This window comes from Vulpes lagopus, chromosome 10 (assembly GCF_018345385.1).
Source record: "Vulpes lagopus strain Blue_001 chromosome 10, ASM1834538v1, whole genome shotgun sequence".
Classification (NCBI taxonomy): Eukaryota; Metazoa; Chordata; class Mammalia; order Carnivora; family Canidae; genus Vulpes; species Vulpes lagopus.
The window spans coordinates 15,667,726-15,803,505 of record NC_054833.1 but is presented as its reverse complement, the minus strand read 5'-3'; the positions used below and the strand labels follow the sequence as shown (position 1 = coordinate 15,803,505).

The 135,780-nt window shown below is 40.7% G+C and overlaps 4 protein-coding genes across 4 annotated transcripts; 2 read left to right on the top strand and 2 right to left on the bottom strand.

The window, feature by feature from the left end:
* Positions 1 to 22,104: 22,104 nt before the first annotated feature.
* Positions 22,105 to 35,523, bottom strand: C10H6orf52 (chromosome 10 C6orf52 homolog). Its single transcript, XM_041771205.1, has 5 exons — positions 35,328 to 35,523; positions 35,130 to 35,289; positions 30,100 to 30,277; positions 26,137 to 26,182; positions 22,105 to 22,427 (listed from the first exon to the last, which is right to left on the bottom strand). Exons 1-5 carry the CDS (start codon positions 35,521 to 35,523, stop codon positions 22,279 to 22,281), a joined length of 729 nt encoding a protein of 242 aa, XP_041627139.1. The 3' UTR covers positions 22,105 to 22,278.
* Positions 35,356 to 45,866, top strand: PAK1IP1 (PAK1 interacting protein 1). Its single transcript, XM_041772930.1, has 10 exons — positions 35,356 to 35,658; positions 38,041 to 38,206; positions 40,170 to 40,290; positions 40,367 to 40,441; positions 40,916 to 40,968; positions 41,517 to 41,662; positions 41,757 to 41,854; positions 44,153 to 44,252; positions 45,070 to 45,193; positions 45,342 to 45,866. The coding sequence occupies exons 1-10, from the start codon at positions 35,572 to 35,574 to the stop codon at positions 45,545 to 45,547; spliced, it is 1,176 nt and encodes a 391-aa protein (XP_041628864.1). The 5' UTR covers positions 35,356 to 35,571; the 3' UTR covers positions 45,548 to 45,866.
* Positions 45,867 to 54,943: 9,077 nt separating this feature from the next.
* Positions 54,944 to 62,548, top strand: LOC121501006 (transmembrane protein 14C). Its single transcript, XM_041773114.1, has 6 exons — positions 54,944 to 55,079; positions 56,253 to 56,322; positions 56,645 to 56,721; positions 57,554 to 57,655; positions 61,071 to 61,158; positions 62,060 to 62,548. The coding sequence occupies exons 2-6, from the start codon at positions 56,300 to 56,302 to the stop codon at positions 62,112 to 62,114; spliced, it is 345 nt and encodes a 114-aa protein (XP_041629048.1). The 5' UTR covers positions 54,944 to 55,079; positions 56,253 to 56,299; the 3' UTR covers positions 62,115 to 62,548.
* Positions 62,549 to 75,149: 12,601 nt separating this feature from the next.
* MAK (male germ cell associated kinase) lies at positions 75,150 to 128,054 on the bottom strand. The gene is made up of 15 exons (XM_041769842.1): positions 127,999 to 128,054; positions 127,140 to 127,466; positions 115,453 to 115,507; positions 114,632 to 114,753; positions 112,134 to 112,213; positions 108,802 to 108,934; positions 105,136 to 105,307; positions 104,005 to 104,172; positions 99,561 to 99,872; positions 94,434 to 94,606; positions 91,484 to 91,632; positions 85,059 to 85,190; positions 83,387 to 83,461; positions 80,747 to 80,866; positions 75,150 to 76,758 (listed from the first exon to the last, which is right to left on the bottom strand). The coding sequence occupies exons 2-15, from the start codon at positions 127,238 to 127,240 to the stop codon at positions 76,604 to 76,606; spliced, it is 1,947 nt and encodes a 648-aa protein (XP_041625776.1). The 5' UTR covers positions 127,241 to 127,466; positions 127,999 to 128,054; the 3' UTR covers positions 75,150 to 76,603.
* Between the last annotated feature and the right edge of the window lie 7,726 nt (positions 128,055 to 135,780).

The window sequence follows — 135,780 nt, the reverse complement described above, 5'->3', positions numbered from 1 at the left end:
AGGACTAGACAGTAAATAGTGTAGGCTATGTGGGTATGGTTTCTGTTAAGACTATGCAACTCTGCATTGTAGTGCAAAAGCAACCATAGACAATATGTGAATGTGGTTGTGTTTCAATAAAACTTTATTTACAAAAATAGGCCGTGGGCCTGATTTGTCCCATGAGCTATAGTTTGTTGACTCCTGATCTAAACACAGCCCTAATATCGGGCTAAGACTGATGAAGGAGAAAGAGCATCATCATAGATGTGAATTATCAGCCTAACGAGAATGCCGTGGTTGCCCCCCCACCCCCACACTTTCTACTCCTGAGCAAAGTGAGGGAGACAAGAAGATCTCTTGAAAATACAAAGTGTGCCTGAAGGGAAGACTGGAGTCTCCTGCTCTAGTTAGATCTTCTTTCAGGGAGTGAACTTATAGCTCTGAACTTCATCTAGGTAAACAAGCTAAAGAACTGGAGTTGGCAGGGCAGAGAGAGGTAGTTTATAGCCGAGGAAGGAACAACCAACTGCTGTGACGAAGACGTGCAGGATTCCCTTAGTTCCAGGGGTCACTATGGAAGGAAACTGGATTTGATTGGTTTTGCTGTAATTTCATCTAAGAGGATTTGCATCCTGGCCCAAAGACTACCCAATCAGTTGTAAAAGCGTTTGAACAGGGGCCAAACTTCCCAGGGTAGAGAACGTGGTAAATAGGGAGGCTTCCAGGCTTCCCCAAGAATATATACCATGACACAGAGAGAGTCGTTGGTGACCTGCCAACAAGTAGGTATCCACAACCAGCTGGAGTGAAAAAACCAAGTAGCCACAGCCAACAAAAGGCCACACCAGCAGCCAGATCAGTAGAAGACACTCATCTGTTCCCAAGAAGAGTGAGGGCCAGACCTCTCTTCTCCACCAGACCACACACTCAGAGGTGAGGTGCAAGGGGGCTCAAAGGACAGACCTTGCCTTCCTCGATTCAGGAACGTGGTCAGTGGTAGGGGAAGGAAAGCCTTAGGTTGGAATGGAGTTGTAGCTTTAAAGGGAATGGATTTTTCATAACTGAGGGTGACCTGGAAATTCTAGAATCTGCTCACGGTGCTATTTATTAACAAATCTGCCATGGAGAAGACAAGGAGAGTTAAAGCAGCACATTTAGGAGCCATGCCTCCTGGGAGGAAAAGGCATAGTGTTTATATATCCCTGGGTTGAGACTATTTGAAAACTAAATATCAATGTATAGTAACACCTCATTAATCTGGAGTCTATATAGTTAGTCTTTTTGGCTACACATGCCAGTGTCAAGAAACTGGAACACACACTCATACGTACACAGACACACACACATCTATGAAGGAAAATCTGCCTCTTCTCTATTTAAAGCATTTTAAAAAAAGATTTTATTTATTTATTCATGAGAGACATAGAGAGAAGCAGAGACATAGGCAGAGGGAGAAGCAGGCTCCCCGAGGGGACCCTGATGTAGGACTTGATCACTGGACCCCAGAATCATGACCTGAGCTGAAGGCAGACGCTCAACCACTGAGCCACCCAGGTGCCCCCTGCCTCTTCTTTATATCCCTCTGTGACTACTCAAGTCTTTACTCGAGCTGAATTAGCTAAATGATAAGAGAAAGCGAGGGTCCAGTTCTAGTATCACACCGGATGTACTTGGAGCTCAGATGTCGTTTTTTTTCTACACATTTGAACTTCCCTGTAACAATTAAACAACTCTTTGTTTCCACCCAACAAGATCTGGCTACCACTTATGTAAGAGGACCTCACACTTCAAAATTGGGGGACCCACAGTCGAAACAGTTACTGGCTATGTTAATTACTCAAGTGTAGTCACAGTCCCACTAAATATCCCATTGCTTAAGGAAAACATTGGAAAGTTAACCTTCAATAACTTGTGTACATAAAAATCTATACAATAATAATCATAATAATGGGAAGAATGAGAAAAACGGTTAGTATGTACAAATAAACACAAGCAATGAGAAAACATGAAAAACTACCATAGGCCTCAATGTTTTTTTAATTATTTATTTAAGTTGTGCTTAAAAATCTATAACAGGGGCACCTGGATGGCTCAGTCGGTAAAGCATCCAACTCTTGATTTTGGCTCCAGTCATGGTCTCATGGTCGTGAGATCGAGCCCTAAGTTGGGCTTTGCATTGAGTGTGGAGTCTGCATTGAGTGTGGAGTCTGCTTAACATTCTCTCTCCCTCTTTTCCTCCCCCCTCTCATGCATGCATGCATGCATGCACTCTGTCTCCTTCTCTCTAATAAATAAGTAAAATCTTTAGAAAATAAAAATATATGACATAAAATTTATCATCACAATCATTTTTTCAATGTACAGTTCTATTGTGTTAAGAATATTCACATTATTGTGAAACAGAGCTCTAGAATTTTTTCATCTTCTAAAACTGAAACTTTATACCCATTGAACAGCTTCCCATTTCCCTTCCTGCTAGCCTCTGGCAACCAACATCCTGTTTCCTATTTCTATGAGTTTGCTACTTTAGAGATTTCTCATAAAAGTAGAGTCATATGTCCTCTCCTTTTGGATAGGATCTCCTTTTCAAAGACTGTATAATGTTCCCTTGTATGTGTAGACCACATTCTCTTTATCCATTTATCCATTGATGGACATTTGAATTGCTTCCACCTCTTGGGTATTAAGAATAATAATGCTGAAGAGAACAAGGGTATGGAAATACAACCTCAAGATCCTACTTTTAATTCTTTTGAATGTGTACCCATAAGTGGGAATTGCTGGATTGTAGAATAATTCTACTTTTAATATTTTGAGGAAACTCCACATTGTTTTTCATAGTGACTACACCATTTTACATTCCCAACTACAGTCCTCACTTTTATAAAAAGTCACAAGTTTGCACATTATAGCTATGACTTCCTTCTTCCACCACCCATCCCATATTCCTCATGTTCTCAGCTTCCTCATGATTCAAGTCTTCAATCCTAAATGGTACGAGTCCTTTATCATCTTGCCTCTTTCTGGTTGCTTTAGTTTTCCATTAACCTTTACTATTGGGCATGGGAATATTAAGAGGTAATGCCCAGAGAATTCCCGCAGTTCCCAAAAGTGTCCATCTTGTCCCTACTGGGCAGTGCAATGCAATTACCTTTGAAAACGGTCATCACTCCAGCCAATAGAGTGATGCTTTTTCTTTTTCTTTCTCTTAGAGTAATATTTTTTTCTCCCTGTTGGTTCAGTGCACAGAGTCCAGAATGACCAAGAGGAAATCTCACCTTTGAATTCAATGGAACCATTGTGGTGCCCCTTATAGGGAGCACTCCACCTTAGAAACCAAGACTTCCAAATCATAGAATTCAACGTTGCCAGGATGAGAAGTGAAAATTCTATGGGACTCAGTCCTTGATTCCCAGACCCGTGTATTCTGTCTACAGGTAAAACTGCCATATAAGGGGTACTTGGGTGGCTCAGTGGTTGAGCATCTGCCTTTGGTTCAGGGCATGGTCCCCGAGTCCTGGGATCGAGTCCTGCTTAGGGCTCCCTGGAGGGAGCCTGCTTCTCCCTCTGCCTGTATCTCTGCCTGTGTGTGTGTGTGTGTGTGTGTGTGTGTGTGTGTGTGTGTGTTTCTTACGAATAAATGGGTAAAATATTTTTTTTTTTTATGATAGTCACACAGAGAGAGAGAAAGGCAGAGACACAGGCAGAGGGAGAAGCAGGCTCCACGCACCGGAAGCCCGACGTGGGATTCGATCCCGGATCTCCAGGATCGTACCCTGGGCCAAAGGCAGGCGCTAAACCCCTGCGCCACCCAGGGATCCCTAAATGGGTAAAATCTTAAAAAAAAAAAAAAAAGACTGCAATATAAACATCTCTGATTGAAAGTATATATGGCATCCCTTGTAAGAGAATTCCATTCTTTCAGGATTTTGCCTTCCAAGAGGAGCTGGTATTAGTTTTCAGAAATCCATTATAAATTTAAATTAGGCCAGCCACTCATACTTGATAAGGTAGGTAGCAAGACCAGTTAATTCCATGGACATGAGTGAACTGCCAAACTTCCTTTGCTCTATAATGAGTTCCTTGATCTTTATATAAAATGACATGATGATAGATAAGTCATCCTATGAGTCTATGGATTATGGTGCTAGTGGAAGCATTGCAGATAGGGAAGGCAAATCCATATTCTATATTTAGAATGTATGTTTATTCCAGTGAGGGCACATTTTTACTTCTTCAATGATGAAAGAGTTCCAGTGTGATTACCCTGACACCTGATAACTAGCTATATGGCTATATATATAGTTGGCTCAGTATTGGTCTCTGCTGTTAGTGGGTTAGGCATTCAGCAGTAGCATTGGCCAGGTCAGCCTTGGTAATGGAAATTCCACATGGTTGAGCCCATGCTTAGTTTCCACCCCTCCACCAGAGTCACTTTGTTCATGGGCCCAATGAAGAAGGATTGGATGACGGGGGAAAGTGGCTGGCTAATATACACAGAATGTGTCATTTGCTTCACTTCACTTGATAATTAAGAGCCTCCATTGCAGTATATGGCATTTGGTGGGCATTCACATTAGACACAAATATCTTCATGGTCTTTTCCCATTGTGAGAGACCCATCTACATGCCTCTTCCCCAGACTTCTTTGTCACCCATCTTCCAATCCTATTCCTCCCCAAGTTCCTACCATCCAGCCCAATTATGCAGCTGCCCATGTAGTGATTATAGATCCATACTTTTGGCCATCTCTCCCTCCAGACAAAGCAAACTACCAGATATACTCAAATTTCTGCCTATTGGAGGATTTCCCATTAGCACTATCCTTCAGTCACCCTCAACTGGAATATAAAGCTTAGCTGCCCACTTTGAGTGGTGCAACCCTGCCGTATATTTCTATTACTAGCCTATTACTTTTATTACTCTCTACTCAGCTCCAGGCCCAGCCTTTTTCCGGGTGCAATTTATTTTTAATATTTTAATATAAAAGCATCCAAACATACTTTAAATATAGAGTATGATGAACCTCATAATCCTATCAGTCAGATTTAGGAATGATCCAGGACACCTGGCCACCCAGGTGGTTACCTGGCCACCTCAGTTGGTTAAGTGTCCGACTCTTGATTTCAGCTCAGGTCATGATCTCAGAGTCATGAGATTGAGCCCCACAATAGGCTCTCTGCTCAGTAAGAAATCTGCTTGTTTTTTTTCTCCCCCTTTGACCCTTCTCTTCTATCCCTACCCTCCTACCCCTCCCCCTGGTGTGCACATGCACAGTCTCTCTCAAATAAATAAAATCTTTTTTTTTTAAAAAGAATGATCCATATAATGCTATCTATACTTGATTCAATTATTTGCCCTCCACATTTTCTTTAACTTCAATATTTGAAAATAAATCCCAGGTCATTATTTCTTTTCACCTCTAAAAACTTCAGTATGCATCTCAAAAGAAAAAGAAAAACACCTTCTCTTACTCAACAAAATGCCATTAACACATATAAGAAAATTAGCAATACTTCTTCAATGTCACTGAATACTCAATTCAAATTCAAATTTCCTAATTGTCTGAAAAGGTTTGTATTGTTAGTTTGTTGAAATAAGGATCTGAACAAGTTTCACCAATTCAATTTGTTTATGACATCTCAAAGCTCTTTTAAGTTTCTTTTCTTCTAGAACAGATCTTTACTCATGCAGAACATCCCACATTCTAGATTTGACTAATTGTTTTCTTGTTTCATTTTTCATTTTGTTTCTCTATCCCATGAGTTGCTTACAGACTGGAGATTAGATCTAAAAGCTTGATTAGATTAAGGTTAGATTGGCCAGGAGGTCAAGGGGATCATCTTGCATAGTTAGGATACATACCATGTCTGGTTGTCTCCATTTTAGGGATGCAAAAATTCACAAGTGACTTCAGGAAGATTCACTTACTTTAACTGCCCCATAAACATATCTCCAGGATATCTCCCCACCAACATATCTCTTCCCAAAGATATCTCCCCCTCCCCCAATCCCTCGCTCCCCCATCCTGGCCCAAACTGCTTTTCCTCCTTTATTCATCTTCAAGGCACAATGTTCTGAGACATTCTGCATTCTTCTCTTTCCACTGATTACCATATTCCAGTTAGTTTCTAAACAAGGAGCATTTCTTGTATCAGATTCTTCTCTGTGTATACCACATTGCCTTAGCCAGAGAACATTCCAGAATGGAGATATTTGAGTAAACTTGAAGTAAATAGAACTAGACACAGATTCATTTCTCTGACTCTCGCAGATAGAATAATCATCACTCTATTTTCATAGCACTTTTGTTATTCCTCTGTGATTGGAAATATCTCATTATAAATTTAGTGTCCATTTCTCTTCATATCCAGGATGGAAATCCTTTTAGAGGAAACCAGATTTTATTTGATGCCCTAAATTCCTTATACCTGGCTACATTAAATGTTCACTGTTGAATGAATGTTTCCCTTACAGGCAGTACTAACATTTGAATAAGTAGTAAAAGTATTTGAATAAGTAGTACGTTTTCCAGCTCTTTTTATTAGTTATTAAATTATGTTTAAACGTTTAAAATATTAAATTCAGTTTTATGCTCATAATCTTTATTTTATTTTTTTTTATTGGAGTTCAATTTGCCAACATATAGCATAACACCAAGTGCTCATCCCGCTATGTTCGTAATCTTAATCTGATGTAAGATGTAGGAAAAAAATTTACAACCTAATATTTCACAGAATAGAAAAAGGATGCTCAGGAAGATGTGAGGCCAGATTTGGAGTGTTCATGTGGTATGGGTCCCAGTCTCCTGATAATGACGCTATCGGCTAGCAATGCCTGAGCCACTCGTCCCAACTATATTACTCACAGGGCCAACGTTGTGGCTGGACCAGCCAGTGTGATTCTTCTTCTTCTTCTTTTTTTTTTTTTTTTTTTTTAAGATTTTATTTATTTATTTGACAGAGAGAGCACAAGCAGGGGGAGCAGCAGAGGGAGAAGGAGAAGCACACTCCCCGCTGAGGAGGGAGCACGATACAGGGCTCCATTCCAGGACCCTGAGATCATGACCTGAGCTGAAGGCAGATGCTTGACTGAGCCACCCAGGTGCCCTGAAAGACTCAATATATTAAGGATGGCAATTCTCCCAAATTAATTTCCCAATTCCCTGCAGTTCCAATAAAAATCACAGCAGGATTCTTAACAGAGCTTTATTTTATTTATTTATTTTTTTTTTTTTTTATTTTTTTTTTTAACAGAGCTTTATAAGCTGTTCCTAGTACTGATCTGCCAGTAAAAGAACCCCAAACAGAATGACTCTATAGTTTTATTTTAGTTGTCCTTTTCTTTATTAACTGTTTTTCTTAGGTATTCATGCTCCTGTTATTGAATCTGGGGATTCTTCATGTTTCTATTTTCTTCAATTGTTTTGATATTTGTTGGTATGTCTGCTTCCTTGTTTTTAAGATGCCTTGTCCCCCTGTCTGTGCACATTGGTTATATTCATCATGGCCTGTGATTATGGGGAACCAGCAAGATGTGCTTGCAGCTAGTGCAGGTTGTACCCTTTCACTTATAGCTTTGCTCTTACTCGTCCTGAGCATCACTAGTCATTCAGATAGAGCACAACTTCTTTTTCCCAGACATTTACACCAAGGGCCAGCAAACTTTTTCTATAAAGTTTTTAGGGTTTGCAGGCCTCCTCTGGTCTCTGTTGTGTATTCTTTGCCTTTTTTAAATGTTTTAAATGTAAAATGTAAGAACTATAGCTAGCCTGCAGCCAATACAAGCTAGCTCACAGGTGGATTTGGTCTGTGGACCATGGTTTGCCAGCCCTTGCTCTGATTCTACATTCTTCCTCTAACCTGGAATAAATGTCTCTTTCATAAGTGGAGGATGAAAGAGAGGGATTACTTATCAGATTCCTGCTAATTTCACTTTATAACCAATTATTCTGACATTTGCCCAGGGTCCTACCTTCTTCTTCTTGACCACTTGTTTCTGTGCCTGATGCCATCCTAGGACCCTTCCTACTCTGACCAGAACACACCCCTCCGATAAGCTCTGAACTTGATTTACTGCTCTCTGCCTTCCAAAGGACCTCCAGAGTTACTCTTAATATCCTCCAGTGCTGCCAATAATTAGTCATATCTAAAGATACATATCTTTCCTAAGAAAGAGAGAAATCTTTGGATTTAGCGTAGGAGGGGATTTAGCGTAGGTAGGATTTAGCATAGGAGGGGAGGATTCACAATGTCTATCCAATCTCTACTACTTTCTGGGAACATTTTCTTCACAACTGCCCTGAGCCTCAAAGTAATGTCATTAACAACTACTTAGACTTAGCTATGCATTTAATTTCTCTATTTTTTTCTTCTATACCTTTTCTCTCTTATTTTTTAAAGTTAATTAGCTTACTTATTTTTAGTAATCTCTACACCCAATGTGAGGCTTGAACTTATGACCCTGAGATCAAGAGTCCCACACTCTGGGACACCTGGGTGGCTCAGTCGGTTGAACGAATGACTCTTGATTTCAGCCCAGGTCATGATCTCAGCGTGGTGAGATGGAGCCCTGCATTGAGCTCCGCACTTAAGCAGAGTCTACTTCTCTCCCTCTTCCTCTGCCCCTCCCCATGTGCTTTCTCTTTTTCTCTCAAATAAATAAATAAATCTTAAAAAATAAAGAGTCCCACACTCCTCCAACTGAACCAGCCAAGAGCCCCTCATTTCTCTTAGACTGATATTTTATTGAGTTGGAGTATATCCTTGGGTGATTTTTTAAATAAATGTCCTGAAGGTAGTATAAGCTATTTGGGTCAATGCACTGATCTCACTCTTGAATATTGTATTAGTTGGATAGATAATTTTGATTTTAAAATAATTTCTCTTGGAGCTTTGCTTTGATCACTTGTAGCATCCAGTGTCACTAATGAGGAATCTGTTACCAATGAGATCTATATAGGTAATTTATTCTCTCTCCTCTATATAGAATCTGAAGATTTTGCCTTTGTGAATATATAAAATTTTATCAGGAAGTGACTTAATTTGTGTTAATGATGTGAGGTAGGAGTCTGAATTCATTCTTTTACATGTAGATAGTAGGTTATTCTAGTATCTTTTTTTAAAATATATATATATGAGAGAGAGTGGGAGGGAGGGCAGAGGGATAGAGAGAATCTTTTTTTTTTTAAGATTTTATTTATTTATTCATGAGACACACACACACACACAGAGAGAGAGAGAGAGAGAGAGAGAGGGATACAGGCAGAGGGAGAAACAGGCTCCATGCAGGAGCCTGATGTGGGACTTGATCCTGGGATTCCAGGATCACGCCCTGGGCCAAAGGCAGGTGCTAAACCACTTAGCTACCCAGGGATCCCGGAAAGAGAGAATCTTAAGCAGGCTCCACACCCAGTGTGGAGCCCAGACAAGGGGCTCCATCTCATGACCCTTAGATAATGACCTGAGCTGAAATCAAGAGTCTGACACTTAACCAACTGAGTCACCCAGGGGCCCCAATTCTAGTATCATTTGTAAAAAAGATTATTCTTTCCCGTCAAATTGTTGTGACAACCTTATTGAAAATTAATTGACCATAATTATAAGGGTTTATTCTGGATTGGTGATTCTTTTCAATTGATCTACATGTCTACTCTATGGCAGTGCCACATCATCTTGATTTCCATCATTTTGTAGTAAATTTTGAAATTAGGAAGTATAAGTCCTCTGATTTTATCCTTCTTCTTTTTAAAGATTGTTTTGACTCTTCTAGAGTCTTTGGCTTTTTAAGCTTAATCTATTCCTTTCTTTCTCTCCTTGAACTCAATATAATTAAAGAGGCCCTTTCTGTTTTTCTTCAAATTTCTACAAGCCTTCGTTCATTCAGGATCAAAATTTGTTTTCCCAATGCTCACACAATTTATTTTTATTTGTATGCCCCTCTATACTTATCGTTTTATTTTTAAAATTTTAAAGATTTTATTTTTATTTATTTGAGATAATGAGAGAGACAGAGAGTGAGAACATGAGTATGGGGAGGGGCAGAAGGAGAGAGAGAAGCAGGTTTCCTGCTGAGCAGGGAGCTTGGTGTGCGGCTTGATCCCAGGATTCCAGAGTCATGACCTGAGCTGAAGGCAGAAACTTAACTAACTAAGCAGTTCAGGCACCCCTATACTTATATTAGAACCGGGACCATCAAATAGACCTTACCCAAATTTCATAAGCCACTTCCCACTCTTCTTCCCTGGAGTCATTCATGACTGTGTTGTCTGATTCTTGTTCTTTAGAACTTCCTGTCCCCTTTTGAATCATCTTTCCTTTGAGAGCTTCCAGTGATAAAATTAGGCTTTTCTTTTCTTTCTTTCTTTCTTTTTTTTTTTTTATTGAACTTCCTGAAATTTTCACAACACCCTAAAGTCATTCTCCCCAGGTCTTTTTTTTTTTCACTGTCACAGGCAGCCATTTGCTAAAAGGCCCCTGTGTGTTCCTGGCAGAGGGAAAGCATGAGGACCACATGTTTATGAACACTCTTTCTCCTGTAACCTGTGGCCTCAAAAAACAGACAGTGTGTTCAGCTATGAGCCCTAGATTAACAATCTGAATCCTCCCATTCTGGTAATATTGGTCATAAATGTTGATCACAAATGGAGAAACTGAGACAAACGAATTACATCTTCCCTAAACCTGGAGACTGTGTAGTCTAGGGAGCTTTCCGAAAGCCCAGTAATTCATTCACAGGTAGTGGTAGCATGCAGGGACTAGATACAGAAATGTTGTCAATAGCCTTCCTTCTAGTTGAACATTAGTAAGCTATCACAACACACCAGAATTTTTTTTTTTAAGATTTTACTTATTTATTCATGAGAGACACAGAGAGAGGCAAAGACATAGGCAGAGGGAGAAGCAGGCTCCCTATGGGGAGCCCGATGTGGGACTCAACCCCAGGACCCTCGGGGTCACACCCTGAGCCGAAGGCAAATGCTCAACCACTGAGCCACTCAGGAGCCCCAACACATCAGAATATTATGATACAAATCCCCTCTTCTTCAAGGCCTTGGACTCCGTTGCACACTGTCCACCAAACATTCTTTTTTTTTTTTTTTTTTTTTTAGCACAGCAGAGGCTGGACAAGTGGTTGTTTTAGAACTGGTCAGAGGGCTGGGCAATCTCTGAGTTACCTGGAACCCCAATGACTACTGATTTTTTTCTATCCTTATGTGATTTCCTATAAAGATGGACATTGGTGCCTCTTACTGGGCTAGGTTAACTGCCTTAGAAATAAAAAGAGAGCTTGAGAAGTTAGCCAAATGAACAAACTGAAACATAAGAAATCCAATCCCTTTCTTGGAATATCTCTAAGAAATATAATAGGAGAAGATCCCAGTAACATGAAGTACACATAAATAATCTGAACAAGAGATGTTCAAGAGAAAAGACAAGGTGGGAAAATAATTTTAGCATATATGACTGACAACGATTTAATATTCTCTTTTTATATGAAGAGGGCAATTATAAATCTATGAGAGGACTGTCTCCATAGAAAATTGTGCAAATGGCATCAACAGGCAGCTTACAAAAGAAGAAGAGGAGGATGGGAAGGGGAATTGGACTTGAGGGCTGATCACCTCAAAGTTGCTGCCACAGAAATACCAGGAGAGAGGAAGAGGATGGTGAAGTAGCAGATTTAGTATTTACATGTGAAACTCTTTATTTACAAGGAAACTTGATAGGACCCAATCTCCCCAACTCCTTCTTTGTCTTAGAAAGACTGTGTGTTCCAGTGTGTGTGCGGGGGCGGGGGGGGGGGTATTACCTCTTCCTCTACAAAACAAGTATATAACACATAATATAATAATTCATTGAGGGCTGTCTGGGTGGCTCTGTTGGTTAAGTGTCTGCCTTTGGCTCAGGTCATGATCTCGGGGTTCTGGGATGGAGCCCCGTGTCACTACTCAGGAGGGAGTCTGCTTCTCTCTCTCTCCATCAGCCCGTCCCCCTGCTTAAGCTCTCTCTCACACTCACACTCACACTCACACTCACACTCACACTCACACTTACCTCTCAAATAATAAAATCTCCTTTTTTTTTTTAAAATTAATTCATCAAGATGCAGGGTGCTTTGTAACTCAGCAATTCTCAGAGTATATATGGTCCCTGGAGAAGCAATAGCACCACCTGGAAACTTGCTGGAAATGCAAATTCTCAGGTTCCGGCCTCAATTTATAGAATCAGAAATGCTGGGGGTGAGAGGAGAGCCATGTGTGTTTACCTAGCTGGCTGGCCAGGTGATATTGGTGCATGCTGACCTCTGAGAGGTGCTGTCCTTGCTACAATTTTCCTTTACTGTTTCATGAGAAATTCAAAGAGGCTTTTGTGTTTGAATCTTTATTATAGATGTTGAATCATATTTATTAAAAGGCTAACAACATATTATATTTTAAAAAATGAAATCTCTGATTAATGTATTAAATTTCAGTATCTCATTAAGTCAAAGATGAACAGAGGTGGATCAAGGAAAGAGTGGTTCTGGTTGGTTGGTTGATCTGTTTTTTAAAGAAAAAGGGCCGATGGAAGAACAAACAGCAAAGGAAAAAAAAACATTCAAATTCATAAAAGGTCCCTCCAAACATGGTTTGTTCAGGGAAACTCCACAAGTTCCAGTGGTTTATTTTAGTTCTTCTGGCTTTCTCCTCACTGATTCTCCAAGTGTCCCTGGACCCAGAACCCTAGGAATCTCAGTTAGGAGTCTTAGAACCATGAAGTGCATTTTCCAGAAAAATATTCATAAAAGTTGCCATGGGAACACTCTCCCTCTCATTTTTCCCCCTCATTGGAGCCACATTTTTGCCATGAGAATAAAAAGAGGGGATGGAATGGCAGAAAGAGAGGGTCTAGCTACAATAATTGTGTCTGGGTCACAGAGTGAGTGATCAAGAATTAATAGCTCCAAAAACATGGCAGTGGATTGACAGTAATTATTTTATCTTAGAGATTTAGAGTTTTAGGACTCTAAGAAACTTTGGAAATCCTCTAGTTTCCCTCATTTTATAGACATTGAAACAGTGAGACTAAATGACAAGCTAGTGAGAGGCAGAACCAGGCACCAAATGTGGCCATCCTAACTTTGAGTCTAAGATTTTCGTCTCTATAACCCGCTTCCCCTTAAATCTAGTTTCTTGTAGTAATAGCTCCATAGAACCCTGGAAGTCCTAGGAGGTCACTCTAAGTGCTAACATTTGACCAGCCTTCCCCACTCATCTACATATGTTTGATGTGGCATCATTTACAAAAATTCTTTGACATGTTTTGTCTTCTTGGTTCATGCCTCATCCTTGATGTATACAACGGTATGAAAATGACCTCCTATTTGTGAACCACAACAGAGGTTTGCTCTGCTTTTGTTCTCACTTTCTAGAGAACAGTCTGTGGAAAGCCCTTCCTCCCTCCCACTACCTCTTCCTCTCTGTGTCAGAACCCAACAACTCATATTTCTCTGTCAGTCGTTTTCACAGCTTGGTTTACTAAGAATGTCATTAGGTGACAAGGTCTCACTGGTCTTTGGGAAAACGAGAAGAAAAAAAGTGTAGCAAGTTTTTCATAAAGCTAGATTTCTTAACTGTAAAGTACTGTCCCTTCTTTGAAATTAAGTTCTTCCTCTTTCATTTTTAAGCTGCCACATTTAAAAATGAAATGATGAGAATGGATGATGGAAATCTGAAAACAATGAAACAAATGCTAAAACAGAAAGTTGGCCATTATATATAGATTTCACTTATTTTTTTTTAATTTTTTTTTTTATTTTGGGACACCTGGGTGGCTCAGTGGTTGAACTTCTGCCTTCCGCTCAGGGCATGATCTCGGGATCGCAGAATCAAGTCCCATAGCAGGTTCCCTGAAGGGAACCTGCTTCTCCTTCCACCTGTGTCTTTGCCTCTTTCTCTGTATGTCTCATGAATAAATAAAATCTTAAAAAAATTTTTTTTAATCCGTGAAATCAAAATGTCTATGAGAACAATGTCTCTGGGCCATTGGTCTTTTTAAGAGTGGTTGTTGGGGAGCCTGGGTGGCAAAGTCAGCATCCAACTCCTGGTTTCATCTCAGGTTGTGATTTTAGGGTCATGAGATCAAGTCCTGCTTTAGGTTCCAGGCTCAGCATGGAGTCTGCTTAGGATTCTCTCCCCCTCTGCCTCTGCCCCTCCCATGCTCTCACCCTCTAAATCAATCAATTAATCAAGCAATCTTAAAAAAATAAAGTGGTTGTTAACCATCTGCGGTGAAAAGCCAGTATTTTCTCTCCAACAAGTTGTGTAGTGATGAATTTGTAAAAAAAAAATCAATGACGTAAATTATTAGAAAAATAAAATGTTGCTTGGATGTTGCAGCAATCTGATGATTGCTATACAAGCTTCCAAAGCTGCTCAATTTCTGCATTAACCTTGCTGCAGACTGGTAAAGAGTCAGTGGACTAGCCCTGGTCTGCAAGGCACATATTCAGTACACTAAAAGTTTCATTTACGACATCACACTCTTTCCAACACCAGGGCCTGCAAAGGTGTGATGGGCAAAGGGACTCTATGGTCCAATCCATTTAAAAAATGTTCAGCATCTTTAATCTGGTAATATGGGGAGTAATATTGTAGAATTTCTTGAACTTATTTGGCCACAGAATGACCACTCCCTTTTTTGGTAGTTCATCTTTTTTTTTTAAAAAAGATTTTATTTTTATTGTTTTTAAAATTATTTTTAATTTTTAAAGAAACTGTCAAATAGTTTTCCAAAGGGACTATAGCATTTTACATTCTCACCTCCAATGTGGGGCTCAAACTCATGATCCCAAGATCAAGAGTTGCATGCTCTTCCAACTAACCCAGCCAGGTACCCCTAAAGATATTCTTTTTAAGCAATCTCTGCAGCTAATGTGGGGCTCAACCTCACAAGCCTGAGATCAAGAGCCTCACGCTGTACCAACTGAGCCAGCCAGGTGCCCCAAGTATCTTTTTAATGTCTTTCTCTTAACTCTGGTGTTCCATGGATCACAGTTGTGTAAACATGCTCTGAAACATAGCATTTGCCTGTTACTTGGATGGGACCACTGATGTCATTGTCCTTGTGCTAACTTTCCATTTGGAACTCTAAAATGAGCCATGCTGGAAATGTGTGGATGTGTTGGTATGCCCACTCTTCTTCCCAAGACTGCACTTCATTAAGAAGGAAAATTACTACAGTGTTTTTCTCTCCCTGTGCCAACTGATATCACTTCTGAGCATTGCCTTGATCCTATTTCCCTCACCTGCTGTTCAGTGAAACTCCTGAGCCTTGATACCTTTTGCCTCTCTCTAAATAGCTCAACCAGCCCCTTCCTGTAGCTCTTGTCCCTCACCCATTCCTGCTATGCCTGTGAATTCACCACTGGGTTGTCAGGTAAATCCATCTTTGTCCTTTAAATTCTTCCTTTACAATGTTGCCAGTGTCTTCTTTGAAAGCCACAAATGCAAGCAGGCCATGACTCTGCTTACACCTCTTCCCTACCTTCTCAGTGGAGTCCTGTCAAAAGGGATAAGAGCCATCTAGCCCTGAACCACTCCCCATGGCCCTTGTGTGCTCAGAACCCAGGAGCCCTTCAAATATATTTCCCCTCAGGGTGGCATGGCAGCTAAAGGAGTAAGAGAGATGACAAAAGGCTAGAGGAGAACAGAACATTTTGAGATCAGGCTTCTTAAGGGATTGGCAACATGACCTGTGGGCTACCCACGTTTCTGTCAAGGTGAACAGTTGTGGGGAGGAAGAAAGGAATGGGTGGCTTCTTAAGTTCTAGTTGGACAGAGGAGGTACTCAACAAGAAGGTACTAGAAGAAGAGGAAGGGTCCCTTGGGGAGGATGTAATGACTGCAGATTCACTGGCAGGGGAAATACTTTACTTCCCAAACTTCTAACTATACACATAGCGTAACTGTAGTGTGGTCGTGAAACGTGGTCACAGAGGCCATGAAACCACAGGTGACTTTAAGGAAATCCCCTCATGACGAACACCGACTCACCCAAATCCTTGCTTCTTGACTATACTTAGATGGTTAAGTGAGATTAAGGTACAATTTGAGATAATATAAAATAAAATAAATCCACCACCCCACATAGAGATTTATACCTCTTCATCTCATCATAATGTCCACAGGACACTGTACATCTCAGGGGATGCATTATATTTTATCTTATGTTTTAGCAGCTTGAAGAGTTTCTTGAGGCTCATAAGAGCCTCTCCAGGTATGACCGGATGCCTGATTCATCTTGCAAATCTGAAGTGTAATGTATAATAATATTTGCTTATTGAATAAATTAGTGCTATAAATTTCTGCAGCTTCTCAGTTTGAAATGTGCATTCTCCCACAAAATTCTATTTCAGATTCACCCCTGCTGCTCATGCAAATGAATGCAGTTAATAAATTCATTTGCAACAACCTGTTCATTGAAAAGTGAAGAAAAAGCATATCTTACATACCAAGCACTCATTTTAGAGAGTCCAAAGAATCTAAAATGTTTTCCTTCTCAGGAACATAAGACGTTTTTGTTTTGGTTATTTATTTTATTTTATTTTTTTATTTTTTCAATTATAATATTTATAAGTATATAAATATATATCAGTTACAATATAAGGTGGCTTAATTTCTTTTTCATTTTTTTGTAATAATTTTTTATTGGTGTTCAATTTGCCAACATACAGAATAACACCCAGTGCTCATCCCGTCAAGTGCCCACCTCAGTGCCCGTCACCCAGTCACCCCCAGCCCCCGCCCACCTCCTCTTCCACCACCCCTAGTTCGTTTCCCAGAGTTAGGAGTCTTTCATGTTTTGTTTCAGTTATTGTTTTACTTTGTGTTTTTTGATGTCTTGTTCATTTGTGGTCACTGTTAAGATAGGAGTATTTCTAGACCCAATGACTTGAAGTGGATCTATAAATCTTCCAGCGTGTGTGTTAACATTCCTCTATCCATAGGAATGCTTAGAGGTGAGGATTCATGAGAGAGCCCCAAATCATATTGAAATCCCAGTGGAACCAGATTGGTATTTGCTCCTAAATTATGAGCTATTTTAAGGAATATACTACAAATGTGAATATGCTGCAATAAGAAAAGCAATACCCCTCATTTTGGAATATGTGCCCTATTTGTGTGTGTGTGTGTGTGTGTGTGTGTGTGTGTGTGTGCGCGCGCCCTATTTTCATCATAGATCTTGCCCAAGACACATTGCAGACTTGTGGCCAGTCTGTGAACTTGCAGTAAGAATAACCTCAGGTCACTCTGAAGACTGATAACATTGGAACAAAGTTCAACATTTTGTACTCGGCACCTAGGCACAAGTGGCTGTTTGCTAGTGTTTAACTGCGAATCTAACCCATTTAGTCAAAATCCTTGGGGATTCCCTGGGTGCCTCAGCAGTTTAGCGCCTGCTTTCAGCCCAGGGCGTGATCCTGGAGTCCCGGGATCAAGTCCCACGTCGGGCTCCCTGCATGGAGCCTGCTTCTCTCTGCTGGTGTCTCTGTCTCTCTCTCTGTGTCTCTCATGAATAAATAAAATCCTTCAAAAAAATCCTTATATATTTTGTGGATTGCTCTAATGAAAGAGATAAAACTAGGTGCCTTGCCCATCTTAATGAGAGGAAAGTCCAACTATTTCATACCTAAAGTTACCGTAAAGGGGTGCCTGGGTGGCTTGTCTGTCTTTGGCTCAGGTCATGATCCCAGGGTCCTGAGATTGAGCTCCACATCGGGCTCCCTGCTCAGTGGGGAGTCTACTTCTCCCTCTATCTCTGCTCCTCCCCCCTGCTCATCCATCTCTGTCAAATAAATACATAAAAATTTTTAAAAAAGGGAAAAGAAGGTCACTGTAAAGCAAAGCAGATCCTTCTTGTGCTAAAAATCATTAAAGGATTAAAGGTGCATGGAAGTATATGTCAGGAGCATTGTTATCCTAGGAGAAAGTTTCAATCAAATCCTTTGAATTTTGAGATCTTTGTAAAAATGGGTCTCATTTCTTAGCGGAAGAATTGGTCACCAAGAAGAAAGAAGATCATGCAACTAGCTTCTGAGGTGGCTGTATTCCTCCTGCGGCCTCCAAGTTCCTCAGATAGCATCTTGGGGAATGTGCTAGTGAACTGAGAACACTGGCGGCCAAGAACCCTATTACTTGAAGCTCAGGCCTATTTGCACCAGGTTCTCTGAGAACAGAACGTAACCCTGGGACACTGCTTTGCCTTCAAAGCCTGCTGCATTCATCGGCGTTATTTGCAATGGCTAAAAGCTGGAAGCAAGCCAAGTGTCCATTGATGGATGAAGGGATACACAAAGTGTGATGTATACATACAGTGGAATATTTCTCAGCCCTAAAAAAGGAGGAGATCTTGTCATTTGCAGCAGCATAGACCTAGAGGGCATTTTGCTAAGGAAATAAGCCAGACAGAAAACGTCACACATGATAGGACTCCATTTAGATGAAATGCCCAGGTCAGACAAATCCATAGAGACAGAAAGTAGAATGGTGGTTGCCAGAGGCCGGGAAGAGTAGGAAACATGGCGGTACTGTTCATTGGGTACAGGGTGTCAGTTTTGCAGGTTGAAGAGAGTTCTGGAGATGGATGGTGGTGATGGTTGCACATCAGCGTGAATGTATTTAATGTCACTGAACTGTAAACTCAAAAATGGTTAATAGTAAATTTTATGTTATGTGTATTTTACCAGCAAAAATAAACAAAACAGAACAAAATAAGATAAACCCTGCTGCAAAATTATTCTATTCTAGCACCTGTGAGGGCAGCTGCTGTATGGAGGGCAGCTCCTACCACCCATCCTGGGCCAGATCTTCACTAGAGTGGGTGGGTGCCTTGCAACACTCCAAAACACTGCAACCCTGACCTTCGCCTTTCTCGAGAGTCAAAAGTCCAAAACTTACCCTCTAGTAATGGCGGTAAACTCATAAAGTTGTCCACCACCTCCCTTCTCCCAAGTCTGAATCCCTCCAGCTGAACTACATGGGACTCAAGTATTGCTTGATTGAATGTGACATTTCCTAACATAGGTAAAACTAAGGACAATCCATTACAAATTTGGCAATTTTGGAATGCCTGTTTGGCACACAAGGTGAGTAATCAAGGAAGCAGTCAGATATGCTTAACATGGAGAGCAAAAGGAAGGTCTGTGATGCAAACATAAACGTGGACTTCTTGCACAAAATGCATAGATTGGGATGGGAGTGGATGAGCTCACCCTGAGAAAAACGTAGAGACAGGACATGTAGCCTGGGAGGTTGTTAACTAGTGGAATGAAACGGGAAACCATCACCCACGTCTTTCTAATCTGCCCATGTGGTATGGCCAAATGAAGAATTTGATTAAATTTGGACACTTTGGGTTGCAGCGAGAGAAACTGAACCCACAAGGGAATTGTATTGGAAACTTAATGATTTCTGAAAATGATAGGGTACAAACACAAAAATCTAGAAAATACATGCCATCTGACTCTCTCCCACTAGCATAACTATCTGCTTCTCTCTTTAAATTGACTTTATCCCAGGATAGGAGACATTGCTATAGCAGCTCCTAGCTTCACCACCAGAGGACTGAGTGTCTTTGAAAATTTGAGGGAAGATGTGATGGGTTCAACTAGGTCATGAGTTCACTCTGGCCAATTCACTGAGGCAGGTACTGTGGCTTAGGTTTCATTGGAGCCCAGGGATAGAACAATCATCAGCTGTGATCAAGAGCCAGGGTCACTGAGGATAGGAAAGACCTCACCAGAATCCCAAGATTTGAGGGGTGCCTGGGAAGTGCAGTCAATTAAGCATCCAACTCTTGGTTTTTGGCTCAGGTCATGATCTCAGGGTCATGGCACCAAGCCCCTCATTGGGTTCTATGCCCAATGTGGAGTCTGCTTGAGATTTTGTCTCCTTCTTCTTCTGCCCCTCCCACTTATTCTCATGTGTGTTCTCTCACATTCTCTCAAATAAATAAATCTTTTAAAAAGAAGAATCCCAAGATTTGAGTCAGAAAATCACTTATGAGGGGTACCTGGGTGGCTCAGCAGTTGAGCATCTGCCTTTGGCTCAGGTTGTAATTCTGGGATCCTGGGATCGAGTCCCACATCAGGCTCCCTGTGAGGAGCCTGCTTCTCCCTCTGCCTAGGTCTCTGCTTCTCTCATGAGTAAATAAATAAAATCTTTAAAAAAAAAAAGAAAGAAAGAAAGAAAAGCACTTCTGAGAAAAGAGGCTGACAGATAAAACCAAATGCCAACTATATAGCATGCAGGCTGTTGAGGGAGAAGCCTGTTTAAATATAGTGGAAAAGAAAGTAGTGATGCTCGTCAAATCCCCTTTCCCTCTTGTTTTTAAGATAGATCACATCTCAGGAACTATAGGACTCCAAAGGGCCTGTGAACTCCTGCTGACACCCCAATGGAGTTCACTTAGGGAAAACCAAAGCACACCATTAGGTCTGAAAGCACCCTACAATGATCAGTGCACACCACCATGGTTAACTTGCATAACTTGCAGCATTTCCTTCCTGTTTCATCACAAGAGTCTGATCCTCCCAATCCCCATCTCCATGAAGGTTACTCGATCAGAAGCAAGGGTCCATAGGTCCACACAATCCTAAGGTTGTCTCATCAGACACTGGGGATTCCACCCCATGGGCCCAAACGGTTTTCTTGTTCTTCAGTAAAATATAGCAGTACCAGAAATTAAAGCATTTTTCCAAGCAGTGGTCATCAGGAAGTGGTGAGCACAAGGTTACATCTTTGGTCTTATCTATTTGCAGCACAGCAATATGGTCTGCCCTTGCTCTCAGAAATATGGTGCTCATCTGCAAGGACACAATAACTACAAACATCAGCAAAGTCACTGTTGATTATCTATGACCCACATTGAGCCACAAAATAGGTCCCATGGTGGTTATCACAACCAATTAGGTCACTGTTAACTCTCAACAGAAGAGCTTGAAGAGGTCCGAGGACTTTGTAGGGCAACACCAACCAGTGACTGATGACCACTGTTATCCAGAACATTACTAGCGGCATCTAACTACATCAACCCCTGATATTTATAAACAGTGTTAACATTGTAAACATTTGTGGTTTTTTCCCATGTTTTTCTTGTTTAGAATTGAGAGCTCCTGCCCCTTTTTGCAGCTATTATTTGTTCCAATTGCCAGTAATCATCGTTTTTCATATGGATTTTGCCACTACTGGGCTACTATCATGAGAGAAGTCCTCTCTGCTCACACTAGACTTTGTCCCCATCATCATTAACCTGAAAATTCTGAAGAATTGTTGATCTCCAACAGAGGTTTCAGGTCATTCTTGCGTTCTCTGCTCCAAAACCCAGCATTTGCTACCTCCCATGTTACCCTCATCCCATTTGGCAGTAGAGGATGTGAAGACATCGTCATGCGTAAGCTGGATGTTTATCCTTTCGTAAGACTACGAGTGATAAGCAGAAGGATGTCAGAGGCAGCGTGAACTATTCCAGCAACAGGGCAGGAGCCTTTTCAACATATACATTTACGCTGATGCTTTCATCTGATCTTTCACTCTGTTCTCTTATTCTAAATCTAGACACCCCCCCCCCTTTTTTTTTAAAGACTTTTTTAAAGATTTGAGAGAGAAAGGGAGTCTGAACAGGGCAGTGGGAGAAGGAGAGCAGAGTCTGCTTGAAATTCTCTGAGTGCAGACCAGACATGGGGCTGGATCTCCGACCCTGAGATCATGACCCGAGCTGAAACCCAGATTCAGACGCCTAACTGACTGAACAACCCAGGCCCCCTAATCTAGACCTTCTTAATCAAATGTCATCAGTTTATGCATGTTATAATCTATATTGCTCCATTAAACTTAGTTTCATTACAAAGCTGCCCAAAACTTGAAGCATCGTTAGCCTGCTAACTTCTATTAATTCCCATCAAGCCAGATGATGCGATACCATTTATACATTTACACATCTACCCACTAATACTCTCATCAGTTCAGGTCAGGCTAATTTTCCTATTAAACCTGTTTTTCAAATGTCTTATGGTCCAGCTTGTTCTGCTATGATAGTTATGTGACCTCTTCTGGCACTAAATATAACACACTTCCAGAAATGGATGTGCTGGTAATGTTTATTTATATCACATCAGCCACATTCAAGTCCTGGAGATTTGTATTTACATATAGCATCCAATACATTCCTGGGAGAATTTGCTTTTTCTTTTTTTTTTTTCCCCAAAAACAAAACAGGAGGCAATCAATATGACAGTTGGGTAGCCTAATGAACCTCATGCTTCTTTGGGGGCCTCATCCGGGATTTCAGAGTGAACTGTATCCAAAGGCTGCCAGTGGCAACTCATGAGAGAGTCATAGAGTTCCTCACTTTTCACCATAAACTCCTTGTTTAGTTCCTCAATGTTCAAATGAAGATTTGGATCTGTGGAAACCAATAATGCATATGAAAAAAAAAAAAGCTTAAAAAAAAAAAAGCTTTATAGGACACATATTAGCAACGGCTTACAATTAGTATTTTGAAACAACATTAGCAGGAACATACTGCAGACTTTTCATGTTAGAATCTTTAAATTGTGTTTCCTTTCAATAATATTTGAAAATAGAAATTAAAGCTGGAAAAGCAGTGCTACAGACTCAACGAGCATCTCCGTGGTGGAAGAGATGGAGGAGATGAATGGACAGTATTTGGAAATGGACTCAATTTGGGGCAAAAGAGACAGTGAGGTTCAAAGACTAGCCCTGAGTTTCTGGTAGAAGCACCGGGGTGGATGCAGCACCAGTGAGCCCATACCAAATCCATAGGATGGGGCTTTGAAACCGTAAACATGCTGCTTCATTTTCTTAGTTAACAGATTGATGTAAGTGATGCAAACTGTATACAGCAACTAATTTAGAAACAGAAGGGGGCCTGGCCTTTCTTCTCTAAAACCTGGAATCCTATGATGAGGTGCTGCTAGGTTATCCTGAAAGCCTCAGACTATATACTTATTCCAAGTTGTCGGGTTTCCAAGATTTTTAATACCATCCTTTGTTCTCGCTCTTCATACCAAATATAACTGAAGAAGCCCTTTCTGTGTTCCTTTGTATTGTTTGCAAGCTCATTCAGGACCGTAATGTTTTACTTCCTAATACTCACATGGGATCATGCTATTCACTTGTATTTGTGTGCCGGTTATGAGCTAAATGTTTGTGTACCCCTCTTCCCAAATTCATATGTTGAAACATTTACTTCCAATGTGATGGTATTTGGAAATGGGGCCTTTGGGAGAGAATTAGGGTGGTATGTGCTCATGAAGACTGGGCCCTAGTTTGATGGGATTAGTGTTCTTATAAAAAAGGACTCCAGTGCTGGCATGCTCTCTCTCCTCCCCACCAGGTGAGGAAATAATGAGAAGATGCCCATCTGCAAGCCAGGAAGAGAGCTCTCACTGGGCACTGAATCAGATGGCATTGAGATCTTGGCATTCTCAGTATCTAGAACTATGAGAAAAAAAAGTTGTTATTCAAGCCACCCAGCCTGTGGCATTTTGTTATAGCAGCCTGAGCTGACTAATGTCCTTCTGTACTGACCCTAGAACCAAGATCATCACAGAGGCCTAATGTGTCTCATCACATGAGCTACTTCCTACTTTCTTCACTGGAAGCATTCATGACCGTGTTGTCTGACTCTTACTCGTCAGAGCTTCCCATCCCTTTTGAACTACCTTTCTTTTGAGAGCTTCTGGTCATAAAATTAGAGGGTTTTTTTTTTTTTCCCCTGAACTTTCTAAATTTTTTTAAAATTATTTCTTTTGAGAAAGAGAACACTCAAGCAGGGGAAGAGCAGAGGGAGAGAAGCAGACTCCCCGCTGAGCACAGAGACCCACAAAGGGCTTGATCTTCTGACCCTGAGATCAGGACCCTAGAGCTGAAATTGAGAGTCCAACGCTTAACTGACTGAGCCACCCAGGTACCCTGTGAAATCCTCTTTTTTAAGGACCCTGGGGCATGACCTTCCCTTCACTGTTACGAGTAGTCGTTTGCTAAAAGGCTCCTGATTCTGCAGGTTCCTGGTTGCAACAAAGGTGTATCAGGGCTTATGAGCACTGTCTGTCCTGTAATCTGTGGCCTAGAAAACAGACAATGTAGTCAGCTTTGAACCCTAGATTAATGATCTAGGCCCTTCCAGTGATGTTGGCCCTAGTGGTAAAGAAGCCTACAAAAGACAAAATAATTACATCTTCCCTAAACCTGGAGGCCTTCGAGACCAGGCTGTCAAATACAGTAGCCAGTAGCCACATGTGATTACTGAGCACTTGAAATGAGGCCAATCCTAACGGAGATGTGAGGTCAATATACACCACATTTTGAAAACTTGGTATTACGATTTAAAAAAATCTGTCATTTTTATATTCATTACATGTTTAAATGTAACCTAATATACCCAAAATATTTCAAGTACTGTAATTTCTTCTCTTATGTTGTTATTTCAATATATTTTTTATTGAAGTTCGATTTGCCAACATATAACACCCAGCGCTCATCCCGTCAAGTGCCCCCTCAGTCCCTGTCACCCAGTCCCCCCACCCACCTCCCTTTCTACCACCCCCAGTTCGTTTCCCAGAGTTAGGAGTCTTTCATGTTCTGTCTCCTTTTCTGATATTTCCCACTCATTTTCTCTCCTTTCCCCTATAATCCCTTTCACTATTTTTTTTTTTTAATTTGCCTACTAGAAAATTTAAAACCGTCTATGTGGTTGGATTTGTATTTCATGTCATTTCCCCTGGACAGAGCTGCTGCAGCTCTATGAAGAGCTTACATTAACCACTGAAGAGTCTATTACCTGCCAGATGCTGTCAAAAACTTAAAGGCACTTTAGAGGTATTGTCCTCACACTTTCTACGAAGAGGTTGGTTTTAACATTCCATTTTTCATATGGGGATGCTGACTCCCTGGAGATGAATTTGTCTGGAATGACAGAGCTTATAAGTGAAATGTGAACCCTGGCAACCTGCATTCAGAAAACACACCTATCGTAGGTTTTGCTTTTATTTCTATAACAGTCTCCAGGACTGATGAAACCCGGGAGATTTGACTCATGCTTTCACCAGAATGAAATCCCCCTGAGAACTCAAAATAGGCACCTCCTCTTATTCATCTATCAAACATATTTCAATAAAATTAGAACTGCACCATAGCATTTACAGGTTTCTTTTAAACATTGGTTTCATTTGAATATTGAGCACCTGCTAACTTGTTGACTTTGTATTAGTCACTGCGACTACAAAAATGGTATTCCCACCTTTGATGAAGCACAAGGCAGTGGGTGGTTTGGTCTGGTGGGGGTGCCCTGGGAGTGGGGGAAATGACAGATGGCCCTGTGAGGATGCAGGCATAGGATCAGAAATAGGCCAGGGTATTACCTCTGCCTGTCTCTTCTACTTCTCTTTCTCATAACGAAAGTAAAAACAAGCCTGACGTTTCCTTCCCTTCCTCGAAGACAATAGTCAGAAACAGTCCTGCTCTGGGCAGATGCACCGTTTTTCTTTCAGAATAGATCTAGAACTATGGTGGGTCAGGGACTTTGCCTGACACCACAGATGGAGCCTGTGTGGTCACCCAGGGACCAATGATCCTAAGGGAAGCTAGGAAGCCAAGGCCACAGTGATCACCTCCTACTTCTCCCCTTAACAATCAAAATTAAAGCAGAATTAATCCCGAAGTTTACATTTATGGATGAAGCAGATCTTAAAAACAACATATTGTCTTCTTAGTGTTTGGAAACATCCCCATTTTCTAGTCCTTCAGAGAGACCCAAACAGGGATGCCTGGGTGGCTCAGTGGTTGAGACCAGGGTATGATCCCCAGTGTTCTGGGATCAAGTCCCACATCAGGCCCCCCCACAGGGAGCCTGCCTTTCTCTCTGCCTCTCATGAATAAATAAAATCTTAAGAAAAAGGGAGAGAGAGGTGGCTTAGCTCAAACTTTCCACAGAAGCAATTTCCCAAAACCAGACTAACAGCTGAAGAGAACGGCTTACACAACCTACGTAGGAATTTTCAGGTAGACTCACAGCTTCTAGCCAGTTGGGTAATGAGTAACCTGGAAAAAGGTTATTTTGTTTTCAACCATGGCAACATAGAGTTTGTTACCTTCAAGTGGGTCTTCATCTTGTTTCTCTGCCAGAGCTGTGCTTTCCTATGTGAAGAAATCAGGATGTTTAGAAAAAAACTTTACCTAAATGTTTACTATCAACACATACTTTTAAAGAAAACATTAGCTGTCCACATGATAAAGGACTATCATTATGAGATAGCTGAATGAAGTCAACCGAAGAAAATAAAGGAGGAACACGCCTGACGAAGGCCTCCAGCCTCTCTGAAGCTTCTGGGAGCTGGCATCCCAGGGTCCCAACCAGGACTAGACATAGGGACCCTGGCATCCAGACTCCATGTACTAAATGCCCAACTCCCTACCTGGAGCTCTGCCCTTCTTTCCAGATGGCAATCTGCAAACTCTCCATGAGCACATTGTTCCTGTAGTCTTCTAGTCATACCCCCACCCCATGGCTCAGCTAAAGACCAGGACAGAGGCTTAAGTAGATGCTCTACAGAAAAGTAAAGCAGTTGCTCAGAGAAGTGAATTCCTTTTTTAAAAGATTTTATTTATAAGAAACAGAGAGAGACATAGAGGGAGAAGCAGGCTTCCTGCAGAGAACCCACAGTAGGACTTGATCCCAGGACCTTGGGATCATGATCTGAGCCAAAGGCAGATGCTCAACCATTGAGCCACCTAGGTGCCCCAGAGAAGTGAATTCCAGAAGCACTCTCTAAATCTTGGTTAGTTAATCCAGACCCCATTGGCTCTCCTGGGACAGTGTAAGTTTCTATGACTCCTCTCCATAGAGTTCCCCTGTTGGGAACTATCTTTGTTAAGGATGTACAGCTGTTCTAAGGAACAAATCTACCCAGGAAGAGCCTCCCAGTAGCTCCAGGTACAAATGAACTCAATTAAGCCTCCCTTGCTAGGAAGGATGAGATTATATTGAAAGCCAAAGACCCCCTAGCTCTATAAATCTATCTGAAAGTATGCCTCCCTTTCACTCGGAAATAGATCTTAGTTTGGGACATAAATTATATGGTTACCATAAACGTAATCTCACCATTGGCATATTTTTCCTGCTTAGAAATGGCTAAGACAGCCAGAATCTGTGCATGAATGAGGCCTTACATTGTCCAAAAAACTTCACATTCATCCTTTTTGACATGTGTTCTAGTAAATGTAGATCCTACATTACCAGGGGGCAGGGGGTAGATGCTCTCTGGAGAGCATGGTCTCTAATGCAGCAGGCATCTGGGCAATGCCTGTCGTCCTTGAAGAAGGGAACAGCAAGTAACGGGTTTCATCAGCACATCTGTCCCAAACTCCACTAACAGAGGGAGCCCAAAGACCTGAAGATCATTTTGAAGATGTCCACTTCCTCTGATCTTAAGACACAATGTCAAAATGCAGAGGGTTCTTGGGAGGCTGAGCTCTTGGAAAAGAGCTAAGAACACAGGTGTGCTGTGTGGGGAGAAACGGGCGATAAACTGTGACATCTGGCAGAGGTCACGCTTCCTTGGGCAAGACTAAAGCAAGGGCATGTGAGCGAAAGACGCCCACCGCACGGCCTTGCCATCTGGAATTCTGCTGACCAGTTTCCTAACCAGAACTCCTCCCAGGAAAGCAGGCAGGTGGCACAAGTGTGCTAACCACAGCCACCGAAGAGAATATATTTATAATTCCTGAAATTGCATGTTATGGTAATAATTTGCCTGGAGAGTGGGATAAAAATTCCAGAAGGTGGCAACAAAAATGGGGAGAAGAGAGTGGGAAGGAGGGACAAGGAGAGAAAAAGCCGTTTCCTTTTACAGTGTGATTTATGTTTGTTTTTTGTTGATTCTTACTGTCTTTTATTTCTTTGTCGAGTGTTAATTTCATTTTCTCACAAGTGGGCAGAAATCAGGAAATACTTTCATTTGTGAAGTCAGAATATACTCAAACCTAGACTTCTCTAAAGATAAAGGTAACCACCAGAAGACACACAGTCCACCTCCCAAAAGATCACAAAAGGGAAAGAGGGGCACCTGGGTGGCTCAGGTCATGAATCCGGGGTCCGGGGATCGAGTCCCACATCGGGTTCCCGGCAGGGAACCTGCTTCTCCCTCTGCCTCTCTCATGAATAAATAAAACCTTAAAAAAAAAAAAAAAAAGGGAGGGGGGTAAGTGGTGGAAGAAAAAAAGGTCTAAAACTCAGACAATGCAGCAAAACTTTTTTTTTTTTTTTTAAATGATGCAATATCAAACATCTGCTAAAAGGGTAAAACCCGATTTGGGTTTTAAAAGAAAAAGCCAAGAAATCTAACACGATATTTTATGTAGAAAAAGAAAAAGGCACAACTAAGACTTGAGAAACTGAAAATGAAAGTTTAGGCAACAACAACAAATGCAAGTTTTGAAAACTGAGATTTTGGGCTCCTGGGTAGCTCAGTTGGTCAAGCGTCTTCGGCTCAGGTCATGATCCTGGGGTCCTGGGATGGAGCTCCCTGCTCAGTGGAGAGTCTGCTTCTCCCTCTCTCTGCTGCTCCCCCTGCCTCTTCCCCTCTACTTGTGTGCTATCTCAAATAAATAAAGTCATTTAAAAAAAGAAGAAAGAGAAAGAAAAGCTGAGCGTTTAAATATTAAATCTAACTCTGGGTTTAAGGCACAGGCCATCCCACAAGGAGGACATTACCAAACAAATTGGAGAGAAAACACTTTGCCTAAATGCTAATTTCCATACTACGTAAATATCTACAGTCAGAAAAAAGCACAACCAATAGAAAAATAAGGTGGATGAAGGACATCAATGTGGTCACAGAACACAGATATAGAGAAACAGTTTAAAAGGTATCTGCCCTCAAAATTGCCTTCCTCACTGGTCACAGTAGTTGATCGCACACAGAAACGTAGAGAGGTGAGCACACCCACAGCAGCCATGAAAAGTGTAAACCCAAGCAGGCTTTTGGTGAGTAATTTGCTGTCTGAAATTTTAAGTGTTTATATCCTTTAATCCAGATCTTTCACTTCCAGAATTATTTTACGATTTACTTATTTGGGAGGGAGAGAGAATGGTCAAGCTGACTCCCCGCTGAGCCCAGAGCCCAACTCGGAGTTCGATCCCAGGACCCAAAGATCAGGACTTGAGCTGAAATCAAGAGTCAGAGGCTTAACCGACTAAGCCACACAGGTGCTTCTCCAAGAAATTTATTCTTAGCCAAAAAAAAAAAAAAAAAAAAACAACACTCAAATACTTGGAGGTAGGTAAAAGTTCATTAAAGCACTGAGAACATTTAAAATGTTGGTTGATAAGGGATGAGCACATCCAAATGGGCAACTTTTAAAGAAAGCTCTTTATTAAAAGGGAGAACTTAAGGGGGGGGGGGCGTGGGAATCTTCTAATGTAACCTATAAGCAGAAGCACAGAGTAGACCAGCATGTACTACTCAGTCCATTCTTGCTCAAGCCCTCCCCCAACTCCCTACACAGAAATAAGGCCCAATCATGCTGATTTAAGCAACACTAGAAGGGAAAAAATCTAAAGGATGCAGCTGCACTAGTACAGGGCTTTCTTCTATGTGGGGAGGAGATGGGGAAGAGGTAAGGGAAAGGGAGAAGGATGAGGGAAGCTTTGCCTCATATTCTAGAACCTCTGTATGATTTCAGGAATAGCTTTCTCTAGTAATCAAAATATCAGAGTAGCTTTTAAAAGTGTGTTAAGGTTTTCTGCTATGGCAAAACAAAACACAACTACCTCTAGTCCTATTTTCAGAATAAAATCGATTGAATGATCATCTAAAATTTAGTAGCAAGAACTCAGGCACAGACTTCATCAGCCTTGGATTCTGTTTTTGGAAGATAGTCAGGACTTAAGTTGTTTGCAAAATCAGCTGCTACTCTCTGGTATAAAAATGGGGGAACCAAAGCCCTGGCTGCGGGGATTTGAGTGAGAGCATCTGGAGGTGTGATGGTGGAGGAAAAAGCAGCTTCCCCGTTGGGCACGTGGATGATCCAGGATTCATTTCGGGGAGGGATACCTTAGGCGTGACCAGAGATTGAGCTGGGCATCCAGAGGTCTCCCGCACAGAGAGGTGGCGTCCACTTCCATCTGCTGCACAGCCACAGCTGTAGACAGAAAGGGAGTAGCTGCAGTGCTGTTGCTCAAACCAGGTGCCGGAGGGGTAACCCTGGCAAGGCCGGAACACTGGCTTCCCCCTAATAGTGGAGGGGAGACAGCAGGCATGACGTCACCAACCAAGGCAGAATCATTCACAACCCCAGGACTCTTCTTTCCAAGGAGGCTCAAGTAAGGATGGGTTTCTGCGATCGCTGTTTAAGAGCACCTATTTCCAAAGCAATGGTCTGTAAACTGCCAAAAATCGTGTAAGAAACAGAGCACGAATGTCACTAAACTCTCACTCTGAAATAACAACAAAAAAGAACTAGAGCACAGTTGGCCTCCATTTTCATTCAGAGTAGGAAAAAAAAACAGCTTACCTTTGCCAGTGCCAGTAATAATTATTTTGTGGAGCTATGCAAAAACCTGTAAATCTCTCCTGCCCCGCCATTTCACCACTTCTCTTGACAGAGAGACCAGGTACCCACAGTTTTTATTCCTGTCTCAGTAATTCCAGCTAAGGGGGCCAACCCCCTCTCACCCCAGCAAATACCCTTCACAGCTGCCCCAGAACAGAGAAGGGTAATCACACTTAGTGGCAACACCTGCTAGGCAATGACTGGCTTGACTCTCATTACGATGAGGCTAAGGTGTGGGTGGCTAACAGGGGTCACCTGGGGGGACTTCTGCAAAGTGATGAACTGGATTTAAGCTTGCTAGGCCCCCCCTCCCCCAACTCCTGGCACGGGGAGAACAGCCAAAAAGCCAGTGAGGGGACAGAGAGGAGTGTACTTGAAGGACTGACTGGAGTTCCAGCCCACCCCCTATGGTAACTGAGTCACTCGTAATAACTAAAACCTTAAGACAAAATCACAAATTGGTGTTTCCCTCCTCAGTTATCTTCCAACTATCGGAACTAGCTATCAGTGGGCTTTTTTTTTTAATAGTGTCTGCAGGTTGAAATTATTATCCTGCCCAACTGGTGGAAAGAGTTGTAGAAGGAAAACACATGCGCGCACACACACCTGCCTCACCTACCCCCTTAAGGCCCGTACAGGAAAACATTTTAAAGAAACATTTCCGTAGTTCAGTATTTTTAAAAACACAAGAAGGCATGCCTTCCCAAATTTCAATGTGCATATGAATCACTTGGGCGCGTTGTTTAAAATGTAGGTCCTGATTCAATAGATTTGGATTCTAGACCTGGCTCAGGCTCTACCTAAGTAGCAAGCCTCACAAAGTGTCAAATGTAAGAAGGTAACTTTGGAATCCAAATAGGGGCCCTTTGGGTCTGGCCATTTCCCTGCAGCTTATCCGTGTCTATATTTACCTGCAATGTAAAAAACAGTAATCAGGAAATCAAATCATTCATTCCCCCATTATTTACTGATCGCCTACTTACACAAAGCAGGGGGTAGAGTGGAGCCTCTACTCCAGATTTCCCCATTCTTCCTGGGAGATGTTATTGATGAGCAGCTGTGGAACACATTGCTAGGCGGCCACCCACTATTGTGTCTTTTTCTTCCTCAATAACATGAAACCCTGATTTTATTCGGAGGCAGAGATAGGCCTCGCTAAAAGACATTTCCTAGCTCTCCCGGGTACATGAGTCCAGCTGGCCAAAATCTGGCCAGTAAGATGGAAACAGAACTGTTATAACGGGGGGCACCTGGGTGGTCCAGCTCAGGTCATGATCTCTGGGTCCTGGGATGGAGCCCCACAGTGGGCTCCCTGCTCAGTTGGGAGTCTGCTTCTCCTTCTCCCCCTGCTTGTGCTTTCTGTCAAATAAATAAAACCTTAAAAAAAAAAAAAAACCTATTATAAAGGGATTCAGTAAAGCTGTGTGGGCCAAGGGAGTTGGTTTGGCTGGAAGGAGGCTTATTCCTATTGTCCTCCACCCTTTCCCCGGGGCATAGTGCTGAGATGATAGATATGATGGCTGGAGCCCAACCTCAGCATTATTTTGGCCTGTGACATCACGGAGGAAGTCCTGCACAAGAATGTAGGATCTGAAAGAGAAAACGGGTCTGGGTCCCTGATGCCTGTAGATTCCTTGTACCAGCACTACACGGGCTACCTCCAGATTTCTCTTAAGAGATAAATGTCTTGTTTAAGCCACAGCTGTTTTAGGTTACTGTATGAAGTTAAACACAATTCCTAACTACTATAGCAGCTTAGCCATCAAATAAAATATACAGTAATTTTTTTTGTTCCTTCTTGTCCCTTCTCTCATTTTAGAGCTGTACTTTTATAAGAGGAAAAATCAGAATTTTTGCTTTGAATGGGTGAGAGATAAAGTTGTGGTCAGAAAGTAGAAGGTAAACGTTAATATAAGGTGGTAAGGAGGCTGAGGAAGGGAGAAGTCAATGTTGCATGTGGAAATCACCCAGCGTGATGGCAGGAGCTGGGTACAGAGGGCCATGAGCAAAGCTTCAAAGAAGATGGACCTTCAGGGGCTTTGTTGATGATGGTGACAAGGAAGGGTTCACAAATATTGTTTTGCTCTCTAAAAGCTCCAAATGCCAACTTCTGATGTTTCACCTGCATTATCCCCATGAAGCAGGTGAAGCAAATTTATACCAGGGCCGACAACTGGCCAGTGTCCAGGGGAAGTAGCTCACTCTCAGCTTCCCTTAGCTCTATGTGCAAAGGAGACCAAAGTACTCTGGGGATGTGCACATGCACCTCTGTAGCCCTTAAAGTTAAGACTTGCTACCTGCCAGTGAGAAAAAAGGGTAATAGCAGGAATATTAGACTCTCATATTTCTAACACAGCTGACATTTCTATGCTATATTCTGCTTTGAGTCCAGCATATCCACCTGACCAACTGCTGCCCCTCTGCTCCCCCCCCCCAAAAAAAACTGGCTGTTTTCTTTAGCAAACCAAACAAAGCCAGGCACTCAATAAATATTTGTTGAATGAATGAATAAATCAATGCGTGGCTCAAGTGTAAAAAGCTTTTCAATCAATAATTTAAAAAGCAAAACAAAAAGTCCTGTTTTGCTTGAGCGTTAATGAACTCTTAACAGTTGGTGGTTTCTTGGCAACTGCAGTTTTCACAAGAATGAGATTAAATGGCTTTTTTTTTTTTTTTTTTTTTGCATCCTGTGTTTGGAAAGAGAATAGGTTTGCAGGAAGTATGCTCAGTTTGGATCCAGTTGAACAAGTATGTAATTTTGCATTGTTTTCCCTTAGACAGTGAAAAACTGCTTTGTCCTTCTTTGTGAAAGTTTGTGCCCAAGGAAATGTAGAAAAGCAGCAGCGCTAGGGTCTGACGGGGGGTGGGGTGGGGGGCTGTTACTTAGCTGTGTGGTTTTGAGTTATTTTTCTAGACTCATTTCACATTCATAACCTCATACTGCATTAGTACATTTTAACTGTAGCGGCACCAATCCTTTTGAAAATGGAGTGAACTTTTATCAATGCTCTCCTCCAAAAATGTACATACACAACTTTACGTAGAATTTCAGGGTATTTAAAGCCGCCAGGACTTAGCCATAAACTCTCGGATTGGGATCACCTGGATAAATAAATGCTCTTTACGGTTTTTCCCAGCTAATGGGTTCCAGTCATTTCTGACAGTTAAAAAAAAATGACTACACCACTTTGGAGTTATGTCCATGTTGTTTACACTACGGTTTTCATTCTAGAACCAGCCATATTCTAAAAGATTCCTAGTTGGAAAAAAAAAGACTTTTTCCAGCCATAGTGTTCTTCTTTAAGATGCGACAAATACGTAAGCAAGAAAAACTGTGATAACCTGGTAATATATAGTAAATACCCCGTTACAGGGCTAGGTTAAAGGTAACTTCAAAAAAACCTACTGAATGAGTAGTAATTCCTATCATAGGATAGCTGAGATCTCCCTAGGCTAAAGAGCACCAGGGGCTTTTCCACAGACAGAACACAGGAAAGATCTTGAAACATAGGTTCATTCAAAGATTTTTTTTTTCTCTTTTTGGATGAGAGACTATTACTTTTGCTTTTAAATAAACAGATCCGGGGCCCCCTGGGTGGCTCAGTGGTTGTGCATCTGCCTTGGGCTCAGGGCGTGACCCCGGGGTCCTGGGATCGAGTCCTGCATCGAGCTCCCTGCAGGGAGCCTGCTTCTCCCTCTGCCTGTGTCTCTGCCTCTCTCTGTGTGTCTCTCATGAATAAATAAATAAAATCTTAAAAAAAAAAAAAAAAAGAGGGGATCCCTGGGTGGCTCAGCAGTTGAACGTCTGCCTTGGGCTCAGGGCGTGACCCCGGGGTCTCGGGGAGTCCTGCATCGAGCTCCCTGCAGGGAGCCTGCTTCTCCCTCTGCCCGTGTCTCTGCCTCTCTCTCTCCTGATTAAATAAATAAAATCCTACAAAAAAGGGGAGGGGGGTGAAGGCGCTGTCAGCTCAGCGCTCCACCGGGGTTGACCAAGCGGCGCCGACGAGCCGCGCCCCTCCCACTTGTGAACCCCGCTGCTGTAGCACCTGCGAGATGCTGACGCTCCCGGAGGTGCTCCGTCAGGCGTGTGCAAAGCCGTCCCGTCTAACAGACCTCTGCATCTCCATACCCTGCGGGGAGCTCTCAAACGTCAATTAAGGCAACTTCTGTTTTCACGATCTCGGGGCTGGGGGTGAGAGTCCCTCCGGCACGTTCACCGAGGCGGCGTGCTCGAGCGGCCCCTCCTTGCACCCTTCGGGTCAGGCGCCCTCGAGCGGCCCCTCCTTGCACCCTTCGGGTCAGGCGCCCCGGCCCCCCCTCCGGGTGGTGGGGCGACGCCGGCCGCAGGGACCGCACAGTCCGCGCAGCCAGACGAGCTGGAAGGGAGGTGCGCAGGGCGGGCCCCCGACTTCGCGCGCTGCTCTAGAAGCCGCGGACGCCGAAGGCCGCCCCCTCTGTGCCTTACTGGGAGGGAGCCTCCTCTGTGCTTCGGGCGCAAAAAGGAGACCTTCCTTTTCCCGAATTTCCTAACCTTCCTAATTCCCGTCCCGGGTCCCGCAACCCACATCTGCAGGTGCCTCCCGGGGTAGAGCACCACGCCGCCAGAGACCCCGCCCACTCCGGGCAGGCCCCGCCCCTTATGACGTCACGGGAATGAGGGGCTTCCGCAGAGGCTGCCCCGCCCTGCTGCCCTGAGACCCGCCCAGCTGGCGGCCTGCTTGCTCCCAACTTTTGTCTCCTCGCCTTGAGAACGTCCTCATGCGGCGTCCTTCTTTATTCCCGTCTTGGAAGCTCCGCGCGATCTTCGAGCGCTGAAACAGTTTCCACGGAGGCAGGCGCCCCAAGGGCAGCCCTGAGCTCGTGACGTCAATTTGAGCGCCGACGCAGGAAGGACCCCCACGTGCGCTGGCGTCCGCTTTCGTCATTCCGTGTCGGCGGAGCGGGGCTCGCGGAAGGGGCACGTGCGCCGCTGAATGGAGCTGGTAGCCGGTTGCTACGAGCAGGTCCTTTTTGGGTTCGCTATTCGCCGGGAGCCGGACGCGGGCGGCGAGCACCGGGAGGTAAGAGGGGGCGCGCGGAGGGACCGCGGGAGGAGGTGCGCGGGTGGGTCCGGGCGGGTTCCCACGCGGCGGAGGTGGGCACGGCGTCACACTAATCAAAACACTGATCTCATAGGGCTTCATTGATGAATCGAACCCACTCGTGTAATTTAGTTGGTTTTTTTTTAATGTAGAGTGCGCATTTCATAAGACGAGGTCGTGTCTGTTGGGTTTCACAGACTTTCTGAGCGCGGTCCAGGAAGGAAGGTGGCGTTCCTGGGTTCGGGGTTTAACGCCTGTGAGTTGACAGCCAGATTCACGTGTTCAGGGTTTAAGGAGAGAACAGTTTGCTCTTTTATTGGGTTTTGTCTTGGGATTTTTCAAGATTAGTAGACCTGAGTCTGGATGAATCTCTCATTGGTTTAAGAAAAAAAAAAGTTCCAATTTATTCAGTAGTTTCGGACCCTTCCCCCCCGGGGGGGCCATTCGTTGGTAAAGGAGGTGCGAAGAAGCCAGAGGAATGGATCCGCGCTGGAGAGCTCGCTAGCGTGAGGAGAGCAGGGGGGACAGATGCATGGAGAAAATGGCAACAAAATACAATTCTCTTTACCAGCTGTGTGAGCAGAAATGTTAAGTAAAATTGCCATTAGTGAAACAGGTAGTTAGGACCTGTCCAGGACTAGAAATAAGGTCTAATTTTTAGCCTAGTCATGTTTGTTTCCTCTAAGAAAAAATAGGCTTCTCACCTTTTTTATTTTTATTTTTTCAGTATTTATGTACGAAGTCAAAGTGTCAGTCTTGAATTAATCAGAAAACTGGGGATTCCTGGGTGGCGCAGCGGTTTGGCGCCTGCCTTTGGCCCAGGGCGCGATCCTGGAGACCCGGGATCGAATCCCACGTCAGGCTCCCGGTGCATGGAGCCTGCTTCTCCCTCTGCCTATGTCTCTGCCTCTCTCTCTCTGTGTGTGTGACTATCATAAATAAATAAAAATTAAAAAAAAAGAAAATCAGAAAACTGGAAGTATATAATTTCACTGATTACTTTTGTTAATTTCGTTCTCTACCTGGTCATTAATCTGCTTCTGGCAGGAAGGTGACATCTCTTGAACGTCTAAAGATGGTGCTATTGATTGCGTTTTCTTTGTAATGAAGTTGCTGTGTTGTCCCGGACACCTAGTCGTCCTCACAGCAATAGCCCGAGGCGGGTACAGCTGACTCTGTCTTACAGGTGAGAGCCTGAAGTTGAGATAGGTTAGGTGACCTGCTACGGGCCACACAGGAGATGATCGGGAGACCTGGGACTCCGGTCCCCAGGTGTGTGTGAAGTGTGAAGCCCTGACACTACTGCTGCTAAACCTAGACAGATAACAGCTCAGATAATCAGCATTCCTTCTGTAATATGCACAAAGGTTTGGGGTTTTCTTGTTTGTTTTTATGGTGATAGCAGCCCTCAGGAATATTGTAGAGCTCCCTTGGTCCTGGTTGCTGGAAGCAATGTCTGTTGCTGTAGGTATTTAGAAATTAATTTGCTGTAACACATCTTAAGTGTGTTCAGAGAGGTCTGATTTTTTTTTTTCCCTTCTTTGGTTTGTTTGGCTAATACTTCCTAATGCATCTTCTTCCATTTGAAGTGTGTGTATGTGTTTTCAGCTGCCAGTCACTCTTGGCGCTCATCCAGTCTCATTTATTCAATCCAAAAGTTGCATCTCCATAAGCATAGAGTTCTTGAGACTTCGTCATGGGTCATTCTGTGGGGCTTATATTGGTACTGATGGAAGGAAGCATAATCTTTATCCTGTTTATTTTTCTTTGTAAGACTTGTCATTATACTCCTCTGTATGTGGCATCGTATTTGTTTACTGTCTGTCTTTCCTCCAGGGATGGCAGTTCTGTTATAATTAGGACATTGTTTACTGCTATATATCAACCGTCTAAAATAGTGTCAGGCATATAGTATTCATTTAGTATTTGAGTAAATTCAAATCAAAATCTGAACATTTGAATGAATGAATGGTATCCAAGCCTCAATGTAAATAAATATATTAAGCAGTTAAGGGTTTGGCTAGGACCTTAAAGTAGCCCTGTCTCCATAATTGTTTTGGAGTCAGGATACCCAGCATTGCCTTCCCATTTCCTTGCTGCCTGCCGTATTTCTCAGGTTCTTTGTTTTTCTTAATCTACTATCATTGCATACTTTTCTTCTCCTTTTGTAAGTATCTACTGGTCGTTTTCATGGATCGTGGAACCACTTAGGTGTTTCGAGTAACATCCGTTTGCATTAAGCTGCAGACATTTTTGTAGGGAGCAGAAAGGTACTTGGTGTGTGCAGTAGGAGTCTTGATTTACAAAGGAATTCAGAACTATGATATGATTGTGACATTGATTGTGTGTTTTACTTTTCAGCAAAAATGGACTGCTGTGGCTGACTTCACTCACCATGCCCACACTGCCTCCTTGTCAGCAGTGGCTGTAAATAGTCGTTTTGTGGTCACTGGGAGCAAAGATGAAACAATTCACATATATGACATGAAAAAGAAGATAGACCATGGGGCTTTAGTGCATCACAATGGTAAGAATATTAGATCCTATAAGATAATGTTGAGGCATTATTACTTTACAATTTGACTTTATTTGAATGATTGATTAGGTGTCTAGGATGTAGCATGGTCTGTGCTAGGAAATACAGAAATGAAAAAAAAATGTGGGTTTTTTGTTTTGTTTTATTTTGTTTTTGTTTTTATCCTTAAGTTCTTCACAGTCCATATTGGGGGAGAGAAGGAACGCACTTAACTCACTCTGGGGGGGAGTGAGAGGAATCAGCTTTTCAATGAAAACTTCCCCCAAATGACATCTGATTGAATTGCCTTAAAAGTACCAGTTAGCCTGGCAGGAGAAGGGCATTCTGGGCAGAGCAGGAAGCAGAGGAGCACAGGAGCACGGTAGCAGCCTCATGTTGATAGCTGACTTGGTTGAGGGAGTACCACGTGCCTAGCAGTGTGCCAAGAAGCTACTGTTACAGCTTCAGATTAAAGAGGAGAAAACTGAGATTCAAAGATGTTAACTTGACTTTGCCAATGGTCACAAAATAATAGAACTAGAACTCAAACCTAGGTCTAGAGCCCATGTTTTTAACCATTGTGTGCAAATGAATATGTATGATGAGAAGGTGGAGGTTGGGGTGACTGGAGAAGTAGATGGGCCAGGTCCTGGGTGGCCCTTGAGAAGAGGAGGTTAGGGATTGAATGGGAGGGAGGGAGGGGCCCTGTGGGCTTGACGACGTGCTGGCACCCAGGATGTGAGAGAGATGCTGAGCAAGAGCAAGCAGAAGACTGATGAGAGTCTTCTCTGTTGAAGCTGGAGGCTATGAATCGAGTAACATCCGTTTGCATTAAGCTCAGACATTTTTGTAGGGAGCAGAAAAGTACTTGGTGTGTGTGGTAGGAGGCTTGATTTACAAAGGAATTCAGGATTTTGGGTGAAAGAGATTGTTGGGCTACAGAAGGTGGGCGGGGCGGGGGGGGGCGTCTGTGAATGGTCTATAGATCTCTGAAACGAAAAAGCAGGTAAACTGTGAGTGAAGGGGGGCCTGGTAGGGTTGGTGAGAGATGAGGTTGTGGGCAGGGATGAGGTTCGTAAGAGTTCACGGGTTGTGATGTGCAAGCAGCTCTAGGTGGTAACTATGTCCCAGAGTGTACGCATCAGGGACTGAACCAGAGAGGGAGGCGAGGCCACTGGAGTTGAGGAGGTCCGGGGTTGGTAATGCTCGCGTCATGCCTGGGTTTTCCTCGGCGCTGGTGAAGTTGTCCAGGTTAGTGGTAGGATCAACTAGTAGGCCGAATAGGTGTGTTTTTTTCAATATTGAACTTCATGCTGTTTTTACTCTATTTCCCCAGGGACAAAGAATGGAGGCTTAACACGTGTTCCAGGAAAGGGGCAATGGAAAGGAAGAACTGAAAATCGTAGCCCCAGTTAGACGTGCCCTTAGCTTGGGGACACTCCATCATGTTGGCTTCCTGTAATTAAAGCCAGATGAGACTGCCACGCATTGGTTCTAGCAGTGAATTTGGAGTAGTCAGTGTCGTCTGTCTTAGGTCCTTAGCTACTTTGACAAGCGTTTCCCTTTTCAACAGAAGCAAGGCTTTGATTGAATTCAACATGTGTTCTTTTTCCATTCTGTCTCATCCAGTCCCAGTTCACAAAAGAAAGTCTTCTCTCCCCCTTGGGTGTGGAAGAAATAGTTAGACCTGGTCTGCCTGAAGCCACTGGCAAGGTGTTCCACAGTTGGAAAAGGACTGACTGAGAAGGAGCTAGGATGGGGATGAAGTACAGTTCCTATTTTTCTTCATTCCTTGTGGAGCTCTTGCCTGTTTGTTTTTGTAAAAGAAATTTATTCACCTAAGACTTTAAGGTATATATTTCAGTAATATTAAGACGTTAGATGTTTTACTTTTACCACAGTGTAGCCTTCAAACCAGAAATGGAGTTTGCATTCAAAATGAACATTAAGTCTGCCTGTCTTGGTTTTTCCACAGGCACAATAACTTGCCTGAAATTCTATGGCAACAGGCACTTAATCAGTGGGGCAGAAGATGGACTCATTTGTGTGTGGGATGCAAAGAAGTGGGAGTGCCTGAAGTCGATTAAAGCTCACAAGTGAGTCAGGCCCCTTCCCCACTGGTGGTCTCTAGGTGCCAGTGAAATTGGGGTCTAACTGTTGGTTTCCTTTTAGAGGACACGTGACCTTCCTTTCTATTCACCCGTCTGGCAAGTTGGCCCTGTCTGTGGGTACAGATAAGACGTTAAGGTGAGTCGTTAATGCCGAGAGCATCTTTTCCGAGTTGTGGTCTTTGTTCTCCAAGGACAACAGGAAGCTACCATCGGTATATTTTAGTATAATAGATTCGTTTTCTGTCTTGTCTCATTGCCGCCAGCTACGGAAAGGTATTGAACCTTTTCACAACGGTAGAGAAAAAAATGACAGGCTCTGTGTTCACTCGTACATAGTATATCCCTATAGTAAGCTGTGAAGAGGAGGGTGGTCCTAAAAACAAATGTTTTAGGAGGCAAAATCTTTTGAAAATACATTAAACATTTTAAATATATTAGAGAGTATGGGAATGGATGAGTTACTCCTGCTTGATAGTAAATATTTCCAGTGTTGCTGTAAGAAACATGTTCTAATTAGCTTCCTCTGTAGTCAGTTGTTTGAGTAAGTCTTCATTATGCTTACCTTTACGCCCAGTGTAAGTGATCTGTAAGTGAGCTTCTTATTTTGCAGAACATGGAATCTTGTGGAAGGAAGATCAGCATTCATAAAAAATATAAAACAGAGTGAGTACTTTTATTTGGAATGTTTTTTATAACTTCATGGAATATGAGTGTATGTACATCCACATACACTTTTATTTCCCTACTTGATGGTGGTTACCTCCTGGGGCAATAATTTAGGTTACTTTCCTTTCCCATTTTATTTATTTTTCTATCTGTCTTAAAGATTTTTATTTATTTGAGAGAGAGAGTCTGTACACGCAGCAGGGAGAGGGAGAAGCAGACTCAGGGGAGCCTGATGTGGGACTCGATCCCAGGAGCTGAGCTGAAAGCAGATGCTTAACCGACTGAGCCACCCAGGTGCTCCCCTTTCCTTTCCCATTTTAGATGGGAATTCTCGTCATAACTGTCACCTACCAGGTCTATGACTTAATGATTCTTTGAATCCAGTTCATTTTCTAAAACTTAACTTGTAAAATATGTACTGAAGTTTGTTGTGAAGGGATAGTGGATGTGAAAATGCACAGTGCGATCATTTACTCTTTTTATAATTACTCTGATCATTTCTTTTTCTTGTTTATGAACTAAAACTTAGTGTTTTTAACTTACAGATGCTCACATAGTTGAATGGTCCCCAAGAGGAGAGAGATACATAGTTGTCATCCTGAATAAAATAAATGTCTATCAGCTAGACACTGCATCTGTTAGTGGCACCATCACAAATGAAAAGAGAATATCTTCTGTTACATTTCTTTCAGTAAGTGACCAGAAATCAGTGGTGGGATCTTAGTGTATATGGTGATGGTTGGACTTGTTGATGACATTCTGGATATTCTTTTTCCCTCTTCTAGGAGTCTGTCCTTGCAGTGGCTGGAGATGAAGAAGTTGTAAGGTTTTTTGACTGTGATTCACTAACGTGTGTCTGTGAATTTAAAGCTCATGAAAACAGGTATTTTCTTTGCCAGTCTCTGTGCATCTATGTGTAGTTTTCATTGTGTTAATGTAGGCAGTAGTTTCATAAAACAGTGTCCATGTTTTCTCATGAACAACTGCAGAGATAGACATTTCTACATAAATATTTTTGGGGAGAGGATGGTGGAAATGTCTTCTTGGCCTTAAGTTGTACAAAAGTGGGGATATTGGTATCAGGGCTAGTGATTTGCACAAGATATTTTTCCAGTAATATTATTAATCTTGGGGCTTGAAATCAACCATATTTGAAGAGGAACAAAAAAATTAAACAATGTTGAGCTTTGCCAGGACCTCTCTTTTACTTATTCCCATCGCCCACTTCTTCTCCCTTTGTACAGTATTGGTTTTTTCCTACAGGAGAGATAGGAGACAGTATTGACTTCTGTTTTGTGCCAGTCTCTCTTACCTGTTACTGCTTGCTGTATTTCTAGGGGATAGACACTGATTCTCACAGTAAACAGTTATAAGTGACTTGGCCAAGATTACTGTTGGGTGATGGAACTGTGATCCAAACCCAGATCTATCTGCCTCTTTTTTTTCCTACTATTTTGGAAAAGGTGATAATGAACAGTTGTACTTTAATGTGCTTCATTTGCATGTTCTTCAGTATCTTAAATTTAGTCCTAGTTTTTATTTTCTAAATAAGTTTTTAAGAACTGTCTTTGTAAGTACTTTGAATACTACAGTCCGTGTACAGGCCCTGGTTTTTCCCTGTATTGGGAAGTGTTCATTCAAGGGCATTTCTTTTTTTTTTTTTTTTTTAACTTTTTTTTTTTTTTATTTTATTTATTTTTTTTTTAATTAACTTTTATTGGTGTTTAATTTACCAACATACAGAAAAACACCCAGTGCTCATCCCGTCAAGTGTCCACCTCAGTGCCCGTCACCCATTCCCCTCCAACACCCACCCTCCTCCCCTTCCACCACCCCTAGTTCGTTTCCCCGAGTTAGGAGTCTTTATGTTCTGTCTCCCTTCCTGATATTTCCCAACATTTCTTTTCCCTTCTCAAGGGCATTTCAAATGTACTAATAACAATAGAACGCTTAAGATAACACTTAAATCCGATCTTTAAAAAAAAAAATAGCACTTAAGATATTTGGCCATTCATTCACATTGATTTAACAGGTATTCATGAGCATCCATTAAGAACTGCACTAAGTATTTAATTATGAACAAAAAAGACAAGAGCTTGCTTTTGTGGCTCTTATAGAGGAGCTAAAGATGATAAAAGAGTAAGCAGATAATTCTAACTGGAAAGAAATAGAAAAATGTGCCTTAAGAATACCAGCAGTAACTTAGTATGACCGGGGAAGGGAAGGGGTAGGACTCTACAGATGAAAAGGGACCTGTTTCTAGAGAGGAGAGAACTGCAGGAACAGTGGGACAGAGGAAGGAAAGAGCTGGGTGTATTTTAGGAATGGATAATGGAGCTTTGTGACTAGATCAGAGTGAGCCAAACAGTGCATGGCCTTGTAGAGTTTAGATTTTATATAAGAGCTTTGGGGAGTTTAGATTTTATATTAAGAACCTTATAGATTTTGTTTTGTTTATTTCTTACTATGGAAGAACTTAAAGGCAGACAGACTAGTTTAAGGAAGCAATCCCCATAGACCCTACCACTTAGCATCAGCAGTTGTCAGTTTATGGCCAGACTTGCTTTATATATATATATATATATATATATATATATATAATCTCTAGCCCCTTCCTCCTCTCTTGTGTTATTTTTTAAAAGATCTGAGTTTTGTAGGATTTTAAGCCTGGGAGTAACATGACTGATTCATAATTTTAAAATATTGTTAACAAAAATGGAAGCAGAGAGACCAGTGGTCTACTCGGTAATCCAGAAGAATAACAGTAGTGGCTTAGACAAGGGGTGGTGGCCCTGGACGTGAGAGAAATGGATGTGTAGGAGGAAGCCATGGTTCATCTGTTGCCTTACTTGTCTCTTCATCCTGAGCTTGGGAGTCTCTTCACGTGAGGGACTTAAGTATCTATTTCCTTTATGATAACCTGATTATAGTTATCATAATCTTCTTTTCAACTTTTTCTTAAGATATTGTTAACAGTCCATTTTATCTTGGGATTTGGTCCCTGAAAAGGACTCATTGACTCATAGGATGTGAAGCATAGTCAGATTTTATCACTGTCCCTTGCACAGTTTGGAAGCACTTGGAATTGAAAAATTGAGAGACTGTGTACATAGACTCTTTATGACAATATCATACTATGTGGGAGAAAGGATCTTTTATGGTGTTAATATTTCTATCCTAGGGTAAAAGACATATTCAGCTTTGAAGATCCAGAGCATCACATTATTGTTACAGCATCCAGTGATGGTTTCATCAAAATGTGGAAGCTTAAGCAGGATAAGGTCAGTGTCTTAGTACCATATACCACTTTAATGCAAGTGTTATTATCAGTACTGCTTGAGTTCAGGGAGGTGGACTATTTTTTAAGGCAAAAGTCTTTAAAATCTCTTCCATGCATGCTTGATATTCATAGTTTTAAAGTTAGGGTTCCAGGAGCTATCTTGGGGTTGGTATTGGTGAGTCTGAGCTGGCAAGGTGCCAGACCTCCTTTTTCAGAGAAGTGCTACTTCCATTTGTATAATGATGTTCTCTGTAAGATTTTGTTAAATAAAAATAAGGCCGTTATTAAAAATTTGAAAATTACTGGTTGATAATGGAACCAACTTAAATTCTCTTCAGTAGCCTTGCTCTCACAGACCCTCTTCATTTATTATTCTTAATTCTCTTATAAACACATTCTGTAAATGTGGTGTGTTAAGTGGTTGCAGGGTTTTGTGTTAAACCTAGAAATAAATAAAAGACATGGTCCTTTTCTTAATGAATTTACAGTTTTTGAATATTCAGAAACATGCTCTGTGAGGGCATGAGGGACATAGTCAAACCAAAAATGAATCAGGATAGATTTCTTCTAAATAGCATATTTTTTTTCTGAAGAAAAATACTATAACTTTTAAATTAAAAACCTTCCAACCGGCTGGCTCAGTTGAAAGAATATATATGGCTCCTGATCTTGGGGTTGTTAAGTGTGAGCCTCATGTTGGGTTTAGAGATTATTTCAAAAAATAAAATGTTAAATAATAAGTTAACTTGATTATGGAAAAAGAAAAATCATTTAAAATTCCCCTATATTATCATGAATTTTTATTTCTTCTGTTTTAGAAAGTTCCCCCATCTTTACTCTGTGAAGTAAAAACTAATGCCAGGCTGACATGTCTTGGAGTATGGCTAGACAGAGTGACAGACACACCAGAAAGCCTCCCTTCAGCTGCAGAGCCTTCTCCTGGTAAGTGAAAGGGATGATTTTTAAAAAAAATGGTAGCTCTTGAATTGTTGAAGTGGAGGAGATTCAGATAATCTTATTTTCTTGCCAACCTGTGTTTATTTCAAGAGGGGAAAAGCAGTCTTTAAATGCACTGTTTCTTGTGTTTTAGTAAGTAAAGAGCAGTCCAAAATCAACAAAAGGGAAGCTGGCGATGTAGTACAGGAAGAAGAAAGGCAGTCCAAATCTAATGCAAAGAAATGTGGTTTAACTGGTGACAGTAATAAGCCAACAAAAGGAAATACCGTGGTGTCAACAAAGAAGAGGAAAATGGTAGAAATGTTGGAAAAAAAGAAGAGAAAAAAGAAGAAAACATAAATGATAGTGTGAATCTCACATTTCTCCTATGAGAAAAATTTCTTAGATGGAATCATTGGTTTCAAATGTGTCCGTCCCCCCACCCCTCCCGTGTAAACGCTAGAAATTTCTTCTTTTGAAGAAAATGTACAGCTTAAAAAAAAAAAACTTTTAAGTGTTTATTATTTTTTTTTAACAATGGTAAAACTATTTTTGGTAGACAGTATTTTATGAATTATAGACCATGGTGATAAATATACTATGTTAATGTGTAATATATAATTTTTCTTGTTGTATAAAGCAAATAAAGATCTTTCTCAAAATGCTTTGGTTTAAAACATACGCAGTTTTGAACACATTCTTTACCAAAGATGGGTTAGAGTGGTTTTTTAGGTTTTTCTCCTAAATGGGGGAAGAATGATAAAGCTGCCTTATTCTATGGCTATGGTTCTAGTAATTTCAGTGCAGATTTTATTCATTCTGGTAACAAAGGTATAAAAAGATTTTCATACCAGGAGACATATTAAGACAAACTTAAAAATCACAGACACATAAAATATGTGTGTGTAAAGCCATATGCTTAAACTCGGGGCTGTGTGCATACCAAAGTCATTAGTGAGGGATCCCTGGGTGGCGCAGCGGTTTGGTGCCTGCCTTTGGCCCAGGGCGCGATCCTAGAGACCCGGGATCGAATCCCACGTCGGGCTCCCAGTGCATGGAGCCTGCTTCTCCCTCGCCTATGTCTCTGCCTCTCTCTCTCTCTCTCTCTGACTATCATTAAAAAAAAAAAAAAAAAAAATCAAAGTCATTAGTGATTGCCAAGCCTCATTAAACTACTCTGCTTCCAGGTTGTGGACAACAAGATAATTGAAGGGTCAGAAAATGACATTTCTAGGGTTTTTTTTTTTCATCTGTTTCTGGCCAACAACAACAAAAAATCACATAGTTAAATCTAACAAAGATAGTCTTAAATTCTGCCTGTTGATTATAATCTTGTCATCAGTTATTTTTCCCCTCAGTAGATTCCTGAGTGTTTTGAAAAGACACATTATTAGAGGACTCAGATTTGAATTAGCTGACCAGATATCAGATACCTGAGGCCAACAGGGAATCCCTGCCGTAGAGGCAAGATGAGACATCCAGCATTTGGACACTGGAATTGCCACACTCTTCCGGAAAGGAAATCATCTAGGAAATGAGCCACATTCTGTATCTAACATCTCATCCACCTCTTGGTTGACTTCAGGCTTACAAGCGAAGATGAATAGAATTTGGGGGGTTTTGTTGTTTTTGTTTAAATATTTTTTAGAGCAGTTTGAGATTTGTTACAAAATTGAGAGGAAGCACAGAGATTTCTCCTATACCCCTGCCTCTACACTTGCAGCGGCCTCGCCCATGATCAACATTACTCCTAAGAATGGTATACTTTTTGCCAAGAATGACCCTACATTGACATATCATAATCACCCAAAGTTCATAGTTTCCCTTAGGGATCACTTTTGGTGGTGTACACTGGGGACAAATGTATAATGACATGTTATTATAATCCACAGAATAGTTCCACTGCCCTAAAACAACTCTTCCTCCATTCATCTCTCCTGTACCTGACCTCCCATAATCACTGTTTCTGTTTTTTGTTTTTTGTTGTTTTCCTTACTGCCTCCATAGTTTTGCCTTTTCCAGAAAGGTAGGTAGAATCATTCAGTATTGTAGCCTTTTTCAGATCGGACGCTTTCACTTAGTAATGTGCATTTTAAGTTTCCTCTGTGTGTTTTCATGGCTTGTTGGCTCATTTCTTTTTAATGTTCAGTAGTATTCCATTGTCTATATGTACCACAGTTTACCTTCACCTACTGGAGGACAACTTGGTTGACTCCCAAGTTTCCGCAATTGAAGTTGCTCTAAAAATCCACGTGCAAGTTCTTGGGTGGATATGTTTTCAACACCTTTGGGTAAATACTAAATAGTGTTGATTGATGGACTGTATGGTAAAGAGTCTGTGTACTTCTGTGAGAAACCCCCACACTGTCTTCCAAAGTGGCTATACCATTTTTCATTCCTACCATCAATATCTTGAGTATGCCTGTTGTTCCACATCCTCACCGAGCATTAGGTGTTGTCAGTGTTCTAGATTTTAGCCAATCTTATAAGTGTGTAGTGGTATCTCATTTGCATTTCCCTGAGGACATATGTGGAGCATCTTTTCATATGTTTATGTGTTATCTGTAGATCTTTGGTAAGGTGGCAAGGTATTTGGTCTGTTTTTTAATAAACTTGTTTTCTTACTATTGAGTTTTAAGAGTTCTTTGTGTTTTCCATAGCAGTCCTTTATCAGATGTATCTTTTGCAAACATTTTTTCCCTGTCTATGGCTTGTCTTTTCATTCTCTTGATAATATCTTTTGCAGAAGTTTTTAATTTTAATGAAGTCTAGCTTATCAGTTATTTCTTTCATGGGTCTCATGTGTTTGATAGATCTTAAGAGGCTTCATCATACCCAAAAGTCATCTAAGTTTTCTCCTAGGTTTCTTTATGGGAGTTTTCTAGTTTTGCATTTTACATTTAGGTCTATAATCCATCCTGAGTTAATTTTTGTAGCAGGTGTTAGGTCTGTGTCTCAATTTTATTTTATTTTTGCATGCGGATGTTCAGTTCCAGTGCCATTTGTTGAAGAGACCATTTTTGCTTTGTTTTATTGCCTCTGTTCCTTTGTCAAAGATCAGTTGATTTTACAGTTCACCCTTGGATAACATGGGTTTGAGCTGTATGAGTCCACTTACAGATTTTTTTCAATAAATACGGTATAGTATTTCATGATTTTCTTAACGTTTTCTCTAACTTTATTGTGAGAATATGGTATATAATAAACATATACAAAATATATGTTAATCAATCGTTATCGGGATCCCTGGGTGGCGCAGCGGTTTGGCGCCTGCCTTTGGCCCAGGGCGCGATCCTGGAGACCCGGGATCGAATCCCACGTCGGGCTCCGGGTGCATGGAGCCTGCTTCTCCCTCTGCCTGTGTCTCTGCCTCTCTCTCTATCTCTCTGTGACTATCATAAATAAATAAAAATTTAAAAAAAAAATCGTTATCAGTAAGGCTTCTGATCAGCAGGAGATTTTTACTAACTTTGAGGGGAGTCAAAAATTAGTATTCAGATTTTTGACTTGGTGGAGGGTCGGCATCCCTAATACCACTGTTCAAGAGTCATCTATATGGTGGTCTATCTCTGGGCTCTATTCTGTTCCATTGATCTATTGTGGGTTTTCTTGTTCATTTAACAATACCATAGTGTCTTGATTACAGTAGCAAAGTAAGTCTTGAAGTTGGGTAGCATCAGTTCTCCAATTTTGTTCTGCTTCAGTGTTTAGTATTTAGACCATTTATGTTTAAAGTAATTTTTTGGGTTTTTTTTCTGTAATTCTTGGTTCTTTGTTATCTTTTGTGGTTTGATGGTTTTCTTTAGTGTTATATTTGGGTTCCTTTCTCTTTATTTTTTATGTGTCCTAGGTTTTTGGTTTGCGGTTACTATGAAGTTCCTATGTATTGACACACACACCTATTTTAAGCTTCTAACACATTGTAAAAACACAACGTTTTTACTCACCTCACCCCCATTTTGTTTTTGATGCCATATTTTACATCTTTTTATTTTGTGTGTTCCTTAATTTTTGTGGTTATAGTCGAGTTTACTGTTTTTTTGTTCTTTTAACCTTCTTACTTTTTAAGTGCTGATTTACTGCCTTTACCATGTATTTGCCTTTACCAGTGAAATTTTTTTCATTCGTATGTTTTCTAGTTACAGCCATTACTTTTCTACTTAAAGAAGACCCTTGAACATTTCTTGTAACACTGGTTTAGTGATGATGAACTTTAGTTTTTGCTCATTTGGGAAACTGTTTCTCCCTCAATTTTGAATGATAATCTTGCCAGGTGGAGTATTCTTGGTTGTGGTGTTTTTTCCTTTTAGCACTTTGAGTATATCATGCCACATTCTTCTGGCCTTCAAAGTTTCTGCTGAAAAACTAGCTAATAGCCTTATGGTTTTCTTTGTGACTCTTTTTCTCTTGCTACTTTTAAGATTTTCTCTTTAGCATTTTGACATTTTAATTATATAACATTCTGGCGTGGATCATTTCGGTTCTTCTTATTTGAGACTTCCTGGGATTCCTGTACCTTGGTGTCAGTTCCCCAGTGTTAGGGAAGTTATCAACTATTATTTCTTCAAATAAGTTTCTACCCCTTTCTCTCTTCTTTTATCTGGGACCAGTAAAATGTGAAAGTACATGTGATGTTGTCCCAGAGGTCCCTTAAATTAGTCTCATTTTTAAAAGTTATTTTCTTATTGGAGTTCTGAATGGGTGATTTCTACTATTCTGTCTTCCAGATTGCTGATCTGTATCTTTTAATATGTGTTGATTCCATATATTCCAAAATATATGGATATAATCATATATTCCAAAATATATGATTCCAAAAATATATATATTTTTCAGTTTTTAAAAATTTTTTTAATTTTATTTAAAAGATTATTTATTTATTCATGAGACAGAGAGAGGCAGAGACATAGGCAGGGGGAGAAGCAGGCTCCTTGCAGGGAGCCCGATGTGGGACTCAATCCCAGGACTCCGGGATCACGCCCTGAGCTAAAGGCAGACGCTCAACCGCTGAGCCACCCAGGCATCCCTCAGTTTTTTTTTTTGTTTTTTTTAATTGTTCTGTTCCTTTTCTTTGGTTATTTCTTATATTTTTTTTTTTTAAATTTTTTATTTATTTATGATAGTCACAGAGAGAGAGAGAGAGGCAGAGACACAGGCAGAGGGAGAAGCAGGCTCCATGCACCGGGAGCCTGATGTGGGATTCGATCCCGGGTCTCCAGGATCGCGCCCTGGGCCAAAGGCAGGCGCTAAACCGCTGCGCCACCCAGGGATCCCAATATTTTTTAATGCTTCGTTGAAGTTTTCACTGTGTTCTTCCATTGTCCTCCCAAGTTCTGTGACCGTCTTTATGACCATTACTTTGAATTCTTTAAGTAAATTATCTCTATTTCATGAGGGTTTTCCTTTTCTGGGGTTTTATTGGAACATATTCTTCTGTCTTCTCATTTTGAGTTTCTATGTTTGTTTAAATGAAATAGAACAGCTACTTGTCTTGGTCTTGTAGGAGTGGCTTTGTGTAGCAGTGTCCCCTCTGTAGGCTGCATGTGCCTGATGGATTGCATTGGCAGGATTGCTGGACCTGGAATAGGTATGCAACAGAAGATACCCGAAGTGTTCTGTCCTGGGGTTGCCATGGCTGGATGGCTGGAGGTGAAGCTGGCAAGGGTTGGGAATCCTGGGATGCTCTGTGCCTGGCTCACCATGGTGGGATGGCTGAGCTGGAGTGGGTGCTGGTTGGGAGTGTCCTAGTGCATGAGGTATCAGGGCATTCCTGGTGAAATGCTGAGCCAGGTACAGGCCTGTGGGTTCCCAGAGCACCCTGTGCTGGGGCCACCTCAGTGGATAGCTGGAGTTCGTGTGTTAGGAGTCTGGGGCTCAGTGGAGCAGCCAGCCAGGCCAGCTAGAGCACCTGGACCCTGCTCCCTTCTGTACTATCCAGGTGGAGAGGGGAATGTAAACCATGGCTCTTGCTGGCACCTCCAACCCCAGAGAGTTCCAGCAGGTCTCCCACTATTTGGTAGACACTCGAGGATTAATAGATTTCCTTCACTTGTACGAGTTTGAGCACAAGCAGGGCAAAGGACAGAGGGAGAGGGAGAAGCAGGCTCCCTGATGAGCAGGGAGCCCAATATGGGGCTCAGTCCCAGAGCCCTGAGATCATGGCTTGAGCCAAAACCAGATGTTTAACTGACTGAGTCACCCAGGTGCCCCAAACCACTGGGTTTTTTGGTGTGCCCTAGGGATGAGGAAATGTACATGTGGGTTCCTCACTGATCTTCCTTCCAGCTGCAGGTGGTTGCTTTGGTGGTGGGGTTCCATTGTTACATTGTCTCTACCTCTTCTACCTTTCTCTATGTGGTCCCCCTATTGTTTTTTGTGCAGAAAGCTATTCAGTCAACAGAACAGAATTATTCCTCAGAAGTAATTCTCTAGATGTAGGTGTAGATTCAGTGTGTCTATGTGTCTCTGCTTATTAAATTGATTTAATAAACCATGTGATTCAAGCATTTTAGGTTAGTCAATGAGCCTTTCTGCTCAATGACTTCTGGCAGAGCTTACCTGGTAGTATCCTTGGAGGCCAACAGGTCCTATAAAACTATATAATTTATTTGAGGGAATTCATGTTCATTTTGTTTTGTTTTATTTTCCTATGTGAAAATGTATAGTCCACATATAGTCTTCACCATCTAAATGTTGAAGTATCTACTTTGATTCTTGTGTCTGAGCAGATTCTCATCACAAATTCACTCTTTCCCAATTTAGAAAGTGCCATGTTCCCTATATCTCCCCTGTCCTTTTTTTATTCAATAGCCGTGTTTTGAGTGTTCACCATGTGCCAGGGCCAAAAGGAGAAGTGTGATCTTTACCCAAATGAAAAAGTTTTGGTAAATAATTAAATGTTGCATGAACTGGATTAGTTCTATCTTGGACAAATGCACCATTATGACTAATCTGTGATCTGAAACCTTGAGCACAGGTCCCTCCACTCTTTCCCTTTGTGTAGCCACACCATTCAGTATACTGTCAGGGCATAACGTCCTTGATCTGCCCTGGAGATAAGACTGACACATACCTGTTCTTAAACATCCTTCTCTTAGGTGGTCCCTCAGCAAGTACTCCCAATCTAGCACTATGAAAGCAAGTGTTAGAGGAGGTGGGATTACAGATGCCTACTTGAACTGTGGCAGCCAAAGAAACACTTTGGCCTAAGTCCCCCTAATAAGCCATTTCTTGCCAAGTGAGAATTGTTGGCTTTTTCCTTTGGTCTTACAGCTCCTTTGGCCTTTGGTGGTCATTTTGCATACACCTCCCTTTCACAGAACACATGGAATGGCCTGGGACAGTCAGGGGCAGCTTGACTGAGGACTAATAAAAAATGAGATTGACTTTTTGGACATAAAAAGACCTCTCTGGCAGAAGAAATCAGGTGCTATCACAGCAAAGAGAGACTTAACTGCAAGAAACAAAAAGCAGCTTGGGCTATTCCAAACTTCAACAGGGCACAGGGATGGGTTTTTAACAAAGACAGAAGTGTGTCTGACAGAAGCTGGGGTAGGAAGAGAACCAGAGCTCAGAAAGGGACAGGGTGCGGTCCGGGCAATCTCTCTCATCTTAGACTCTCGGTGTGTTTTCATTTGTTCTGCAGCATAGCCTCTCCTATATCTGCTCATTCATTCCACACATGCTTTTTGAGTATCCAGTATGTGCCAAGCATTATTCTAAATGCTGCATAAACATCCTCATTCTCCAGGAACTTAAATGCTAGGGTGGGGAGATGATTTTACAGTTCGTAACTGATACAGCATACTAAATGTGGAGGTAAGTGCTAAGGAGAAAAATAAGCTGTGGAGGGAAGTGCATATGCATTGCAATTTTATCTTTAAAGATTTTATGACAGAGTGCGCTCGTGCAAGAGCGGCAGAGGGGGACAGAAGAGGGAGAGGGACAAGCAGACTGCCTCTGAGCATGGAGCCTGATGCAGGGCTTGATCCCATGGCCCCGGGATCATGACCTGAGCCAAAGGCAGACGCATAACCAACTGAGCCACCCAGGTACCCCGTATGTGTTGCAATTTTAAGCAAGATCCAGGAAGGCCTCATTGACAAGGTGATATTTCAATAAAGACACAAAGAAGACAAGGTAGTGAACTGGGAGATTATCTGGGAAGTTCTGGGCGATGAAGCGGCAGGTGTCAGTGATCAGAAGTGGGAACAAGGAGGCTGCAGCAACATAAGCAAAAGGGAGATGAAAGTGAGCTGAGGGTAGGGAGGTAGATGTGTAGGACATTACAGGCTACTGCATGAAAAAGGGGGCCACCAGAGGGTTTTTTTTTTTTTTTAAGATTTTATTTATTCTTGAGAGACTGGGAGAGGCAGGGCCAGAGGGAGGAGCAGGCTCCCTGCGGGGAGCCTGATGTGGAACTCCATCCCAGGACCACGACCTGAGCCGAAGACAGATGCTCAACCACTGAGCCACCCAGGTGCCCCTGGAAAGTTTATATTTGAGACTGTGTATGAGCTGCAATTTCCTTCTTCCACTCAGGATTGTATCTGTTAAGATTTATCTATGTCGATTCTTGTAGGAGATGAAGGAGAGAGCCGTCAAGGATAAATACCCAAATTTTGGTGTGCGGCAACTGAGTGATCGTGCAGGAAATGTAAGGAAGAGAGCAGATCGGGAGTGGGAAAAGAATCACGTTTTGTGAATCCTGGGGCATACAGAGGTAGCAGGAAATGAGATTTAACGGACCCCTTCTCCTCCCTTAAGACGCTGCTCAAGTAAACACCCCAAGTCACACACTGTCTGGCTTGTGGCCACCATCTCTGCAGCAAGAAAGCAGCTGTTACCATTGCAGGCAAACCCCTGACCTGCCAGAATGACGGTCCTGGATGGCATGCCCCCGGCTTACCCCAGGCCCGCCGGCTAGAGGGTCTTTCAGAGCCCATCCTCGGGTGCCCTTGTCTCCTAACCGTGGCCTCCACCCTCAAGCGTGGCGCAGATCGCGATGCTTCTTGCAAGGCCAGACTCAAATCCTAGGCTGCAGGGAGGTTTCCGGCGAGCCAGACTTCCTAGCTCGACAGCCCGGTCGGAGCTGACTCCACGGGACTCAGGGGGCGGAGCGCGAGTCCCCGCCCCAGATCCGGCCCCGCCTCCGAGACGCATGCGCGCACCGCGACTCCGCCCCAAACCCCGCCCCACGGGCCTCGCGTACCCGGGGCGCATGCGCGCACCACGACTCCTCCCCCCCAAGCCCCGCCCCATGTGCCTCGCGCACCGGGACGCATGCGCGCGCCTCAAACTCCGCCCCTCGTGCCCCGCCCCTTGCGCCTCGCCTACCCGGGACTTTTGCGCCCGCCGCGACCCCGCCCCTCGAGCCCCGCCCCATGCGCCTCGCCTCTCTGGGACGCATGCGCGTCCGCTGCGACTCCGCCCCGCGAGCCCCGCCCCATGCGCCTCGCTTCCCCGGGACGCATGCGCGCGCCGCCACTGTGCCCCGCGAGCCCGCCCCTTGCGCCTCTCCTCTTTGGGACGCATGCGCGCGCCGCGACTCCGCCCCCCCCAGCCCCACCCCATGCGCCTCGCCTACCCGAGACGCATGCGCGCGCCTCAAACTCCGCCCCCTCGTGCCCCGCCCATGCGCCTCGCTTCCCCGGGACGCATGCGCGCGCCGCGACTCCTCCCCTCAAGCCCCGCCCCATGCGCCTCGCCTCCCCGGGACGCATGCGCGCGCCGCGACTCCGCCCCTGGAGCCCGGCTGCCTGCTCGCCCCGCCCCACGTTCCGCGCTGCCCTCGGGACGCAGAGCGTGCGGCGGCGTTTCCGGCGGGACCGGCGCTCGCGCCTCACGTCTGCGCGCCCTCGCCGCCCGGTGCAGGCCGACGCACAGCGGTTCGGTACTTGGTGGTTTATGTTATCTTGTGCCTCGTAGACCTTTGGGGGTTAGATAAGGGGCTTTGCTGTCGCCCAGTGCTCGTCCCCCGGGTCCGGCAGGGCCTTTAGGCTGCGTCATGGTCGCCCTTCTAGTCGCGCATGTTTTGCTTTCCTTAAAATAGGCCGCGAATCTTGCAGGATCCCTGAGCTCCTGAGACAGGTGCTTTGCAGATGCAGCGTGGTGGCGATGGTTTCCTGGGGATTTACTGCTCCGGCTCGGTGCTGCTTGGAATTCCTGGCCGGCACAGTTCCAAGCGCCCCTTGCCCGGCAGTGAAAAACTTTAGTGTGAATTGCTTTCAAGCTGAGCCTCACTGGCCACCAAATGCATTTCTTTAAGATAAAGCAGGAGTCATTCCCCACTTCGCCACGAGCCAAGTGTCCCACGTTGTGACCGGGGCTTCCCTGCATTTTAGCCCCTCACCGGCCTCCGCCTAACAAGAAGTGTGATTTGGATTCGAAAGCTTTGCAGATGTTGAGTATTGCAGTAATTCGGTGCTTTGGGGAAGGGCGGGAAAAGGGGGCAATTGAAGTAGGTGAATTCAGGGCACAGGAGAGACTTAGTTTCTGATTCAGTAGTAAGTTGGTTCGCTGGTGAAAAGGTGAACGCCTTACCTGGGCGGGGCCGGTCAGTGCTTTTTGTGGAGTCTCCTGTAGGCCTGTGTTGTTAGAACGAAGGTTATTACCAGAACGGTTGGTGTCTGCTCAGCTTTTATATGTGCTAAGCACTCTTTTTTTTTTTTTTTTAAAGATTTTATTTATTTATTTGATAGAGCACAAGCAGGGGGAGGAGGAGAAGCAGACTCTCCAGTAAGCAGGGAGACCGAGGCAGGGCTGGATCCATGACTTGGGCCAAAGGCAGACGCTTCACTGATCGAGCCCCCCCCCCCCCAACTTCGTGCCCCAGCACTTTTACTTATGACTCAAACGTTTACGTTTGATGCCCACAGGAGCCCTAGGAAGTTTGTACCATACTTATCCTCACGGTACAACGAAGGAAGCTGGGGCCAAGAGAGGTTGGGAGCTAGCCCGTTACTTCTTAGCTACTACAGGGTGGAGCTGGAACTTCTACCCGCTTCCTTCTGGGTGCTAGAGAGCCGTGCTCGTAACCACCTCTGATCCAGCCCCTCCTCGGCAGGTGCAGGCCTGGCGTACTCTGCTCTCTGGTCAGAGTGAAGGAGAACGATGCAGAAGGACTCTGGCCCACTGTAAGTACAGTGAATGGGAGTGGAAATAGCCAGGAACGTCTCAAAACCAGAGCTTTCCTTATCTGAAGAGGGCCCTACGAGTAGACTGCTGGGCAGCATAGGGTATGGGAGGGTGGACGTGTAGGCCAGGGACCTGGGTTTGAATCCCTAACCTCTGGCATGCCTAGGGGGCAAGTCACCTCACCTCTGGGATCTATCTTCATTTGTGCAGTGATAGGGCTGTTCTGGAATGATGATGCTTCAGTCCCATTCTGTCATTGTTTTTTTTTTTGTTTTTTTTTTAGACCTGGTTGGCACTGATTTCTTACTTGTTCATTTTCAGAGTGCCTATACATTGGATTGGCTTTGGCTATGCGGCGCTGGTTGCTTCTGGTGGGATCATTGGCTATGCGAAAGCAGGTACGGTGTGTAGCTACTTAACCTCTAAAGATTTTCACATTGTTGCTGGTAAAGAGAGAGTCCTCAGGGTCCCCAGAGTGCAGTCTTTTTTGAGTCAAGTTTGCCTTAAGCTCCGTAGCTTGAGTGCAGGCTTCTCGTGCGTCCCTTAAGCTCCTCCTGCACTTGCTTTTCGGTTATCTGGTGGACCGGAGTCAGGCTTCTTGTCTGCTGACTTGGTCTTGGCTTCTTTATCTAAAGCTGCTGGGCAGGGTCGTAGTAGGTGGTTGTTATCATTGACCACCACACATCAGCCTTGACCCCAGAGTGTCATCCCTGCCCTTGAAGTAGGAAAAACCTTTTTTTGAAGTCTCCTCGTTAGACTTAAGTCTCTCAGTAAATGTGCTGTTTCTACCTCCTTTCTAGCCTGTATCCCTACCCCAACACACAGACACACACCAGATTCCCATTCTCCAAAAAAGATTTTATTTATTTATGACTTTTTTTTTTTTTTTTTAACTCATTGGCCCTATTTCCCTCTCCTTTCGCAATTTGCTGAGGTCCTGCCTATGGACAAGTCCAGCTCTTGGCATGTTAGGCCAGGTTAGGAGCCCTTTTCTCCCTAGATGGAAGCATCTGTCTATTAAGGAGGAATATTTATGATATTACACTACTTTCTTTGTAAAATAGCAAGCTCCCCAAAACATTTTCATGTTTGGGAGCTCTTTGGTTATGAGCAATGTTGAGATTAATTCTCTTTCCTAATTTACTCTGTAGGGAAAGGAAATTTGGTGAATTCTGTTAATGAAATGAGTGTCTGACATTATAACACAGGACTCTGTTTGCTTCCTCACAGGTAGTGTCCCATCACTGGCTGCTGGGCTGTTTTTTGGTAGTTTAGCAGGCCTGGGTGCTTATCAGCTGTCTCAAGATCCGAGGAACATTTGGGTTTTCCTAGGTATGTCAGTGTCACTGTCTCCCTGGTATAATTATGTATCCAGGATACTCTAACAAAGGCTCTGGTTTGGTGGAACGTGGCAGGTTCTTTGCAAGAAGACAGTTTTACTACTTCTGTTCAGTGCTAGGGAAGTTTTAGAATTGGGGGTAGGGGAAGTTGTGCTGGTTTCTGTTTATTTTCTGTGTGCAAAATGTGGAAAGGTTTTCATGCTTCATAAATTTAGATTTAGCCAATGATATTAATAATAAACTTGGACAAGGCCAAGTATATGTCTCTTAATCATTATGACTGCCCATTGAAGACTGTATGCTTGAACATTACCAGAGGATCACGTGTCATTGTTAGGTTTGCATCAATATTGCATTTTTCACATTTGAAAATCATTTATTAGCTCTTTAGCGCTAATCTGAATGTGTGGCATAGGCCTTGCCTTCAAGGAGCCTTTGCCTTGACTGACGTGAAACATGAGTCTTGTGGGGCTGCCGGAGTCCCCTGTGAGCAGCACAGATGGGGAGGAGCACCAGGAAGGGAAGATTACTTCTTATCAGGGTGGCTTTGGGTGCATTTTTATTGAGCTCCACCCACGTTTCAGACATTGCACTGGGAATATGGGCCTCACTGTCTTCGCAAACCCACAGAGCCAGAACTCCTATAGTTTTGGCCTTTATAAGTGTGGTGGGGAGAACAAGCATGTTAACAGTGGTTTGCAGGAGTTGGCACGGGTTGAGAAGGGAGAGGTCAGCAATGGCTGATGGGATGTGCTGGGGAAGGAAGAGGTGCCCAGCCCTCAGCTCTGCCTCCCAGCTCCTGCACTCAAGCTCCTGAATGACTTTCAGACTTGTTTTTTCTCATTTCTGACTGCACTATGAGCAAATGACCTCACTGCCTACTTGAAGAACACAGTCATTACATGGCACAGTATGCCATCAATGTCCATGCCTTCTGCTGTGCTTTTTCTCTCCTCTCCAAGGCCTGTCCCTCCATCCAGGCTTTGAATCTCTCCTCCTCCACCTTCTGGAGTGTTATCACTGGTGAAGATGCCATCTCTTACTTGGAATCCGCCCTGTTGATGGGTCCCTCCTCATGTTCACATGTGTCCTCTCACCCGTCAAAGAGAACAGGACCTCTCGTGACCCTACTTCCTTCTCCAGTTGCCACCCTTCTTCCTCTGTAGAAACTTCTCTAAAATAGTCCGTTAATTTGTTTTTATTTCCTTTCATCTCACTTTCTCGACTTGTCCATTCTGTTTTTGTCTCCTTTGTCCATGAAAATAGCTTTCCCTGATTGTGCCAGTGACCTGGGTTTTTCAGAATCCAGTGTATATTAAGATTTGGAGTGAGCAAACGTGCAAGTGAGGGAAAGAACAGAGGGAGAGGGAAGAGAGTATCTCAAGGAGACTCCCTGCTGAGCATGGAGCATGACATGGGGCTTGATCCCAGGATCCGGAGATCATGATCTGAACCAAAATCAAGAGTTGGGTGGTGCTCAACCAGCTGAGCTACCCAGGCGCCCCTGCAGTGTACATCTTTTAATCCTCATTTGAGTTGGCCTGTTACCTTTCTCAGCGTAGTATACCAATCCATTTTCCACCCTATTTTCCTTTTTTTTTTTTTCTTTTTTGTTGACCCATCTTCCTTTTTGGCCATTAAATGTTGAAGTTCTTAAGACCTGGCTCATTTTTTTTTGTTTGTTTAAGATTACTTACTTGAGAGCAAACGAGCACGCCTGTCTGCTTATGTGAGCGGGGGGTGGGGGGGGGTGGGGGGGGGAGAGAGAATCCCAAGTAGATTCCTGCTGAGTGTGAATTGTGAGGTGGGGCTCAATCTCACAACCCTGAAATCATGATCTGAGCCACAATCAAGAATGGATGCTTAACCAGCTGAGCCACCCAAGCTTCACCTGGCTCTCTTTATCTTCATACCCTCTTGCTGGGCTCATTGCAGCCCAGGCCTTAAATTACAATTGAAACAGGTAATAGATTCACAGATGGATCTCTCCTCCAGGCTTTACTCTTATATATACAGTTGTGTGCTTGACATCTTTTATCTGTTGTGTCAAGGCATCTGCCCAAACCTGACTTCTGCCCTCACATACATTGGTCTTCAGGGTTCTCCATCCATTTGGGTCTTGCTCTCTCCTCTTCCATCTTCATATTTCATTCATCAGTGAGTTCTATTGGTACTACCTCCAGCACATATCCTAAATTGTCCCCTGCTCTGTCTGCATGGCCACCATCCTCATCCCATTTATCTTGGTATTTTGCCTGCATTCCTGAGGAAGTTTATTAATAGGTATCCCTACATGCTCTAGTTTCCCTGCAGTTTGTTCTTCATGCAACAGCTAGAATTTTGTTTTTACAGTTCATGTGTCCCTCTGCCTGATATCTTATAATGGCTTCTCATTGCTCTGAGGATGAGGACCACTGTCCATGCTCTGAGGTTTGGCCCCTCTTCTGCACTAGCTGTGTTTTAGCCTTCAGTTTCCTCTCACCACAAGGCCCCATGTGTATTATTCTCTCCATTTGGAATGTGCTTTCTTACCCCTTTAGTTCATTCACTCCTACTTTTCAGATCTTGGCTTGATCTTCACTTCCTCGGCAAATTTCTTTCCTGACTTTCCTGAACAGGCTAGATTCCCTGCTTAGACACCTTTTATTTTTTAAAAGATTTCATTTATTTGAGAGAGCGAGTGAGCATGCATGTGATCTCAGGCAGAGAGAGAGGGAGAAGCAGGCTCCTTGCTAAGCAGGGAACCTTAATCAGACTTGATCCCAGGACCCTGGGACCACGCCCTGAGCCGAAGGCAGGCACTTAACCCACTAAGCCACCCAGGTGCCCCTAGAGACCTTTTTTGATGATAGTTTGTCCTCCAACACCTGGTGCAATGCATGGCATATAATAGGTATTTTAACAACTGTTGAGTAGAAGAGCAGACAGCGTAAATACATCAGCAAGAAATGGGGAAAAAAAAAGACCTATGGCAAATTTGGAGAAGACTGGGATGCCTGGGTGGCTCAGCGATTGAGCGTCTGCCTTCAGCCCAGGGTGTAATCCTGGGGTCCCAGGATTGAGTCCCGCATTGAGCTCCCTGCAGGGAGCCTGCTTCTCCCTCTGCCTGTGTCTCTGCCTCTCTCTCTCTCTCTGTGCATCTCTCATGAATAATAAATAAAATCTTAAAAAAAAAAAAAAATGGGGGAAGCCTCTGGCTGAAGAGTGGTGAAAGGTGAGGCCGAGAAGGCCGCTTGGTCCGGACGCTGAGGGCCTTACGTTCCAGTGTTTGTCTTAGCCTGGTGGCGCTGCCCCGGCACGGGGAAGGAGATGGTGTGAGATGGGGTCTGGCCCTTGAACGGGGGTAGGGCTGGTTCTCCTGCATACAACACGAAATGATCTTTGATTCTTCTTATCTTTCACATCAGCTACCTCTGGAACCCTGGCTGGCATTATGGGAATGAGGTTCTACCACTCTGGAAAATTTATGCCTGCGGGCTTAATCGCGGGTGCCAGGTATTTTCTGTTTTCTTGCTGTTCTTCACTGGGGAGTTTAGTTTAAGGTCCCAAATAGTTCATATGTTCAGGAATTTACTTGTTCTGGCGTACCTGACGCTAGGCATCATTGAAATCATTTAATTCACACACAGAATTAAATGCAGAAATAGTAGTTGACTTAATGCCAAAATGAAGTAAGTGTATTCATGACTCTGTTCTCACATTTGTGGTCTGGTCCATCCTGGCTCCGGCCTACAGTGGAAGGAGCTTCATGCAAAGCCACGACTCTGGCTCTTTCTGTGACTTTCAGCATGAGGTCCATATTTCCTAGCTGTGTGGGCATCTTTCATTGAAAATTTTGCTAAAAGGGAATTTTGATTAAATCTTGCTATCTAAGTTTGGTTATAAAACTTGAACCAGATTGTTTAAAAAATATATATATATAAAGTATAATGAAGTTACTCTGAGGACAGATTTTTTAAACATCTGGAAAAAGATTGCTTATCTGACTTTGATCATAGTTATGATGCTGTCAAGCATTGTGCTTTATGGTCACCGTAGACAATGGTCAAAAGTGGTGAATTGGAGGCTGGAAATCTACCATTATGTGGCTCTGTGACCCTGGAGGGACCTTGGTCTTCCCATCCTTCAGTTTGCTCATTTCTTTGAATTATCGGCTGTTAGATTAGGAACTTCGACTCACATGTACAATTTTAAGGCAAGTGGAGTGTGAGACTGCCCCTCGGCACGTAATTTCTTTGGTACTTCCAGGAATGGAGGTTCACCTGTGCCTGCTGTGCCTTGGCATCTCCTCACCGTGTAGTTGTGGAGGACCTACAGTTTTAGGTTCTTGAAAAAAAAGTCAAGTGCCTGTTCTGTCCTTTACCTGATGTTTTTTGTTTATGTTTCTTTTGAACAGTTTGCTGATGGTCGCCAAACTTGGAATTAGTGTGTTGAATAGACCCCATCAGTAGTAGCTATGTCCCAGCTTGGACTCATGAAGAATTTTAAAACTTCTACTATTTTTAGTGTTAAGAGAAACAAGTATTCTGACATTTTACTTAAAACAAAAAAATAACATTGAACTTCCAGGAGAAGAAATCAGTCATTATCATTACAACCTTAAAGAGGTGGGTGGTATGTAACCTGAGAGCTTCTTCTTATACTCTCATAAAGTTTGATTCTTATACATGATGTTATCTCTTCTTTCTGTATCTATAGGTAAAGCCTCAAGGGGTAAAATGTTAGGTATCAACATTGAGGGCCCTGAAACCCCATGCCCTAATCAGAACAGTGAAAAAAGTCTCTTAGGAGCTTAAGGATTCTGTTCTTTGGCTCATTTTAGAGCACAGACCTACCTGGAAAGAATGTCAAATGAAATATTGAAAATAAAGTTTACTGTAAGTAACGTTTTCCATGGTGTCTTTGTGTTGCCAGAGCTGTCTAGAACATAGAATGAGATGTGAATAGTAGGAAGCTGTAGGAATGTGAAAGTGTTCTGTTAATATTTTATTTAGTAATTAACAATTTTGAATAATTTAAGGGCCAAGGAAAATTACTTATGATTTTACATTGCACTGAAGCTTGTTTTAAAAAATGATCCTTAGGATTTCTAAGACTAGGACTCTATAACCAAAAAAGGAAGAAAAAATGAAAATGTGGTTAATTAACTAGCTAATCTATAAATGTGAAACTAAAACAGCCTCTGAAACTTGAATTGCCTGGTTTGGTCTCTACACCCATTAATTGGATATTGACACGTTTTCACTTCACTTTCTTTTATTTTCAGCATTGAGCGTTATTAACTCCTCAAACTAAACTCACTTTAGCTTCCTCCTATTTAAAAAGAAAAGGGTTATTTGCTACTTACCTTCTCCCTAACTGGTATTGGTTGGATTTATAATATAATTCAAACACTTATTAATCAAGTTTATATGTTTTCCTAAATTGTTTGAAAGGAGCCCTGATTTTCTCATCCTTGTTTTATGTGACATTGTTTTGACATGCCTGCCTTGGCCTATTCTTAAACTGTAATGCCCGGAGCTCTGCACAAGTTTGGTAAGTTTGGTGTGACCAGGGTGGTGTATTCTAGACCATATATTTTTCTTAATACAGCTAGGATCAAAATTAGATTTTTGGTTAGCCTCATCACAGCAGTAACTCATTAAATGGTTTGGTCTACTGAGACTTCAGGTCTTTTTCTTGCATATGCTATTAATAATAACTACTCCCAGGTAGGAGATGGTTGGTGCTTGATGTCACATACTTGCAAATAAATGATTAAGTTAAAATGTTCCAGAGTTCCTGTAATAGTCAGTAATTACCTTTTATCATGTAGTTGTACCAAATTCATGGTTTAAATTAAAAGGACAAATCCATTTACAAATAGGTCATTGGCATGTGCTATGACTTCATGCTCTGGTGAATCAGATTATTATGAACTTCTTAAACATTAGTATCATATAGTCTGAAAGGAAAAGGAAAATGGACAAAGAAAAGTAGGCAGAACATTGTATTATCTTTTTGATATTTTAAAAGCTAATTTTTATGGAAACCTGTTTAGGAGAAAAACAACTGGTTATAGTTAGTGTTACAAAGGCCGGAACACCACAGGTGGCCTGGGTGTTCTTCAGCACAGAGAAGAGTGGTCTGTGCATTATTTATGTTCACAGAGCTCACCTCCGTCTTTTTTGTTTCTTTTTTAAGATTTTATTTATTTATTCATGAGAGACATAGAGAGGGGGGAGGTAGACGTAAGCAGAGGGAGAAGCATGGAGCCCAGTGTGGAACTCAGTCCCGAGACTCCAGGATCACGACCTGAGCCAAAGCAGACGCTCAACTGCTCACCCACCCAGGCATCCCTGACTTCTGTCTTTATGCTTTTTTTTCCCCAAACCCTGCTGTGTGAGGGCCAGGTAGAAGTGAACGTTAGTTTTTTTTTTTTTTTTTTTTTAATTTTTTTTTTTTAATTTTATGATAGGCACACAGTGAGAGAGAGAGAGAGGCAGAGACATAGGCAGAGGGAGAAGCAGGCTCCATGCACCGGGAGCCCGACGTGGGATTCGATCCCGGGTCTCCAGGATCGCGCCCTGGGCCAAAGGCAGGCGCTAAACCGCTGCACCACCCAGGGATCCCCTAGTTTTGACTTCTTGTTCCTCAGGTGTTTGAATCATCTGAACTATAAGAGCAGAGGCACTAGAAAAGATTAAACAAAAAAGCAATAGTCATTCTATTTTAATTCATCAGATGCATTTTAGGTTTTCAGCCTTTCTGTGATCATCTTGATAAATAGCTACTGAAAGTATTATGGTTAAATGTTAAATGTATTTAATAATCCTTGATGGGGCACCTGAATGGCTCAGTTGGTTAAGCGTCTGCTCAATCATGATCTCGTGGTGATCTCAGGGTTGTGAGAACAGCCCCACCACACCCAGCTCTGTGCTGGGCGTGGAGCCTGCTTGAGATTCTCTCTCTGCCCCTCCCCACTGCTTGGTCTCCCAAAAAAAAAAAAAAAAAAAATCCTTATCAGTGTTTTCTGTCTTCTCCCTCCCTCCCTCCAATCCCAGCCACATGTGCATGTATGCAGGTGACATGTGACCATCAAAGCTGCTACCCATCCAGGCTTCCATGAATATGGTTTGTCAGCCAAGTGTTGGCCCTCGTTTTACATCTGTCATCTGTGCCAAATGCACTAATTTTGGCCATCTTCAGTTCTAGGGGAGGGGCCTTAGCATCAGACTCTGAATAACGGTACCCTAAAGGTGGGGGAAATTTATTTATTTGATCCTAGCAATCAGCTCTGAGAGTTTTAAGGCCGCCCACACACTTGGGTGGGTGGGATGGTCTTCAATGCCAGAAGCCTCGGTAATCCCCTTGCCAAGTCTCTCTGCCCCTTCTTTGCAGTTTCCCCAGTACTTAATGTCCTAAGATTGTGCTAGGTTCTGGAAGGAAAAGAACAAGCTGTGGCTTGCCTCCCTGGAGTCTAGTGGAGAAGACTGAAATCTCAACTACCAGCCTCAATTTAGAAACAAATGCTTAGAGGCAGATAGACATGGGGTGGGGAGCACGGAAAAGGGAGTAGTCAACTGAGTCCATTCCTAAGGAGTTTAGGAATGCTTCACAGAAGAGATGGTAGTTGAGGCAAGCCTTGAAGAATGAGGAATTCGTAAACAAGGATTAACAAATGTTGCAGGTTGCAGGAAGTGCCTCAGGTATGACACTGTGTGGCACAGTTCGGTAAATATAAGTCATTTGGTATGACTAGGGTAGAGAGTGTGAGATTGGCAATAGCAGATGAGACGAGACAGAAAGGCAGAGGTCATAACTAGAAAGCCTTGTATCCTAAGCCCAGATAGTTTGGACTGAATCCATTTTTGTCTTTTTTTTTTTTTTTTTTAAGATTTTATTTATTCATGAGAGAGAGGCAGAGACATAGGCAGAGAAGTAGGCTCCCTAGGGGGAGCCTGATGCGGGACTCGATCCCAGGACCCCAGGATCACAACCTGAGCCAAAGGCAGATGCTCAACCACTGAGCCACCCAGGCGTCCCCCATTTTTGTCCTCATTTTTTTTTTTTTTGGAGTTGTTTCTTATTTATGGAAGCTCGTTATATTTGATGGTGCTAATCCTTTGTTGTATATTGTGGGGGTTTTTCCCCAGCCTATTGCTTTCCTTTTAACTTTGTTTATAGTGTCTGTACATATTTGCCAAGCCAGATCTGTTACCTTGCTTCTTAAAGTCCTTTTTCCAAAATTATAAAAATTAGACAGGTAGGTAGTTAACAAGGTTGTTCAGAATTGAGGCACGATACACTTGTGATAAAGAAGCATGTGCAAAGCAGGATATTCAGTAAAATGAAATTTCCTTCCCATCTTAGACCTTTAGTCTTACAATTTAAGAGGTAACCATTGGTACTCTATTGGTCCAGGTATTCCCTGCATATATTTTGATTTTCTGCACATATATTATCAAATAAATGTATCCGTTTTTGGTTATTGTTGACCTAAAGGCACAGGATAAATACTACATTTTGCTACACTGGACTACATTTAACAACAACCTTTTCTTATCTGGACATAGAGACCCACCAAATTCTTTTTAATGGCTTTTAATTGTGTGATATTACTGTCTAGTTCACCTTTCCGCTACTGATAGTACCTTGTTTAAAGCTTTTTGCTGTTAAAAAGAATGCTGTGTGAGGGAACATTACTATCTAAATTCTGGAGCTCTCATGTACGTGAATGTTTATGTTATATCCCTAAAAGCTGCGTCAAAGGAGATGAGCATTTAACATTTTAATTGTCCTCAGAAGAATTGCATTGCTTTATACTTTCACCAATAACGGTCATGAGATTTTGTTTCCCCACATTTGCTAATGTTGTAATTTATCATACTGTTTTTTAGAGAATGAGAGTGCGAGGGTGGGGGTGTCGGGGTGGGAGGGGCGGGTGCAGGGGGGAGAAAGAATCTTAAGCAGGCTCAGTGCAGAGCTCCACAGGGCTTGATCTCAGGACCCTGAGATCATAATCTGAGTTGAAACTGAGCATTGGAGGTTTAATCCACTGAGCCACCCAGGCGCCCCCCTTATCAGACATTTTCTTTGGCAAATTAAATTAGGACTTTGGAAACTTTCTGTAAATGGCCAGATAGTATTTTAGGCTTTGTGGGCCACACTGTCTCTGTTCTACCTATTCGGTTCTGTTGTAGAGGAAAAGGTGCCATAAATGGTACATAAATGAGCATGGCTGTTGTTTACTCTATGGACCTTAAAACTTGAATTTCATATGATTTTCACATATCATAAAAGAGTAATCTTATTTTTTTTCAACCATACTATTTTGATTGAAAACAAAAACATTGTTAGCATGCTGGCTGTCTAAAAACAGGCACAATGGACCAGAGTTAGTTCACTGACCGTAGTAGTTTGCCAACCCGATCTAAGCGAAAAATATCGAATTGTTATTTAGTAATGAGTTATTAAACATTTTTCATATATTTACTGACTAGTGATGTGTATATTTTTCTGTGAGCTGTTCTAGTTTTTGTTCATGTTTTTGTTTTTTGTTTTCTTAGTGTGTGGCTCTCTAGTAAAAGAAAAAAAAAACACTTGTTCTTTTTTTTTTTTAAAGATTTTATTTATTCATGATAGACACAGAGAGAGAGAGAGAGAGGCAGAAACGCAGGCAGAGGGAGAAGCAGGTTCCATGCAGGGAGCCCGACGTGGGACTCCATCCCGGGACTCCAGGATCACACCCTGGGCTGAAGGCGGCGCTAAACCGCTGAGCTACCAGGGATCCCCTGTTCTTATTTTCATCGAGTACTTTTATAGTTTTATTTCTTAGGCTTATATTTTTGTTGCCTTTAGAATTTATTTTTGTGTAATGTTGCAAATTAGAGCTCTTTCTGAGGCACCTGGGTGGCTCAGTGGTTGAGCGTCTGCCTTTTGCTCAGGTCATGATCCTGGGGTTCTGGGATCTAGTCCTGTATCAGACTCCCCACAGGGCAGGGAGCCTGCTTCTCCCTCTGCTTGTGTCTCTGCCTCTCTCTGTGTTTCTCATGAATAAATAGATAAAATCTTTAGAAAAAAATTAGAGCTCTTTCTGAATTAATTTTTCTAAAAAACTCATTACCTTCAATATTGTTTATTCATGTAATGTATGCTTCCTCTCATTGCTTTGAAATGCCACCTTTACCATGTACTGAATTTCCATATTTGGGACACATTCTAAGTTTTCTTTTTTTTTTTTTTTTTTTATTTATTTACGATAGTCACAGAGACAGAGAGAGAGAGAGGCAGAGACACAGGCAGAGGGAGAAGCAGGCTCCATGCACCGGGAGCCTGATGTGGGATTCGATCCCGGGTCTCCAGGATCGCGCCCTGGGCCAAAGGCAGGCGCCAAACCGCTGCGCCACCCAGGGATCCCCACATTCTAAGTTTTCTAGTCTGTTCCATAGATTTGTTTTTCTGTCTCAGTGCCAAATTGTATTAATCACTGTAGATTTACATATATTTTGATATTTGGTAGTGTAAGTCTGGTCATTATTACTCTTAAGATGTACTTTTTAGATAAATCTGAATTAGCTTTATAATTTTTTTAAATTTACTTGGGATTTTTGTTACGATTGCACTGAATTACAGGTAAATTTTGCAGGAATTGAAAGCTTTAAAATATTTACTCTTCAACCCAAGAATGTTGTATGTCCCTTCATTTAATTCCGTTTTTTGGTTGAAGCATACTTAGTAAACAATATCCTATTAGTTTCAGATGTATATCAGTGATGATACTTTTATATTTGTTCGTAGATACTTAGGTTGCTTCCATATTTTAGCTATAATATAATGGTGCATATGTAGGGGTGCATATATCTATTTAGATTGGTGTTTTTGTTTAAGTACCCAGAAATGTAATTGCAGGATTGTATGATAGTTCCATTTTTAGCTTTCGTTTTCTTTTTCCTCCCTCCTCCCTCCCTCCTTCCCTTCCTTCCCCCTAGATCATTTATTTCCATTTGATCTTTATTATTTTATTATTTCCCTCCTTCTACTAACTTTGGGCTTTTTTTTCTGGTGGTTCTTTTACTAGTTCCTTTAGGTATGAAGTTAGGTTATTTATTTGAAATTTTTCTTGTTTTTTGCTTATTGCTATAAACCTGTCTCTTAAAAGTGCTTTTACTGTGTCCTGTAGATTTTGGAAACTCTTGTTTCCATTTTCATTTGTCTTAAGGTGATTTTTTATTTTTCTCTCTCTCTTTTCTTTTTTTTTTTTTTTTTTTTGGCCCATTGGTTTCTTCTTAGTCTCATAATGCTTAGTCTCCATGTGTTGTGGGTTTTGTTTTTTGGGTTTTGTTTTTTTGTTTCTTTTTTTCTTAGTTTTACTTTTATTGTACAATTACAAAAAAAATTTTGTACAATTACAAAAAGTTTTACTTTTGTACAATTACAAAAGTAATTCCTAGCTTCATACTGTTGTGCTTGGAAGAGATGCTTGATATGATATAAGTGTTCTTAAATTTATTGAGACTGTTTGTAGCCTAAAGTGATCCTGGAGAATGTTCAGTGTGCACTTGAAAAGAATGTGTACTTTGCAGTTTGGAGATGAAATGTTCTGTGTAAATCTAATTAAGTCTATCTGGTTTGATCTTTTAAGGACAGTATTTCCTCGTTGACTTTTTTTGTTGATAATCTGTCCATTAATGTAAGTGGAATATTAAAGTTTCCTATTATTACAGTATTACTGTCAATTTCCCTCTTTATGTCTGCTCATAGTTGTTTTATATATTTAAGTACTCCTGGTTAGGTATGTTCTATTTTTTTCTTGGATTGACCTTTTTATCATTATGTAACATTGGTGCTGTCTTTTGTTGCAGTCATTGTTTAAAAGTTTTGTCTGATGAGTATTGCTACTATAGCTTTTTGGTTCCATTTGCATGGAATATCTTTTCCATCTCTTCACTTTCAGTCTATATTTGTCTTTATATCTGAAGTCAGTCTCTTGTAGATAGCATATAGATGGGTCTTGTTTTTTTAATCCATTCCACCACCCTGTGTGTTTTGATTGGAGCATTTAGGCCTATTAAAGTAATTATTGATACATAATCATTACCATTTTGTACATTGTTTTCTGGTTGTTAGTTTTTTTAATGTCTTAATGTTTTAGAGCTTATTCATTTATTTCTTTGTATTTCTATTAAGATTATTATAGGATATTTTGTACTTTTTGTTATAATGAATGGGAACATTTTCATATGTATTTTTAAATTAGGTAGCAATCTGAACAAAATGAATTGACACTAATTCAAGTGCTTTTTGACTCGAGCAGATTATGTGCCTTAGGTTTTTATTAGCTGCCATTTATTTAGTCTGGTGGCTTTATGTTCATGTTAGAAATAATAATATATTTGCTGTTACTGACAAGATCAACATTATTCTAGAGACACCAGACAAAGCAATAAAACATGAGAGATAAATAAGGTATAAATACTGGAAAGAAAGAAATTAAACATTTTAAACAGTTAATATATTTGTCTGTTTAGAAAATCTAAGACAAGCAACTAAGAACATATTGAACTGAGAAAGTTCTAGAAAGCAGCAAGAAAGAAGAAACTAAAACCCAGTAGTTTTCTATTCATACTTAATTCTCTACCATATCTTGCCAATACCCAAGTCTAAACCTTACCATGTTTTAATCTTATAGTAGGACTCCTCATTTTCATGGTTTGGCTCAACAGTTTTTTCTCTACCTAGCAGGCAGAGGCATATTTCAAGTATATTTAGACTCCTAGACTTAAAACCATTCAGTTGTCTCTCAACATTTAGGTTTCTTCTTTCAACTCCTTAACTTCCTATTTTCTTAATAACATACCTATCATAATTTGCTAATATACAAACTTATGCGTGTTTCTTTAATGTCTGTCTACCTCCAGAATTTATGTTCTTTGAGGTCAGGGAAAATGACCCTTTTGTTACTACCATATATATGACATTTAGTACATAATAGGTACTTAGTAAATACTTGCTCAATATATAGATTTGTCAAATCTACTTTTTAAAAAATACACTTTTTAGGACCGTTTTGAGAAGATACTACTGAGTTCCCATATACCTACACCCCACATTCCCTATTATTGATAGCATATTTGTTAGAACTAATGAGTCAGTATTGGTACATTAATTAAAGTCCATATTTTATCCAGATTTTCTGAGTTTCTAAACTGATACTGTTTTTCTATTCCAGGATCTTACCTAGGATCCCAGATTACATTTAGTTGTCATATCTCCTATGTTTCTCTTGGCTATGACTATTTCTTAGATTTGCCTTGTTTTTGATGACTAGTAATTTGGGGGGAGTTTTGTCAAATGTTCTTTAAAACCAAGTGTTTTGTAGAATTTTCTTGTGTTAGAATTTGTCTAGTGTTTTCCTTATGGTCAGACTGGAGTTATAAAATTTTAGAAGGAGGGCCACAGAGGTAAAGTGCCGTTTTCATGACGTAATATTAAAGTCACATATATGAACATGGTATTTTTTTTTTTTTTTAATTTATGATAGTCACACAGAGAGAGAGAGAGGCAGAGACATAGGCAGAGGGAGAAGCAGGCTCCATGCACCAGGAGCCTGAGGTGGGATTCGATCCCGGGTCTCCAAGGATGGCGCCCTGGGCCAAAGGCAGGCACTAAACCGCTGCGCCACACAGGGATCCCTATATGAACATGGTATTATTGATTTTGACCTTGATCATCTGACTTGAGGTATTCACGCAGATGTGTTATTCCTTTTTCTCCCTTCCTATACTCTACTCTTTGAAAGGAAGTCGCTGTGTACAGTTTGTACTTAGGTTTGAGGAGTTGTACTTTTCCTCCTTGAGGGTGGAATATCTACATAAATTTGGGAATTCTGCATGGGAGATTTGACTTTTTTCCCCTACTTAATTCACTTATTTATATCAGTATAGACTCAGGGATATGCATTTCTCATTTTGGGTTATAATACAATATTTTATTAATTTTTTTTCTCAAAGTGTTGCACTTTGAGCCATTAGGAACTCTTTCATTTGGCTCCTTTCTTTCACCTAGCCCATCGATGTGGGCTTCTGCTAATTGGCTTTTTGGCTTTTGTTTATAATGTTATTTTCTAGCACTAAAAGATCTCTTGTATCATATTGTATATTTCATGCTCAGTACTAGAATCTGTCATTTCTCCAGAAAGCCCTGGTTCCTTTTACTGGATATTGGTATTAGAATCAAGATCTGGATGCTAGATACTTGTTGCTACTGGGGTGAGATCTTTTATTTGATTATAATTTTCTTTGCCCTCTTTTTATATTTAGTTTGTTATTTTCTAATTTCTTAGGCTAAATGCTCAAATTCAGCCTATTTTCTGTGCTCCTACTTGTTGTGTTTTTGTTTTGGTTTTTCCAGAAATAGATCAAGTGTATGCTTTTTTTTTCCATGAGCTCTCTTTTGGCTGAATTTTACAGGTTTTAATACAGAGGTATATTGTCCATTTCTAAAGAGTGTTTTTTTTTTTTTTAATTTTTCCTTTTGGAAACACTGTTCAGAACAATATTTTTGAATTTATAAGTGGATAGATCATGTTCTGAGCCAAAATGAAGAGTCTGACATTTAATTAACTGATCCACCCAGGTGCCCCAACCAAGTGGGATTTATTCCAGGTATACAAAGCTAGTTCAGCATTCAAAAATCAATTAATGTAATCCCATCCCATCCACAAGGTACAGAAAAAAAGTTATATAATCAATGATTGTAGCAATAGATGCAGGAAAAGCATGTGACAAAATCCAATACCCATTCCTGCAAACAAGGAATAGAGAGGGACTTTCTCAATCTGATAAAGAACATCTTCAAAACATCTACAGCTAACATCATACTTAATGGGGAGGAACTAGATGTTTTCCAACTAATATCAGGAACAAGGCAGGAATGTTCACTCTTACCACATCTATTCAAGATTTTACTGGAAGCCCTACAGTATAATAAGAAAAGGAAATAAAAGATAAATTGGAAAAGAAGAAATAAAATTTTTTGTTTGTAGATGGTAGTAATTGTTGAAAAATCTCAAGGAATCAACAAAGAAACTTCTGGACTTAATAAATGATAATAACAGTTATTAGATACAAAGTTAATTTTCAAGAGTCATTTGCTTTCTTATATATGAGGAATGAACAATTGAAGTTTGAAATTAAAATACAATACCATTTACATTAGCACTAAAAAAGAAATGCTTACGTATAAATTTAACAAATATATATAGGATCTATATTAAGAAAACTACAGAACATTGACGGAAGATGTCAAAGATGCCAGTAGATAGTCCATGCACTACAAGAAAACTCCTGTCAAGATTTAAGTTCTTCCCAATTTGATCTAGACCCAGTCCAATACCAACCAAAATCCCAGAAAATTATTCTATGGGATGTTGGCAAACTGATTCTAGAGTTTATATTGGAGAGGTTAGAGACCCAAAATAGCCTACATAATATTGAAGAACAAAGTTGAAAGACTAACATTAACCTGACTTCAAAACCTCTATAAAGCTATAGTTAATCAAGGCACTGTGGTATTGGTGAAAGAATAGACACAGATCAATGGGAAAGAATAGAAAGCCCAGAAATGGACACCTAGAAATACAGTCAACTGATCTTTGAGAAACTAGCAAAGACAGTTTGGTGGAGAAAGGATAGTTGTTTTTTCTTGTTTTGTTTTTTTTTTTTTTTTTTTTTTCAAGAAATGGTGCTGGAACAATTGGACCTAAACATGCAAAATAAGGAAAGAAAAATCTAGACACAGACCTAACATCTTTTACAAAAATGAACCTGAAATGGATCCAGAGGTTAAATGTAAAATGCAAAAGTGTAAAACTTCCAAAGATAACAAGAGAAATCAGGTGAACTTGGGTTCAGTGATGATTTCTTAGATATACCACCAGAATTATAAAGAGAGAAAAAATTGACAAGTTTTACTTCATTAAAATTAAAAACTTGTGCAGTGAGAAAGACACTGTTAAGAGAATAAAAAGACAAGAAACTGGAAGGAAATATCTGTAAAAGATGTATCTGATAAGGGTCTGTTATCCAAAATAAATGATACAAAATATACAAATAAACTCAACAGTAAGAAAATGAGTAATCCAGTTTTTAAACTTATTTATTTATTTATTTATTTTAATTTGTGATAGTCACACACAGAGAGAGAGAGGCAGAGACATAGGCAGAGGGAGAAGCAGGCTCCAAGCACCGGGAGCCCGACGTGGGATTCGATCCCGGGTCTCCAGGATCCCGGGTCTCCAGGATCGCGCCCTGGGTCAAAGGCAGGCGCCAAACCGCTGCGCCACCCAGGGATCCCAGTAATCCAGTTTTTAAATGGGCAGAAGATCTGAACAGTACCCCATAAAAGGAGATATATAGATGGAAAATAAGCATATGAATAGATGGTCTGCATCATATGTCCTCAGGGAACTGCAAATTAAGATGAGATACTGCTATACACTTACTAGAATGCCCAAAATCTTTTTTTTATTTTATTTTATTTTTAATTTTTTTTTTTAATTTTTATTTATTTATGATAGTCACACAGAGAGAGAGAGAGGCAGAGACACAGGCAGAGGGAGAAGCAGGCTCCATGCACCGGGAGCCCGACGTGGGATTCGATCCCGGGTCTCCAGGATCGCGCTCTGGGCCAAAGGCAGGCGCCAAACCGCTGCGCCACCCAGGGATCCCAGAATGCCCAAAATCTAAACCACTGACAATACCAAATGGTGGTGAAGAATGTGGAGCAGCAGAAATTCTCATTCACTGCTGGTGGGAGTGCGAAGTGGTACAGCCACCTTAGAAGAGAGCCTAGTGTTTTCTTCTAAAACTAAATATACTGCTACCAGACAATCCAGGAATTATGCTGCTTGGAACTTACCCAAATGAGGTGTAAACTGATGTCCACACAAAAATATGCAACGAATGTTTGTAGCAGCGTTATTCATAACCACCCAGACTTGACAATACTTTTCAGTAGGTGAATGGATAGACTGGTGCATATATACAATGAAATACTAGTTAGCAATAAACAAACATGAGCCATGGAACTATGAAAAGACACGGAAGAAACTGAAATGCATCTTGCTAAGTGAAAAGCCAGTATATGATTCCAACTATGTGACATTCTGGACGGGAGTACTGTGGAGATATTTAAAAATTGGTGGTTGCCAGAGGTTTGAGGAGTGGGAGAGAAGGATGAATGGTGGATTTTTAGGGCAATGTAATCTCTAGGATACTGTTAATGGTGGATACATGCCATTATATATCTGTCAAAACCCATAGAATATACAACACAAAGCATGAACCCTAATGTAAACTGTGGACTGAAGTTGTACTGATACCGGCTCATCACTTACAGCACATGTCCCAATTAGTGCAAGATGTTAGTAATCAGGAAAATTCGGGATGGGAACTGAATGGGGTGGGGGTATATGGAAACTACTTTCCAATGAATTTTTCCACAAATCTAAAACTGCTAGAAAAACAAGCCTGTATGATAACGACAAATAGGCCTCAATAAGTATAAAGTGTAAAAGTGTCAATAAAACACATCAGTTAACCATATTTATTTTAATATCTATTGAGAAATATAAAAGCTTCCCAGCAACACAAAATAATTTTTTAGCTTTGAGACATTAAAACTGTACAAATATATATAACCATTACCATCAACATAAATTACTCTTCAGATTTTAACATTTTTCAACAAGGTGAGCTGAATCTTCTGTACAAAAATACCATATTACTATCATTTTATGATGTCTTTGTATAATGTCCACAAGTTGATACCAATTACATTAGCATTTGTTACAAAGTCATAAAATACATAAAAATAGCAGTTGTGATAACATTATTCTTTAAAAAGAATATACAGTACTAATGTTCAGTCCATAAAATGGTAGGTTTAAATAGAGTAGTCCCAAGTTCAAAATGTCTATTTTAAGTACAACTTTAGAAATTAAAGGAAAAAAATTGTACTAAGTGAAATCATTGCTATAGGAGCTGAATGCAATTGCTTTTCAGAATAAATGTCAAGGTCAATGATCAGCAGCAAGAGTTTGCTTTGGGGAACAAGTGGCACACACCATTTTTGTGTATAGTAGGAACATGGAAAGAAAGTATTTTGAAAGTCTGATGAACACATCACAGTTTCAAGAACTTTCCTAATGATGTGAAGGTGAGAGAACCTTGACTTGGTTGATTTGGGAGTCTTGAAGCTGTTGGGTTTGATAGTCACCACGAATTCATGGGAGATGTGTTGATCAAAATCAAAACAAGCAGACTCCACTAAAATTGGGTGACATAATTTTGAGATCTTTATGTTAAATTTATTCCTAAGAAAAATATGCTGCTCACGATGGAATTACTATCACTTCCATAATTTCAAAGTAGAAAAAAAGATAAATGAACATCTTTTGTTATTGCCAAACTCGTAGGGTAGAGCCTTAGCCAAATAAGAACCATAACTGACAGCCCACAGAGTTCTACCTCATTGCTATAAAAAGACACATCTCTGAGGCCAATTGACGAAATATTAATTTAGGCAAATAACATGAAAACTAAAACACTCTAAACACTTTCTGAAGGCCTTTTTAAAAAAGATTCTTATCATACTTAGTAACTATTAATTTGTAGATCAAATACTTGATACTTTGGCAAATAGTTTATTCAATACTTTGTAAAGTCCTACCCATATATCAGCACTGTGGGCAACTGATGCTAAGAAAATGCATTTCATTTCTAGGAAAGAAAGAAAATAGATGGTTTTTGCTTTTCCAAGTACCCACTACATTTTTCTTCTAGAACTCATTGGAAATAGACATCTGTAGACATTTCTCAGGAACAGGGGACTTGCATGGACTCTATGGAGCAATGCTGTGGGGCTTCACATCAGACTCCTATTGGTGGCTGCCAGACTCCTACCGGTGGCCGCCGTACTTGGCCACCCAGTCTGTCCTCCCATGCACTGAGGGAACTGGCTGTGCACGGTTCACAATATTGAGATTCTTGGCCGTAGGATTGTAAGTAGGTCCTGAAAACTGCCCCCGACTGGGTTTTGTGTTCCAGGTATATTCTGGAAGAAATGAGAATTGGAAGTTAGAATTTTATGTATTTGATTATCAAATTTAAAGCAATTTATCTTTTTATTTTTTTTTATGATTCTATTTATTTATTCATGAGAGACACACAGAAGAGAGAGAGAGAGAGAGGCAGAGACACAGGCAGAGGGAGAAGCAGGCTCCATGCAGGGAGCCCGATGTGAGACTCAATCCTGGGACTCCAGGATCATGCCCTGGGCTGAAGGTGGCACTACACCACTGAGCCACCTGGGCTTCCCTATCTTTTTATTTTATGGGGAAGTTTAGAGTTTAAAAGATTTGTTCAGTGGTCTCTAAGTTTTTTCTTTTTTTTAAATACTAAAACTAAAAATTCTAACAGTGTTATGTTGATACAGAATTCTCAGTAGCTTTAAGAGCCAATATTTCTGGTTTACAGTTCTGATACTGCTGCTATTTCTTTATTGGGTTCCCTCAAGTGCTTTAACACATTTAGGTAGGCAACATCAGCTACGATGACAAAAATTTCTTGGTTCACGTTCAACAGGCAATACCCCCAGTGTTGAGGACTTTGTAAAATCACAGCGTGGTTATATCTGAATAATATTCAAGCATAATACCCATTACAGAAAATTTATTTGTAATTGTGAATCCTACCAATTTCTGGCTTCAGGGAGCCACACGGAGGGCGTCCCATAATAGATATCTTTTAAACATGAAAGTGGGGTTTTAAAGGCAAGAAACTGCATTTTTTTTAAATTGGGAAAATAATGGGTGATAACAGAATTCCTTTAAAAGGTGAGTCATTCCTAAGATCCCAAACCTTTCATCATAAGGTTTGGGTTTTTTTTTTTTTTCATATATTTGGCTGATCAGATATTTGTGAAATTTTATTTTGTTAAACATTTGTTATCTGAACAATTTACAAGCTAAAATTGGTTAAACATCTCAAATGACAAAGCAGTAAATCATTTTATAGAACTTCAGTCTTTCCTCCAATCCTTCCCTCACCTGCTCCTCACTGCACATTTACAGCTGATGATCATAGCTATTCTATCTGAAGAGGATGTCTGGCCTTTCCATTTGGGATTTAAGTATCTTTTCACACTGTGGTGGTCATCACTCTTGGATTAAACTCTTGTCAATTTTGAAATGAGTCTAACCATTTTGTACACCTAACACTATACCATGTTTATTTGGGTGGTTTCCCTGTTTTTGTGTTTTAATACTTTCTCTGTAAAGCTCGGAGTGCAGGGGAAGTCAAGGGAGCAGTGTGGGCCAGTGAGCAGCTGACTTCGGCTTAACAGGAACTTAGCATTGAGTGAGGAACTGCCCTGGTGATAATCACCCTGTCCTTATCTTCCACTCTTCCCAGGTTTAAAATTCTCCAGGTTAAAGCCAATAAAAAGCTACCTAACACAGCAGGGACAAAGTGTTTAGAAGAGCCAGTTAACCCTTAAGTGTTAAGGAAGAACTGGTAACCAAGTTTTCCAGGGACAGCTCTTTAGTTCTAACCCATGGGAGTGTAGACAAGCACCATCTGTTAAATTTGTGAACCCACACCTGATGTCTGCAGGCCAAAATGGTACTGTGTGTGGAGGAGAGAGCATGTGAGTGGGTGGGAGTTGAGGGAGAGGGCAGAGGCCATAAGCCCAGGTGATTCAGAGAACCCCCTCAGGTAACAACAGAGGGGGGCTCCTGGGGTGCACAATGAGGGATCTGGGGAGTAATGAGATCTTCTCTCCAGGTCATGAGATAGCTACGTCAAGTCCTGAATGCATCTGAGGGAAACCACATCCAGGCAAATATTTTTTAAACCTTTGAAGAGGAAATCATTTTGCCAAGGAGGGTGTAGTGTTGACATTTAGGATTCTTTTTTGAGAAATAATACTTTTAGAATCCAAGCACCCTTGGTGAAGAACTTAGTAACCAATAAAGGAGCTGAGATCTCGTGGCAGGGCAAGAACTACTTTTGTGTCTTAGCCAGACCTATACCTCCTGAGAGTGGAGGGTCAGTCGTCTAAGGTTTGCTGTGCATTTATTTTAAGAACCACATGTGTCCAAAGGGCATTTGACTTCTTGTAGAAAATGTTTGCTCTAAGGAAAGATGTTTGCTCATAGTTAATTTAATCACTGCCACTACTATGTGACTTTCAGCAAGAAATAAAAACTTTGTAAAATACAGATCATAATAATAGTACCTTCGGTAGAAGAGCTAATATAGTGTGCTTAGAACAGGGCCCTCCCTGTCCTTGTAAAGGGTGGCTATCTGGGAGAGAAGTCCCTCTTCAAAGTCCTTGTTACCATCAGAGCACAGGGAGGAAGAGTTGATAGGAAGTCCTGGGATGAGAAATTACATGGGGAAGCTGGAAGAAATCAATTTGATTTTTCTTCTCAAAACATGAGAGTAAGGACAAGGAGGAGCAGAGAGGGAGGCAGGCTGAGAGAAGGGGAAATAAGTTGAGTAAATTCGGTAATGACCTGGTTTTATTTTCTTGTGGGAACTGCCACACAAGTGGGAGCACTGGAAGACACATCTCTTACAGAACAGTGTTTTCCTAAGGATTTGCATTGACCACTTGAGAATGATTAATATTTACTTCTTTTTTTACCTTTCCTCCTATCACCATCTGTAGGAAAATCTGATGAGCAGAGTAAATGAAAAGATGAAAAGTCATGAGAAACATTTACTTAAAAAAATGTAAACAGGACTATGCATGCTTATCTGATGGAATACTTGATAAGTAAAGGCCTTCAGTATCTTACAAAAATAGTTTAAAAAATACCCACTTTCACTTGAAGGAGCAGGTACTCCGATAACAAAATAATTTGAAACATGATTTTCTGCTTTTATTTTTAAAATTGCTACCACAACATGGCTGGTGACTCACCATAGGGCTGGCTTAAAATACCTGAGGCTTTAAAAAAAAAAAAAATCATTGTTGTACATCAAATGTTCACTTATGTATTTTGTTTCAGCAGATATAATGTGATTCTTTTCACAAGTAAGGTCACTGAGTACTACCTGCCATTTCTGTGTAAGGAATTGTAAATTATAGAAGCCCAGTGCTTTCTACAGTCTTAGCTCCAACAGTGTGAACTTGAAAGACTGGCATCTCTAATGAGAAGTTTTCAGATTAAGATCCTGGCGAGGACCCGCTGCAGGATTACTTTTAGAGCCGACTTTAAAATTACACTCCCACTTTGTATCTTACCAGACTTCTGATGATCTGCGTTAGCCTTTACGTTAGTGCTTTCGTGAGGACCTCTATCTTAGATTAGAATAATTTCGAGAACATTCATGGACAGATCTAGTCAAGCTCAATACAAAATCATGACCCTGATTTTCAAGAGCACACCCCTGAATGTGGCTATCATGCCAGGCTACTGCAGAGCGAGCAACCTCGTGGGTCCTCCCTGGAGGGTGGAGGAAAAACCCTTCACCATCTACTACTGTTGCAGAGCCAGGGCCAGGGTGTGGCACTCCTGCCACCATTCAGCTCTGTACAACGGAACTGCAGAGGAACCGCCCGTGAAATGGTACGGGAACAGCATTTAACATTTATTAAATTTTCACTTGTGCTAGGTACTGGGTGGGAAGCTCTGAAGAAGGCCTCTTCTTTACATCTCGTTAGGAAGCAAGCCCGTTCTCTGGAATTACACAGACTGAGTTGCTCTCCCAGCCCCACCATTATTAGCTGTGTGACCCTAGATAAACTACCAGTGTCAGTTTTCTCATCTATAGAAGGTCTGCCTCCTTCGGTCTCGTGAGGATTAAATGGAATAATCTGAGTGCTTGGCAGAGAAGAACCACTTAATTAGAGGTAGCTCTTAGACCCTCAAACCACATCTTCAGAAGAAGAAAGGACATTTTGCCAAAACCAGAACTGTGTTAATAAGGCAAGACTAATTTAAAAGTCTTCGCTTGGGAAAAAAGTGATTGTACAGACCTAGAAAGAGCTCCATTCTGATGAGAAATCTCAAAAACTATAAAGTTGTTCTTACCTGAGCTTGTTGCACCAAGAGGTGCTAAGTGTATCCTCTGGCCAGCTGACCCCACTTCTTTTTTGAGAAAGGAAGGAATATATCCTGACTGATTGTAAGTAGCATAACTTCCAAGATTTCCTGTGATGTATCATAAAGTTTCAGAGTCAGAAGGTGAATATTTTAAAGCACCTGAGAATAACTTGAATACCACAGCCCTGCTAATTCTAAATTGTTTTTTGTGTATCGGCTCTATTTCAAGGACTACACTGTGGCTTTACAGATAATCCTATTCAGTCCACATAACAACCCTTTTAGATGCCTATTTTATCCACACCTTGTGGCTCTTAGAACTTGCCCAGTGAGTGGCCCAGCCAGAATGTGAACCCAAGGCTACATTTGCCCTGAACATACCAGGTTTTTGTTATGTCTCCACGCTTTACCTGAGAATATTTTGTGCCAGGAAGCCCCCATCCCTGCCACGCTTTTCGTGCTTTAATTTTGTAAGATCACTATTGTAACTACACCTGTTCTCATAGGGTTGCTTTACAGATTGAATGAGATGTATGCAAAGCACTCAGCATAGAATCTGGTGTCCCAGTAAGTGTTGGCTCTCATCATCCTCCTCCTCACTCTTAGTGAATGATCAACCTGGAGGCAGCAGGGGGATGGGCTGAAGGGGGAAAACCTCAAGGCAGAAGACAGGAGGTCACTGCTAGGAGGTTACCACAGGAGGTGGTCATAGAGACAATGGAGAAGAGAACTGAGTGGGTGTATAAGGTAGGAGGAGTAGGGTAAGAGGAATATACACCCTTCAGTTTGTATCTTAGGTGACTAAGAGCAGCACAGGTTTGTTAGGAAGACACGCTGCCTGTGGATAACCAAGTTGTAGTGGTTGAGCCAGCCTGGAGATTTGGAAATAACAAGACAGGGTGTTATGGGGCTGTGGGCTTAGAGAAGCCAGCCCCATAACTGGTGGAATGGGGGGATGTGTGAAGATCCAGAACAGAGCTCCAGGGAACACCAGCATTTTGGAACAGGAAAGAAAAGGACCTCGTGGAGGAGAGGGGGTAGAGGGTAGATGATAGTAGGAGCAGAGTCTGAATATCCAAGATAATACAGCGTGTGAAGAAAGAAGACCGAACGAGGCAGTGATCTGATGGGATCAGCAAGGCCCATGAGGTCTGGCCACTAGGATAATGTCAGGACATGGGAGGAGCCGTTTCAGTGGCCGGAGGCCAGCTGAGGACACGCTACAGTTTGTTGAGGAGTAAAGTGAAATAAGAAGCAAATGAATATAACTTCAAGGAGTCTCACTGTGCAGGGAGGGACGTTTGTCAGCAAGGGGGTGGAATGGGGCTTTGATCACACCGGCGGTTTCAAAGAACTGCTTCTTGGCAGCTACGAATGAAGCCTTTCTCACGGGGTTCTGTGTTCACAGGTCTGGCCTCTGAACGCCTTGTCCCTGATGTCTGTCACAGCGCTATGCACAGGAGGCCCTCAGTGAGTGTGTGCTCTTGAACCGACAAATGTCAAACAGCATTATCACAGAAATAAGGTTTTTCACAGTGAACACGTAATCAGTTTGTATAGTTCTCAACACTGAATTTTGCATAAGCATGATTGCCTAATTTGACCTTTCTCTTCACCCCAAGTACCCATTTCTAAATCACTAATCAGCCCATTCTGGCAGCTTCAGAGCATTGCTCTGGCTCTCCTCCTCCTCCTCCTTAGAGCAGACACTTACTACATGCTTCCTGTGACAAAAATCCTAGGGATGATTATATAATGATACCCTGGTAAATATAATTTCCTCCATTGTATAGATGGGGAAACTGACTTAGCCTAACTCATCCATGATCACAAGGCTACTGACAGAATGGGCTATGTTGGATTCTAAAAGCCATGTGCTGAACGGCTAACAGGTGGCAGGCAAGAAGCTGCGAAGGAAAAATGCACAGGAGATTTATTATTTTGGCTTATTATTTTGGAAGTACCTTGTGAGCTGCAAATTTTGAGGCTGGAGCCAATATTAGCAGTGTTTAAACCAGCAACAGTGAACCCCTAGAAAATCCACCATTTCTATTACCTGGTTAACTTTTTAAAAGATGGTTAATGGGGAAGAAATGAATATTAGAAATTTAAAAAAAGATTTTCTAGGAATACTGATTATAAGATTAGAAAATATTCTTTTAATTCTTCTCAATAGATTTGCTTCATTTATATAAATTGTCATCATTAATTTAAGAAGAGGAGCCTAGAGCTTTTTGAGAGCAAGTTAAGTCTTAGAATTCTGACTATTGAAGAAAAGGTGCTCCTGATGATGCAGAATGCTTCTCTTTCTCCCAGTCCTGGTCTGACTTCTAAAAGTCAGCCCGGGTGGCAGCGGTTTAGCGCTTTGGCCCAGGGTGTGATCCTGGAGACGGATCAAGTCCCACGTCAGGCTCCCTGCATGGAGCCTGCTTCTCCCTCTGCCTGTGTCTCTGCCTCTGTCTGTGTCTCTCATGAATAAATAAATAAAATCTTTTAAAAAATAAATAAATAAAAGTAGATGACCTTCATAGTGACCTTGTATGACAGGTTTCAGGCCAAAATGGAAAAGAAAATTAGACAAGATATCCAAAGAACAAGTTGTACTCATCTAGAATGCCCAGAAATTACCTTGTGGGTCCTCTAATTTTTCAGGAAAACTTTCATTGCATGATAGTTTTTCAATTGGTTTAATTATGCTTTCCTCTGAAGAGAAGGCAAGTGGAAAGAAAGATGAATAAGAAGAATGTTTTAGGAAAAGCAGAGAAAAAATGGTTAGATGATTAATGAAAAAATAAGGAAGAACCCTTAACATGAGAAACTGTTCTCACATGTGGTCACAGCTTTCATTTGATGCCAGCCAATTATATATTCCCCCTCTACTCAAAGTTGTAGTATGATCATTTAAACTCATTTGTATTTAATCAGCTGGTTCAGTGAATATTATTTTAAAACAGTGGGGAAATAATTAATTACAGTGCTGTAGTGTTTGATACCTCAGCACTATTAAATGGGTAAATTGAGTCTTTAGAGCATCTGGAAAACTCACAATATCCAGAGTGTGTTAATGTCACATCACAATACCCCAGTAGACTACTCACTTGCTATAACAGTGATCTCACATTTTTTTGATCCAATACTTTCTATCTATATTTTTAAACAACTGTTTACTTCTTTACACACTTTAAACTGATACATAAAATTGTTCATCATGTTATAGTTCATAAAGTTGTCATTTGTGGCATATTGTGATTATAGACATTTACAAATAAAACTATGACATCTCATTTCTCTCCAAAATTTTCTTTTGATTCATGTCAACTCAACTCCCAAATTTTATCCAAATATAATTTTAGGCTTAAAAGTCTTTAAATTGACCACTCAAAAGTATGTATGAATTGAAACCTTTAAAAATTTTCTTGTAACAAGTATGTTAAAATCCTTTTTTTTCTGGATTAGGTTAGTTATAATTACAACAATCCATTGTATATAGTTAATCAAAAAAAGATGAATGCTATAAATTTTGATTACTGAACATTAAAAGGCATTTTTAGGGGAGAAATTCATCTGAGAAAGATGGCACCTTTTTTTAAGCTGTCCATGTATCCACAAATGAGTATTGCTTATTCCTAAAATCAGGTTTCAGCACTAATTCTATTCCCTTTTTCTCTTTTTCCTTTTTTGGAGATGTAAGCACCGAGAAACCTTGTTCAATGGAAACAGATAGTTGGGAATGAAAAGTGTTCTCTTACAACTTAGTCACAAAAGTCTTTGAACTCTATGCAGAGTACAGACCCAGAGTCACACAGTGATTTTGAAAATGAGCTTTCATTATCTGTCAGCTAACAATTCAATTAGGTTCTCCTTCAAGTTTTTAAAGGTTAAGAACTGGAAACCACGTGACCTAAATAGGATTTCTTCCCAGTTATCAGAGTTACTCACTTTCTCCACATTGCTGCCAACAAAGAGAACTGTCTCTTTGATTGGCTCCCACAGATATTTTTATAACTTTGGGGAAACAGGAAACACACCCTAGTAAACACAATTAGTCCCTTCTTTGGTAAAGTAGGAGGACAGAGACCTGTTGCTCACGGAATTCCATTTTAGGAAGAATCCATGTGGGAGTTGAGGTCTGGCAAATGATCCCCTTAAAACCATCTGTGACCAAGTACCAGTTAGAAAACATTAATGGATCCCTCAAAGGTTTCTCAGTTGGAAGAAGGCAGCTGCAATGTAATTTAAAGTAAAAATCTACAGAAGGAAAACAATGTAAATTTATACTTCAAATGAATTTTTGCTGTACCTGCATTATTCCTTTTGAAAGCAAGTTCTGCCCCCACCGGTCCCAGTGACTTAGGAAATAACTGATTACTCCAAGTATATGAGTTTGTATCCTTTCCACCGGCTACCAAGGACACAGTCTTGGGATTTACACCTTAGGAGAACAGAATAGTCATTTCAAAGGTTAGCAGGTGATCATTAACTTGAAGGAAAAATATATGATACATTCAAAGGAAGACCAGAAATAATGTGGAGAGGGAGAATGGAAATAAATTTATGTTGCAATGTAGCAGATACTTGTTTTAACCTGGAATATTTTCAACAACCTGGAATCCTCACAGTGTATTTTATAAAAATAAAGATATTTTCTATAATACAGGTAATAATAATTAAACACTGGACATTTCTTACTAAATGTCATGTAAGAATTGAGGCAACACCCAAATTTTCTTCAAAAAGATACTGTCATTTACTTGTTTTAAGTATGTACTCTGTACCAGACCCTTGAGAAACAGTGTAGCCAGGACAACAGACACATGACCTAGAATTCATGGGAACTGACAGTCTGGAATTAGATGAGTAACGATCTATCTGTGAAGAGTATCTGTATATAAAGTATAGTAAAATCTAAATTATTTATGATTTTCTAAAAATCTGTGAAACGAGTCAGCTTTGGACTTTGGTACTAGTGGTCAAAGGGTAGTGTTTTATCTTTGAAGAGATTTGAAAACTTCCTGACCTTGCTTTCTTTTTACTGACAATAAATCAGATGCAGCTTATGAGATGGTAAAGCCATTACACAGTCTCCAAGCCTCTGGGTCATACATGTAGTGTTTCTTTAGCTAATACTAGGAAAATCCTTGCTGAGGACTACCGTTAATGCAGGAGGTTAGCAACTCTTTCTGTGTGAGATGAGCTCTTGCTTTTCAGAGTGAACTCCTTGGCAAGGTTTCACATTTATGAGACATATGATAATATCCCTTGTACTGAAGCCAGAAAAAAAGCCAGGTTGTTTTATACTGAACCTCAGGGTTACTGGTCACCAGTTCTCTAATGAAATGCCCCTCCAGGTAAATAATTTGCCTTTCTTACAGCATATAGCTAGCTCCTTATGGATTTAGGTTTCATTAGAAACCTAAAAATTGAACTATAGTAGGCAACTACCTGACAATAAAGATGTACTTACTAAAGAAGATAGCAATAACTCATATGAAAAAATCTGCACCAAAAAAATGTCCTTTACCTCCAAAGAAAGGACAAGGTAAGGGGACAAACTAAAAATCATCTTAAATGAACTGTTTTCATAAGTGTAGTTCAACAAAGAATGGGCTTGGAGTACCTGAATTATTTTGTTAATCCAATTAGCCTTGTGACATCCCTGAATATTTTTTTAAGTAAATATATCCATTAGCAAAGATCATCACTTTTATTCTTTCTAAAGATTCCAGATTTCTTGGAAAGAGACACATTCTAGCCTGGTAGGTCATTTACATATTAGTTTACAAGCTTTTACTGGGCACCTTCTAAATAGCAAACACCGTGATAGATAGAGGTAGAAATGAATATACCATCAGCGCTTCCCTGTTTATATATGAGAGATTAAATCGGTTAGCAAATATTTACTGAGCACCTATCACGTGCCAGGCAGTGTGTGTGGCATTGGACAGAGTGGTGAATAAAACAGGCTAGTTTCTACCCTTTTGGCTCTTACAATCTACTCCAATAGGAAGGGAGATATTAATAATAGAGGTAATCAGCCATATGTAAATTGTTCAAAAGAATCTGGTGCTGAGGGAACAGGCAAATAACAGAAGCAACTTTCTTTCAAAGTTCCACCAGTCTTTCTTTAAAAAATAGTAATTTTAGGCTGAAATGTGAATCCGATTAAGGGTCTGCAGGGGGTGAGAGGTGTGTTCCTGGGAGAGGCCACATTGTAGGACAGGGGCCCGAGCTGGGAAAGCGCTCGGAGACAGTAGTCCATGGGTGGAGAAAGAACAGGGACTGGCACAAAATGAGGCTGGAGAGGGGCGTAGGGGTCAAACCACGTAGGACTATGTGTGTCCTGTTAAATTATAAACGCAGTAGGAAAGGCAAGTATAGAAATGACCCAGGACATTGAAGACACAGTGGGGAAGGAAGGACAGAAGGAGCAGGGTTTCAAAAGTGCTACAGAGGGAGAGCCAGCCAGCGTGGCGTGCTGAAGTCCTGGTTCTGGAGGCAGGGAGTGAGACCAGAGGGCACCTGAGAGGTGGTTTGCATTTGCATTGCACACTCTACTTGCAACTACCTTGCTATAATTAAGTACCTAAGGCTTACAGGAGCCGAGAGATGACTGCAGTCCCATTGTAAGAAACAGAAAACAGAATCTCAAAGTCTTGCTCCAGTACATAGCCGGCCAGTAGCAGGTCAATAACTATGACTCTTGCATGTCTCTCCCGGCCAGTGTCACAGATCTGCCAATTCTTGTAGTATAATGTCATGCTGCCCTGAAAGTATATGGTACATTTCTAGAGCTCCCATGATCCTAAAGGTTGATGCTTAAAAAGACCTTTTATGATTGGCTTTATGTAAAAAAAAAAAAAAAAAAAAAAAAGAGGGCCCCCCAAAATGCTATTTTTTTTTCCTGAAGATACTGTCATAAAAATAACTTTGGATCACAAATGTCAAGGATCACTTCTTACGGCTTCTGTCCTCTGTAGTCACTAGCTCATGACAAGTGCTCAATAAACGTTTGTCCAGGTGACTGAACTGAGCTCAATTCTAGTTCCAAATTTCACCAGCTCCAGAGGGGCATCCTCAAGACAAAATATGCCAACAAGGGAACAGAGGGCTCAAGCTTAGATTTCACGCAATTCTCATTTCAAGTCTGTTTATTAAGTTTCAATCACAGCCATGCTCCTGACCCACAGTAATTTGCAGAATCTGTTAGATCTCTCTCATTAAAAAGGAAATGACCAGGCCAGTCTCGGATACCCTAAAATATGTCCCAGAAAACCAAATTCGGGAGCAGAAATAGGAAAACAGGGTGCCGTGGATCCCTTTATCCTAACAAAAATTTACAGTTGCCTTTCCCACCACCAGAGGGCTCCCCTGTACAGATAAGAAAAAACCTATTTGCTACTTTTTTTAAAAAACAGGGAAAAGTATCCCCCATGAGTTCCCTGTTCTGGGAACTTTGCTACATCCCTGCTTCTGCAGTCAGATCAGAACTCCCTCATGGTATCACCACCACCATTCACAAGCCCACAGGTATCTAGAGAGAGATTACAAGGCAAGTATCTTTGTTGCTTTCAAAAGTGTTCCCCGTCTTTTATGGTCTTAATTCCAACTCTCCTCACTTTCCTAAGGACTTCAGCCCCTCATGCATTCCCCTCCTCTCCCTCCCTAATCCATCCCTCTGTAAGCAGTCATTCCTGTCCCCATGTAGACGAGCTCCAAAGACCCAGAATCCACCAGGGAAGCACTCCCTGAGCCCGCTCCAGTACAGGTCCATTTCTGAGCTCCTCCTCACAGCAGAACATCTCCAAACAGGAGTCTGCCTTTTGAGTCACTAATTTCTCACTTCTCACCACTTTCCCCCCCACTCCAGCCTCGTTCTCCCTCACCATTACAGACTAAAACAGCTCCCCAGGGTCATCAGGGACCTCTCTCACTGTCAAATTTTATCAGGCATTTCTCTCCCTTCTTAAAACCACAGCAGCGAACTCATTCAGGTCAGCTCTCCCCTCCTGGCCTCTGGGAACCACCTGTGCCTGGTTTCCCCCTCATCTGCCTGCTCCTTCCTTTCCTCTTTCTTAGCTCCTCCTCCTCCTCTACCACTGCTGTGGTTCCTACTCACAATCCCTCTGTAGATGATCCTCTTCCATCCATGGACTTAAATATTGTCTAGGAGTTGCTGAGGACTCCTGCATCTGTTCTCCTTGGCCCAGGTCCCCTCCAGCTTCCTGGCTCTTCCCTCCCACCGCCCACGTGGCCTCTCCATGCTCACCAGTTTCACAAGCATCTCAAATACAACAGCCCACACACAGGACTGGCCACCTCTTTCCCACCAATCCTGTTCCTCCTCAGTCTTCCCCATCCCAGAGCACGGCACCACCATCCACCTTGGATTCAAGCTCCAAACTCTCTTTTCCCTTATTTTCTACCACTATCCATCAGCACATCCATTTCTGAAATCCGTTAAGAGCCCAGCTCCCTTTAGATCATCATCATCTTTTCCCTGGAGGACTTGCAGTAGCTTCCAGCTGGCCTCCCTGCTTCTAGCCTTGTCCTGCTGCTATGCATCCTTTACACAGTCTTTTTAATAAAACATGTGTCGTGTGTCACTCACTCCTGAGGTGCCTTCAAAGGCCTCCATTTGGACCTGGAACAAACCCCAAATTCCTTTCCCTGCCCTCAAGGTGCTGCTGGCTTTCTGCCTCCTTCCCCTCTCACTACTCCCCCCTCTGCAGCTCCAAATATGCAGCCTGTTGATCTCCTTCTCAAGCCAGTATCATCCCCTCTGCCTAAAACATTTTTCTCAGCTCTCCTCTTGATTGCCTTCTCCTTCTCCTTCCTGGTATCAGGTCAAAGGTTAGGGGATTGAGAAGTACCCCCCATAGTCACATTCCAGGTCATCTCTCTCCTTCCACAACAGTCATCACCACTTGTGAATTTGCTTTTTCTCTCTCCACTAGAACATAAGCTGCTGGAGAGCAGGGACCTTGTGTGTCTTGTTCAGTGCTATTACATATCTCAATGCCTAGATCATTAAGTACTTGGCACATATTAAGTGCTTAATATATATTAGAGTGAATGAATAAAACGAATGAATCAGAAAATGAATGTCCTCCACAATGTCCTCCCCCTCCTTTTGCATGGAGACATGCTGCTGCTCATTCATTAAGGACCAGCTGGGTCACCTCTTCTATAAAGGCCCAAACAAAACACTGAATCCACAGATCTCCAAATACCCCAGTTACGTATTTATTTTTAGTTCCTTCCTGGATAATCTGATGCCAATCTCTTCAATTTCCCTTGGATAGGACAGTATGTTCCTTCTTACTATTCAACAGAGAACTGTAGTCCAAAACCCTGGCTTTGCTCGCCCAAAGTTTATTTCAACTTATTCAACATGTGTGGCTAAACCTGTACACCTCCTGTGCCTTCTGTTTTCTATACCATTCACTCCTAGAACCCTTCTGTAACTTCATTTTTTCCTTTCAATTATTGATAATAGGAGTGATTCTTACTGGGTTATTCCTAGAGCTGAAATTTATATAGTTGATTTAAATGTATACAGAAAAATGTTAATGCAGCAATTTCTTGCCAACAATCCAGTTTCAACTTTGTCTCTTGTCTTCCTAACCCCTCCTTCCCAAGCAAGCTCCTAGGAAGTGAAAACCATGGCTTGCTTCTGGAGACTTCCTCACATGACCCCAGTGGCCTGTTTACTACATTCAGAAAGCTGTAAAAGGCCACGCCCACAAAAGAGAAACTTCACCTCTCCCTCTTTGTCTTTTTGTTTTTTTTTTTTTTTTCTTTCTTCACCTCTCCCTCTTTGGACTAAAGATATATTTGTATAGATACACAGTCACTTAAAAATTGATTGACTTTTAGACTTCACTGAATTTAAACTTTTCCTTTTAAAGTGGATTTTGGGGAGAAAATGCTACTTGCAGAAACATCATAAAATCCCTAATGTCTAGATATTTCTCCTCTGCTCCAGGTTCATATATTCAATTGTCTTAGGTCAATGCAGACATTTGCTAGGCATCCCAAACTCAATTCCCGATTCTCTACCTCTATACCTCCTGTCCTCTTCTAATCTTCCCTTTCTCAGTTAAAGCCACCATCAGCCCCCAGTCACCAGGTCAGAAACCCAGAAGCCAACCAATTCCTTCCATTCTTTACCACCATGCTCATCAGGAAGTCCTATCTTTCTATTATTGAAATACAATGAGATTTCACCCATTTCTGTCTCCACGATTACCACTCTGGAGCAAGCCATTAGCCTCTCTATCTGGACATCTGCAATGATCCCTTGACCAGCGTCCTTGCCTCTCTTGAGTGCCTAGTATGTTCTACCCACAATGATCTTTCAAAAACATAATCTAGATCATTGAGGAAACAGTGTCAAATCTCACATTTTATGAAATGGGGTAATAGGGGTGCAGAATTATCGTAGTAAAATTTAGCACTTCCTAAAGGCATACCTTTGGTGGGAGAGAGTGGTGGTTTTTGAAGCCTGTTTTCACTTTGATTTTTGACTAGTCATTTCTTGAGCAGACCTCAGAGGCAGGAGACCTAGAAAAGTACTTGGGAACAAGTACTGACAAGGCTGAGCCAGCAAAGAGCACTGTGGTTATACTTTTTATCTTACTAGTGCCCTTCCTGCAAAGATTCCAAGACACCGGAGCCTGACCTCTATTCTAGTTTGGCAGTAAACATTTTATTTTCTCTGCTTACCTGGAAGGTATCTTGATTGCTTCAAGTAGTACTGTTTAGCTGTGGAGGCAGTTGACAGTTCAGAATCAGATTTTAGGGAAATAGCAGCAGGGAAGCTCTTGTTTTCCCCTGCTGAGTGATAAGAGCCTGAGGGTACCGACTCTGGAAGCCTTGAAAGTCAACATAAGGCAGCATTACAAGGTGAGAAATGTGAAGATGATAGCTACTGTATTCCCACACCCCCTACCGGTCTTTTCAAGGACAAGGTCAACTCACTTAACTGGTTTCCATCAGAGTTGTTTTGCTGATAGGGGATGCTAAATGGCAACTTCTCCCCCAACCGTTATTGGGCCGTCCATAGAATCATTTTTAATACTAGACATTATGTGACAGAAAGCTTTATAACTGAGCAGCAAATTGCATGTGTATTAAGGTCTGTAGCTTTCCCACCACTGCTAAAATTGTGGATTTACAACAGGGGGGAAGATGACATGTTGAAAGGGAGGACAATCCCAGTCATCTCCACCTGTCTACAAAAGTAATGTCTGATCAGTAAGGTTGCCCAGGTCCCATCAGAGACCAACACTGACTTGGTCAGCCCTTTGAACTTCTGGCTACCCCAACCCACTCTGGGAGAGCCCTAGATGCAGGTGGGACTCTTTCGTTATAAACAGCCCCACCCATTCTGGCTTCTTTCCCTTTCCCTCAGCCCACTGCAGTCCTACCAACTGCTGGAATCCTACCCATTTTCCAAACTGCTCATTCCAAAAAGACTCTGCTCTCCTCCTCAAAGTGATCTGCCCATAAACAGAACTCTTGAGCTCCTTACAGCTCCTTCATTAGCAGAACTTAATACACACTCTGTTCTTGTATTACACTGACTTGAAGGTTGTATTTCCACTGCTATACATCTGATGGGATGAAGACAGACTACATCCTGTTCAGACCTTTGCTTAACACCATCTAGGTATTTAGCAAATGGTCTACTGGGCACACATACAAGTGTAAACATCTTGCTTTTGTTCGCCAAAAAACAAGACAACCTAATAAGTGAAAGCTTTACCCTTTAGTATTTGGTCTGTTATATTCTTTACGAAGCGGCCTAGGCTGCCTCAGAAACTGAGCAGAGAATAGCAACGTGCATTCAGTTCACCAAGTACGTGAGCTCCTATTGCTCAAGAAATAGTGTGGAACAGAAGAGAGGAAGAGATCTAGATAGTTTTGAATTAGGCTTCATCTGACTTTAGGCAACCTATTTAGCTAACCTCTCAGTATTCTGTTCTACAGCTATTTTTACTAGATTATGAAGATTACAAATTAAAACTTAGGTAGGCACTTTAATAGGAGTATATTAATAATAATTATTATTATATGTCTAACTTGTATAAAGTCATTTGAAGATACTAAAAAAAGGGGGGGGAAGAAATATACATTAAGAATTTGTTATCATATAGTTTTCCTAAAGAATTTCAAGAGAAAAGGAATAATTGATATTGAAGAAATTTACCAATTCTTCCCTTGCCAGAATTAAGTATATGGACTACAAACTTAATTTTAACTATAGATTTTGATTCAAAATCTCCAACCTAAGACATATGATTAAATTCAGCTGGAATTAGAATGACATGGGTTTAAAAAAATAGTTTTCAAGTCATCTACATACATAGTACACCAATGCAGATGCAAAGAATTATCTTTTTTTAAAAAAGCAAGTATGTAGCTCTTACATATCTTTAAGTTGACATCTATAATTTTTTTTATCATGGGTTAAATTGTTTTATTTCTTGTTTCTTAATAGTCAATATAAAACAGTAAATAATTTACAAGATGAAATATGAAGATTAACTATAATTGGGAGTATTTCATGGTAAGACTTGATAAATTAAGTTTTAATTACTTTATTCCATAAAACAGTGGATCTTCAAAAAATTATGTACAATGTATATTGATGGGTTTTGAAAAAAATCAGTTTCACAGAACATTCTAGTACATTTAAAAGAATAAGCATCATTAGGCTCTGGTGCTTTGGGGATTCTGAACCCTCTTTGTAATGGGATGTTTCCTTTCCCCTAAGAGAAATATGTATAGGACAACAAAGCCTTCTGAGCCAGGGGTGGCAATCTTCGGACTTTTCTTGTTTAGCATCTCAAAGGTTGTTGAGCCTTTATGCCACTCCAGATTTGAAAATGCTGAGAGGTGTGACTCCGGCATAAAGTGGGAGGAGGATTAAGCATGCTTATTCTCAAGTTCATGTACTTAAGGAGGAACTCTGGAACTTGAGGATCTGGAAACCTATTGACTAAGAATTATCCAAGCATAGGTCCTAACAGAATCTTCCATGTACCTTCAGAGACATGTGTGCCCCAAAGTAAATGCCAGATAGCTATTAGATAAAATTCCCTGCCTCCTGCTAATATTTTTCTCCCTCTTCTTCTGTTCCAAAGAGGAAAAAAAGATAATATTTTCTCAAACTTTTGTTCCTAAAATTTAGTCCACCCTTACTTCAAAGTTAACTGCACTAATGATGACTTATCTTAGAAAAGAGGATGCCGGAGATATTAAAACTTCCAGAAAAAGTTTAGGAAATGATCAAAAACGTGTAGAATAACAAATTAGTGAATCTGAACACCATCAGAGGAAACTATCACCTCTGTAGATTGTGCTTTGCTTTTCTTCAAACAGGCATGTGGATTTCAAATGGGAATAATGGTGATCATAATTCAGTAGAATACTAAAAACTTAACAAGAACCCTTCTCCCCACACGCCACAACTCTTAGCCATTAATACTGAGATTCATTAATGTGAGAAGTCAAGATTCTTACTTTCCCAGAAGTACGCGTAGAGATTTGGGGGATGTAGAAGAAAACAATATTAGGCTACTTACTGTCTTTTAACATTCATTTATATCTAATGAGTAACATAAAGCTGATGCATGATAAAAATATATTTTCCTAGAATGTGAAATCTTACCGAAATGGAGAATCTTTTTTCCTCTTTTCTTTAAATACACCCATGCTTGGCTTCTTGGAATGGGAGGCTCCAAGATCACAGTCCTCAAACTCTTCCCAGCTATCTCCAGACTTGAACACAGTCTGACCCCAACGTCTCCTAGCACTTTTATGACCCAGTGCGCCATTTGGCTTCTGTGGTGGAAAATCAGTCATCATCATCTGTAATCATTTGCTGAATGCCTTTTATGCCCAAGCTATTCTATTTGATACTAAGAGTACCCATTCTCAAGGAGCCTTCCCTAAAGGTAAGAAGATACGTATTGAAAGGTCTTAACAAAAACAGGTAGCACATGCTAAAAATATGATAGGAGTTCAGAGGGAGGAGAGATCTCTGGTTTTGGGTTGGGGTGAGACTTGAATACTTAGGATCAGAATTGACTCCTCACTAATACATAATTTGGAAGACTTTCATGTGTGACTGTCTCTCTTTGGCAATTGACTTAACTTCTCAAAGCCTTGGTTTCTTCCTCCTCAAATGGAGATGTGCAGTACTTCTCTAATTAGTGTTTCTGAATTTAATAGTAAAATACACTGAAAGTCCTTAGGATAGGGCCTAACACATAACAAGAGTTACTAAGGTTAGGGGGTATGGTTGTTATTACTATTGTTGTTGTTTCAGAGTTTGAAAGAGGAAATATATATAGTATGACTTTTTAATAGAAGAGTGCCAGGGACACCTAAGTGGCTCAGTCAGTTAATGTCTGACTCATGATCTCAATTCAGGTCTTGATCTCAGGGTTGTGAGTTTGAGCCCCATGTTGGGCTCCACGTTGCGCTCCACGCTGTGTATGAGCCCACTTGAAACAAAAAAAGAAAGAAAGAAAAGTGCCAGAGTCTGAAGGCCTTCAGTGTCTGCCTAACGAGCTGCAGCTCTCCTGTGGGTAGTGAAGAACACTGGATGTCTTTGAGCTAAGAAGTGGTGAATTAAAGGCAGCCTTCTGGAAGGCCGGACTCTTCAGATAGGAGGCCTTTGCAGTTATACTGGCATGCAGTGGCAAGTGCAACAGATTCCTAGTGGCTGGAATGCTCAGGAAAGAACACATTTGCTCTTAACAAGGGATAAAAGGCCTGGACTTTGCATCTACTTGAACAGAGGTCAGAGGAGAGTGTGGTACACATTGCTGGGCACCCACTCAGTACCCATTCTTCCTGTCTTCCTAATAGATTTTGTTCAGTGCAGCAATATGCTTACTTAAAATACCTGAAATCCCAGCCTCCTTCACAGCCATGTGTAGCCATGTGACATGATCTAGCCAATGAATTGTCAGTATAAGTCTACCAGAGGGACTTCCAGGAGGGCTATTTCTAGACTCCCACAGCAGGCCAGCGGCTTTCGCTCTTCCCTCTTCTGGAATGCCGAAGCAACACCAAAGGAGCAGCAGCCATCTGTGGCCACAGGAATGAGAGCTGCCTGCTAAGTGTGGTAGAACAGGAAGCCAGAGGCAGTCTGGTTCCTTCTACAGTCTGCACCAGTTCTGGTTTGGCCCACCACTTGACTTCTTGTTATGTGAGAAAATAAGCCATTATTGTTTGAGACTCAGTGGCCAGATTTCTGTCATAAGTCACTGAATGGAATCCTGATGGATGCAGAAAAGGAAGGGCAGGGATGACCTTAAAAGTTTCAGCCTGTTTGTTTCAGGATGGTGGCTCTGTTAACAAAAATAAGGAATGAGGAAGACGACCTGGCTTGGACCAGTGTTTAGTTTTGTTTTTTTACAGACAGTGGTTTTTTTGTTTTGGGTTTTATTTATTTTTTAATCATAGTTTTCACGTTCTCCGTTTCCAGGATTCTTACAGAACTGAAGTATTAGTGGAAATTTTTTTTTAAAAGATTTTTATTTATTTATTCATGAGAGACACACAGAGAGAGAGGCAGACACGCAGGCAGAGGGAGAAGCAGGCTCCATGCAGGGAGCCCGGAGCGGGACTCAATCCCAGATCCCGGGATCATGCCCTGAGCCGAAGTCAGAGGCTCAACCACTGAACCACCCAGGCATCCCACAGACAGTGGTTTTATTCAAATTTATCTGGGACAGTTTGGGGGCATGTAAACTGAAAAATCCAAAAGGCAACTGAAAAACTAGGGATTTTGGGATCAAGGTCAGCAAATACAGCTGTTTGGGGCAAGAAGATATTTAAAGAATGGATATGCTATTGCTTGGTGCCCATGGCACCTTAGTGATGGCTGATGACAGAGAAATGGTGTTTGCGGGAGAATGAACTCTAGACTAAGGAGAATAAAATGATCTAAGGTCCCAGATAAGCAGAGTTAATCAAAGGTTATAGAGTTTCAGCCTCTTATTTTGGTTGAATTATTTTTTTTTTAGGGTGCTGATGCTGAATGCTGCTGATCAATGTCAGTAATATCAAATAGTCTTATATGTCTCAGAAGACTGGAAAGGGGCAAATATACTTTTTATCAAGATTTTTTGCAAAAATCCACCTTAATATGTTTGGGACAGGATGAGGGCAAAGATTCTAAAATCACTTTTACAGGTAAAGTTTTTGAGCACTTAGGGAAAAATCTGTGTAGGTTGTACAGGCCACCATTTTTTTTTTTTTTTTTATAAAAAGCAAACAATGAATACATTTAGTTCATGTGGCCATTAATAAAGTAGATGACAGGGTGTTTGATGCTGTCAGTGAAGTGACAAAAGGACAACAAAGGTGGATCAGCGCTGTTATGGACTCTATTTCCCCCCCAAAATTTATATGTTAAAATTTGTTATGTCTCCAACCCTGCAATTTATACCCCAAGTCTAGAGAGCTTGCTCCCTCTCTCTGCCATGTGAGGACAAAGTGAGAAGGCATCAAATTGGCTCACATTCTGATCTTGGACTTCCCAGCATCTAGAGAATAAATTTCTGGCTTAAAGCCACTGAGTCTATGGTATTTTGGTATAGCAGCCCAAGCACTGAAGTACATTGTTCAGTTGTCCGTCCAAGAGTACTGCGGATCAGTGTCCATTTAGGAGTCCTAGTGGCCTGCCCAAGGGCTCATTGCCATTCTGTTCATCATGAAGGTACAGGAGAAAAAGGCAAATGAACAACTACACCAACGCACAGCTGCTGACGTGCTAGGCAGGATGGTTAAACTGACAAGACAGAAATACTTTAGAAATCTGAGAGGTAGGGATCCCTGGGTGGCGCAGCGGTTTGGCACCTGCCTTTGGCCCAGGGCGCGATCCTGGAGACCCGGGATCGAATCCCACGTCGGGCTCCCGGTGCATGGAGCCTGCTTCTCCCTCTGCCTGTGTCTGTGCCTCTCTCTCTCTCTCTCTCTCTCTCTCTCTGTGTGTGTGACTATCATAAAAAAATAAAAAGCTTTAAAAAAAAATCTGAGAGGTAAAAGTAAAGTCTTGCAATTTTTGGAATCCTACAGATCAAATACACAACACGAAAGAAGTAAAGACTATGTGACTTACCAGAAGCACTTGTTATGTGAGAAAATAGACTTAGGAATTTTAGTTGACAGAATGTTCAGTCCCATCTCTGGAACCTATTACCTATCTAAAAGTTTAGGGCTAGGATACTGGGTACTTTAACTTAGTGAATGCATACAAGGCCTTAGCATCATACATGGCGCTTAGCAGATACTCAATAAATATTAATTTCTTTTCTTTTCCTCTCAGTATAAGTTAACATTTGATGTGCCTTCCAAGAAAAAAAAACAAAAAACAAAAAGAACCCCAAAACAAAAATGTAGTCTTTGGCGGCATGAGTGCACATATAGTTTTATAAACCATATAAACCACCGTTTATACTCCCTGCTCGTGGTTTGCCTCTAGCTCTGGCAGCCTCATTCTAAATGGGAAGCAGGATGGTGAGGGGACTCGAGGCTCTTTCCTACACAGGAACCAAGGATTACTCAGCCACATGAGATAATGTCACGTGTGGAGCACTCAAGGGAACTGGGGATGTTCTTCCTAGAGAAAAGGACAGGTAATATAAGGGCTATTTTCAAATATCTGAATGGCTGCCTTTCTCAAAAAGTGATCAACTTTTATTAAAAGCTACAGAAAATCAGAATTTAGCTCAGTATAAGGAAGAATTTCAGTATAGTCAGAAATGTCCCAAAGAGGGGGTTCTGGGTGGTGCAACTGGTTAAGCATCCAACTTTCTGTGTCGGCTTAGGTCATGATCTCAGGGTCATGCGATCAAGCCCCACATTGGGCTCCCTGCCCAGTGGGGGGCCTCCTTTCCCTTGGTCACTTGCCCTGCTTGTGCTCTCTCATGCTCTCTCAAATAAATAAATAAAATCTCTCTATATATATATATATAAAGAAATGCCCCTAGATGATACAGACTCCTAGATGTAGTGTGGACAATTATTCATTCATTTGTTCAACAGATAAAGTGAGAATTCAACCACATGCCAGATAACATTCTGGCTTTAGGGCCTGGACTGATAAAGAAAACAATACCCCTGACCTTATAGAGCCTACATCCTACAGGAAGAACCAGATAATAAACAATACATATAAGAACCAGGTAATTAATAGTATGTTAGAATATGATTAGTGCTATTGGGAGCAGGGCTTGCTTTTATCGGGATGGCAGGAATGGATAAGGAATTAGTATTCTTTGAGATCTCTCAGTCCTAAAATGCCCACGACGTAGATGCATTTGGGTGTAAACATCTTGAGGAGACGGCTGATACAGCTCCTGAGGAAGCCCCTGAACTGAACAAAAGAAGTACGAAGAGCAAGTCTTATACTATGCCTAATACCAATTCTGTTCATGTTCTTTAGTATTTAAAAATAGTATAACATTACTGTTAAAATCTGTAGGATTTAGGATCAGCGCTTTGGAGTCCCAGATTCTATTAAATTCTTTGAGTTCTTTTGTGTCTAAGTAATATTCAAGTCTGTAGCATGCAAACTTTATCACATTCATTTTGGCTGTTCTTCTTTTATAAGCCATATTAGAATTTTAGGTTATCTCATGCTAAGCTCCTGCCAGAGGAAGCAGGGCCCTTAACATAAATAATCTTTTATATATTCTCCAACATTTTAAGGAATGCCTAGAAAATAAAATCCTAACTGAACCAAACTGTTGCATCTGTGGTGTCATTATGGGCTACTTACGGTTGGCATGGTTTTGACGATACTTGGAAATAGTGTTTGTGGCCGTTTCTGTTGACTCGGCTGCTTTGGCGCTGGCTGGACGCTCATGTTCTGTGGTGGCTGGATGGACTGCAGTGGCTGGTGGCTGTTTTTGGGTTGAGGCTGTCTGACAGTCTGATCATTTATGTCCGGCAGAGGCTTAGATTCTAGATCAACTAAAGATGGCTTTGATTCTAGTGGCTGCACCTGCTTATTTAAAGATTGTTTCAATTCTGGATGATGTGAGGAAGGGCCTAATACTTGACCAACTTGAAAATATTGGTGTTTCAGTGCCTACAAAAGCATGGAAATAAGAAATGGAAACAGTTTCATTTTAATTCATTACAAAGAAATTACTGACTAGAAGCGGGCTTGGCATATAGCACTAGCCTAAATAAGCTTCAAAGACTTGAAAAACATAACCTTATGTAGGTTTTCCCCTTATGCGGTACCTTCAAAAAGATAACCAGGAAATAATGATTTAGGAAATAAATTTAATTTAAAACACCAAGTACAACACAGTAGGAAGAATGTAGAACTCATGTATAACATCTAGGCAAAGCAACTATTGTATTTAAAAATTCTGTATGAAAACAAAATCTAGCTTTTAAACACTGGCTAAATTTGATGTGATTAATTCAAACTAAAATGCTAGATACTGATCATGGTTTAGAATCCATCCAAAGGCATTAGGAAATGAGTTAAGAAAACCTTTTATACAGGGGCACCTGGGTGGCTCAGTGAGTTAAGCGTCTGCCTTTGGCTCAGGTCATGGTCCAGGGTCCTGGGATTTAGCCCCACATTGGGCTCCATGTTCAGTAGGGAGACTGCTTCACCCTCTCCCTCTGCCCCCCACCTCCCACCCCCCTGACTTGTGCTCTCTCAAGTGCTCTCTCTCTCAAATGAATAAACAAAAATCTTAAAAAAAAAAAACTTCTATGTAGTAGTTCATTTTAAACAATTAACTGTAACATTGTAGAAAATTCAGGGCTACTCTTAGCCTAAGGATAGCTACATACCTACTAGCAATAAAAAAAAAAAAAAAAATCCTAAAACAGGAGATTACAAATGCAGATGTGTTAGAGCTTATTATAGCAATATACCAGCAAAGAAAAGATATTTATGGGAAGAAAATATAAAAATAATTTAAAAATGATCACTAAGTTTTAACTAGATCAACCAGTTGCTGCTACTTGCATGGAAGTTGGGGTAGAGGAGGGGGACAGCTCCTGATGACTGTCTGGTGACATCGTCTACAGTAGTGGTTCTCAAGTGGGATCGATCTGTCCCCTCTGGAGACATTTTTTTATTGTTACAATGTGGGGGTGGGAGGTGTTGCTGCTAGGGATGCTGCTAAACATCCTACAATAACAGGATGGCCCTCACAACAAAGAATGACCTGATCTGAATGTCACGAGTGCTAAGGTTGATGAAAATTGGTCTAGAGAATGTCTGACAATGTCTGTGCAGCTCAGCTGTGGATATGATCCCCTTACCATAATCCTATGTCTGGATTAAGGAGGAAAGCTCCCAGTTCTGCTGTTCGTGTTTGTGTGTGCGGGGGGTGGGGCGGGGGGATGAAGGGAGGGCACCTGAAGGTAGCCAAGCCCTATTACCCTGCATGTTCTGCCCTAAGGTGGTACTCACCTCTGTGTGAGCACAGTCTTGATCCACAGTTAACTTCCCAGGTCTCCAAGGGCAGTTTTTGGAGGGACAGAGTAGCTCTGGATCCTATAACTTTCCCTCTCCCTAACTAGGTCTCCTGCTTCCACTAAAAAGCAGGGCTATGAAATAGTGGACACGAAAGAGGTTCAGGGCAGGGAGGTCTATTTCGGCAGAGGTAGGAAGAGTTTTTTTTTTTGTTTGTTTGTTTGTTTGTTTTTTTAGGAAGAGTTTTTATTCTGAGATGTCCCCTACCACAACCGATGTCTGTGTTAATTATGCTGACATTGCTAAGTGGAGCTCCACAAATACAGGCAATTTAAATACAGCAGTACCTGACTCACAGAAAGCACTCAGATTCTTAATTAAGTCATATTAATTAGTATGTCAATACTCCTAAATTAAAAATGTACTATACTTTGTAGCTAGAACCTTTATAAATGTGGTTCGCAATTTCAAGGCTTTATCTGTAACAATTTTTCCTCTTTGAGATATCAGCCTCTGTCCTCCAAGATGAGGTGAGTCTTTAAGAAAGAATTTATTTTTTTCCTGTTTATTCAGGGAATATTTGATCATTGCATAGAATAAGGATGTATGGAAAGGTCTCAAGAAGAAATTACAATAACCCCAGAGCCAACACCAAGAGAAAACTACTGCTCACATTTTGATGCTTTTGCTTTTTAGTACTTCTAGACATGTAATATATATATACATATATATTTTTTTAATAAAATCATAGTAGTAATATTCTGGCCTACTTTTAAATGTAGCACTTGAGCTTGAGAATTCTCGAAAATGGTTATTTTAAAAATTCCATTTTTAATTGGGGCAAAGTAGTCTATATTAAGGATGTATATTCTTTAAATGTTCATGCCTCCAATGGGAAGTTTTTAAGCGTTGAACATCTATGAGTATAAATCCTTATCCAACTTTCTGATTGTTTTCAATGCTCTTGGTATACTACATTCCAAAACTATTTTCCATTACTTAGGTAAACAACCTTTCAGCTGTTTCCTTTTGGTGATGGTGATGTGTTTTTTTTTTTTAATTTTGCATTTTACCATAATGAACAAAGGCTGCATATTAAAACAATATTTTTGGTAACTTTTATTTCTTTTTCTGTGATTTTTCTTAATGTCTCATGCCCACTTTTCTTTTTTAGGTAAGAGTTAAAGACTTGTATTATATTTTTATTACAAAAGTTAGCAAATTCTTAGAAACATTAGAAAATACACTGTCACATTTGTTTTTTTTTTTTTTTAATTTTTATTTATTTATGATAGTCACAGAGAGAGAGAGAGGCAGAGACACAGGCAGAGGGAGAAGCAGGCTCCATGCACCAGGAGCCCGATGTGGGATTCGATCCTGGGTCTCCAGGATCGCGCCCTGGGCCAAAGGCAGGCGCCAAACCACTGCGCCACCCAGGGATCCCTGTCACATTTGTTAAAAAGAATTATTGCTATTTGTCTCCCAACCTTAAGATTTTATAAGAGAAAGATTTTAATTTTTATATGAATGAACTGATGGTCACCAGAGCAGGGTGTGTGGGGGAGAAATAGGGGAAACAGGTGATGGAGACTGAGAAGGGCACTTATCATGATGAAAAAAAAAAAAAAATCCCGAGTTTTTCCTTTGTAGTTTCTTCTGTTACTTTTACACTCATCTATTTCTTGGCTCGCAATTAAATACTTACCTATACTTTCTTTAGTTCTTAATAGTTTAGTTCATCCTTCTTATTACTTAAACCTTCTGTGATTTACTTGAAAAGTATGGTAAGAAATAACCTAAATTTACATTTTCCTGATAATTAGCTCATTGTGCCAGTGACAGCCCCCCTCCTGATTGCCCCCCCCAAATCACCTTGCCCCCCCCCAAATCACCTGCTGCTGACTTACAGCTTCTGCAAATTGGAGCTGTAGATTCTTAGGCTAGTACCATCACTGTTGCAATCCTGTCACTTTAAGATTATTGTATATTTGATAGGGCAAGCTGTCTGCCCCAACCACTGTCCTCTACTGACCTATTCTTGTTCAGACCTGTCTTGACAATTCTTTCACCCATTTGTTCTTTCACTTCACCTTCAGAAAACACTTCTCAAGTTAAAGTTTTAAAAAGCCAAATAATTTTTTGGTGATTTTAATGCTGAATTTGTATATAGATAACTATAAGAATACAAGAAAGCTTATTGTGACTTTTTCAATCTAAGCCCTTTGCAAAGACAACCATAGCACTTTGAAACTATGAGACTAGAGTTTCTGGAGAGCTCTAAGGGCTGGTCACGAAGGAGCAAGGCGAGGGTGCCACCTACTGTCCTCAGTCCTATGGAGACTTGATACTGTTGTGTAGAGTGAACAAGAACTCCTCTCTAAACCATAGGAGAGCTTAGAAAGTCTCCTATGTTGCACAACTGAAGAGATGCCTTTTTACTACCAGTGACAAATTTCTTCCTTATTAGCCATCATATGCCTGCATTTTTATCATTAGAAACATTAATTACTTTCAGCCTTACCCCATTTGAACCACAAGATACAGAAAATCACTGGAGTGGCTGTATTCTCAATTCTCCCAGGGATGTTACAGATTAGAGATTCATTCATTACACATTGGATGCCTCACACTTTCAGGCTTACTTACAGATTGGTAAAACCCTGGTTGAGAACAGATTTGCTTTGTAAACAAAAGTATTCCTAGTATTACAAAGATCTCAAAAGAAAAAAAGAAAAAGAAAAAAAGGAAAACACTGTATCAGGAGGATTTATCTTACCTGGCTTGCTGTTGGCCGCTTCTTTGGATCCCAATTCAACATTTCAGTCATAAGTTGAATAGCTTCATTACTGGCATTGGGAATAAGAGTTTTTAAGTTTATAGGAACACACTGCGGAAAACGGAAGTTCATAGAGGATGCAAGCTGGTACCCTTCTGGCCAGTCACTCTGTTTAAGGAATATATAAGTGGTGGGACAGGAGAGCAAAAAGAAAATAGTTTTTAGTAATTAATTTTAAAACATAGTAATAATATAAAAACCACTGGTGTTGAAGATTTTAATGCTGATTCATATAAACAGAGAATAAAATACCAGACCACATATACAATTCAGTGCTACAAATAGTATATAAAGAATATTGAACTGAGAGTTAGGAAAATGTTAGAAAGCACTTTTATAAATTCCAAAATATTCTTGTCTGGTTTTTGGATCTTGAAGACAATACCCAGGTGACTTTGAGTAAACAGGCACAAGTGGTATACAAAGCAGCTGATAATTACAAAGACCCTCATTATATTATACATTGCATCCAGTGTTTAAAACTCCACATAGTTAGGAAGTAACAAATTACATAAAGCTTTAATAACTATGTTTACTTGTCTGGTTTTAAGTCCAAGGCACATACTAACATAATTAGGATGTAATTATATATATTATTGAGTACGTATCAGAAAGTAAGGTCTGGATGAATGCAGTAGTTAATTGAAAAGTACTCAGTTCAAGAAATCAAGTATCTATGACAGAGGTATATAAACAGAAACAAGGAAAGGTCAAGAGGAAATGGTCCAGGACACCTGGGATTCAAAAGTTGATGCCAGTGAAGATTCTCAGAGCAAGTGGGAAAGAGTCTATGCCAGGATGTCTACATAATCATCAGCTGGTCATCAACCCAAAGTTAAATATATAGAATTCTAAATATAGAGAATATATCTGTAAGTTCTTAATTAAAGGCAAGAACCCTTTTTTCTTCAGTCTTATGGGGATTCTTGGCTTCTGATCCCACCCAATTTTTAAAAAAAGATGAGAAAAATAACCATTAAAGCATAAGCCTATTTGAAAATAAAAATATCAGATAGCTAGGTAAAAGTTATAAATAATCGAAAGTTATAACTTAAGGACAAGAGTACTCACTTTTTTGGGAGTCCCTAAAACTTGGCAAATCTTAAAGATTTCATCAACCTCACTTGTCCCTGGGAAAAGTGGTCTTAATGTATATAGTTCAGCCATTATACTCCCAACAGCCCATACATCAATGGGAGAGCTATAAACCGAAGATCTTAATAAAACTTCAGGGGCACGATACCTATGAAAATAGAAAACAAAACAGGCCATTTTGATTATAGTTGGAAGGATGGAGTAGCAGTAGGGTTTGGGCATGTATTTCAATCAAGGAACTGGTATTTTTTTTTTAATTTTTATTTATTTATAATAGTCACATAGAGAGAGAGAGAGGCAGAGACACAGGCAGAGGGAGAAGCAGGCTCCATGCACCGGGAGCCCGATGTGGGATTCGATCCCGGGTCTCCAGATCGCGCCCTGGGCCAAAGGCAGGCGCCAAACCGCTGCGCCACCCAGGGATCCCAAGGAACTGGTATTAAGTGTCTTCTACGTGTCTGGTATTTGTACAACGTGTTGGGGTTCAGTTGGACATAACACATTTTTCCTGACCACAGACAGACAGTTGGTGGAGCTGGAGACAAATATAAATGAAATGTCCAAGTGGCCTAAGATAGGATGTCAAATGAATAAATATGGAAATAAGTACTATAAGACAGGGTTGGGGGAGAGCTCTGAATGGAAGATATATTCTGAATGAGAACAGTTGTTTTAATTTTACAAAGCATTATATTCATGATATATTTATATGAAGGATAGAAAACAAAAGGTTAACAAAGAAGATCCCTAAGCAGTGGGGTTTTCTTATTATTATTATTCATCAGTTTGAAAGTGCTGATTCCTTCAGTGGACTATGTTCCCCCAACTGACTGTATCTTTAATGGAGAAAAATACCCTATTAAAGCAAAGGTACCTGGTGGAAAATATTCTCAATTCTAACTTTTTTTTCACATTTAAATGTATAGATTTTTCAGCCCAAATATTTGTCTTTTTGCTTCTATTCTGAGTACCTTTCTTTGACAGATTTATTGAGATGTAATTTGAATAAAATTCAACTTATCCATTTAAAAGTGTATGACTCCAGGGCTTTAAGTGGAGTGTGTAATGGAGTGTGTAATCCATTGTCACAATCAATTTTGAGCATTTTCACTGCCCCAAAGGAAACCTCACACCTCCCCAATACCCCTGTATCCCCAGCACTGGTCAACATTCTGTCTCTATAGATTTGCCTACTGTGTGTACTTCATACCAGTGAACAATACACCATCCAGTCCTTGTGGACTCTCTTCTTTCCTTCAACATGTTTTCAGAGTTCATCCATCCATATTGTAGCATGTATCATACTTCATTCTTTTTACTGCTGAATACTGTCTTGCTGTATGGCTCTAGCACATACTATTTCTCCATTCATCAGTGGATGGGCATTTGGGTTGTTTCCAATTTGGGGCTGTTCTAAGTAATGTTGTTCTGAACACTCATATGTAAATTTTTGTGTGGATGTGTGTTTTCCTTTCTCTAGGGTATATAGATCAAGGTGTGGAATTGCTGGATCCCATGGTAACTATATGTTTAACCACTGAGGAACTGTTATTTTGCACCATTTTACATTCACACCAATGACGTATGATGGATCCAGTTTCTCCGTGGCTTTGTCAATAGTCATTACTATGTTTTGATATTTTTACTAGATGAAATTGTTTTGAACGTCTTGCCAAGTTTAGATGGTGAAAACAAGTCTTCTCAATTTCATTCCATTTCAGTATAGAATCTAAATTTACCCAGTTGAAAATAGATACTCAATGGAACTGTGCTTCCCCTCAAAGGCTACACAGTATTCCCCTTCTCTGTTAGTGCTGACACCATCCTTCCAGTTACTCAAGAAACAAAACAAAACAAAACCCCCTAGAATCTTTGGCTTCTTATTTTATACCCTACATCTGATTCATCAGGAAATCATGGTTGCTCTACTTTAAAAATAGCACCTCCATGGCCAGCAGATCCAAGTCACTGTCATTTCCTGCCAGAATTATGGTAACAGCCTCCTACCTGTTCTCCCTGCTTCTTTCCTTGCTCTTCTAAAATCTATTTTTAATATAGCCGGGAGAGTGATACTTATAAGACAGGTCAGATCACTTGGCACCTCTACTCAGCATCCTCCAGGGGGCTCCCCAGTTCACTCAGATTAACAAACCACCACAGTGCTATGATCTATGAAGACCTCTAAGATCTTGCTCTCCATCAGTTCTCCACCCCATTTCCTAATACAGCCCTCCTTACTCATTCTGCTCTTTGCTGAATTCACATGTGGCTTTCCTGTTTCAAGGCCTCTACACTTAGCATTTTCTCTGCTTGAAAACTCCTTCTTGCCTTGGCATCTCCTTCTCAGGGAGACCCTCTATTAAAAATAACAACAGGCCTTTTCCTGGCCCTTTCCATATTTTATTCTTCTCCATAATAATAATCTATCACCACCTGATATACAATTATTCTTGTTTTTGTTGAAATGTAATACACATACAGAAAAATGCACGTATTAGTAAGAGAACACCTTGATGAATTTTCACATAGAGAATACACCCATTGACCCAGCACCAAGATCAAGAAACTGGGTGTTATCAGCATTCCAGGTGGCCCCCCTCCTGCAGCCATGCAATCACTACTCAAGGAACTGCTACCCTGACTTCTACCAGCATAGATTAGTTTTCTCTATTTTTGCACTTTGTATAAATGGAATCATACCTTATGTACTTTTTTTTCCTGTTTGGCCTATTGTATGTAGTTGTAGACTTTTGTTCTCATTGTTGTAAAGCATCCCACTGGGTGAATATATTATGCTGCATGTATTGGACATTTGGGTAGTTGCAGTTTGGGACTATTACATGTCTTTTTTTTTTTTTTTTAAAGATTTTGTGTATTTATTCATGAGAGACACAGAGAGAGAGAGGCAGAGACACAGGCAGAGGGAGAAGCAGGCTCCACGCAGGGAGCCCGATGCGGGACTTGATCGCAACACTCTGGGATCACGCACCCTGAGCCAAGGGCAGACACTCGACCGCTGAGCCACCCAGGTGTACCATGAGACTATTACATGTCTTTTGATAAACATCTGTATGTCTTTCTGTTGGTAACTGTGTTTTTAACTGGTTTATTTGTATACTGGATGTCAGGTCAGTGGCCTGAGACAGAGTGTTTTTCTGCTTCGTTCATCTCACTGTTCCCCATGCCTGAAATAGTACCTAGCACATAGTATGTTCCACAAATGTTTGTTGAATGAATGAGTGAATGAATGAAATCTCTTTCAGAATAGTCATGACCCAATCCTCTCTCTACAGAAAGCAAAATTCAGTTCTATAGTTTTTTTTTTAATTTTTGAAAAAGATTTTATTTGAAAGACAAAGATAGTGACAGAAATAGTGAGAGAGAGCATGAACAGGGAGAAGGAGAAGCAGGCTCCCTGCTTCTCCCTGAGCAGGAAGTCTGATATGGGGCTTAGTCCCAGGATCCTGGGATCATGACCTGAGCCCAAGGCAGAACCTTAACCGACTGAGCCACCCACGTGCCCCTAGATTTTGTTTTAAATACTCAATATGGAACCTCTAGAAAACTACGTAATGATCCACTACTGTAAACTTTCAGCATAGACCTACCTATATCTCTAGGGAGTTGTATAAAACTACTCACCATCTGGTAGATACATAATCAGTATATGGTGGCTGTGATCTTAATTCTCTTGCAAGTCCAAAATCAGCAATTTTCACAAGTTCTGGCCCCATACAAAGCAAGTTCTCTGGTTTCATATCCCTATGAAAAAAACCTTGATAACAGAGAGGAAGAACAATAATTGATCATTATGTTTGAATATATTTGACTTCTAAACAAAATATAACTGAGATCTGTTGTAATTAAGAATGTGAACTTAGGGGGATCCCTGGGTGGCTCAGCGGTTTAGCACCTGCCTTTGGCCCAGGGCGTGATCCTGGAGTCCCAGGATCGAGTCCCATGTCGGGCTCCCGGCATGAAGCCTGCTTCTCCCTCCTCCTGTGTCTCTGCCTCTCTCTCTCTCTCTCTCTCTCTCTCTGTCTATGATAAATAAATAAATCTTTTAAAAAAAAAAAAAGAATGTGAACTTAGGAGAAAAAAAGAAACCATATTTATTGTCTAAAAAGTGATGGACGTGGGACTCTGCTTTCAAAATAATTTGGTAAGAAAGTTCACACAGTATATGAAGTCATTAAAAATACCCATTTAACACATATTTATATTTGTGAATCCAGTAAGTTCAAGCAATGGGCTAGATATTGCCACTTTATGATTATCTCCATTCATCTGCACAACAGCTTTCAGGAGGTATTATGGTCACTATTGTGTAGTAAAGGAGGAGGTAGAGGCCCAGAGAGGAGGAGGCTAATTAAAGCCTGAAGAAAGCTGCATAATCAAGCTATGTCACTTCTTTGAAAAATCTATTAAACAAAAATGAGGGACACCTGGGTGGCTCAGCAGTTTAGCGCTTGCCTTTGACCTGGGACGTGATTCTGGACTCCCGGGATGGAGTCCCATATTGGATCCCTGCATAGAACCTGCTTCTCCTTAAAAAAAAAAAAAAGAACCTGCTTATCCCTCTGCCTGTGTCTCTGCCTCTCTCTCTCTCTGTGTCTCTCATGAATAAATAAATAAAATCTTTAAAAAAAAATAAACAAAAATGGAACTCCATGCATTTTAGCCAATTCTTTGACTTATCATTAGTTACAATTATTTTATTTAACAGCTTTCATTTACAAATATTTGTAATTATTTTTTTTAATCTTTTTTTTTTAATTTTTATTTATTTATGATAGTCACACACAGGGAGAGAGAGAGAGGCAGAGACACAGGCAGAGGGAGAAACAGGCTCCATGCACCGGGAGCCGGACGTGGGACTCGATCCCGGGTCTCCAGGATCGCGCCCTGGGCCAAAGGCAGGCACCAAACTGCTGCGCCACCCAGGGATCCCTGTAATTATTTTATTTAACAGCTCAGTTTTCCCCCGGTAGCAGCTTTATGGTTACTTATCAATTCAATATGTAAAATAAGTGGTTACTGAAGCTAAAAGGAAGATCAATGAAAATGAGCCAGAAAACTCAGGAAGATGAAAGCCTTTATACATTTCTAAGGGAGATCTATAGCACCCTGGCTGTACACAGATGAGCTGTATTCTAATGACCTTGCGATTGGGAGAATCAAGAAGTGGCCTGGTCATCCATTGTAGGTGATCGTTGTGAGGGGGTTTTCATGTAGCTTTCAGCTTAAATTTTTTAAGTCAAAGTTTAAACTAAGCTTTTTGCTTCCTTCTAAGCCAGTGTGGGCTCTATGTTCGTGACATCTATAGCAGTTCTGTACTCAGTTTATCTGGCACTTCTTACTCAAAATAGTTGTTGATATCTATTTTACGAACTTTCAAGGGAAATACGCTGCACTTTCATAACATGAAGACAGGGATAGAAGCACATGTGGTGGTGAGTAAAGCGACATAATCCATAAAATCATAGAGAATAAAACCAGCATATTTGTACAGTTGAGGTTTTCCCCATTCTCACTACTATATATCGGTAACTTGGTACTATTTTAACTGAAATATTAATCTTGTTTTTTTGACAGCTACTATTTAAAAAATACTTACTCGAAGCATTACATCTGAGATGCTTATCCACTATAGCAAGAATAATGTAGCTTTTGTAAAAATGTCTATTGTCCTTGGAGTCTAGTGTCCCAAATCTCTGTGTCATTAGTTGTATAATCAACTGTACATTCATTATTCATGTTATTTACTTTTAGCAGCAATTTTTAACCCCAAGCTAAATTCTTCCTTCAATCACTTATGCTCTGAATTTGCTAGTAGTTCATATATATCCAAGGAATCTAAGTCAGTTTTATTACTATCCTTAAAAATATCAATAAATCACAAAGCTATTTCTAAAATTCAAATAAGTCATAATGCTTTTGATTTTTCTACACCACACTTTTTCTACTGGCATAAGTTAATGCAGGCAAATATCATGAGTTACCATACTGGCCAGTATTTAAAAACAGGTTGAAGATTGGAAATCCATTATCAACAAATAAGATAGCATATATCCTTTGTTTCCAAATAATTAACAAATGACTGACTTTTAGTAATGGATTAGAGTATATTATCACAGGCTTTCGACTTTTAAAGGACAAAAAAGTGGGATTCGGGAATGTTCTGACAATGCTTACATGGAATAAACAATAAATAGAATTTTTGGAAAATAAATTATTTCCTGTAGCAGTTAAAGGGGAAAAGAGAAAATATAAAATATGAGATAAAACAGGAAAGGACGCTAATGATGGTGATTTTCTAATGCTTCTGGTCATAACGCAGCAATGGTCTAGCACAACCTCTTTCAATTTAATATCTAAACATCTAGTGATTCTAAACAAACATTTGATAAAAATTTTCATAATAAGCATGTTAACTTTCTGGACTAATTGGTTAGATAAACATAAAAAGCTATAAATGAAGATCACATAAATAAGAAATGTATAAAAATAGGAACAATCACTTTAATTTTACTCGAAGAACAGAAACAACCAAATGTAAATACTAAGAAAACTATAAAATACCATAGCACTGGTGCTTTAAACTATTTAAATGTTAACAAGTGGTCATGTGATCAAAGCATTCCAATCTTTTCTTAGGGCATTTTTGTTTGCTTTTTTTCATTTCCTTGGTAAAACTGGAGATGAGGTTGTAGGGACGGGTTTATGCTGAGAGTAAATTATCAAATTTACAAATTTACAAATTCTGCTACGGAGGAAGATAGTTGTAGATTACAGCAATTCTATTTTATATAGAATTATAGAAATTCTAAGTTTTTAAGATAAAAATGTCAGTGTGTATAGCCACATACTGCAAATTTGTAGTTATTCAATATAACATTATTTAACAGCTTAAAATTCCTGGGCATGACCTTGACAGTAATATAAAGATGGAGGGAGATGAAATTTAAACCTACCGTGTTTATGGATAAATGCCAGCCCTTGCAATATTTGATACATAATATTTCTGATGACTGACTCAGGGAACAGCTTGTTTCTGTAAAGACATGAACAAATAAACCTTCATGTAATTCTATTAACCAACCAACCAAAACAAAAAGGCAGATGTTCCTCCTCCCCTGGAGCCCCTGTTGGCTTCAAGAGAGTGGTTAAAGGTGTGATTTATAGCTTTATAGTTGTTACAGGTTATACATCTAAAACGTGACAATTAGAATTTTTGTTTGTTTTGATGTTTGGTAAAAACTCTCAAATCCAATAATGAATGTACTACACAAATATTCAACAGCTGAATTTTAAACTGTCCCGAGAGGAGCAAAGTAAATTGGAAAACTGATAACCAACAGATAAGTCAAGTGTGCAAATCTGTATTATGTAGGCTTTAAGATTTTAGGGGCATAACTGCTTCAGTTCTATATTGTCTACTGGTACCATCCACTGGAAATACAGTAAGAGTCACAAATGAGAAACCCTTACGCATTTAAATTTTTTCTAGTAGCCAAATTAACAAAGCGATAAAACAGGTGAAATTAATTTTAACAATATATTTTACTTAATATATACCAGATATTTCAACATCTGATCAAAAATATACAATATAAAAATTAATATATATCATTTAAGATTGCCTATCACCTGATTATGATTTTTTAATATTCTAATCTAGTTCTAATGCATTTGTATGCATAGCTTTTATATTAGGTATCAATGTTACATAATTACAATTTTGATTTCCATTTTTTATCCACTCATGGGCATTTTCATAATCTTTATAATGATCACTTTTAATGGCTACAAAATAATCCCATCAATATTACACACTTCAATTACCAATCTATTCTCCCATTGATAGTTATTTCTTTTAAGTAGTAGATATAAGTGAAGCATGGTATAGTCATTTAACAGAACATATTAACTGTAGTTAACTGTTAAGGTTATATATCAGCATAACAAAATGATTGTAAGTGAATCAATTAACTAAAAAAATGATCACCGGGATCCCTGGGTGGCGCAGCGGTTTGGCGACTGCCTTTGGCCCGGGGCGCGATCCTGGAGACCCAGGATCGAGTCCCGCATTGGGCTCCCGGTGCATGGAGCCTGCTTCTCCCTCTGCCTGTGTCTCTGCCTCTCTCTCTCTCTGTGACTATCATAAATAAATTAATTAATTAAAAAAATTTAAAAAAATGATCACCACTAAAATTGCAATTATGTAAAAAACCAGCATACCTGTATCCCAGGGGATAGAAAGAACTCTAGAAAAATAAACACTGATTTGAGGCACAGATATTTTCCTTACTTTTATTTTAACTGCTATGAATGTTGTAATGATACCAGCCTATGGAACATAACAGGCATTTACTAAGTATTTTTTTTGAAAGAAGGAAAAATATGACAAAAGAAAAATTCACTCACCATCCCTAAGGATTACCTCGAGTGTGTTTATGTGTATGTATGAAAGGAATATAGAGAGAGCAGTCATCATCCCACTGGGAAATATATTTCTGAAGTATCTTAGCATCTTTTGTTGAATAAACCTGGCTTTAAAAGCAGGTAAAATGGACAGTAGTCTCCCACGTGTGACTGATAGCTACCACCGATATACTAATGTCCCCAAATTCATGGCAGATGACTAAAGCTCTCCCGCTTTAGAGATTCTGTTCATGGGTTTAAAAATGAAAATGAGAATTTGTTTGGCACTGGTAGTAACATTGTTTTATCATTCACTTAAACATTCATTTTTTTAAAAAAAAGATTTTATTTATTTTTTCATGAGAGACACAGAGAGAGGGGCAGAGACATAGGCAGAGGGAGAAGCGGGACTCGATCCCAGGACCCAGGGATCACAACCTGAGCAGAAGGCAGACACTTCAACCACTGAGTCACTCAGGTGTCCCCCACTTAAACATTCTAATAAATGAACTTATTAGATCCCTTCATGAAAACTGCCTCATTCCTTCCTCCCTCCTTTCATTAACCTTCACAAAATGCTTGTGAGAGCAATAAAAGTAATCTCAATTTTGTCCACAGCCAGCTTTATTAGTATTAAAAGTATAGAAAGATTTTGGGGACACTTGGGTGGCTCAGCCATTTAGGTGTCTGAGTCTTGATCTCAGCTCAGGTCTTGATCTCAGGGTCGTGAGTTCAAGCCCCATGTTGGGCTCCATGCTGGGTGTGGAGCCTTCTTAAAAAAACAAATAAGCCACACAATAAGCCAAAATATAGATAGATTTTGTTTCAGAAAGTATGGATAGATAGATAGTGTGTATGTTTACATCAGAAAAATGGTGACTATGTCAAGGCTGGTTCTTCAAGGTTATAAAGGTAACAGCTAATTAATTTAGATCCTCCTCTTGGAGTGATAAATCTGTACACTGTAAAGTGTGACATATGAAGGGATTCAACAAACTCATAGAGGAGATAACAGAGAAAACATCATTTTTATAAAATAAAGACATACCTGTCTTTCATTAATTGATAGAGGTTTTCTTTCATATATTCAAATATAAAATAGAGATGGTCATTTTCTCGGATAACTTCTTTTAGTTTAATCACATTGGCATGATTGAGTTTCTTCAGAGACTGTAACACAGCAAATAAGCATTAGAATTCTTAAAGTTATAGAAGTTGTCAAAATCTCATCAATCTCTATGATAATTACCTTACGTTATCTTCCATTACTTCTGAATTCATGAAGTTTTAATGTTTTTATATAATATCTTATATAAAATTTGAAGTTTTTATATAATATTTTACATGACTAACATCTTAGAACACCAATCTAAAGTAAGTGGTAATTGTTTTAAGTAACGAATGAGGTACAAAAATAAACCAAGTAAATAATACCTACCAAATATTTCAATCTGTCACATTTTTTTCTCAGTCTATTCAACAGGCCTAAGTTTTTTCTGACTTAACAATGTGAAATTCCATACATAAAAATTTACCCAAGTCATATAGCATAAAATAGAAAGAAATGGTATGTATTAATTAAAAGTTGTCTTTCCTTTGATGACATGAATGAAAATGCTATTTTAAAAGTGAGAGTATATGTTCAAATATGAGGGTATAGTGTTTTTTTTCTGTCCTTCACTGACATTCAGATAACAAATGAGAAATTACTTTACTTAGGAAGATAAAGAAAAAAAAAAGAAATAACAGTTATTTTTGGACTGCTTCCCACAAAGAACAGAACAATCCCTTTAGCTACCATCCTCAGAAACGAGACAGGGTAAGGCAGAGGGAAGGCCTCTTTGGTTCTTTTCATCAGCAGGATTTTACCTTAACTTCTCTCAAATTCATACATTCATCCCAAGAATAGAACTTTCTCTTCATTCTGAAATCAAACAAGAAAACTTCAGTGCACAGAAACAGAGGATTTGAAACACAAATTACGATGTTGGCTTTCCTACTCTACTATTCACTTCGGGCAAGCTGTGATCTCTCTCTCCCTCCTCCTTTTTTTTTTTTTTTTAAATTTATTTATTTATGATAGTCACACACACAGAGAGAGAGAGGCAGAGACACAGGCAGAGGGAGAAGCAGGCTCCATGCACCAAACCGCTGCGCCACCCAGGGATCCCTCTCCCTCCTCCTTAAAAGGAAGTCACCTCCCTTCTCTATATCTCAAGGCTGTTTGGGACTGGTTCGCAATTATGTTATATCTGAAGTTCTGCTTTAAACACAATGGTGAAAGGATTACTATTAACCATCCTTTCTGGGTGTGTTCTCACATATCCCTGATCAGTTAAATTGTAAGAGGCCCTTCTAAAAGGGCCCCTTCCAAATTTCCACTTTCTAGAACAGGTAAATATGAAACACTAAGGTGGAGGGGGGAAGAAAATCACAAATTTTGGTAGCAAATTTAGTGAAATAATTTGATATGACAACTTCTGTATCATTGCTTCCACTTTAAACGAGAAGTCCATTAAGTAAAATGATTCAGGTCAATAAAAATTCAGAAGCAACAAAACTTTAGAAAGAGCTCTCTTTTAAAAAAATGTTTTTCTTGATTTTTATTATTGAAGTATAGTTGACATACAATGTTACATTAGTTTCAGATATCTAACATAGTGATTCAACAATTATGTACATTGTGAAATGCTCACCATGCTAAGTGTAGTCACCATCTGTCACCACATGACATTATTACAGTATTATTAACTATATTTCCTTTGCTCTAACTTTTCCTCTCTGTAACTTTTTTATTTTATAACTGCAATTTTATACCTCTTAATCCCCTTCTATTTCTCTCATCTACTCCTTCAACCTGCAACAACTAGTTTGTTCTCTAATTTTAGGAGCATGTTTTTTTATTTTTTTAAATTTTCTTTTAGATTCCACATATACATGAAAACATATTTCTTTTTTTTAAGGTTTTATTTTATTTTTTAAGATTTTACTTATTTATTCATAGACACAAAGAGAGAGGCAGAGACACAGGCAGAGGGAGAAGCAGGCTCCATGCAGGGAGCCCGATGTGGGACTCGATCCCGGGTCTCCAGGATCACACCCCAGGCTGCAGGCGGCGCCAAACTGCTGCACCACCAGGGCTGCCCTGAAAACATATTTCATGTATTTGTTCCTCTCTGACTTACTTTACTTAGCATCATAGTACTCTCTAGGCCCATCCATGTTCTAATAAATGGTAAGATTTCATTCTTTTTTATAGCTGAGTAATATTCCATTGTGTATATATACATCTTCTTCATCCTTTTAAAGTTTCTATTTATATTAAGTTAGTTAACATATAGTGTCATATTAGTTTCAGTTGTGTAGTATAGTGGCTCAACACATCCATACAACACCAAGTGCTCATCACAACAAGTGCCCTCCCCATCACCTATTTCACACACACCCCACCTCCGCCCTGGTCACCATCAGTTTGTTCTTTATAGTTAAGAGTTTTCAGGTTTGCCCCCACCTCTCTTTTTTCCTCCCTCTGCTTGTTTGTTTTGTTTCTTAAATTCTACATATGAGTAAAATCATATGTGGTATTTATCTTTCTCTGACTGCCTTAAATAACATTTAGCATAATACTCTCTAGCTCCATCCATGTCATTCCAAATAGCAAGATTTCATTCTTTTTGATGGCTGAGTAATATTCATATACACATATACACACATATATGTATATATATACATGCCACATCTTCTTTATCCATTCATTTATCAATGGATACTTGAGTTGTTTTCATATCTTGGTTATTGTAAATAATGCTGCAGTAAACAGGGATGCATATATCTTGTCAGATTAGGGGGGGTTTAGGGGAGTAAATACCCAGTAATGGAATACCTAGATCAAGGGAATTCTATTTTTAATTTTTTGAGGAACCTCCATACTATTTTCCACAATGATTGTACCAGTTTACATTCCTACCAACAATGCACAAGGGTTCCATTTTCTCCACATCCTTACCAACACTTGCTCTTTCTTATCTTTTTGATTTTAGTCATTCTGACAAAAAATGTGAGGTGATATCTCATTGTATATTTGATTTGAATTTTCCTGATGATTAGTGACACTAAGCAACTTTTCATGTGCCAATTGGTCATTTTTCTTTGGATAAATGTCTATGCAGGTCCTCATCTACTTTTTAATTGGATTATTTGGTTTTTTGGTATTGAGTTGTATAAGTTCTTTATATATTTTATTTTATTTTATTTAAAGATTTTTATTTATTTATTCATGAGAGACACAGAGAGAGAGAGAGAGGCAGAGACACAGGCAGAGGGAGAAGCAGGTTCCATGCATGGAGCCTGACGTGGGACTTGATCCCAGGTCTCCAGGATCACGCCTTGGGCTGAAGGCAGCGCTAAACCACTAAGCCACCTGGGCTGCCCAAGTTCTTTATATATTTTAGATGTTAATCTCTCATCAAATATATTATTTGCAAATATCTTCTCCCATTTAGAAGGTTGATTTCTTGAATTTTGTTCTTTGTTTTCCCTCCTCTATCTCTCAATGTTACCATTAGAGATAAATATACCAAAAGTAATAAAGGTAACAAAATAATTCCAGCATATATGCCACAGATAAAGGTTGTACTTTTTGTGAGATTTTTAGTAACCATGCAAAATGAGAGACAAAAAAGATTTATGTTCTAAGAGATGTTTCTTTGAGTATAGAAATTATTAAGGATTTGTCATTTGGATTATGAAAATAAGGACTCTAGGGGCACCTGGGTGGCTCAGTCAGTTAAGCATCTGATTCATGATTTCAGCTCAGTTCATGATCTCAGGGTCCTGGGATCAAACACTGCCTCAGGCTGCATGCTCAATGGGAGTCTGCTTGAGGTTCTCTCCATCTCTTTCTGCCCCTCCTCACACTCATGTGCACACTCTCTCAAATGAGTAAATATATCTTAAAAATAAATAAAGCCCCTACATGCCCTACTGTTTTCATTTAGCAGTGTAATCACCTAATTGAGATGTTCTAGAAGATTCTCAGGAAGCTAAAAGTGACCTTTATTGATTAAATTCTTATAGAAATTATTCAGAGCCCCAACAAGAGTATAATACACAGGGTAAGGAAATGAGTAAAGGAATGGTGGCACAAAGAATTGGCAGCATGCCATGGTAGTTAAGAATGTGGGCTGCTGAACTGCCCTGCTCGATTAAGTGACTGAATCTAGTGACTCACTGATTGTGTGACCTTGCACAGGTTACCCATTGACCATTCTGTATCTCTAATTCCATACTTACAAAGTAGAAACTACTGTGTATGAAAAGCCTCTTGCAAACTGCCTAGAGTTCAGCGCTCAGTAAATACTGGATGTTCTTGTTTTTACCAGTATTTATGATCAGCTACAATAAGACATGAAGAGTATCACTGCTATTATTTCTAAAATATCCTTAGTGAATCAGGATTTCATTTATACTTATTAAGGTGCTAGAAATTTATGGAGGTTGAAGAAATTGATGGTTTACAGACTACTTCACCATGCCATACATTTATAAATATCTCACTAAAATGATAAGGTAAATATAGCACAATGATAAATTTAAAGTCAGTTCAAATATATAAAAGAAATTTAAGAAAATGATCAAATCCATCCAAAACTGCACATATAATCTGTGTTATATGTATAAAAATTATAAAATTTTAAAAAATCTGTTTGAAAGACTAGTCGAGTTCTTTTCCAATTTAGTACAAGTTGAAATTTTTATTCTATTTGAAGATCTGTATTAGCTACATCCACATATTCTAATATGCTTTCTTTCCAGCAATTACTATTTCTCATCAATAGCACCCTAAGGCAATGCGTGTATCTATATGCAACAAATACTGAAGTTTCCTTATAAAACAATTATCCAATTTCTTCAACCAGTGTGAAGAATTTAAGAAATTAAACCAGTTTGGTAGAATAGATAAGAAAAGGTGCTTCCTTTTAGATCCCCTGCCTTTTTGCACTTTCATTTATTCATTCATTCAAAACCTACTATGTGCCAGGGCAATGCACAAACCAGAACCAGAGATGGTTACCATGGCGCCTCCCAACTAACACAAAATAGGTTTTAGACTAGTTAACACAAAACAGACAAATTAGTTTAAGGACCAGGAGATAAGGGACTCTTAACAATTTAATGGTCCGGCCTTTTGATAAGGCAATATATGTCAGCTGAGACCTGAAAGACAGAATGTACCAGCAAGTAAAAAGCCAAAAGACTGGAAAAACAAAAATTTCCACCAGACAGACCTAGAAAGAGCTGGCTGGGCAAAGAAATAAAAGACCATTTCAGGCTGATCTTTATTATTAATGCCCTGGGTTAATTTGCCTGACTATTCCCAGCTACTCATCTAAAGAAAGGATGACCTACTACTAGGTCAGTGTTTCTGCTCTTTTTCTCCACAGCACTTACCACTTCTAACATACTATATAATAGTTATTTTTATACTATACAATAATTATTTACACTATACAATAGTTACTTATTATGTTCAGTCCTACCCTTTCCTGAGATTAAAGCTCCTTGAAGATACCCCCACATGCCTAGATCAGTTTTTGGCATTCAGTAAGCGCTTAATAAATATTTACTAAATGACTGGATGAATTTCTATACTCACAGATGGACTCACATGAGGAACCATCCCACAAACTGGAGACCCTCCAAAATAGAATCGCCTTCTAATTAAGTTAAATACTTAATACATATTTTAAATTTAATGAGATAAGAGGATCTTACTACCATACACTAGAATGAATTATGTTACTGCTTTTCAATGACAGCAGATAGTACAAGGTTTCTTGCCAGTGATAGGAATTAAAATTTTCCCAAGGGAAATTTTCAGAAAGGTACCTTTTATCTTGTTCCTTATAGTGTCCTCTCAGCTTCTAACCACTCATCCACCAGCTCATTCTAGCCAGTTCGATGGGATTTAAAGATTGCTCAAAAGCCTTGCCCTCTGCTTACTGATCAAGTACAGACTTTCTTCCCATGTTCACGTCTCAAATTACACCAACTCTGTCCAACATCTACCAGCTGCCAAGCCACACCTTTATTTTTCCTGGCCGTCTCCATACTGTGCTAGCACTCAGACTCTCCTCCACTTCACAACTCAAACATCGTTCTTAATTGTCTAATCTAATGCCACCCACCCCCGCAACATCCAACTCCTGATTCTTCTATTTAAAAGGGTTTCAGAAAAAAAAAATAAAAAAATAAAAGGGTTTCAGAATGAAAAATACCTTCTTCAAGATAATCTGTTTCCCTTCAAGAGAACATGCTTATTACCCACTTTGAAGATTAAAGATAGGCAACTCCTCCATCTGCTACATAAAATGTATTCAACACGGAATTTATTTAAAGTTTTAATCCAACATGGATGGATATTGTATACCTACAATATTTGTGGCCTAAATTTGCAGTGCCTAAATTTTTCTACAGTGAAGCACAAGGTGATGGTCCTAATTGGATATTATGGGATATAGATTGTTTCAGTAACAAAAAGGGATACACAGAGAATGGAATATAAGGGGTCTAGTATCTCAAGTTGAGTTTATTGCTTTGCATCAGTCCTGAGAGAAATGGCATAGCCAATTGAGCCAATGCAAGCGCCATTATGACTCTTACAGGCAAAATAGGGTCAAAAACTATCCTAAGATAATGTCTTGTCTAGAATTTTAGGAGTAATGGCTAGAGTGACCATTCATATCGATAACCCTGCCAGTAGCCTGGCTTCACAGTTCTTAACTCCAAAGAGCTGTTCATTTCTATGATGCCACAGTCTCTCATAAGCACCCTGCTATCGTGAGAAATGGTTCTACCCTCTAAGATCTCAGCCTTTGAAACTTTACACTCTGCCTCCTATCCTTTTACTATCATTACCACTGGATGTGCTGTATATGCTCACTTGTTCCACACTTGGCTCTACGTGCCTCCTCCTCCAGCTTGGATCTCATGATCAGCCTTCCCACCACTGTCCCCTCGATAACACCTACATATTCTGATGTCCTCCTCTCCCAACCTTCTTCCCCTCCTACCCTGACTTCCTTCAGTCTCTGCTCTCTGTACACCTGGGTGAAGGCAGGAAGGAAAGTCATGTACATGCCCCCAGTGGCCCCACATTAGTATTCATCCCATATATTCTCAGGGGGATTCTTACTGAGAAAAGCCTTCTATGACTTTTTTAGCGACTAGGTGACATGTACTCCATGACTATCCATTCAATGCCTCTACTACCCCACTTTTTACTACTCCTTGCCCTATTGCAATCTGGCTTATCTCCACTTCTCTTTCACTAGAAAAAATGTCATCATAGCCACTAATGTCATATTCTCCAAATCCAAAGAACACCAATATTTGTTTGGATACCAGAAAGCCACTTCTATCCTCCCTTTTGCCTCCTACTACGGAAGCTAGAAGAGTAGATTCTCACCCCCTAGCCTCTTTCCTACTGAAGGGAGAACACGTGATCCATTTCTAGCCAATAAGATGTAAGGGGAAGTAATTTGGGGTCTTCTGGGAAACAAATTTACTTAGAACTTGAGAGAAGAGTTTGCTGGTATTATTCTCCCTTCTTCCCATCCTGGAACATAGATGTAATGCCCAGAAGTGAAGTAGTCATAATGTGGCCATTAAGTGACACGTTTGAGGGCAAAGAATTGCTAATAGCTTAGCATGAAGGAGATAGAAGAGGCCTAGATTCAGTATGCAGTTGAACCCTTTTGAAAGAGCACTGGAATCATCAAATCCAGATTTCCTGAGATGGAAGAAAAGTAATCTACTTATTTAAGCTACTGTTTCTGTCACTTGATATTAATTTACATATTTGTCACTTACAGTAAGCAAGAAACATTCCTAACTAATCTAGATGTTTTTCAGTCATTAGTTATTAGTCTCTAGTTGAGCACTTCTTTTTTAATTTTTTCTTTGGGTCCAGATGTTTCCTACACTCTCCTGGTTTTCTCCCTACTTCTCTGGTGGCTCCCTTTCAGTCTTCTCTGTGAGCCCCCCTTCCAGGGCCCACACTTTATATGCTGGGATTCCTTAGAGTTCCATATGAAAACCTCTTTTCTTCTCCTTCTGTATAGCTTCAATTATTATCCATAGACTAATAATTCCCAAATTGCCAGCCCAGACCCGTACTGATGCAAATATTCAGTTACCTGTAGGCATCTTAAAGTCATTATATCCAAAGGTGAACCCAGCTTTACCCCTAAGCCTGTGATTTCCCCTGTCATAGTGAATGGCACTACCACTACACATTTAAGAATCCCAGGAATTAGCCTAGGCTCTTGCACACACTTTATTCCTTTCCCCCTAAGCCCAATCACTATAGAGCCCATACATCCATACCCAATGCTGTCTTCCTTGATCAGGTCACTACCACCTCTAACCAAGATGACTGCACCAGTCTCCTGACTGGTCACCTTTGATCCAGTATCCACTCTTTTGCTAAAGGGATCCATTCTGAAGCAATATTTTATCACATCAACTCTCCTGCTTAAAGTCCTCCATCACCTTCTAGTTAAGATATACAAAGTCCTTAATCTGGCTTTATGACTTCACCCTTGAGCTTCATGTCTCTCCTCTGCCCCCACTCTGAATCTACACTCCAGCCACCTATGCTTCTTGCAGTTATTCAGCCCTACGTAAGCATTCATGTTCTCTCACCTCTAAGCCTTCATAGATATTATGCTTGCTTCTTAAAGCATTCTTCTCTCTTTTTCAAAAAAAAAATTAAAGATCTTATCTATCTATCTATCATCTATCTATTTATTTGAGAGAGAGAGAGAGAGAGAGAGAGAGAGAGAGAGAGAAAGCAAAAGTAGCAGGGGTGGGCAGAGGGAGAAAGAGAATCTAAGGCAGACTCTGTGCTCAATGTGGAGCCTAACTCAGGCCTTGATCCTGTGACCCAGAGATCATGACCTGAGCTGAAACCAAGAGTCGGACACTCAACCAACTGAGCCACCCAGGTGCCCCTGCCTCCTTTTTTCCTGCAATTTTTTTCTGATTCTTGGAATCTCCCTTTCTATGGGAAGCCTTCCAGCATACTTCTTCAGCATCACTTCTCTATGTTTCCCTGGGACCCATTATTCCTCCATCATTGGACTTACCACGTTTTATATTGTAACGTGTTTAATTTGTTGGTTTTCCTCACTACAGTGTAACTCATCTATCTCATTCCCATTTTGTCCTGAGCACCAGCATAGCAGGAGCTTAACAATTATATTTTGAATGAACATTTGAAATTTTTTCAAGCCTTCCACATGACTCCTCCCCTTTGCATTCATTTTTGCTGTGTCCTTACTTAAGTTAGGAACACTATCTAGGGCAGCCCGGGTGGCTCAGAGGTTTAGCGCTGCCTTCAGCCGAGGGTGTGATTCTGGAGACCCGGGATCAAGTCCCACGTTGGGCTCCCTGCATGGAGCCTGCTTCTCCCTCTGCCTTTGTCTCTGACTCTCTCTCTCTCTCTTTCTGTCTCTCATGAATAAATAAATTTTTTTTTTTAAAAAAAGGAACACTATCTAGCACATAGTAGATATTGAGTGTGGTAGACACTGGGAGTTGATTATCCAAAAACTACTCTTCCTCTTTACTGTCACAGCTCAGTTTTTCTATGGAGATACATAATACCCAGCTAAGTACTCCGATTCCCAGCCTCCCTTCTAGCCAGGTGTGCTCTGTGACACACTTGCGGCCAATGAGAAGTAACCAGAAGCCTTCTGAAGAGTGGTGAGGCAGCTATGTTTTGAAGAGAACTTAGGTCTGTGAAAACAGCATGGACAAGGTACCAGCCCTAGGCTGCCCACCTTGAGACTTTTTATTATGTAAGTAAAGTAAATCCCTATCTAAGTTACTTTTGATTAGGTTTTTTTTTTTTTTTTAATTTCATACACCAAAGCATTCCTAAGTTATGCTTATGGCCTCTTCCCAGCTGTCAATTTATTTAACTTCTCAGGGCTTTCAAGGCTTTATCTAGATCTACCCAGGTAAGGCTCGATTCCCTATTTTATGAAACGAACCAGTAAAACACATGATTTTGCCACCCACAGGAATAATGGCCATTTTGTTAAATAAAACAGAACAATGGTAATAACCTTACATGATTCCAGCAGATCTAACCTCATTCTCATTTTTTTACCACCTCCCACAGAAGACTCAGCTTTCATGAACTGTATGTGTCTCTCCAGTTCTTTAAAAATATTTTATATAGTACTTGCTTCAGCAGCACATATACTAAAAATATTTATATGTATAAATTTATTTATGCATAATGAAGTATTTGTGTGAGCTTATACAATTATGTAATCTATAAATAAGGATGATTTCATCTCATTTTGGCATATACTGATGCCTCACTTTTTTTTCTCTTATTGCATTAATTAATTAAGATCACCAAACCAATCTTAATTAGTAGCAATATAGTGGGCAGTATGGTCTTAAAACCAACTTTACTAGCAGTACTTCTAGTATTTCACCATAAAGATGATGAATTGTATGAGACTTATCAGGTTAGTTTCTTTTTATTCATATTTGCTAAGCGCTTTCTTCCCCCCAGTCATGGGTGGGTATTGAATTTTACTAGGCCTATTTGGTAAATATTTCATTTCAGTTATTGCACATTATACATTTACTTGAGAATAATAGCTACCAACAATATTTTATGAAATTATTTCCTTGTAATGCTTTAGGTCATGATATTTTAAAGTCTTTAACATTTGATCAGCATTTGTTAAAGCATTTAAATTTTAGATTGTCATCATTGGGATCCCTGGGTGGCGCAGCGGTTTGGCGCCTGCCTTTGGCCCAGGGCGCGATCCTGGAGACCTGGGATCGAATCCCACGTCGGGCTCCCGGTGCATGGAGCCTGCTTCTCCCTCTGCCTGTGTCTCTGCCTCTCTCTCTCTCTCTCTCTCTGTGACTATCATAAATTAAAAAAAAAAAAATTTAGATTGTCATCATTTGGTTGAAGTAATTGGTCTCTGGGACTCAGTCTGGTTGCAGCCGACTGCTGTGTCCTGAGAGGACTCAAACAACTCCCTGTAGAGGCCCATGTTAAGAGGCCACTTGTCAACCATGTGAGTGAGTGTTGTGGGCTAAACTGTGCCCCCCACCACCCCCCCAAAAAATTTATATGGTGACGTCCTAACCCTTTGCATCTCAGAATGCGACCTTATCAGAAAGGGCTTTTACAGAGGCAGGGAAGCTAAAGTGAAGTGAGTAGGGTGAACCTTAATCCAATATGACTGGTGTCCTTACAAAAAGGGAAAATTTGGACCTAGACATATGCACAGAAGGAAGACCGTGTGGAAGAGACGCGGGGAGGAAATGCCATATAAAAGCCAAGGAGAGAGACTAGAATGGATCCTCAGAAGGAACAAGCCCGTGGACACCTTAATTTTAGACTTTCAGTCTCCAGAATTGTTAAATCTGTAAATTTCCCCTGTTGAAGCCACACTGTCTGAGGCTTAAACTTCATCACAGTAGCCTATTATTAGCTAAAATTTCCCCCACCAAATCCCTATGGTGACGCTGTGACTCCCAGTACCTGACTGTATTTAGAGATAGACTTTAAAGAATTAACTAAGGTTAAACGAGGCCTTTACGGTGGGTCCTAATCCGATATTACTGGTATCCTTATATAAGAAGAAGATTAGGACTCAGATATAGACAGAGGGAAGATCCTGTGTGGACACAGGAAGAACACAGCCATTTACAAGCCAGGGAAAGAGGCCTCAGAAGAAACTGCCCCCGCTGAAAATATAATCTCTGACTTCCAGCCTCCCAGAACTGTGAGGAATTAAGTCTCTGTATAAGCCACCCAGTCTGCGGTTCTTCATTGTAGCAGCTCTAGTCCACTAATCCAGTGAGCTGCCTTCCAAGTGGACGTGCAGGCCCAGGGTGGCCTTCAGATGACTGCCACCACACGAGAGACCTGGAGCCATAGCCATCCAGCTAAGCTACTCCTAAGTTCCTGGCCCCCAGAAACTGGAATTAATAAATGTCTGTTCTTGTTTTAAATCACTAAGCATTGGGTTAATTTGTTTGTATGTACAACAGATAACAAATACTATAGATTAAGAAGAAATAATTAAGTTTATAATAATAAATTCTCTTTCATTGGTAAGCTTAGGAAAATACCATACACCTTTCAGAACTCAATTTGATACTATGAACACCATCTGATTTTTGAGGCCTGTTGTTTTTAGGAATTAATAAACTCTACTCTGCACTCAACTTGAAATTCTAAAAAATTTCCAAACATTACCTTCAGTTTCGGTTCATATTTATTACGCATAAAAGGCAAAGCACTTGTATTTTTTTGATTTATCAATGTAGCTGGACAAACCAAAAAACTAAAACAATATACGTGGGGATAAGCAGAACTCCTTTCTGGCAGTGTTTCTCCAGGATGGCATTCCACATTAGCCAAACTAGCAGGGGCTCTAAACTGGAGCACTTTCTAAAGAAAAGGAAAAGAAAGATCAGAGCTTCACACTTGGCAGTGTCACACACAGTACCTTTTGATGGCCACCAGCTCTCCAGATTCGTTACTCTTGCCCATCAGCACACTCCCATAGGTCCCGTCCCCCAACTGTCTCATGGTTGTGTATCGGTTCATCTTGGAAAAATAATGCAACAGAAGTTGTTGACTGAAATGATTCCTTTGTTGAATATAAATTTAAAAGCTTATTTATTTTTGTTTCTTCCCCTCAGATGGTTGTTGCTACATGGGTGACAGGTTTGTCATCATTAGACACAGGCTCTTCCCCAAGATTATGTAGGTTCATGAGATATACCAATAAGGAATCTGGCAAGGAAACAGTGCTTCCATTCTTATGAACACCCTATTAAAAAAAACACAACAAGAATGAAAATTTTCACTAGTGAATCTCTTTCATTTATGAATCTCTTTTATTAATGAATAAAAATGTTCATTAATGAATCTCTTCAAAAAATTTACTGGTAATCTAAGCACAGGGAAGAATTATAATATAAATACCAATGTGTTTGTCAGTAGTCCTTGGAATGCAGTCTACATATAACAGACTGATAATACTCATTTATGAATACTTCATTTACATGGTGCTATGCTATTTATCCCATGAATATTCAGTAAATACTGGCTTCATGATTTGTAGGATTCTTTCTATACTGAACATAATCTATATTATTCCAAATCAGACACTGGAAAATCAGACAACTAACTACACTAAATCCATTCTTGGAATCAATTTTTATATTACATTTAATTTGGCCCATGATCCCTTATTTGTGATACTCCTGGGCTGGATGTGTCTGGAATCCATGAATCTGTACATTTTAGAAAAGTAATACGGGGAATATTCCACAGGTTATGGAACACCTCCAAAGCAGTACCTTAATGAGGCTGCAGAAAAATGTACAGACTGGACACTCGGTAAAATAAATGAAGGCTACGCCGGCATCACATCATCAGGTCGCATTACGTTGCAGTGTTGTACGAATTTATTTCAAATTTTTCATTTCTTCAGAGCTTTGTGAATTCTGAAACAACAGATAAAGGATTGTGGATCTGTATATATTAGAAGGGTACAGGTTTCAAGTAGGTTCTGATTACTGCAATTAAAGAAAAACAGAACAAAGGGTGGCTTTACGGTGTACCCGAGTACAACATTCAATAGTTTCATCCCTTTGTTCTCTCTTAGTTCTACACTTCAAGGAACCACTTCTCATTTTCATACCTAGAATTTATCATTCTTGTATTGCTTTTAAAAATCTCTGTCATTCTGGGGATCCCTGGGTGGCTCAGCGGTTTAGCGCCTGCCTTTGGCCCAGGGCGCGATCCTGGAGTCCCGGGATCGAGTCCCACGTTGGGCTCCTAGCATGGAGCCTGCTTCTCCCTCCTCCTGTGTCTCTGCCTCTCTCTCTCTCTCTCTCTCTCTCTCTCTCTATGTCTATCATAAATAAATAAATCTTAAAAAAATAATCTCTGTCATTCTGTTTTAAGGCTATATGTTGAGTTGCAGATGGTAGCAAAATGCTTGGCACCATTTGTTCTAAAATGCCTTTTATAATCTGATGCTTCATTCAAAGATTACTTTTCTTTCACTGTAGCACTGTTTCATTTCCACAAAATAAAGTCATAGAAATTATTATACATAGAAATTTAGGACCCACAGGGATATAGTGTAGTTGTCAAAGTACCTAAGATTTCCAAAAGCAAATCTTCCTCTTCTTCTTCAGGAGGAAGAAGCAAATATGCAGGGAAGGACAATAAAACTATGTTGTTTCCTCTTACAGGAATGTATTTGCCCATAGGGAATGTGGGAAGAAACCTGTGGAACTTTTAAGTAACAAGGAGTGTGCATTAGGGTATCGTTTATTTTACTTTATATAGATAATACCCTCTTGAAAGTCATGTGTGAATTAATTTAGGCTGTGCTAACTGTGGCCACGATCTTAAAAAAGAAAAAATCACAATAATAGATACCATATCTGTTTCGGGGTTCTTTCTCAGCTTAAGTCTGAGCAAATGGCCTTGGCAGGTGCCAGAAAATGATTCCCCATTTGCCTGAAAATGAAGTTTTTTGTAATCTTTTAATGTAAAGATTACATTATACATACACATGGATTTGAAATATTAAAGCGTTTATATAAAGGAAGTCAACACCCCTTCTGCATGGTTCCTGACCCAAACTTGTATTTGCTTTTCTTAATTTCTTCCTTTATCTGTATAAGGAAATATATTTTTGAAAGATCTTTAGGGTTGTTTATTTTTTTTAAAGATTTTTTTTTTAAAGCCATCTCTACATACAACATGGGGCTTGGGGATCCCTGGGTGGCGCAGCGGTTTGGCGCCTGCCTTTGGCCCGGGGCGCGATCCTGGAGACCCGGGATCGAATCCCACGTCGGGCTCCCGGTGCATGGAGCCTGCTTCTCCCTCTGCCTGTATCTCTGCCTCCCTCTCTCTCTCTCTCTGTGCCTATCATAAATAAAAAAAAAAAAAACATGGGGCTTGAACTCATAACCCCATGATCAAGAGTCACATGCTCTTCCAACTGAGCCAGCTGGGCACCCCTACGTTTTTATTTTGTACTCTGTGCTATGATTAAACAAAAAATGGATTAAAATTTTATTCTTATCATTTAGAATTTTATTAAATCAGTATTTTGCAATTTATTATCAACAAATTCACCTGCCCTTTTTCCTAGCTACCTTATTTAAGGTGATATATATCTCCCTTTTAAGGAAAAGTCCTCTCTATAGGCTTACTGATCCCTTCTGCTTAAGTAACAGTACAGAGAATGTATTTATCGATGAGGCCACAGTGTTCATTGTATTATAATCTATAATATCATGTATCTATAATCAATCAGAGAATCAGTGATGGATTCGGTCTAGGCCTTGCATTAGGTTTGAGGCTGCTCATGTTTGGTAGGGTAGTCCCCAACTTCTAAACAATCCATTCTTACTGGCTTTTACTAATACACTAAAGGAACTACCTTTAGTGTATTAGTAAAATTTAGTGATTACTAATCACTAATACAGCTAAAGGAACTACCCCCACCCCCACCTCTGCTTCAAAACCATGCAGTCTCTGCCCCACCATGAAAGCTGCCCACCCCTACCTCCACCTTCAGATTCCTAACCTAATTCCTCACCCTAAAATACCAAGATGCTACTGACCAAATGGAAATTGCAAGTGGTACTCCCTACCCCTACTGGACTCTGGGGCTGCATCTGGCACTATATGCAGGACATTGTAAAAATAATAGGCCAGAAACAGTGGAGGGAAAATAAGTAGGAGTACAGGAAGAATAAAATCTAAGGAAAGCTCCCCTTATGAAAATTAATTTAATTCAGAAATTCAGTGAAACAACAGTATCATCATTTCTTTCATGTTAATATCTAATTAAGGACAAGCACTGAGGGTCTGATAGGCAGGAAGTAATATAGGCAATTCTGGAAAAGGACTTATCGCATGAGAAGAAAATGAAAGAGGGAGCCACCCAGGTAGGAACAGAAATGCAGAGTTGAGACGGTATAAGAAACAAAAGTCAAAATTTTACCCTGCAGTGAGTTAACCTCCAAAAGTGGAATTACCTCTTTCTTCCACTATTAAGACCATTAACCACCGCCACCCCTAGTAATACTGGCACTACTACAGATCATTCACTCATTGATGACTTTCTGCAGTGGCCTGGAAACCCAACCACGTTTGGAGTGGAAATTGTAGAAACTTCATGCCAACCCTTACCAACCACTTTCCAAATTAACATTGGAAACACAGTTTGTTTTAAGTGAGGGTGGCTATAGCATAGGGTCTACTAATATTCAAGGAAGAATGCACAGGGAACACAGCCACTCTCAGCTTTATCAGTCAGCGGGTGGAGTGATGAAGATCATGGATATGACATAGATTTTAAAAAGGTCTGATTTGTGGCTCCTAGAGAATCTCTCCAGTTTAAGCCCTACCTAACCTAAAACAAGTTTACATACTATACTCCCAAACAAAAACTTTAGAAAATCGTCTTTTGAGTCATATTAATTACAAAACAGATAGTTTTCCAGGGTTAGAAGCCCTGCATCCTCCCTGAAAATATAGACAACGGCTTCATGTAAAGAGGCACAGATATCAAGGTGAAAAATTGTTGTTTTTTTTTTAAATCATTATTTCCATGTATCTACTCACTGATGGCACATGATCAACTACTTTAATCGATGTACCATAGCAAGTCCTAAACTAATTACTAGTCAAAAGCAATAGATACAAGTTAAGAAAACACAGGCTGCCTAGGGGTCCCCAGTTCACTCACAGTAATATTTCTCTACAGGTTACGTTTGTTCTTCTTTGTTGATCTACAAATGATAAATTCTGCAAAATGGAGATGTATTGACATGATTTCTTATGTATGATAATATTTCCATCTATGCAGTTGACTCTGGAACATGGGTTTGAACTGTACATGTCCACTTATGTGCAGATTTTTTTCTGATCAATATCATATAATACTACTGTAAATGTATTTTCTTTCTGATTTTCTTAATAATAGGTTCTTTTGTCTCGCTTACTTTATTGGAAGAATACAGTACACAATACATATATGAAATATGTGTTACTTAACTGTTTATGTCATCAGTAAGGTTTCTAGTTGACAGTGGGCTATTTTTTTTTTAATTTTTTTTGACAGTGGGCTATTAAGTTAGGTTTCTGCAGAATCAAAAATTATACTAGAATTTTTTATTGTGCAGAGGCTCACATGCCTAATCCCTGCATTGTTCAAGGGTCAACTATATATATATATATATATATATATATATATATTTCCATATGTGTGTGTGTGTGTGTGTATGCAACAAGACAGAACACAAGTAAATGTAATACAACTATGATCCTTAATTTAACAGAACTGTTAGGAACTTGAAATTTTCTATAATTAAGCTGCAATATTTAGTGATTTTCCTACAGCTAAACAAACCTTATATTTTGACTTAAGAGATTTAGAGGCTCAATTATAGACCAATATTAAATACCCTTATAACTTCTCTCCCATTACAGTTTTCTTATTTTTATCTAAGTGCACAATTATTGTGCATTTAAGTGCACAATTACTGCAAACTTAAGCTGTATTCTCGATAGCCTCTGCCAGCTAAAAGGGATTTAGGATTAAAGAAGATTAACAGAGGGCAAATGGAGGGTAAAACTTGTGTCTGCCAATCCCTGAACAGATAACGTCTGGAAATCTTCAACTTTTCTTTGTAGAACCTACTGTAACGATATCACTCCATCGCTGGCGTTAACGTTTGTTTAAACATAATAATAATAATACGTCTTAAAAACCACTAAGTTGTGTGAAGAGCAAAATTAAAAAAAAAAAAAAAAGATCTCAAAGTAACCAAGACATATGTTTACAGAAATGAAAAGGAGAGCTTTACAAGGGGGTCAGCAAAGATTGCAGTATTTAAAAAAATAACAGCATTGTGCTTTGTGCTAATATTCACAAATCATTCCAAAATTAACCAACATAAAATAAAACACCCCAACGAAGAGATCAAACATCCTTGCCCAAGGCCAGCTTTGCACAGGCAGTTAAGTGACCCCTTGGGGTGGGGGGAGAGGCAGTAGTTTCTCCCTTCCTCCAGGCTGCCCACCTAAGGAAAGGAAAGCCTGTGCCTCTACCATTACTTCGGCTCAAAGAAATTCGTTATCATTAGGGCAGATGGTCTGCTCATTCAAAGTGATTATTTAAACATAATTAATCTCTTCTAGAATTGAAATTCCAAAGCCCCTAAAATCGGTTTCGTTGTTCCCCACTTCCCTGCCCCTAAACTTAAAATGTCTTATCAGCGGTAGGAACGTTTCCATCACGCCCTCTCTCTCCTCTTCTCCGCAAGCCAGGGCCCTCCCGGTACCAGTCCCCTGGGCCGGGGCCCTGCAGGTGCGCCAGGCAGGGGGCGTCCTCGGGGGCTTGGCGGGACCCAGCCGGGCGCCCCCAGGCCACCCCGCGCCGCGATCCCGCTGGGAGTCCCCCGCGATGCACCGAGGACATCTCTACATCCAGCTTCTTTCTTTTCCCTCCTTTTTTATTCTGTGGTCGTTCTGAACTCAGTCCCGAGCTTCTCCCTCCAGAAAGTAGTTTCCCCTCCCGCCTGGGCAGCAGAGCGAGCGGCGGGGGCGGGGGCGGGGGCGGGGGATCCTAACCGAGAGGTCGGGACCCGGGACCCTCGGACTGAGGGATGCCCGCCGTCATCCTCCCAGAACCTACCCCACCCCATCCTTTAGGGGCGCAGGAAAGTGGTCCAGGGGACCCGGGGAGCCCGGCTCCAGCAGGCGCCGGCGGACCCTACCCCGCTCCCCGCTTCGCCTCCGCCCCGGGTCCTTCTCCCCGCCCCGCCCCCGTCCCCCTCCCCATCCCTCCCGGTCCCTCCCCCTACCGGAGTCCAGGCCCCTTCTCTCGGCGGAGGTTGGCCCCGGTAGGACGGGGCGCCCAGGTACATGCCGGGCGGGCCTCGCGGGACGGGCTCGGGCTGGGTCGGCCGAGGGCTGGCGGCCCCGCGGCCCGCTCGGGATCCCCTGCCCCGCACCGGCCGCTTACCTCTTTCGCTCCCCTGTGAAGCTCTGGCGTCCTGTGTGTTCCGTCTCCTAGGAAACGGCGGGGGTGCGCTGGCGTCTGCGCTTCCGGCCCGCTTACACCCCGCCCACGGGGGCGTGGCCAACCGGACAGGCCCCGCCCCGTCCTGCAGGCCCCGCCTCCCTGGGGCCCAGCTTCGTTAGCGCCTGCGCAGTCTCTGGTGCTCTCTGTGGGACTGGAGAAACTCTGGATTACCTTTCCAATTTTTTTTTTTTTTTTTTTTGAGAAAGTTGGTTTGTTGGCCCTTTATTCTGATTTTGGTTTTGCTTGGATTCTTTCTTTTTTTTTTTTTTTTAAGATTTTATTTATTTATTCATGAGAGACAGAGAGAGAGGTAGAGACACAGGCAGAGGAGAAGCAGGCTCCATGCAGGGAGGCCCACGTGGGACTCCATCCTGGGTCTCCAGGATCACACCCTGGGCTGAAGGTGGCCCTCAACCGCCGAGCCACCCAGGCTGCCCGCTTGGATTATTTCTACAAAAGATTCTGATTCGTTCCATCTGGTTTGCAGACTTGGATGGGCAGAAGAAAGATGTATGTTTGCCTGTACTTGTATTTGCTTATGCATGTCCCACCTGGGGGAAGACTGCTCTTGGGTTGCAGTCCCTTGTATTAGTCAACTCTTCGGGTATGTTTTACCTCCTAGGCCGCACTTCTTCTTCTTTTTTTTTTTTTTTTTATAAATTTATTTTTTATTGGTGTTCAATTTGCCAACATACAGAGTAACACCCAGTGCTCATCCCGTCAAGTGATAGGCCGCACTTCTAAGTTTCTTTTCATTTATTCATTCAGAGAACCTACTCAGTACAGGCTAGAGTGTTACTGGTAATTATTCCAAGATAAACTAATGTGTTTGTGTAAATAAATGAGTGAGTAGTAACTAGCCTAGAGTTGTGAGAGGAGGACAAACTTGTATCACTGACAAAAAAATGCCCAGATTGGCTAGTAAGAAGGGTCCATGAATCAGAAGCATGAGAGATGAGGCAGTGATGTATCCATTTAGTATTATCTATGAGGTGTCAGCCCTGGGCTTGGTACTAGAGTAATGCCAAAGTAAACGAGACAGATTTGGGGCTCATGGCCCCCCTCTTGCAGGTTAAAGGAAAATAGGCAGAAAAATAAAAAGCTTTTAAAGTGCAATCATGGAGGGCTTATACGCCCAGTTAGGAAGCCTAGGACTTACCATGCATTAATGGGGGAGCCAATGAAGGATTATCCAAAGAGGAGTGATGTGTTCATATCTACATTTCAGAAAGATCACAAAAGCAGTAGTGGATAGGGCAAATTTCAGCAGTGAGTCTGAAGGCAAAAGAAAGAAAAGCAGGTGATGGCAACTGACCAGGAAGAAAGGGTGATCTGACTGCGGCAGTCAGGATGGAAACTGAAGAGAAACGGGACAGAATTTAAGGGATATTTAGGAGTTAAAACTGACTGGCCCATCTGGCTTAGGTGAGTAGTAGACAGTGTTTTCCAAAACTAAGTCGAGAAATACTGGAGGAGAAGCAAGATTTGCGGGTGAAATAGGGGAGAGATCAAAGGCCAGTTTTGAAAATTTTGAGTGAGGAAAATCCAAATGGAAGTTATGAGAGGGTAATTTAAAACAGATTTGTAACTTAGGGATGGAAGAGCTGGAAATACTGGAACTATAGCTGAAGTCTAAGGATGTGGACGAGATAAACTAAGAAAGGAGAACTGGGATTCTGGAAAACTCTTTAAATACTTTAAAGGGTGAGGAAGAAAAATGGAGATGTGTGAGAGAGAAAGACTGAAAAAGAAAATTCAGAGAAGTAGCAGAAGAGTCTTGGGGGAAAAATGATATTTCAGAATGAAAAAGGTAAGTTAAAAAAAGAAAAAGAAGCAAGGAGGAAAACAAGAAACGGATATGATGGTAGACTAGATCCTCTGAAGAGTCCTCCTGATTTGAAGCAACGTCATCATGCTTAAGGCACAGGTTTTAATCTCGTTGTTTCGATAGGAAGAACAGAAGATCTCCAAGCACTCCCAACTCCTCTAAGAGGTACCTGCTACTCGAGTAGCAACAGTAAAC

Bases quoted from the DNA above. Each gene is read 5' to 3' on its own strand.
- C10H6orf52 (XM_041771205.1), bottom strand. From the start codon at position 35,523: ATGACGAAAGCGGACGCCAGCGCACGTGGGGGTCCTTCCTGCGTCGGC. The intron at 35,290-35,327 runs GTTGGGAGCAAG...GGCGGGTCTCAG, and splicing joins CTCAAGGCGAGGAGACAAAA to GGCAGCAGGGCGGGGCAGCC. The intron at 26,183-30,099 runs GTATCCCTCCCC...TTCTTCACATAG, and splicing joins AATCTCTGGTCACGCCTAAG to GAAAGCACAGCTCTGGCAGA.
- PAK1IP1 (XM_041772930.1), top strand. From the start codon at position 35,572: ATGGAGCTGGTAGCCGGTTGCTACGAGCAGGTCCTTTTTGGGTTCGCT. The intron at 41,855-44,152 runs GTATTTTCTTTG...TTTCTATCCTAG, and splicing joins TTTAAAGCTCATGAAAACAG to GGTAAAAGACATATTCAGCT. The intron at 45,194-45,341 runs GTAAGTGAAAGG...CTTGTGTTTTAG, and splicing joins AGCTGCAGAGCCTTCTCCTG to TAAGTAAAGAGCAGTCCAAA.
- LOC121501006 (XM_041773114.1), top strand. From the start codon at position 56,300: ATGCAGAAGGACTCTGGCCCACT. The intron at 56,323-56,644 runs GTAAGTACAGTG...GTTCATTTTCAG, and splicing joins CAGAAGGACTCTGGCCCACT to AGTGCCTATACATTGGATTG. The intron at 56,722-57,553 runs GTACGGTGTGTA...GCTTCCTCACAG, and splicing joins CATTGGCTATGCGAAAGCAG to GTAGTGTCCCATCACTGGCT.
- MAK (XM_041769842.1), bottom strand. From the start codon at position 127,240: ATGAACCGATACACAACCATGAGACAGTTGGGGGACGGGACCTATGGG. The intron at 104,173-105,135 runs GTGAGTACTCTT...TTCCTTAAACAG, and splicing joins TTTTAGGGACTCCCAAAAAA to AGTGACTGGCCAGAAGGGTA. The intron at 80,867-83,386 runs GTAATTTCTGGG...GATACATCACAG, and splicing joins AAAATTAGAGGACCCACAAG to GAAATCTTGGAAGTTATGCT.